Source organism: Rana temporaria, chromosome 11 (assembly GCF_905171775.1).
Source record: "Rana temporaria chromosome 11, aRanTem1.1, whole genome shotgun sequence".
Taxonomy (NCBI): domain Eukaryota; kingdom Metazoa; phylum Chordata; class Amphibia; order Anura; family Ranidae; genus Rana; species Rana temporaria.
In genome coordinates, this window is record NC_053499.1 from 115,458,158 (window position 1) to 115,602,336 (window position 144,179).

The 144,179-nt window shown below is 45.8% G+C and overlaps 2 protein-coding genes across 4 annotated transcripts; both read right to left on the reverse strand.

The window, feature by feature from the left end:
* Nucleotides 1–8,666: 8,666 nt before the first annotated feature.
* On the reverse strand, nt 8,667–13,845 carry B4GAT1 (beta-1,4-glucuronyltransferase 1). The gene is made up of 2 exons (XM_040328879.1): nt 12,436–13,845; nt 8,667–9,339 (listed from the first exon to the last, which is right to left on the reverse strand). Exons 1-2 carry the CDS (start codon nt 13,507–13,509, stop codon nt 9,148–9,150), a joined length of 1,266 nt encoding a protein of 421 aa, XP_040184813.1. The 5' UTR covers nt 13,510–13,845; the 3' UTR covers nt 8,667–9,147.
* A 20,328-nt stretch (nt 13,846–34,173) lies between these two features.
* Nucleotides 34,174–119,737, reverse strand: SLC29A2 (solute carrier family 29 member 2). 3 transcript variants are annotated; one of them, XM_040328883.1, is made up of 13 exons: nt 119,649–119,737; nt 101,449–101,532; nt 100,186–100,267; nt 79,051–79,214; nt 74,556–74,695; nt 66,314–66,448; nt 61,059–61,156; nt 60,880–60,967; nt 60,673–60,788; nt 49,581–49,689; nt 49,388–49,473; nt 38,326–38,525; nt 34,174–35,852 (listed from the first exon to the last, which is right to left on the reverse strand). In XM_040328883.1, exons 2-13 carry the CDS (start codon nt 101,478–101,480, stop codon nt 35,741–35,743), a joined length of 1,362 nt encoding a protein of 453 aa, XP_040184817.1. In that variant the 5' UTR covers nt 101,481–101,532; nt 119,649–119,737; the 3' UTR covers nt 34,174–35,740. The 3 variants fall into 3 exon arrangements, with proteins under 3 accessions (XP_040184817.1, XP_040184816.1, XP_040184815.1); XM_040328882.1 differs by lacking the exon at nt 119,649–119,737 and adding an exon at nt 119,339–119,501; XM_040328881.1 differs by lacking the exon at nt 119,649–119,737 and adding an exon at nt 101,684–101,852.
* Between the last annotated feature and the right edge of the window lie 24,442 nt (nt 119,738–144,179).

Here is a 144,179-nt window from a genome sequence, read left to right on the forward strand (position 1 = left end):
CGGCGGGGATACAGCTATTCAAACGAAAGCTGTAATGTTCCCCGCATGCTGATTAACGGCGGCACGTGCGGCATCATCAAGGTATGTAGGACATGGCTGCATTATGTGGGGGACATGGCTGCATTATGTGGGGGACATGGCTGCATTATGTGGGGGACATGGCTGCAATATGTGGGGGACATGGCTGCAATATGTGGGGGACATGGCTGCAATATGTGGGGGACATGGCTGCATTATGTGGGGGACATGGCTGCAATATGTGGGGGACATGGCTGCAATATGTGGGGGACATGGCTGCAATATGTGGGGGACATGGCTGCAATATGTGGGGGACATGGCTGGAATATGTGGGGGACATGGCTGCATTATGTGGGGGACATGGCTGGAATATGTGGGGGACATGGCTGGAATATGTGGGGGACATGGCTGGAATATGTGGGGGACATGGCTGGAATATGTGGGGGACATGGCTGCATATGGGGGGGACATGGCTGCATATGTGGGGGGACATGGCTGCATTTGGGGACACATTTAAAAAAAGTATCGGTATTCGGTATCGGCGAGTACATAAAAAAAAGTATCGGTACTTGTACTCAGTCCTAAAAAAGTGGTATCGGGACAACCCTAATTACAACACATATAAACAATAGCAACAGAACGACTCAGATTACAAATATATTAGGACATTTTAGATGTATTGATATTATATATATATATATATATATAAAAGAAAACCATGAAGAGCATATGCATCAGAAAAAAAGACAGAAAAGAGCACCACCTGGTGTTCAGATCTCTCACCACAGTGCTGTACAGAAGAAGTTCTAATCACTATGTGCTTCCTCCCCTCCTCCCATAAAACCGCATAATTCTATCAGCAATGTTAAGAAGAGTTGATTCTTTTTGGTCTTATGATTGTTACATCCTCTTCTACATCGCTCCCAACTGTCCCTCATTTCGAGGGACTGTCCTTTTTAAATTAAATCTCTCTGTTCTTACATTTGTTGTTGTGCACAGCCATTTGGAGGGAGAATATAAAAGGTAAAAAGGACTTGGGGGTTTACCCAATAATTTCCAGCATATGCATATTTCAAGATCTAGCTAGCACAATCTAGCAAGGGTGTGTCATTTGCCTACATACAAAAGGTGTCTCTCTATTCCCATCTCAGAAAACTGGGAGATATGTATTTTCCCTTTTGCTATGGCCATCCTAATATATCAAAATTCTTACCGATAGAACTGCCCAAGGGAAGAGAGCACAGCATTCAGTACGGACTGTGGTTTAACATGTCACCCTCCATGTATCAAGAGAAATTCAAATTAAAAGCTGCACTAAAATACAACAGTTTTCACAAAAGGAGCAACACTGGATCTCTGCCCAATCGCCAGACACCCAGTGCAGTAAAGTGAGGTAGGAGTGCACAATATTACTAGGCATACATAAATACTAACTTTAGGAAGACTAGAATTTGCACGGGTATTTCAAACTACTGAAGTGTAGGACCAAGCAACAGAGGAACACTGTTGGGGTAAGAATATTTTCTGATGGTACCTAGCAGCACTGTAATTTTAAGAGCCGGTTCACACTGGGGCGACTTGGGATCCGACTTGAAGTCGCCTCAAGTCGCGCTGTCGAGAAAAACAATGCAAGTGAATAGGAGCGGTGTTAATACACACGACTTGAGTCGCTCCGACTTCAAAAGAAGTTCCTGTACTACTTCAATCCGACTTGTAGGCGATTTGTACCCATTGGTATAAGGAAGGGAAATGGGATAGGGGAATCTGCGCTAGGTGAAAGCAATAATAAAGCAATTAAGGGTGGGTCCCGGGAGGGACGTCCTGCAGCTGAACACAAATGTTTAGATACAAAAACAAAAAAAACGTATGGAAAAAGACAGTGCAGCGCTAGACAAAATATAACATCAAGTGTGAAAAGTGTGTCAATAGAATATTTAAATAAATAAATAAACCATGAATAAAAAATTATATAAGTGAAATATAAAAATAACTCAATCTAATATGGCAATTATCCTCTAAAGTAAACAGGACTGTTGCAAAAAATAAACATGATAACTAAACCTGTGAAGGTAAGTGATGCCTAAAACAAATGTATTTCTGCAGTGAAGCCAGAGAACCTGTCTCAGTGTTCCAACAAATCAGTGTAAATTATGCCACATAAATAATCACAGTGATAATAATACACAGTGTTTCAATATAAGTCCATGTTGCATGGAAAGTATAAATAAAGTTGAATAAAGGTGAGTAAAATTAAATAGAGTCCACAAAGGAAAAAAAGTGAAGGAGGGGTTTTGTAGTCCCCTCAGGTGAAGATGAGTAAAATTAAATAGAGTCCACAAAAGAAAAAACCGCGCGGGAGGGGTTTTGTAGTCCCTTCAGGTGAAGATGGTAAAAAAAGCAGAAGATCCACCAAAAGACCGCAGATGGAAATAGGAGGAAGCAATCCACAGACAATCCAATGTAAAGAGAAATGGAGGCTTACCGGAAAGCCTGTGACCCGACCTTCTCAGGAAGGATCTAAACAGGCGTGTTGGGATACAAACGTCCCTCAGGCAGTGGAGATGGATCGATATCCTTCACGAATCAAACGTCAGGGTCCACAGCGTCGTAGCTCCTCATATGGGTCAGGGATGACAGCACTCACAGAGATATGTAGCAACGGTGGTCAGCAGATGTCATATGAAAAAAGGAAACATTTCCATGGTATAGCCTGCTTGATATTGGTTTATTTAAAAATTCAATTAAAAATCCATTAAAAAGATTTCCCATACATAGGGAACAAATATATAGAGTCCTTGCAAGGAAAAGAAAAAGCTCCAAAATATAAACAGACCGCCTTGGGCCGTTAGCGCATGCACAGTGCGTGTGTTGCAGCCCAAGGCGGTCTGTTTATATTTTGGAGCTTTTTCTTTTCCTTGCAAGGACTCTATATATTTGTTCCCTATGTATGGGAAATCTTTTTAATGGATTTTTAATTGAATTTTTAAATAAACCAATATCAAGCAGGCTATACCATGGAAATGTTTCCTTTTTTCATATGACATCTGCTGACCACCGTTGCTACATATCTCTGTGAGTGCTGTCATCCCTGACCCATATGAGGAGCTACGACGCTGTGGACCCTGACGTTTGATTCGTGAAGGATATCGATCCATCTCCACTGCCTGAGGGACGTCTGTATCCCAACACGCCTGTTTAGATCCTTCCTGAGAAGGTCGGGTCACAGGCTTTCCGGTAAGCCTCCATTTCTCTTTACATTGGATTGTCTGTGGATTGCTTCCTCCTATTTCCATCTGCGGTCTTTTGGTGGATCTTCTGCTTTTTTTACCATCTTCACCTGAAGGGACTACAAAACCCCTCCCGCGCGGTTTTTTCTTTTGTGGACTCTATTTAATTTTACTCATCTTCACCTGAGGGGACTACAAAACCCCTCCTTCACTTTTTTTCCTTTGTGGACTCTATTTAATTTTACTCACCTTTATTCAACTTTATTTATACTTTCCATGCAACATGGACTTATATTGAAACACTGTGTATTATTATCACTGTGATTATTTATGTGGCATAATTTACACTGATTTGTTGGAACACTGAGACAGGTTCTCTGGCTTCACTGCAGAAATACATTTGTTTTAGGCATCACTTACCTTCACAGGTTTAGTTATCATGTTTATTTTTTGCAACAGTCCTGTTTACTTTAGAGGATAATTGCCATATTAGATTTGTACCCATTGATTTCAATGGAAGTCGCCTCAGAAGTCTGATCACTGTCTTAACTGAAGTGACTTTCCAGGAAGTAACATACATTTCTCAGGCAAACCTCTCCCTCCCCCTCCCTCCCTCCCCTAGAGATGATTGTTGTTTGATTGGCCACTGGAAAGTCTCCTGTCCTGGAGACGACTTCAAGTCGTGTTGTGAATCGCCCCAGATCGCCCTGTGGTTCATGCTCAAGTCGTGTCGGAGTCGCCTCTGAAAGTCACGCTGGAAATCATGTCGCCCTAGTGTGAACCGACTCTAAGGCCTTAATTGATATTACAATGATGCCGTAAGACTATAAATACACAGGAAGGAATAGTTTCTTCCATTGCTCATTAATTCTGTTTTGCTTCTGGACCAGGTTAAAGGGGTTGTAAAGGTAAAAAAAAATAATAATGCATTAAGGTGAACAAAAAAAAAATCAGATGATGCCAGCCCCCCGTTTTACTTACCTGACCCTTCTAAAGTCCCGCGCTCGCCCCCGTCATTGTCCTCGAGTCGAAGCCTGTGCAGTGGATGGATTGAGAGCAGCGCAGCCATTGGCTGGCGCTGCTGTCAATCACATCCAATGACGCGGCGCGGCAGGCTGAGTGATACAGCGGCGGCTATGCCCGCTGCTTTATCACGGGAGCGCGCCCGCAACAGCTACACACCATGCAAGCTCGTTCGCATGTCTGTGTGTAGTTGTTGCGGGGAGGAGCCGCAACAGCCGCCGAGGGACCCCAGAAGACCAGGATCGGGGCCACTCTGGGCAAAACGAACTGCACAGTGGAGGTAAGTATAACATGTTATTTAAAAAAAAATGTTTTCCTTACAACTCCTTTAAACCCAAAACCAAAAATGGAATAAATTGTAGCTTACTAATCACATATACTGCAATTGCTGCATAGTTGCTCTCCTCTCGCCTAGACAAAACAGAGTTGGATTTATATATATATATATATATATATACATATACACACACAGCTCAAAAAAAATTAAAGGAACACTTTTGAATCAGAACTCCTGGGATATTGATCTGGTCAGTTAAGTAGCAGAGGGGGAGGAGTGTATACAGAGGGGGTTGTTAATAATTTCAATTAACAGCAAAGCAGCTGAAACTTAACAACAGGTGCACTAGATGGGCAACAATGAGACGACCTCCAAAACTGGAATGTTTTTTTAGGTGGAGGTGTCTGACATTTTTTTTCCCTACTCATCTTTTCTGACTGTTTTTCACTAGTTTTGCATTTGGCTGAGGTCAGTGTCACTACTGGTAGCACGAGGCGATACTTGGACCCTATAAAGGTTGCACAGGCAGTCCAACTCCTCCAGGATGGCACATCAATACGTGTCATCCCAGCACAGTCTCAAGAGCATGGAGGAGATTCCAGGAGACAGGCAGTTACTCTAGAAGAGCTGGACAGAGCCGTAGAAGGTCCTTAACCCATCAGCAGGACCGGTATCTGCTTCTTTGTGCAAGGAGGAACAGGATGAGCACTGCTAGAGCTCTACAAAATGACCTCCAGCAGGCCACTGGTGTGAATGTCTCTCACCAAACAATCAGAAACAGACTTCATGGGGGTGGCCTGAGGGCCCAACGTCCTCTATTGTGCTCACTGCCGGACACTGTGGAGCTCGATTGGCATTTTCCATTGGACACCAGAATTGGCAGGTCCGCCACTGGTGCCCCATGCTTTTTTACAGATGAGAGCAGGTTCACCATGAGCATATGTGACAGACGTGAAAGGGTCTGGAGAAGCAGCGGATAACTTTATGCTGCCTGTAACATCGTTCAGCATGACTGGTTTGGTGGTGGGTCAGTGATGGCCTCATGTGGCGAGAGCATGCAACCAGTTCCTGGAGGATGAAGAAATTTATACCATTGAATGGCCCCCACGCTCACCTGATCTAAATCTAAAAGAACACCCCTGGGACATTATGTTTCGGTCCATCCGGTGCCGCCAGGTTGCACCTCAGTCTGTTCAGGAGCTCAGTGATGCTCTGGTCCAGATCTGAGAGGAAATACCCCAGGACACCATCCGTCATCTCAGGAGCATGCCCTGATGTTGTCAGGAATGCATACAAGCACTTGGGGGGCCATACAAACTACTGAGGACCATTTTGAGTTGTTGCAATGAAATTTCAGCAAAATGGACTAGCTTGCTGCATAATTTTTTCACTTTGATTTTTGGGGTGTCTTTGAATTCAGCCCTCTGTAGGTGGATAATTTTCATTTCCATCAAATGATGTGCCATCCTTCCATTCCTAACACATTACCCAGTCCATATCAGTAGAGATATCCAGCATGCGATCCTGTTGAGATCTGATGTTTTCAAAGTGTCCCTTTAATTTTTTTGAGCAGTGTGAGATTATATATATATATATATATATATATATATATATAGAGCATTCACCAGCCTTACTAATCTCACTGGACAGAAAGTAAATTATACACACCTCAGATGCATACTTAATGTAAGGTGACCCGTAGACTGCTTGCTCCACTGCATAATTTTACAACTGTTTCTGCTTAGACTGACAAATAGGACACACATGTGCCCTGTTCCTCCATATAGTATAATCTCTGTACTGAGCACAATCACCAAGCTTGTTTTTTTATACTCTGTGGATGGCCATGACACACTCCAGTTAAATTTAGCAGACAGTCTGTGTAGGAGAGGAGAATAAAGTTAAAAGGTAACTCCACTTTTGTGGGGTAAAAAATACCAAAGAAATTATAATATAGTGACACAAGTCATTGTAATTGAATGTTAAAAAAAATTACATTTCCTTTTCAATCTGCAGCTCTGTAATTTTCTGTAAAATGCAATGCAATATGGCTACCCCGAGGTGTCGAGAACGCCCCCCAGAAACCTTTCCTTCTTGTCTGATTGGCTCACTGATTTTCCCAGAAGTCTGCACTAAGATTTTTAGCATCCCCTGCAACAAAAATGTTATTTTTGGTGCGATACGACTAATGGTAAATCACATCAAAAAAGGAGGCAGACTCTGCAATTTTCCTCATTATAGGCCTGCAGGTGCAGCAGCTGGTTGATATATATGAAAATACTCCCATTAGACTCACTTTGCACATGGGCACACAGAAACAAACAGGGATTTCTTAAAAATAACAAAAGGTAGGAATCAAAGTATGTTTAAATCCTTGCATTGTACAGTGATCATCCAGAGGGGAATGTTTTGTTTTTTTCACAACAAAAGTGGAGTTAATGTTTAACCACTTGCTTACTGGGCACATATACCCCCCTCCTGCCCAGGTGAAATTTCAGCTTCCGCAACTACGTCGCTTTAACTAACAATTGCGCAGTCGTGCGACATGGCTCCCAAACAAAATTGACGTCCTTTTTCCCCCCACAAGTAGAGCTTTCTTTTGGTGGTATTCGATCACCTCTGCGTTTTTTATTTTTTGCGCTATAAACAAAAAAAAAAAAGAGTGTCAATTTTGAAAACAAATTTAATATTTTTTACTTGTTGCTATAATAAATAGCCCAATTTAAAAAAAAAAAAAAAGTTTTTCTCAGTCTAGGCCGATATGTATTCTACAGATTTTTGGTAAAAAAAAAAAAAAAAAATCGCAATAAGCAACTGGTTTGCGCAAAAGTTATAGCGCCTACAAAATAGGGGACAGAATTATTATTATTTTTTATTATTTATTTTTTTACTAGTAATGGCGGCGATCTGCGATTTTTATTGGGATTGCGACATTATGGAGGACACATGGGACACTTTTGGCACCATTCACATTTATACTGCGATCAGTGCTATAAATATGCACTAATTACTGTACAAATGTGACTGGCAGGGAAGGGGTTAACACTAGGGGCGAGGAAGGGGTTAAATGTGTACCCTGCATAGTGTTTCTAACTGTGGGGGAAGGGGACTGACTGGGGGAGGTGACCGATCTGTGCCCCTATGTACAAGGGACACAGATCGGTCTCCTCTCTCCCTGACAGGACGTGGATCTGTGTGTTTACACACACAGATCCACGTCCTTGTCTGTGTAACCGCTGATCGCGGGTGCCTGGTAGACATCGCGGCCGCCAGGCACGCGCATCAGCATCTCAGTGATGCGGCTGGCGGCGCTCGCACGCCCCCCAGTGGCTGGAGGTCATATATAGATGGCCTCCCGGCAATTGCATCCACACTGCAGCTGTACAAAGTCGTACGGCCAGCAGGAAGTGGTTAAAGGATATATTCACCATTTAAAAAAAATAAATGCATTTTTGTGCAGGTAAAACATGTGCATGAAACAAGAAATACAGAAAATACCGTCCCAAAGAATTGAAAGATTGAGGGACTGAGTAGCTTATCAGTGATATTTTTTTTCTTGGGAGCCTATAAAGCATTGCACCAGCGATCAGCAGAGCATGGATTCAATGTCAGATTCTTGCAGACTGTCCATACCTCCGATAGGACAGGCAGTTACTCAAGACTAGAAAGCTCAATGGAATATGAGAGTGCTCACCAGGGCCCTTGCAGTTCATTGACAACTACAAGCTGTCAACTGCAATGGCTGGTGGTAATTGTAGTTCAAATTGTGACAGCAGTTGCGGGGAGAATGTCCCCACCCGCTGTCATTGGGATCAGGGGTGAGGTGGTGGATGCTCAACATATTACACCCTAAATACAGGTGTAACATGTTGAGAAAGGTGAACTTATCCTTTAAGAAGTTGTGCAATTTAGCAGCCAGGCTGCAAGTCACCATACATTTCGAATCTGCATCCGAGATACGCATATATCCAGAGTGATTAGTAGGATTGGGTATATAAAGATTATTTAATGCTGTCATTTTTTTTTTTTAAGAGTCAGGAAAATTTAAATTTGACAAACTGCAAACAATTTTTGGCTCCAATATATAGAATAATATATAATAGTAAAATGGCTCCAATATATGTGTTTAAATTGTTTATTATTTGCTTCCCTGGGTTCATTTGAAATGACACTGACTATAAAAACAGGACTGATTTCAACATGCATTTGATGCACAGTTCCCTGTTATAAGCAAACACAGTTTTTTTTATATAGACATTGAAGATTTTAGGATAAATCACTTGAATGTTGGATTTGTAAATGTTATGCAAGATGAGCAAACAATAAACAATGTAACTAACATAAATGTTATCAGAAGATAGAAAAACACAAAATAATAAACACATCGGATGGATACAGTGTCAGTCTACCAGTAGTGGTTCTTAATAAATAGGATTACATAATACATTTCATTGGACTGTAAAATTGCTAAAATGTAAAGGTAATGCACCAAACGCAGCAGAATCACCTAAGAAATCCTGTCCTAAGCCCACAAATCACACACCTAATGACTGTTGTAATTCTCCAAACACGAGTCCCATTTCATAATACAGTAAAGCCGTGTTAACAGCGCCTGGTGGAATCTGGATATTTCAGCTTTAGTTCTTCCTTGAAGCCTCTGTAGAGCTGACGGTTTCTTTTGTTTTCTGCATCTTTTTGACTGTGAAAGTCCCCAGGTAACTTGTGGCCCTTGTGAACCAGGAATGCAGAGTCAAGGACTGCAAACGTATAGCCAGCTATATTCAGTTCACATGCCTTAAGAAAAGGGAAAAAGATGTAATTAAATAAGTACACAGTGTTACAAAAGGTTTACAATGTACTGTATTCAAACTTTATTAAAAATAATAATCAATGTTGCACTATGTCTTTAAGTTTATACAAGTTAATCTCTGTGCTTATACTTTAAAATCTAGTGTCACAACAAAAAAATGTATGTTGTACTGTTTCTTTAAATTTATGCAAATAAATCTCTATTTCAAAACCAATATCACAACAATGTGTGACACCACCAATTCAAAAGTGCAATAAATGAACCATAAATGCATATATGATCAATGGATTCAACTTATAAGCAATAAACATCAATCTGATAAAAGTCCACCACCCCAACATAACAATGTTCAAATGTTGCGTTTGTTATTTTAATCATTTAAGTAAAAAAACAAAAACAGTCCAAATAAATCAAATAAACTGCTGTGTGTGTGGGAGGGTCCCACCACCATTGCAAATATTGCAATTATCCTCCACTTATAATTAGGGTTGTCCCGATACCATTTTTTTAAGATCGAGTACAAATACCGATACTTTTTTTCAAGTACTCGCCGATACCGATACTTTTTTTTTTTAATGACATGTGACAAATATAATTTGTTATTTAATCCAGAAGAAGATGGCACTGGACGGGAGTCCTAATGGCTTCCTGCTCTAGCTAAAGCTAAAAGATGTTGGAGTATAGATACACTTTAAAACCAAACTTCACCTATTCAACACCCCAATATTGGGGAAAATGAGCATGATAGATGCTACCCATTATATTTACCATAAAATCAGTCCAGGCACAGATCACATCGTATCTTGTCATATGGATGTGTAGCCCACCTTTTCATAATGAATAATACATTATATATCACACAATGCAATATTTTTAATAATGGGCATGACAGGGGGCACTGACAAATGGGAGGCACTGATGGATGGGGGCACTGAAAGGGGGGCACTGACTGATGGAGGGCACTGACAGGGGGGCTCCGACTGATGGGGGGGACCGACAGGGGGGCTGACAGTCTCACCTGCAGCTTATGAAGGCGAGGAGAGGGTGTCCGGAGGAGGGGGAAGACAGAATATCGGTCTGAGGCTAGGAGGCGGCACCAGCCCCTGCCGTGATCGTGGATTGGCTAGCCTTCCCCCGCAGTGATCATGGATAGGCCATCACCGCCTTACTAGCCAATAGCCCCGCCACCGTACACAACCATTCACAGGGACACAGGAACATTAGGGGGACGGATCCGGCAGTGACACACACTGCATGGCGTCCCCCTAAATGTATGCACCCAAAGCCTAGGCTCCGTCCACACTACCCCACTGGCTCCGCCCCCTCTCCACCCGCCGACTTCCGGGTATCGGATCAGGCATCGGGAGCATTTGTGCGAGTACAAGTACTCGCACAAATGCTCGGTATCGGTCCCGATACCGATACTAGTATCGGGACAACCCTACTTATAATAATCACTGTGAATTGCACCACCACATGCATCCTCTTACCGAATGAATAGATCCCAGATTTAGGTTCACACTAGAACACGCAGCAGCTCACAGCAGGAGTTTGGAGCGTCTCCGTTTATCGTTTCAGGTCCGATTTTAGACAGAATTTTGGTCAGAATTCTGATCTGAAACAAACCAAAAGATGCACAGGGCTCCTGTGCAAATCGCACTGGAGCTGTAAATCAGCTCCATAGAGAGCTGGTCACAATCTCTCCTGCTATGCAAATTGGAATGCGGGGAAACCTGCATCCAATTCTATTGGTGTGAACCCAGCCTAAAGTTGGTCTATAACAGAATGTTTAACAGCGATCATTCAGCCACAGCTCAGAATCCATAGGGAAGGGATCCCCTTAAAATGGTCTATTGGTTGAAACGCGTCTAGTTGAAATGCGTGAAAGAGCCTATGCTGATGTGAACGAGCCTGTTGGAGATGGCGACAGTTCTGTACACATGCAATATCTCTCTATGCCAATATAAGCAGATGCACAATATATTTGTAATTAAAAACAAGCAGGTTGCACTATGGAATGTTTTCAGTTTTTTTTTTTTTTTTTTCCCTCACACAGGGATAATAACACATCACAATTAAACGTCATACATTTCAGCCAGAATTCAGGTTTTCTCTTAACAACATTTTCTTATTCCTAAATAAGCAAAAAACAAGTAGAGGTTTACCTCACCTTTCTACTACTTCCCATTAGCTAAACGCTTAACGTGTTCTCTCCCTGTTTAAGGTGTCAGTAACCTGAGGTCTCCCCCTGTTCATAGTTTTTTACGTGGGCATAATATACATGGCGGAGTGGAAGTGCACACAGTGAACTCACCTTAAGGGTCCTTTCACACGTGCGGACCGTTTTTTAGATCAGTTTTTTATCATCAGTTGATCCGTTTTTCATCAGTTTTACATCCATTTTTCATCAGTTGTCATCCGTTTTTCTTTTTTGTTAGAACTTTATTTTTTATTACATATTTTGATGAAAAACGGATGTTAGCGGATCGGATGTTAAATGGATTGTCCGCTAACATCCGTTTTTCGTCCCATCCGTTTTTTTGATGGAAGAAAAATAGGGTTTTCTTCTGTTCAAAAAAACTGAGCTTAACGGAGACGGATGTTAACGGACGTTAGCGGATGCTCATCTGCTAACGTACGCTATCCCATTGGAAAGCATTGCAGTCTGTAAACGGACGTATGAAAAAACGGATGAACGGTCCGCACGTGTGAAAGGACCCTTACTTTTTCCATTAAAGTCTACTGTTATATATAAAATGTTTCTAATTGTCTAGCTAAAAATACTGATCTTTATATGTAGGAGAGGAGAGTCAGAATTGGCCTGGGTGGGAAATGGTTAAAACTGGTTAAAACTGGAAATATGTTTGTGCAACATAAACAAATGATTGCACTTTTCATTCACTCAGTATTATGCAACCCAAATAACAAAAACGTTTACTGTCTGTAGACACACTCAGTAAAAGTTCTTGTTATTCGGTTTGCACTATTACCAGCAAAAATTCTGTAGATTATTGAGTGAATGAGAAGTGCACTGTATAACCTAGCTAGTCTCTTCTCTTTTATATTTCATTTATCTTTACCTGGCTGATTCTGTTAAATCCATATTGCTTGAATCTCTCATCATAGGATGGCACATCTTTATTCCCAATGTAAAACGGTTCCCAAGGATCCCTCCACTCCACAACATAAGCCATCGCCAGTCTGGCAGACTTCTCAGGCAAGTTCAGCCATGATGAGTAGTTAGTAGGTGCCTGGCATCGGGGACATAATTCTTCATAAAATGCTCGGACTTCCCCCACTTGGTAAAGTCGGAGCAGTTCCTCTTTGGTTCCAGGCAGTCGCCGAGTGTGTCTAATTTCAAAGGCAGGCACCACAAATACTGTATGTGTATCTACTCCTTGAGCAACCAAATCCAAAAATTTAGATCTTAGTCCTTCACTAGGCACCATATCAATGTCCACTACCAGAACAAAGGTGGTGCTGCCAATACCAGCCCTGGCAATATTCCTCAGTAAGTTGTTAGGGTAGGAAGCATTACCTGCATAATTAACTATATGTGATCCCATGATTGCTGCCTTTGCAAAAACAGCTTGGCATGTACGTAGATCTGCAAACTCAGCCTGGTCTTCCAGTTCTGGAAAGACCGCCTGATCTCCAGACTGGCACACCAGATGAAAGGACACCCTCTGTCTCAACGACGGGCACAACTGAGCAATGGTAAACAATAACACAGTAGCAACTTTTGCTTGAGCCGAGCTAGAAGCAAACAGAGACAAGGAAATCTTCCCATTCCAACGCTCAACTAGATCCTGCAAATGCCATACATTGTTAAGGCTAGTGTGGGAGGCCAGCGCCAGGTCCAACACTTTGAATGCCTTCTCTTCTCGTGCCAGAAGGTGACGGTAAATCCGGTACTGTCCACTGCCATCCAAAATGCCCCCACTAGCCAATACCGCCTTCATGTGATCTCTCTGCTCCCTCTGCCATTGTGGCTCAGTATTTGCTGCCCCGGCATGGACTGGGTGAGCTGATCTCTGCTGCTGCTGTCCATGCAGATTAGAGAGGAGGGAGAGATAGAGGAGCTGGAGGAGAGCAACAAGGAGAAGGGCTATCAGGAGCACTCGGAAAAATGAGCAACGCACCACGCCTGGCATCGCCAGACCTTATCAGTGGCTTCTAGCACCTTCTGGCTTCTCTGTCCTAACCAAATCAAGATCTACAGCAGTGCTGGACCTAACTCACCCCAGCATTCTACTAAGGGAAATAATGCCTTTGATACACATGTATCAAAATACATCCGACCAGCCGTGCTTGTTCACCCACAGCTGAAATGTATCGTCATATAATACACTACATATAACGCCTGAACTCTACAACACTGTCTATGGGGCATGGTAGCTGCAACGTTCAGCTCTCTCCTACACAACATACAGCCTGCATCTCCACAGCGTGCACTTCCGGTGACCGCACTGTGCCCAGCCCACACCTATCAGACGCCGACATACACAGTGAGAGTTTAGCTTCCGGGTTAGGGACGAGACGAGCCGGAAGTGAGCGGAGCCTACAGGGCAGGAGGAATGGTGGCAGTGTGAGGCGTCTGCACTATATAGACGTGTGACTGAAAGGAGTTCTGAGTGATAAGGAAGGGGGGAATGCAGGCTTATAGTGTGTTGAGGAATAGAAGGTGTATGAAGAGCACACCAGTCTGTATAAGGCACAGTGTTCTGAGGGGGTGGGGGGTGTACAGCCACATGAACATATATATTCTGGAATTCATAAGGACCAATGCGGACAGAAAGCATTGTACCTGCACCAGTGTTGCCAACCTACCAGATTGAAATTTACTGGCACGACACCCGAAATTTACTGGCGCAGCCATGTTTTTACTGGCATTTCTCAAAAGTTACTAAATTACATTTTTAGGTGCACATTTCAGTATTTAGGCTACAAACAAGTACGCTAGGAAAATAACAATGTGATTTAAGTTAGATATTAAAGCGGTATTTCACCCTGCATAACAACTTTTTAGCATAAAATTCGGCATAGTAGCGCGAGCTACAGTATGCCTGTCTTAATTTTTTTATCCCCGTACTCCCTGTTATATCGTACATAGAAGATTCCGACTGCCCGCGGGGAATGGGCGTTCCTTTCAAGAGGGAAGATGATTGACGGCCGGCTCTGGCACGTCACGCTCCCCGAAGACAGCCGGAGTAGGTCTCGGCTCTTCACGGCGCCTGCGCACAGACTATGCGCAGGCGCCGTAAAGAGCCAAGCCTATTTCGGCTATTTCCGGAGAAGCGTGACGCACCAGAGCCGGCCGTCAATCACCTTCCGTCTGGATTGGAACGCCCATTCCCCGTGGGCAGTCGGAATCTTCTATGTACGATATAACAGTGAGTACGGGGATAAAAAATTTAAGACAGGCATACTGTAGCTCACGCTACTATGCCGAATTTTATGATAGAAGAAATTTTTTTTTTTTTTTTTTTTTTATATAGGGTGAACCCCCGCTTTAAAGCGGATGTGCCACTAAAAAACTATATTAAAAGCAAGCAGCTACAAATACTGCAGCTGCTGACTTTTAATATAAGGACACTTACCTGTCCTGGAGTCCAGTGGTGATCGCAGCAGATGACGAGCCGATCGCTCGTCACCCTGCTGCTCCCCCCTCCATCCACGGTGAGGGAACCAGGAAGTGAAGCGCTCCGGCTTCACTGCCCGGTTCCCTACGGCGCATGCGCGAGTCGCGCTGCGACCGCCGATTGGCTCCCGCTGTGTGCTGGGAGCCGAGTGTTCCCAGCATACAACGGGGGACGGACGGAAGGTAAGGAAAAAACCCGTCCTTTGCCCGTATCGTAGGGCCGGAAGTGGGTGCAGATACCTGTCTGTAGACAGGTATCTGCACCCCCCTCCCCCCTGAAAGGTGTCAAATGTGACACCGGAGGGGGGGAGGGTGCCGATCAGCGGGACTCCACTTTAGAGTGGAGATCCGCTTTAAGGTAAAAAAACATATTTTTGTTATTTTCCATATAATAAGGGCAAATTATTTAGTCACATCCCCCTCTGCCACCAACACCCCCTGCCTTCACCCCCCTCTGCGGTGCCATAATCTCCCCCTGCCTCCAATCTCCCCCAGGCCCCCTGCCTCCATCGTCCCCTGCTTCCATCCCCCTCTGCGGTGCCACCAACAACCCCTGTCTCCATCCCCACCCTCTGCGATGCCACCATCACCCCCTGCCACCAACACCCCCTGCCTCCAATCTCCATCGCCCTCTGCGGTGCCACCACAGCCACCATCACCCCCTGCCTCCAATCTCCATGCGCAGTTCCAAGCCGAACCGATCTTGGCTATTTTTACTGGCACATTTCCGCAACCACAGACATTTACGAACGGGGGAAAAAAATGCCCGTTTTTTTACGGACGGTTGGCAACACTGACCTGCATTCCAAAGCCTAGCACACACAATGAGAAAATCAGACGAAACATGAGAGAAGAGAGAACCGCTCAGATGAACCAGAGAGCCAATCTCCTTAAATCCGAACCATGGGTGCAGGCAATGCAATGGAAATGCAAACTTGAAGAAAGAAAAGCTGGGACAGCCGCACTCCAAAAAAAGTTACTTTTTAATAATTTTTATTAAAAAGGAACTTTTTTTGGAGTGCGGCTGTCCCAGCTTTTCTTTCTTCAAGTTTGCATCAGACGAAACATGCTGCTGTCAGAGCAATCGTTCGTTAATCTAACCGTTAGTACTTAGCTGATCATGACAGTTCATGCTAAATTATCCAAAGGGACAAGCACAAAAATGTTTCTTGTACAAGGTGGCACGATCCCGCAAATCGCCATAGGTGTACGTCGGCTCGGAAACTCGCTTTTGTGGGTGCTTGCTCCCATTGGCCAGCGGGGGAGCCTAATCAGCGGGTCCTGCGATGTTCACCAGCCACCCACAATCGTTCCCCACATTTACAGAATGGGGATCTGTGTAAACAAGGCAGATCTCTGTTTTGACAGGGGAGATCAAACAGATCCTGTCTTTCTACAAAGCAGGAAGATGGATCTGTGTGTTTCCACAATCATACAGTTAAGCCTCGTACACACAATCAGATTTTCAGACGGGAATTGTGCGATGACAGGCTGTTGGCGGAAATTCGGACCGTTTGTATGCTCCATCGGACAATTGTCAGATTTTCCGCAGACAAATGTTGGATGGCAGGCTTTACAATTTTCCGTAGACAATTGTCTGTTGTCGGATTTTCCAATCGTGTGTACACAAGTCCGTGGACAAAAGTACAAACACGCATGCTCGGAAGCAATGCTCACCATAGCACAACATCAGCAGAGGGTGCCCAAAGGATGGCGCTAAAAAGAGCTAAAAAAAACACATAGTTTCATGTTTGTTGGCCGACAATTGTGTGCCATTTGTCTGCGGAAAATACGATCGTGTGTATGAGGTTTTAGAAAACACCTGCAGGGAACACATTTATCCCCTTCATCGCCTCTGATGTTTACCCCTTCCCTGCCAGGGTCATTAGTACAGTGCCAGTGAAAATGTTTAGCACTGATCACTGCAATAATGGCACTGGTTCCCAAAAAATGTCAGTTAGGTGTCCGTTCTGTCTGCCGAAATGTCGCAGTCCCGCTAAAAATCACTAATCGCTGCCATTACTAGTAAAAAAAATTAAATAAAAATGCCATAAATCTATCCCCTATTTTTTGGATGCAATAACTTTTGCGCAGACAAATCAATATCCGCTTATTGGGATTTTTTTTACCAAAAATATGTAGCAGAATACATATCGGCCTAAACTGATGAAAACATTTTTTTTGGAAATGTTTTATAGCAGTAAGTAAAAAAAATTGTGTTTTTCAAAATTGTTGTTTTTTTTTTGTTTATAGTTGTTGAAGGTTAAAGCGGAGTTCCGGCCACAATTTCACTTTTTAAATATAAATACCCCTGTAATACACAAGCTTAATGTATTCTAGTAAAGTTCGTCTGTAAACTAAGGACCGTTTTGTTAGGTTGTTACAGCATTTAGATACTTTATAAAATAGAAATTGACTGGGGCCATCTTAAGTGTGGGCATCATGAAGCCAGACTGTATGACTTCCTGGAATTCAGCCTTGCAGATCTTGCACATGCTCAGTGCTGCACAAGCAGTGTAATAGGTTTCAATAGCAATGGGAGTGTCAGAGGAAGTTGCCGCCCCTTATCTATGCAAACCTCTCCTCCCCTCCTCCTTCCAGGAACCAGTAAATATACTAAATAATTTGTAGATAATATATATATATATATATTATCTCTTGTAGTTATATATGTAGTGTGTATACATATACTAGACATGTGCACTGTCAATAAATTCATTTTGTTTAGTTCCGTTTCGCATTAGCCGTTATTTCGTATTTTGTGCCGGAAACTCAATTCGGATTCGTACGAAATACGAATTTTCGTTAGATTCGTTCACTTTTCATAACAATTACCAACATTCGTTATGATGAATTTAAAAATCTGGACGCTTAAAGAGGACTAATAGTATCTGCTGTGCTCATTATGAGGGCTTCCCACCTTCCCTGTGCTGTGCTCATTATGAGGGGTTCCCACCTTCCCTGTGCTGTGCTCATTATGAGGGGTTCCCACTAGGGGTGCAACGGATCAAAAAACTCACGGATCGGATCGATCCTTGGATCAGGAGTCACGGATCGGATCATTTTCGGATCAAAAAAAAAAAAAAAAACACAAATCTTGTTACACCCACCAGAGTTTTAGATTTCACAGTTATTCTCAACACGAAACGGAGCTTATGTGCTTAAATACAGTGGCCCAGATTCAAGTAGAATCGCGCAATATTTGCGTGGGCAAAGAGCAAATTTTTTTCTCTGCGCCCACGCAAATATTGCGCTTTGCCCGCGATTCACGGAGCAGTTGCTCCGTAAACCGCGCCGAGCGAACAGCGCATGCTCCGTCGGGAAACTTTCCCGACGTGCATTGCGGCAAATGACGTCGCAAGGACGTCATTTGCTTCTAAGTGAACGTGAATGGCGTCCAGCGCCATTCACGGTTCACTTACGTAAACGACGTGAAATTTGAACGTCGCGAGCGGGAGGCGCAGCTATACTTTAGCATTGGCTGCGCCTGCTATTAGCAGGAGCAACCTTATGCTAAAGGCGCTGTACGGAAACTCCGTACCTTGCGTACGCAGGGCCCGCGCAACTTTTGTGAATCGGTGGTAGTATGCAATTTGCATACTACACGCCGATCACAAAGGCCGCGCCCCCTAGCGGCCAACGCAAGAATGCAGCCTGGGATGTGAAGGCATAAGGAGGCTTATGTTTGTCACATCCTAGGCTGCATTCGGTGTAACGAGGTTCCTGAATCAGGAGCACTCGTTACACCGGAGCAAGTAAGCACTTGCGCCGCGCAACTATGGTTGCGCGGGCGCAAGTGCTTCTTGAATCTGGGCCAGTGTTTGGAAATCCGACGGACTGTTTATTGCTAATGTGACAGAACACCTCTGATTTTCACATTAAATTTAACATTTAAACAGTCCGTCGGATTTACAAAAACTGTATTTAAGCGTATAAGCTCAGTTTGTGATGAAAATAACTGAATCTAAAACTCTGTTGGGTGTCCACTTGCCCCCCTAATAACTATCATTACTGTGATTAGTACAGTGCACACAGGAAAAAAAGCAGGGGGCATATCCATCCTCAATCGCACAGGGAGGGGGGGGTTTCTTGTATAGAAAGGGGGGGGGGGGGGGGGGGATATCCTCGTACAGATGACACATTGATCTCCTCTGCAGGGATGCTCCCAGATGTCAGGGTTGATGGACACAGTTCCCGGTGATCTCCCCCCCTCCCTATCACTCTGAGCTCCTTGGCTGGCAGGTGATCGCAGTGTCCTCTCTCTCTGGCTTATTCTCAGTAGAGAGACACTCGCAGCACACTGGGGAGGGTCACCATTGCCTATAGCAGATTGCTCACAGCTCTAACTATACACTGCCCGCCTCAATGATCCTCTCAGCCCCTGGACCTTTCCTGTAGCTGCCGGTGGATAATCCTGCGCTGTCTGCTTTAGTCCGCTCCATTTGCGCGCTGAGGCGGGGAGGCGTGTCACGCTGTGCTCTGACAAGCACACGGGGGTGGAGCAAGATGGCCGCCGCTCCGGAGCTAGGCCGAAGCCGGGGACTTTCCTACGGCCGAGGCTCTGGAGCGTTCCGCGGACCGCATGGTGTGCCGATCCGAACAGGGTGACCCGTTCGGATCACGGATCGGTGACGATCCGTTGCACCCCTAGTTCCCACCATCCCTGTGCTGTGCCGACTTCCTGGGGCTGTACCCCTGCTGTGCTCATTATGAGGGGTTTCCACCATCCCTACATCCCCAGGAAGTCAGCACAGCACAGGGATGGTGGGAACCCCTCATAATGAGCACAGCAGGAGTACAAACCCAGGAACACAGCGCAGGGATGGTGAGAACCCCTCATAATGAGCACAGCAGGAGTACAAACCCAGGAACTCAGCACAGCACAGGGATGGCGAGAACCCCTCATAATGAGCACAGCAGAAGTACAGCCCCAGGAAGTCAGCACAGGGATGGTGAGAACCCCTCATAATGAGCACAGCAGGAGTACAAACCCAGGAAGTCAGCACAGCACAGGGATGGTGGGAACCCCTCATAACGAGCACAGCACAGGATTGGTGGGAACCCCTCATAATGAGCACAGCAGAAGTACAGCCCCAGGAAGTCAGCACAGCACAGGGATGGTGGGAACCCTTCATAATGAGCACAGCAGAAGTACAGCCCCAGGAAGTCAGCACAGGGATGGTGGGAACCCCTCATGAAGGGTTCCCACCATCCCTGTTCTGTGCTGAATTCCTGGGTTTGTACTTCTGCTGTGCTAATTATGAGGGGTTCCCACCATCCCTGTGCTGACTTCCTCCTGCTTCCTCCTTCCCCCAGCACAGCACATTGCCACCATAACATCGCACACCGCAAACCGCATCTGCGCCGACACAGCACACCGGATCGGCCCCCGGCACAGCACACCGCATCGGCCCCCGGCACAGCACACCGCATCGGCCCCCGGCACAGCACACCGCATCGGCCCCCGGCACAGCACACCGCATCGGCCCCCGGCACATTGAATGGCAGGTGGTACTGGTTGGCACTGGCTGGTGTCACTGGTTGGCACTGGCAGGTGTCACTGATTGGCACTGGCAGGTGGCTGCACTGGCAGATGACTGCGTTTGATGGGCACTGTGGCTGCGTTTGCTGGGCACAGTGAAGCAGTGTTTGGCACAGTGGCTGCATGTGACAGGCACAGTAGCTGTGTTTGATGGCACAGTGGCTGCATGTGGCAGGCACAATAGATGTGTTTGATGGCACAGTGGCTGCATGTGACAGGCACAGTGGATGCAGAGCAATTTGTAATAGGACTTGCTATAGCACGGGGCACGCCCCCCCATGTCATGCTCCGCTCTATCTCCGCCTCTGCCCGCCCCCTCGAGCTCCATAGATAGAATGCACACATTTGAGGTGTGCTAGTGTGGTGGGCGGGGCTGTGAAGACATTTACCATCTCTCCGCCTCTGCCCGCCCTCCCGGAGAGATGGTAAACGTCTTCACAGCCCCGCCTACCCCACTAGCACACCTCGAATGTGTGCATTCTATCTATGGAGCTCGAGGGGGCGGGCAGAGGTGGAGATAGAGCGGGGGGCGTCATGAGATGTTTTTATGCGGCGATACTTCAGCCCAGCCTCCTGGGATTGATGACAAACATCTCCCAGGAGGCATAGCAGCACAGGATGACGCGGCGAGGCTGCTGCTGCCGCCGCGGCGGGGGAAATAAACTCACAACAATAGCCCTTTTTTTTTTTTTTTTAAATACCAAAAAAATACATGCCAAATATATGTAAGGGAGCTGTATTGAATTGAATGAGCTAATGTTGAAAAACAGGGTGAAGCTGCGCTTTAAACAGTTTACCAAAATCATAGCTATAGAAAACAACATCTACCGGCCCTGATTCACCTAGCTCAGGTTGGCTTTGTCCCACTTAGAGAAGCCCAGGATAATACAACCAAGGTAATAAACCTGCTCCATGTAGCCAACACCACCGAGACCCCATGTGTCTTTCTGGGGACAGACGCGGAAAAGGCCTTTGATCGGGTTCATTGGCCATTTGTGTTTTCGGTCATGCGACATGTGGCCCAGGTAGCAAAATGCTGAACTGGGTGGGGTCTATTTACTCCAACCCGACTGCTATCGTCAGGGCGAATGGGGTCCTCCCGGAACCTTTTAAGATCGCCAACGGGACTAGACAGGGTTGCCCCCTGTCGCCTCTCCTATTTGCCCTATCCCTGGAGCCCTTCCTATGTCATGTGCGGCTTAACCCGGACGTCACCGGTAGTATAGTAGGACCCTCACAACAATAAGTGTCAACATACGCAGACGATATGATGTTTTCCATCACAACATCTCCCTACCAAATCTGCTACACAAAATTTAAAATTTACGGAACATTGTCCAACCTAAAAATTTACTTTACCAAATCGGAGGGCATGGGTGTTGGTCTACCCCAACCGCAGCTACTGCAGCTTCAGAAAAACTTTGCGTTGAAATGGACAGACACCACGCTAAAATATTTAGATACTTACATCCCCCCGAAATTCTCAAAAATATTCGACCTAAAAACTTCCCTCCTCTCCTAAAATCGATGCCGACACTCGACACCTGGCACTCGTTTGGTCGTTGTAACATTTTGAAAATGAGCATCCTCCCCAAATTTTTATATCTCATTCAGGCCCTACCTATCTACATCCCGACGAGTTACTTTAAACTGATGAACTCCCTATTTGTAGAGTTCATATGGGCGCGCAAATGACCACGTCTAAGGAGGACGTTACTTTCACTGCCCAAACACCACGGGGGCTTGACTATGCCAGACATACATGCCTACTACTCTGCAGCGCATTTCAGTAGGCTTATAGATTGGTGCCCCACCAAGACGTTAAGCTATAGCTTCAAATAGAACATGCACAAAGCCCCGTTCCCCTAAACAGAGCGCCGTGGTGTTATGCAACGCTTTCCACGTTCGTCAAAACGACACCCCCTCATTGGACCTACAACACAGACGTGCACCAAACTTTTGGGCCGGCCCGACATCTCGTCAAGTAACTCGCCCCTAGCTCCTATTTCAGGTAACCCACAGTTCACACCTGGACTTGGTGATGTAATCTTTCAAACCCTAATCAAGTCTGGCCATTACCAGGCTTCCCACTTCCAAACTATGGGTAGATGGGTGTCTTTGCCAGAACTTATAGATCCCGCAGGACCTTTCCAATTAGATTTCCTGAGAACGCTCCAACTAGGCCATTTCATAAGCACCCGACCACAACCTAGAGACCCTAGCCAACCTCTCACAGCCTTTGAGGCATACTTCTCAGACACAGGAGGTATATCGCACACATTATCACTAATGTACAACCTGTTGAACACCACACCAGATGACTTTCAGCACCCAGGACTGCCCGGGTGGAAACAAGACTTGAACCGTAGCTTCAATCTAAGACAGCGCCTCCAAATTCTCAATTTCGCACACAAATCCTCCATCTGCACAAAAGCACAGGAGACACATTTTTAAATCCTGTCTAGATGGTACAGGACCCTGACGCAAGTACACAAATAAAAATAGAAAACTATTCAGCGCTGGAAAAAAACAATAATAAACAAAATATGCAAGCCAGCACTAAGGATAAATTCAAATAAAAATTCCCAAATGACATGTGTAATAAAACAGTGCAGCGCAAAACAATATGTTACAATAAATTACAATAAGTCCATGAGTGATCATAGAAAAGGAATATATCAAAAATGAATTTCAACAAAATGGTGCAGATTCCAGACTAGTGACCATAGAAAGTGATCCTTCACCAGAGAAAAAAACAGATGGCCTCTCACCTCAGTAATTCGACCCTCCAGGAGTCACACAGCATGATAAGTAATCAGGGATCCAGATAAATGGCAAACAGCAGCTTATGGACAACTCCGGATGTCAATCATAGACTCAGCATGTGTGGACATATAAAAGAAAGGAGAGATCTAATGCTCTCAGTAGCAACAAGTGTGTATTTATTAAAAACAGTAGAAAAACACTCACATGATTATGCACTCATAACCAGAGTGCAGGTACACAGGCAGATGATACAACAAGCGTGTGCAGCTCAAAAAAAAAAGCGGTGATCGCGGGTGACGTCAGCACATAGCTCCTCTCCTTACTATCTCCACACCCGACGCTGATGAAGTCCCGCCCATGGGATGTAACGTACAACGGAGAGGAGTTATGTGCTGACATCACCCGCGATCACTGCTTTCTTTCTGAGCTGCACACGCTTGTTGTATCATCTGCCTGTGTACCTGCACTCTGGTTATGAGTGCATAATCATGCGAGTGTTTTTCTACTGTTTTTAATAAATACACACTTGTTGCTACTGAGAGCATTAGATCTCTCCTTTCTTTTATATGTCCACACATGCTGAGTCTATGACTGACATTCGGAGTTGTCCATGAGCTGCTGTTTGCCATTTATCTGGATCCCTGATTACTTCTCATGCTGTGTGACTCCTGGAGGGTTGAATTACTGAGGTGAGAGGCCATCTGTTTTTCTCTGGTGAAGGATCTCTTTCTATGGTCACTAGTCTGGAATCTGCACCATTTTGTTGAAATTCATTTGGATTTCTCGTTCACCTTATCACTGATGGACTTCTTATTTTTTTGATGCATCCATTTTTGATATATTCCTTTTTTATGATCACTCATGGACTTATTGTAATTTATTGTAACATATTGTTTTGCGCTGCACTGTTTTATTACGCAACTACACAAATACTTTCCCACGACCTCCGACCTCTGCTGGAGATGCCAGAGGGGTAGAGGAACTATCCTTCATATATTTTGGTCATGTCCCAAGCTCAAACCCTTTTGGGGGAGGGTGCGCCAGATCATGCAAAAGTTCACGGAATGCTCGATTCCGGACGACCCGGCTTTCTTTCTACTGCACGCCTCGGAGACCCCTGGGAAAACGTATCGAATATTTGTATTCCATCACCTCTTTGATGCGGCTAAAGCCTGCATCCCCCTCATGTGGAAATCTACACACCCACCGACCATTGACCTGTGGCTGAGAAAAGTCGCAGACATAAATAAGATGGAGGACCTTATACTCTCGGCCAGATATCAACGAGAAAAATACCCAAAACCTGGACCATGTAGAACCTGTTTGTGTTCTCAGATGATGGTCAGGCCCTCCTGGGCAACGACACAGACACCTAAGGTTTGAGATATTCTGCCTCTTGCCTCGCAAAAAAAGTCCCCATTCAGGTCTCGCAAGCCCTGGTCGCTTTGTGAGTCCATGCTCATGGACCCCCTTCTCCACCCTGCACCCCCCTCCCCCATACCCCTCTGTCTCTGACTTTTTTTTCAATTTACAAGATCTGTACTCTACAGATGTCTGTATTTTTCTTTACTATTTTTTAATAAAAGGAAAAAACGGGAAAGACGAAGCCGTGGGGCAATTATCTCTGCTCAACTTCAAGGCAAACAACCACTCTCCGTTCGGACAGTGGAGCTGGTGACGCAATAAGCCAAGTGATCGTTGTAGCCAGAATGGTCTGACAGACCAGGATCTCTGGAGATAGACCCGATCGACATTCTTAGACCCTTCCCCCTTCTTGAAGGGGAAAGGCACAAATGTTGTGACATGTAATAATGTATGTCTTCCTATACCAAGTTGTTTGTACTACTTTTATCTTATGTTGATCCTGTGGGTTTTGTCTTTCACCGGACTGTATAAATAAAAGATTTGTTAAAAAAAAAATACCCAAACAGGGGCAAATTATTTCATAATAGCAGCCTGGGCTGTAGATACTAACCCTTCCAGTGAAGGAACAAATTCTAAAATGAAAGTCCAAAGTGGGTCCTATAGTGATGGTTGTCCTACCTTACCTCCTTTACCTAAATCTGAGCAAACATAGCCAGCTCATACACAGGTGGGGGCTAATCCAACCCTTCCAGCAACCAAGGTCTTAATGAGCCGAGCCCTAGAGACCAATTAAGACAGCTTCTAGAAGAGGTCACCAAATTAGCCTGAAGGTAAATGGCCACCTGCAGGCCTTAAACAAGCCATCAATAACTACTGGTTTACATATGTAGCTCTTGCAGAGGTTTGCACAGAAATCCTCAAAGGTTGTAGTAAGCGATTTAAGCTTCTAGTTTTGCCACTGGGTGGACTGTAGTCCAAACCAACAAAGGGTTCCAATTACCTCCTGCACTGTGAAATATAACCACAGTGTAAAGGTGGAGTGGGAGTTTATGAAACTTTACCCATAGCAAGCAAGCCCCAAAAAAAGGGAATCCTTACTGTGTCAGATTACTAGCAGCTGGGCTAATGGGCTCGGATTACCTGGTGCGTCCTGCTGACCAAGGGAGATTACCTCCAGGTTCCTGAAAACCACTGCACATCCAACCTTCCTTTAATAACTTATTCAGTCGTATACATGGCCTGCAAGAAACTCTTTGTATCTACAAAGTCTCCTCTCTTCACTATATTCACCCCTACTAATGTACTACAATCGGGCTTATAGGGAGAGGCTGGAAACCCACTGTTGCAATAACCACAGCATCTCTGATGCAAGAGGGAGCTGTGGATGGTGGTTTTAGCAGAAGCTTCTGGGCTATTAGTTATTAAAATACCCGCAAACCATCTGGCTGGTATTAGGGATTTAGCCGATAAATTCCCAAGGCAAATAGAAGTACTCACCTTTGTCGTCTTCCCCCTTTGTCACAGCCACAGGCTTGCTTTTCCATCCTTATGGTCCAAACACAAGGAGGATAGCTGCCAAAATTGCCCCCCCCCAACTGCTGTCCCTCACAGGGAGCAAGCTACAAGGTTAGGCTGTGTCCTGCACTGCACCAGTCAGTATATACATGGGGGGGCAGTGCCTTAACTTCCTTTTTCCCTCTGAGGTGGTATAGGTAGACACTCGCTCTTCTGCACCACTTGTCCACCGTAGTGAACTGGTGCCTCTTTGGGCACTCTCTTCAGCCGTCATGCCCTTCCCAGTGTCGTCTTCCGTTTAGGGAGGAAGACAGGAGCCTGAGAGGCAGAGACTGTTGAGCAGTGTTAACAGCAGCAGATTCACACCACAGTGACCGGATCGCTGATACAGTTTCTGGGCCACCTGTGAGAGGGACTGAGCCTGCAGCATATGTTTCAGCACCAGTCTAACCCTCGGTCATCTGGTTAGAATAAAAAAAACAAAAAACAACCATTTCGCTGTGTAAGGAGAAAAACAATCAAAAACTGAGGATCAAGGGGAAGGGTGGGGACTTAAAACAGCTGTCAATTGATTGTGTTTCCTGTGGGGGAGGAGCCTCTTATCTCTCAGGTGTGCCATCCTGGAAGGCGATAGGATAACAAACTTTTCTGATAGTACAGGAATAGAGGGGTTGAGATTTAAAGAAACATATACAGTCCTTTAAAAAGTTGCAGTACAGTACCTTCCCTCACACAGCCGGGTACTGCACTGTAGGGGGAGGCAGGGAGCATGGCACCCCCCCCCCCCCGCGTCCACTTTGCTGAGTGTATTCAACAGGTTGATCGAGCTCCCCGTGTTCGGCTGAGGATTGGTAGCTTGGTCTTATCCGACAGCTTTTCTCCAGCAGAATGCTGTGGCACCCCGGTTAAGAAAGGCAGTGTTAGAGGGTGGCTATTTTTGTTCCCCATGGGCCTACTGTATGTGGGGATGTGGCAACCTTCTCTTGCTCGCTCAGGAGATGGACTAGGGCAGGGATATGCAATTAGCGGACCTCCAGATGTTGCAAAACTACAAATCCCATCATGCCTCTGCCTCTGCCTGTCATGGTCGTGGCTTTTAGAGCCTTGCTATGCCTCATGGGATTTGTAGTTCTGCAACAGCTGGAGGTCCGCTAATTGCATATCCCCGGACTAGGGGATTATTTGTAATGTACATGGAGCAGTGCACATGACAGAAATTAATGTGTACTAATTGTTCCAAGCAAATGAAATTGAGCAGGAAAAGGAGAGGTTTATGAACCATTCAGAAAACTCTGTGTGGTTTTTATTTTGAAATCTTAAACACATTGTAGCACTATAAGGCTACGTTTGCATGGGCATTTTACCCCAGTGTGAATGGCAGCAGCAGGAATTTGCAGATTCCCACTGTTTTTGACACCTGTGAGCAGCTAGCTGCAGCAGCCAAACCCATACATTTTAACCACTTTGAAACCGGGCACTTTCGCCCCTTCCTGCCCAGGACAATTTCCAATGCTGTAGCACTTTGAATGACAATTGCGCAGTCATGCAACACTGCACCCAAACTACATTTTTATCATTTTCTTCCTACAAATAGAGCTTCCATTTGGGGATATTTGATTACCACTGGTGTTTTTATTTTTTTCTAAACAAACTAAAAAAGACAAAAAAAAAAAAAAAGGAAGAAGTTTTTCTTTGTTTCAGTTATAAAATTTGTTTTTCTCCTTCACTGACAGGCACTGATGAGGTGGCACCGATATGTAGAATTGATGGGCACCAATAGGCGGCATTGATAGATGGCTGTGATGGGCAGCACCGATGAAGTACTGACAGGTGTTACTGATGGGCATTGATTGGCACTGACATCCTTTTTTTTTAATGGGGCACTGACTGGCAGCTGATGGGCACTTATTTGCAGCTGTGGTGGCACATCTGATGGGGCTGTGCCGATATCCAATGTGCCAATTATCAGCAGACCCCCCCCCCCCAATTACAGGGAGAGCCGCTGATTGGCTCTCTCCTTTAGCACGAACCAAGAATGACATTTACCGGCACTTCCTGGTTCACGCGATGATCAGCTGTTCACGTGGTAAGAAGTCTCCATACCACGATCGGAGATGTAGTGTGTCAGACTGGCACACAACACCTCCGATCACTGTAGGTGCACATCGTCATGTTATCCTGCTGGATGTCATATGAAGCCCAGTCAGGATAACAAAACCACCTCTAGCAGAATGATGGTCGGGCGGGAAGTGGTTAAGTTGCAGGTAGCACCCAGATATTCATGGCTGTTCACAAAGCCAGTGATTACATGGCACAATAGCTGCAGGCACCGGGGACCTGTCGCTAAGTGTCAGTGTTCCGACGAGAAATGCCCAGTCAAATAATGCCTGCCCTGTACTGTGCAGCGCAGCACCGAGCATTGGAAAACGTTCCCGATGCTCGTGCAAGTTTGCAAGGGGCAGACTTGTTCATGAAGGGCGCGTGAGGGGCGAATGGCAACAGAAGGGGGCGCATTTTAAAATGGGCAGTGCTGTTAAGGGGGCGGAATTTGTCACAAAACTCAAACACATCTCCTTAACAAATGTACCTCTATTGTACTGCTATTTTTCCAACATGTGTAAGAAGAAAAGCAGAGATATATTTGTTTAGGAGATGTGTTTGAGTTTCGTGACAAATTCCGCCCCCATCTTAACTGCACTGCCATTACAAAATAGGCCCCCTTCTGTTGCCATCCGCCCCTCACACGCTCCCATCATGAATACATCCGCCCCTTGCAGAGTTGCACGAGCATCGGGAGCGTGTAGCACAATGTCATCGTGTACAGCTCATTCAAAATTATGATGTTTGGACACTTTAGGCGGCTCTGTACTGCGCAAGTGCTGCACCTGCGCAGCACAGGGAGGGCATTATTCGACGGGGGGCATTTCTCATAACACCGGCTCAGCGGCCACAGCTAGATGCTTACAGGTATCAAAAACAGCACCAGGAATCAGCAGCCATTTGCACTGGGACAAAAGACCCATGCAAATTTTGCCTTAATATTAGCTTATCTTGAACCTCTGAGCAATTTTATAAAAGCAATTTCCTTAGAAGTGCAAAGTGACTTGTTAAAGAATACCAATCTTGATACTTTATATATAGTATTTACTATGCTAAATTGTCCAGCCTTTCAGTTAAATAGTTTATAGCATATTATAATAGCATATTTCCATGATTTCAATGAGTTATGAAACCATTACTTTACTGTAAAAAATTTTTATTTGTATAAAAATAAGTTGCCAAAATGCTAAATTGCATTTACTTCCAGTTTTGATCATTTAACAGTAACTATTATTGAAAATTTACAAAGAAATATAAGCAATGAAATATTGGATATCTCATCTCTAAGCCAACTGCCATCCTATTTCAAAGCACAGATTTATATTTAGAGCTAAACAGCAAATGTATTAAAAACTGATCCTACATATGGATCAAACAGATCTTCTGAAAATAAAGTAAAGAATTTTAACCCAGTATATTAAAGATGCCATGAAATTACCTTAATTTGACACTATGTATGCTAGGTTTGTTTCAAAAGGTTTGGTTCCTGCCTGTGTCCATGTTTAAAAATAAATAAATACCACTTAAATAAATAAAAAAGCATGTTGTGCCATATTGCCAACTCCAATCTCCATAGTTTATTTCATGCTGTGAACTCACTGGGGTCGATTTACCAACATTGGAGAGTGCAAAATCTGGTGTAGATTTGCATGATAGCCAGCTTCTAACTTCAGCTTGTTCAATTAAGCTTTAATAAATCCTGGAAGCCAATTAGTTTCAATGCAGAGCTGCACCAGATTTTTCACTCTTGGTAAATAAACCCCACTGTTTACAGCTGTACCACTTGCAGCTACATAATGGATGCAACACAATATTTCTAATGTCAAAATGAATAAGCTAGAACAGAAAATATTAAATGCCGAATGTGTATCTAAAAATGCGCAGGAAGAAGAAATTAATACTGTTATTACAAACAAGAATATGCCCAACACTTCAATGCATGTGCATATTCTATGCATGTTTTTTTTCTTTCAGACCTATTCAAAAGGTTGTTTTCTCCAGAACAGGGGTCTCCAAACTTTTTACTTCGAGGGCCACATTGTATATTTTACAGATATTCGCGGGCCGAAAAAAAAAGAAGCTATTTAAAAATGACTCCTCAGCTATGGAATAGAGTAGAATTAAAAAAAGGATCCCCCTCACACGTGTCCCTCATCAGAGCTCCTCACACGTGTCCCTCATCAGAGCTCCTCACACGTGTCCCTCATCAGAGCTCCTCACACGTGTCCCTCATCAGAGCTCCTCACACGTGTCCCTCATCAGAGCCCCCTCACACATGTGTCCCTCATCAGAGCCCCCTCACACATGTGTCCCTCATCAGAGCCCCCTCACACATGTGTCCCTCATCAGAGCCCCCTCACACATGTGTCCCTCATCAGAGCCCCTCACACATGTGTCCCTCATCAGAGCCCCCTCACACATGTGTCCCTCATCAGAGCTCCTCACACGTGTCCCTCATCAGAGCTCCTCACACGTGTCCCTCATCAGAGCCCCCTCACACGTGTCCCTCATCAGAGCCCCCTCACACATGTGTCCCTCATCAGAGCCCCCTCACACGTGTCCCTCATCAGAGCCCCCTCACACATGTGTCCCTCATCAGAGCCCCCTCACACATGTGTCCCTCATCAGAGCCCCCTCACACATGTGTCCCTCATCAGAGCCCCCTCACACATGTGTCCCTCATCAGAGCCCCTCACACATGTGTCCCTCATCAGAGCCCCCTCACACATGTGTCCCTCATCAGAGCCCCTCACACATGTGTCCCTCATCAGAGCCCCCTCACACATGTGTCCCTCATCAGAGCCCCTCACACATGTGTCCCTCATCAGAGCCCCCTCACACGTGTCCCTCATCAGAGCCCCTCACACATGTGTCCCTCATCAGAGTCCCTGCACACATGTGTCTGCCCCCCCCATCAGAGTCCCTGCACACATGTGTCTGCCCCCCCCCATCAGAGTCCCTGCACACGTGTCTGCCCCCCCCCATCAGAGTCCCTGCACACATGTGTCTGCCCCCCCCCATCAGAGTCCCTGCACACGTGTCTGCCCCCCCCCATCAGAGTCCCTGCACACGTGTGTCTGCCCCCCCCCATCAGAGTCCCTGCACACGTGTCTGCCCCCCCCCCATCAGAGTCCCTGCACACATGTGTCTGTCCCCCCCCCCATCAGAGTCCCTGCACACATGTGTCTGTCCCCCCCCCCATCAGAGTCCCTGCACACATGTGTCTGCCCCCCCCCCCATCAGAGTCCCTGCACACATGTGTCTGCCCCCCCCCCATCAGAGTCCCTGCACACATGTGTCTGTCCCCCCCCCCATCAGAGTCCCTGCACACATGTGTCTGCCCCCCCCCCATCAGAGTCCCTGCACACATGTGTCTGTCCCCCCCCCATCAGAGTCCCTGCACACATGTGTCTGCCCCCCCCCATCAGAGTCCCTGCACACATGTGTCTGTCCCCCCCCCCCATCAGAGTCCCTGCACACATGTGTCTGCCCCCCCCCCATCAGAGTCCCTGCACACATGTGTCTGTCCCCCCCCCATCAGAGTCCCTGCACACATGTGTCTGCCCCCCCCCATCAGAGTCCCTGCACACATGTGTCTGTCCCCCCCCCCATCAGAGTCCCTGCACACATGTGTCTGCCCCCCCATCAGAGTCCCTGCACACATGTGTCTGCCCCCCCCCCCATCAGAGTCCCTGCACACATGTGTCCCTCCACACCCCCCTGAACATCTACATCCCCATCGGAGCCCCCCTCTTAACTTGTGTGAAGCCCAGCCTCCTCCAGCACATTTTTCTCCCCATCACCTTCTGCTATTCCCCGTAGATCAGTGTGTTCTGTGCTGCTTCTCTGAAGAGATGGTTTAGAGCAGACACACACTGCACTTGCCGGGTCCCGCCCCTCTTACACGGACAAGCTGTTACAGCAAAAACGAAACTTAATCTAACTCCGGGGGAGGAGCTGGGAGGAGCAGCAGGTCTGCACTGAAACACAGGCTTTGTTGGGACACTCCCTCAATGCCTGTCAGAAGGCAAAGCAAGCCCCGCAATTTGAGCAGACTCCGTTCCTGCAGTGAGTCTGGTGACTGAACCTGCGGGCCGGACAAAACCTCCTAACGGGCCGGATGTGGCCCGCGGGCCGTACTTTGGAGACCCCTGCTCCAGAATAATAATAATAATAATAATAATAAAAAAAAAAGCATTGGGGTCATTGACCTTGCTGTACCTTTGTCTAAATTACAAGAGTTACAGAAATGTAAAATTCAAGGCAAACAGATAAAGGACAAGTAAAAAAAACAGGAGTAGCAGCACTAATGAGGTCATTACTCCCCTTCTGTCAGCATATTTCTTAGGGTACTAACCCTCTCTCCTAGTTAGTGCTGCTGTACAGGAGATTACACTGAGCTAATATCAATGTAGATTTAGGTATTTATATTAGCTGTATTTAGAAATACATTTATGGATTTTGATTAATGAATAAACTGCATAAAATGCTGTTTTGTTAGAACTGCATGAAGAACAGCTTTAAAATAGGTATTTGCCCACACTTAAGAATTTTGTTTTCCAGTGCTAAAATGCAGCGTAACTAAAAACAACAAAAATAACGAATGAATCACTTTGCCTGTATTAACAAAAGTAATAACTGGCCAAAATAGCCAGAACTTTTATTATTATAGAAGGATCTGTGGTTAACATTCTTGTTTTTATATATAGCCAAAACACCCCATGATGGGCGTTATATTCTACTCTTTAAAGATTTTAATAATTTTATTTAAAATATTTAATACTAGAGAACTATAACAATATGGAGCACATGCCTGGCAAGCCATTAGAAGATTCCACTGGATTGGCCAAGGTGTAAGACCACCGCAGGCCAAACTGTATTCTCTGTTTTGACTAGAAAGCCTATCATTAGAAATCCATGAAGATTACCATTACTGTCCTTTTTACAAACTTTTTAGTTGCTAGACTTCTGAATCTGCAGGCATGCATACCCTTCTCCGATTCAGCTACTCAGAAATAACTGACGCCAGTGGGTCTCTTATGCTGTGCTACCTTTAGAGCCCTTTCCCACTGCCAGTGGGGCTTTACCGTTGTCTTTGTGGCACTTTTCGGGCGCTAGCGGGGTGCTTTTAACCCCCGCTAGCTGCCAAATAAAGGGCTCAGGGCGCTTTGGCTGCACTACCCATTGATTTCAATGGGCAGGGTCGCTATATACCGCTCCTAAAGCGCCTCAAAGAAGCTGCTTGCAGAACTTTTTTTGGCAGTGCCCCAGTGTGAACGAACTTGGGCTTTCACACTGGGATTGCAGATGAGGCTTTTTTCAGGCACCATTTTTAGCGCTAAAGTATGAAAGAGGTCTTAATGTTAAAAGCTTGCTGTGAAGCTTAGCTTGTACTTACTTTTCAACAGAAGTCTTACAGCCTCTTGCACTATCATAGAGTACAGTATGGGTCTGCAGAAATTGACCTGTACAAATCTAACTTGCACTACCAAATTACTGAAAGTGACTAGGAATCTCATAACCTATGCAAACCAAATGAAGAACTACAGTGTGTAGACCACACAAAAGAAATGTAGACAGTGTGGGCTGATCCAACATCTTACCAGATAGACCTAGGAGAATGGGATGTGAATATGCTATTAGAGTAGGCCAAATACCGAAATGCACTGTAGCAAAAAATAAATACAAATCTTCCCTAGGAATATTCTACAAATAAAAAAGTAACAAAACAATTCCTCACTACTGCATATACCTGTATATCCAATGCCTCTGTGTATATTGTTCAGCCAAAAAAGTGTTATCTACTGGATGGCCACACATGTATCATTCAATATAAAATTGCAAACAATAAAACCTTAATTTGTTCAAGTTAGTAAACTTTTGATTTAGACTGCAGCACTGGGTTACATTGTTCAATATGTTGTGACCATTCATACTTTGATCAATCACAAATAGTTACTTGTATGGCCACATTATCAGTTCCCTTTAAAATCCTATAAAATATATATATATTTTTTTTAGAAAAAGTCACCAGTCAGGAGCAACTAGTTTTATCATAACAAAAACATTGTTAAGAAGCCAAAATAAAATAAATATGGGTTTATAGGATTATGCTTTGCCTAAAGAAAACATGACAGGGAATTTTAGTCAATACAGTTTGTTTAGATGTCTGAAAGGAAGTGTGCCCCCCTTGTTAAAAGACAGGAGTATAGTGCCTGACTAATAATAAAAGAAGAGAACAATTTGTGTTATAGTCAGGTCCCAATAGACCACACTTAAAAGTTTTAGGGTAAAATCTGGAACCAAAAATTCCAAAAGAACCTGAGAACAGGGGGGGGGGGGGGGGGTCTGTGTTGTACTTCTCTCCTTTTAATTTGAATGCCTAGTCACATAACATTATGGCTATTTATTTAAGTGCCAACATACAATAAAGGACCATTAGCACAGTGAAAGTGTATTTTTTTTTGTTTTGTTTTGGAGAGTGTTGGAAATGGTTACAGGCTGTCAAATGTAGTTTTTTTTTTCTTTGCATTGTCTTCATTGGATATATTTGATCTCACTTCATGTGCTAGCGAGGGGGAATCTTTTAAATGGTGACACCCGTTGCAATAGAGATACTAAACATTTCCCACATAACTAAAATAATGTGATCGGTTTAAAAAAAAAAAAGACAAAAAAAAATTCCTGATTTAAAAATAAAGAACAAACAAAAAAAGACGATAGATTATATTGCTGTATATACCCGTTAAGAGGGATTTCCTCTTTCTTCCTTTCCCAGTGAGGACACAGACAGCAATATATTCTGGCTTTTCTATCCAAAATTGGCAAATTTTACGTTATCACCTCCTACATAGTGTTCCAGCCTGGGCCTGCCTTTCTGGGAGAGTCTTGATTTAGAATGGCTGTGTGTGTGTGTGTGTGTGTGTGTGTGTGTGTGTGTGTGTGTGTGTGTGTGTGTGTGTGTGTGTGCGCGTGCGCTTATACAGAATAAAGCTAAAATACAGCCACTTACAACTGACTATATATTCTGACATATTTGCATGTAAAATCAAATCCATTGTACTGTATGGGCAATATCATGTGTAAACATATGTGCTAATATGGTATGCCATATTTGATAAATGTAGTTCCTATATACATAAGTCCTATATGTAAAAAGATCCTTAGTTGAAATACTTAAGTCCTAAATATGATACAGGCTGTTCTATGCTATAAAAGTACATGTATAAAAACAATGCTTTTTTTACAGTTAAATTACAAGCATATAAAAGCAAAAATAAAAAAGGCAGCTTAACCAAGTAAACAATAAAATATGTGATCATCATCAGTAGTTGTTTCAGCTGGTGGCTCTTGACTGTATGAAGTATAAGAGGCTGAACAGAAACCAAGCAGAATACTCTGTATAATAGGAGTGCAGACTGGTAAACACAGGCCGCAGCATCAGCTCATCACTCTTTTATAAAAGTTCTTTGAAGCCAAAGGATAAACCTGCTCCAAGTGAAAGTCCCAAAGCAAGGAAGAATGTCATGAGAGCACCCGTGGTCTCACTCTCATGTGGCAATACTTTCCTGGAACAGATAAAAAAAAGTTACAGAATTGGTCAATTTAAATTAGGAACACCAAGCTACATCTATATGAATAAAAAAATAGTGCTGCGCTGTAGGGATAGGAAAGAATAGTATAAATCAGGGCTGTGGAGTCGGTAGATAAATGTTCCGACTCCTCAGTTTTATGTACTTCCGACTCCGACTCCTCTGTATTAATATGCAAATGTATTTTATACATTCCTTGAGGGAAAGAAACGCAACCTACCACAGGACTACTGGCTGGGAAGCCAACAGTCTACTGTATTGCACAGTTTAAGCAAAAGACAAACACAATGAAAACAAAGTTTTATAAAAATAAATATATTAATCAATCAAGTGGCTGGATAGTAGCAGCAGGCATAAACATCAGGAACAGGATATTTACCAGTTCAAAAATACAAACCACATTATTTGGTTGTTTTAGAACAAAAACAAAGCTTATCAATAATGAACCAAAAACAAAATCTGTAAAACCTAGAAATGGTTTATATTAATCTTGAAATGTAGTTATAGGCTTAGCAAATGCAAATCAATTCAATGTAGAGTTCTAAGGAAGAGAATTGCCTCTGCCAGATCCTCTTTCATAGAGGCTCTTAAAGCGGAGTTCCGGCCACAATTTCACTTTTTAAATATAAATACCCCTGTAATACACAAGCTTAATGTATTCTAGTAAAGTTAGTCTGTAAACTAAGGTCCGTTTTGTTAGGTTGTTACAGCATTTAGACACTTTATAAAATAGAAATTGACTGGGGCCATCTTAAGTGTGGGCATCATGAAGCCAGACTGTATGACTTCCTGGATTTCAGCCTTGCAGATCTAGCACATGCTCAGTGCTGCACAAGCAGTGTCAGATCAGGTTTCAGCACCTGTGCTGTCCAAGTCACATGATTCTTTGAGACTGGGGATTGCACAGACTCCTGGAAAGTTACACCCACTACATTCCCAGGAGTCTGTGCGGTGTAGGTTAGGAAGCATTAAGCACCTAGGTGCAGGAAGTGGGAAGATTAACTATTCTACCTAGCAACAACACTTTGAAGGCATCTAAAAAAAATTTTTTTTTTCGTAAAGGACTAATGACATTTTTTTAAAACTACTGATGTAATGTTATATTTATGGGTGGAACTCCACTTTGAGTCAGGCTTTATTATTTTTAGGGCTGAAAATAATCTTAGAGAGGTAGTTGGGCTGCTGCTTTCTCCTTTGTGTGCTTATCTGCTGCTGAAGATAGGGCAGTGGGAGGATCCAGGAAGGGGCATTTATTCTAAAACATGATTTTCCTAGGAGAATCCCATAGTCATGTTTAAAGTTTAAGCTAACAATCGGAGTTTACAAGTTTTTATAGCCTTAGCTAAATGACAGCAGTTTTTCCAATGGTTCACAGCTTCAGTCTTGAACTATTGGCCCTCCATTCCCTTCACTTATACAAGTGTCTCACTCACTAGTCCTGCAAAAAACGTATTTATTTAATCCCTTATCAGTGAGAGGCTAGGTTACACATGGACCCTGCGTTCCCTGTAAAAGCAGAACACAACACTATGGAAAGTATAAGTATTGCAGCTCCTAATTGTGCGTTGCGTGCCATATAGTGAAGCACATGAAAAGCATGCTTCTTCACGGTCACTTAACGTGTTTGTTTTGCGGTTACGTGAGGCACTGCATGCATTGGTCTTTATTCTTACAGTAGAGAAGTCATTAATTATAACTTTTTGTGAATTGGGACATTTAAACTTGCTTTTTTTTTTTTTTTTAATTCCAATCTAAATTTAGTAGGAGTCGGAGTCGGAGTCGGTGCATTGTTTGCCGACTCCGACTCCAGGTACCCAAAATTTCCCCCGACTCCGACTCCACAGCCCTGGTATAAATCTCATAAATACAGTGCTAAATCCAAAAATGAAATGAGTGCATCTAAACAGTACACGACTTCAGTGATGCATAGTAACAAATCCAAGGTGAACACAATAGTGCTAGGTGAGTAAGACAGCAGGCGCCACTAAAGCCAGAAGGCTACAAAACTATACACATGGGTGATAGCAAACATATAAACAGTGAAAACAGCATAAGTGTTCATGCAGGAGCAGCAGGCTGAATGCTACCGGAACGCATGTAATAAAGTGCTGGTGCCAAGTGTCCAAACATATAATGCTTGCCGGGGAAGGGTTTCAATTTCCTTAAAAGTAGTGCAGATATCCCCTTACCTTACTGCTGTAAGGTAACGGCATAAAACAACTCTATATGGATAAGTGCAGCAATGAAATTTCAGACCGTTGGAGGTGGCAATGGTCAAAGGTAGTTTTAAAATACAGCATATAAAAAACGAGTGGCGGACTCGCTGGCATTACATCCGGTACCTCTTTGAACAGGTGTCAACAGGTGTAACAGGTGTTACCTATGCGGGTAAACACGGCCCTGCATGGGTGTATGCTTTACTATTATAGAAAACAACAATTTTACTTACTTGGGAGCCAAGCACATGGGTAGGGATACAAAGTATCCATTGCTGATAGAAAACAGGATCATGAAGATGATAAACCAAGCATCATTGTAGAAGAAGGTAGTAAGATACTGACGATCATCAATGTTACAGAACATGAAGAGAGGTACGAAGATAAAGCGGCTGGCAGCCAGCAGAGGTGTGTACATGCAGTCAGGACCAGGCTATGGACAAAACACAATGTCATCACCAAGATGCTGATGGTTACAGAAATAGTGAAAGCAACAGATTGATAGAAATTACTTCTTAAACAAAACAGTAAACCACGGGACCCTGAATCTCCTGCTCTGGGATGGTAGGTAAGCAAGCCCGGATCACAGGGTTCCAACCCACCATCCCAGAGCCTTAGTGTAGATCTGTGGATGGAGCCAGCACTGGAGAAAGCAAGCGGCTGTAGAGGGAGCAAGAGCCACATAAGTCAATGCTTCCTCTATAGTGCCGACCCCTATGCCAGGCGGAGTGATACCAAATGCCAGGAGATGCCTTTAGAAAGTGCAGGATAAAAAGGGCAGATAATGAATATCACAGTAAAAAATAGGCATACAGTTGTGCTCATAAGTTTACATACCCTTGGCCATTTTTCAGAGAATAACACACAAAAACGTTTCTTTATCGTACACCACGGGACACAGAGTCTTTATCTTTACATAATGGGTTAAGGGTCACCAGCGGTGATTGGACACTGGCACAACCAATTGAAGACAGTTCCCCTCCATATAACCCCTCTCATCGGGGAGGCACCTCAGTTTTTTCCGCCAGTGTCTAAAACAGGCATATGCAATTAGCGGACCTCCAGCTGTTCCAGAACTACAAGTCCCATGAGGTATATTAATACTCTTGACAGCCACAAGCATGACACCCAGAGGCAGAGGCATGATGGGAATTGTAGTTTTGCAACAGCTGGAGGTCCGCTAATTGCTTATCCCTGGTCTAAAAGGTGTTGGACGCGCGAGGATGTGCTAAGAATAGCTCTGCTAAAGAAAACCCTCGGGGGTAGAAGGAGCCATGCTTTGGGATCCATCCAAGACACCAATAATTACGCTGAAACTGGATGGGATCCGGGCCTCATGCACGAGGCGCCGCCTGTAATGTCTCTCTTCGGAGGACTGGGCTCTAGGGTCCAGCACTTTCGCTACAGCAGCTAAAAGTCCTGGTTTAGTCTTTTACAAGGCCCAGGGGAGAGGTATTCTTTAAATAGGAACCCATATCCTTGAAGGATAGCACACAAAACCCGCCGAGATGGGTGAAGATTGGTGCTGTCTGAATTTTTTTCAGCAGAAAAAACCTGCGGCGGGGATAAGGTAAGAAAAAAAGGAATCCTAAGAACAAGCTTAAGGATCCTTTTCAAACCATGAGTAGTGTGTCTTCTCTTTTTCGGCCACTAGAGGGAGTAAAGCAGGGGTTCTCAAACTATGACCCTCCAGTTGTTCAGGAACTACAATTCCCATCTCATGGGATGTGTAGTTCCGAAACAGCTGGAGGGCCGTAGTTTGAAGATCCCTGGAGTAAAGTGTCGAGTTTCACCCACCTCACTCTAAGAATGTCAGATCCGTAGGACAAAGCACATTCCTTCCGCTGCAGAGCTCTGCATAACACGGCCACAGCTCCTCTCCTCCTAATGCTGAGGAAACAGCATGGAATAAGCAGGGGGAGGCTCTCCCTGATCCCTCACAGCCGCCATAATGCCCTAGGTCGCACCGGGGCGCGCTTTATCGCCAGGGGGGCGGAGGATCCGAGCGTGCTCAGGCATGGGCATGTGGATTCAAAAGATGGCGCTCAAACAGGAGCCATTAGAGGATCGTAGAGGTTGGCAGCTCTTCCCTTGGGGACACAGCAGCAGCAGGGGCACGTAAGCTTTATGTGGTTGGTAGGGCACTACCAAGAGAGACACCCACTCTATGGCATGAAACTGTGTTTAAGTTGCATACTTTATGTAGATTGCTAAACGGAGCACAGTAGTATATGCTGTTGGTACCTCAGCTTGTTGCTTGGTAAGGAATTCAGGGACTAAAAAGGACAAAAAAACACTGCCGCCTGAGACGGAAGGCTCTAGCCGTACCTGCTCGGTACCTTACTCCCCTGTAAATCTTGATAAACCAATACAGGAGGAACCATTGCCACTATTAGGAGTAACTATTTCTCCAGTGGCACCTGGGCCTGCATATGTCACTGAGGACACTTATCGCAGCCATGGAAAAATTAGAAGGAAAAATCACTACGCTATTTGCAAAGTCCTCGCAAAAGGACAAAAAGCGAAGCAGATCTCCTTCAGCAGTTTTAGATCCTCTTTCAGAAAGATTTGAAGAGGAAAAGGATGGAGGATGAGATAACCCCTACAGAGGACAGGGATGAGGAGTCGGATGGATCAGTGATTTCAGAGTAACCCTTTTCTGCTTCCCAGATGCTAAGATCACAGGTGCAATGTTATGCTGTAACAGTGCGTACTGCATTCAGGCTGCCCTCTTCCGAGTTAACTGAATCACAGGTCTCCTCCCTGGGCTCATTAAAATCCCTGCAGGGTGCATGCTCTTTTCCAGTTCATCCTTTATTAAAGAAGCTAATTTAAGGAGACTGGTTACATCCAGACAAGCGTTTCTCCCTCCAAAGAAGTTTGATATTCTTTATCCGATGGAGGAAGAGTTTTCCAGGAGGTGGAGCCTGACATTTCTTGTGTAAATAAGAACCTGACTTGTCCAGTGGATAACGTACAGGTGTTTAAAGACCCTTCGGAAAAGAAATTGGAATCTTTATTGAAGTCTTCCTTCCTCCTGGCTGGGTCAGTCGCCCAACCTGCTGTAGCAGCAGTAGGCATGTGTCAGGTCCTCAAGAACCAGGTAAAACGGGCTGAAGGAGCTGCCTCCAGAACAAGTCAAATTGTGGGAAAATTTGCCTAAAGCCTTATGTTTTACAATTGAGGCTATGAGAGATTCTATTCTGCAAACATCGCGTCTCACACTCCAACTGGTGCATATGCGCAGAATCCTTTGACTAAAAGCATTGGTCTGCAGAGGCACCATGCAAAAAGCTATTGGCTAGTTTCTCCTTCCATGGCGAATGCCTCTTTGGGGAAGATTTGGAGAACTATATCCAAAAGATATCGAGTGGGAAAAATAAAAACAACAAGAGACCTTGTTTGAAACGTTCTCCCTCCCTGGCTCCTGGTAAATCTACCTCCAGCCAGTGGCGACGGCATTTTCAGCCAGCCACAAAGACTAAAGAAGACCAGGCCCAGAAGAACAAGAAGCAGTGGGGTTCAAGGGCTAACAAGCAAACCCCAAAGCCTCTGCATGAAGAGGTGGCCCTGCTCGGCCAAGTGGGGGGGCGGCTTTGTCAGTTTTCAGCGGCATTTCAGACAGAAATCCAGGACAGATGGGTAGTATCCACAGTATCCCTAGGGTACAAGTTGGAATTTCGACAGATCCCATCTTCTCAGTTCCGAAGCTCAAGGCTCTCCAAAGATCCTCTTAAAAAAAATAGGATTTTTGTACTCACCGTAAAATCCATTTCTCTGAGTTCATGGACAGACACAGCAGCCTTCGACCTTAGGGTTATATCCGCTTCCTTCCAGGAGAGTTGGGCAGAAAAAAAGCACTTTTAGTGTTAACAACCCTTTCCTCAGTGCAGCTCCTCCCAGGGGGCGTGGTTCCCCGGGTATAACCCACACCCTGCTCTAGCAGCCTCAGTTCGTAACAAGCAGTACAAACAAAAAGGAGGGGTGGGTGGTGTTTCCGTCCATGAACTCGGAGAAATGGATTTTACGATGAGTACAAAAATCCAATTTATCTTCCGTTCATGGACGGACACAGCAGCCTTTGGCTTTTAGGGACGTCCCCAAGCAGTGTCAAAAAATTGGAGGGGTGGGAAAACAACACAGCAAACCAGGTTACACCCCAAACAAAACCGGAGTTACTCAACGGAGGAACTCCAACCTTAAACTGCCGCCTGTAACACCTGCGGCCGAAGGAGGCATCAGAAGATGCACAAACATCCACCTTGTAAAACTTTGAAAAAGTGTGGACTGACGACCAGGTCGCTGCCTTACACACCTGTAACCCGAAAGGGAGGCGCCCGCCCCTTCAGGGCATAGGCCTGAATCACAACCTGTCGGATCCACCTAGAAATGGTGGCCGACGAGACTGCCAGGCCTTTTTTAGGACCAGCCACCGACACGAACAGTGAGTCCGACTTCCGGAAAGGAGCCGTAGCAGATAAGTACACTCGTAGGGCCCGAACCACATCCAGTGAAAGTATAGTGGCCTCCTTCTGGTTTTTCGGCTGAGGACATAAGGACACAATGTCCTCATTAATGTGAAAAGCCGAAACGACCTTTGGGAGAAAAGACGGCTGCAGTTGCAGCACCACCTTATTCTTATGGATGACCAAGTAGGGAGCCTTGCAAGACAAGGCCGCCAGCTCAGATACTCGTCTGATCGAGGTAATTGCTACCAGAAAAAACACCTTTTGTGACAGAGTCAACAAAGGAATCTTCCGAATGTCCTCAAAGGGAGCATCCTGAAGCACCGAAAGGACTAAATTCAAGTCCCATGGGGGTAGTGGATGTTGCACCGGAGGGGCCACATGCCGGACCCCCTGTACAAACGTACGCACCAAGGAGTGCGACGCCAAGGGTCGCTGAAAGTAAACAGCCAGAGCCGAAATCTGTCTCTTAACCGTACTTAAGGCGAGAGCAGAATCCTGGACATCACGTATGTACGAGGGTGCCACTTCATCTCCTCACACAGAGATGTAGGCCTTCCACGTACGATGGTAAATCCTACGTGAGGTAGACTTCTGTGCACACAGCATGGTAGAGACCACCGAGCCCCTGGCTCTCAACAGCCACGCCGTTAAAGCCAGCGACTGTAAAGCAGGGTGGAAGAAGATCTCTCAGGGGTAGACGCCAGGGGGCGTCTGCCACCAGACGCATCAGGTCCACGTACCAGGAGCGGCGCGGCCATTCTGGGGTGATCAGGATTGTTTGAATCCCTTCGGCTTCCACTCTGCGCAGCAGGCGAGGAAGAAGCTTCAGAGGAGGGAAGGCGTAAATTAGGCGATAGCGACCCCAAGGTGCCACCAACGTGTCTGACGCGTCCGCCCACGGGTCTCTTGACCTGGCCACGAACCGTGGCACCTTCCAATTGAGACGGGACGCTAGAAGGTCCACGTCTGGAGTGCCCCACTTTCGGCACAAACTCTGAAACACCTCCGGGTGAAGTGACCACTCTCCTTGGTCTAGTGTTTGGTGACTTAGAAAGTCGGCTTGCCAATTCTGTACTCCGACAGAGGCGGAACAGACCTTTCGGCCCACCAAGGGATGTGCGTGACCTCCGTCGCTGCAGCTGAACTCCGTGTGCCCCCCTGATGATTGACGTACGCCACGGCCGTGGCGTTGTCGGACTGGATCCTGACCGGTCGGCCCTGCAGATCCAGGGACCACCTGGCAAGGCACAGCTTGATTGCTCGGAGCTCCAGTATATTGATTGGCAGGCGGGACTCCTACTGAGTCCAGCGCCCCAAATGCCCCCCCAACCGGAGAGGCTGGCATCTGTCGTGACCACGGTCCAGTGGCACGACAGAAACGACTTCCTGGTCCGAAGCACCGGAGACGCCAGCCACCACACCAGGGAAGACTTGAACAGTTGACTCAACTGAATCTGGTAATCCAGAGATGACGGGAGCTTGTCCCAACGTGACAGAATTTCCTTCTGTAGCATCCTGGTGTGGAATTGGGCATACGGAACCGCCTCGAAAGAGGCCACCATCAGACCCAGAACCCTCATGCAGAATCGAAGAGATGACCACTTCTGGGTCGACAACTGCTGCACTGCAGAGTCTGAAGTTTCTCCATTGGGAGAAAAACTCTCGCCTCCGCGGAATCCAGGACTAGTCCCAGGTATTCCAGTCTCTGAGACGGAATCAACACTGACTTCTGGACATTCAGAAGCCAGCCGAACTCTTGGAGAGTCTGACACGCGATAGACACGTCCTCTTCTAATTCTGAGCCTGAAGAAGCTCGCAGGAGAAGGTTGTACAGATATCCCACGATAGCGATCCCCCGCTGTCTCAGTAGGGCCAGTATCGGGGCAAGCACCTTGGTGAAAACCTGTGGTGCCGATGCCAAGCCGAACGGGAGGGCCACGAATTGAAAATAGTCCTCCCCGACCGCAAAGCGCAGAAACCTCTGGTGCTTTGTGCATATGGGAACATGTAGGTACGCGTCCATGATGTCCAAGGACGCCAGAAAGTCCCCCTGATGTAGCGCTGCGATTACCGAGCGAATCGACTCCATCCTGAATTTTTGCACCTTGACAAAACAATTGAGGGCCTTGAGGTCCAGGACCACAAACAGATTGGAGAAAAACCCCTGAAACCGTTCCAACGAGGGAACTGGTACAATCACTCCCCTGTCCAGTAGATTCCTGGACAGCTCCTGACAGAGCCTGCCGGCGAGCCGGAGGAAGCTGGAGGTTGGAAGGAAAAAATCTGTTTGGTGGACAAGAGAGAAAATCTAATCTTGTACCCCGAGGAAACTACTTCGCAAACCCAACGGTCGGAGAGAAGAGACCTCCACCGAGCCGCGAATTTGCGATGCCGGCCCCCCCACCCGAGACACAGGCGGGGGGCAGACCTTAATGCGGAAGCAGGCTTGCGGAACCAGGGACGCTTCTGCCCTGTAGCGGGCGCCTTAGCAACAGCAGGCAATGATTCTGTGTCAGACATCCGCAGAAGCAGGCTCAGGGAGGGGGCGCTTTTTACCCCCCTTCTGGGCACTAGCTGCTTCAAACCTGGCGAGAAACGCCTCAAGGACAGCCGACATTGCCTCAACAGATACGGCAGGGGGATTAAAGTATAACTCAGGCATTGTTGGGGCAGAAACCCCAGGTTCAGGTTCCATGTTGCCCCACCACAGTGTACTGCAAGACAGAACAACCCACCGATCACCTCCCGGCCGCAAAAAATAGAAGCAGAGGCCTCCCAGGGACTCACCACCCCACCCGGCTACAGAGAGAGCTGAAAACCTGAGGTGTGCTCTGATGTGCTGCGCCCCAGGAGGCCCCCCTTCACAGCCGCTACCCAGTATGGGGAGGGAGGGAGAGGAAAAAGGGAGAGAGGAAAGACGGGACGCCCGAAGGTCCACGCCTGGCGTGCCCCATTTTTGGCACAACTCTTGAAACACTTCCGTGTGCAATGACCATTCTCCCTAGTCCAGTGTTTGGGGACTTAGGTAGTCGGCTTGCCAACTCTGCAACCCCGGAATGTACACAGCCGACAGAGCCGGAGCGTACCTTGTGGCAACAAGGATGTGTGCAACCTCCATCACCGCGGCAGAGCTCCGCGTGCCCGCTTGATGGTAGACGTACGCCACAGCCGTGGTATTGTCGGACTGGATCCTGACCGAACGGTACTGCAGACCCAGAAACCACTTGGGGAGACGCAGCCTGATAGCCCGTAGCTCCAGGACATTGACTGGAAGACGGGACTTCACCCGAGTCCAGCGCCCTGGGCTGGCCGGACACTCCAGAACGCCCCCATCCGGAGAGGCTGGCATCCGTCGTGGCCACAGTCCAATAGCACGGCGAAAACAATTTCCCGGTCCGAAGTACCGGAGATGTCAGTCACCACACTAGGGAGGACCTGACCAGACGACTTCACCCAAATCTGGAATCCAGAGACGAAGGGAGCTTGTCCCAACGTGACAGAATCTCTGTAACCTCGGGTGTGGAATTGGGCATACGGAACCGCTTCGAAAGAGGCTACCTTGGGACCCAGAATTCTCTTGTAAAGGGCACTAGAGGCCAAGACTCTTCCAAGATGGCCGCCGTATGAGGTAAAAAACAGCATGCGGGCCACAAGAAAATGGCCGCCGACCTTTGTAAACCGCGTCCGCGGCAAAATGGCGGTCATACACATGTAAAAAAACACAGTGACACAGCAGAAAGACACAGCCCAGCACATACAGCACTCCTGTTTTTTTCGCTGTACATACCGTATTATTGTTCTTTTCCACCTGGCTTCCGGGTTCTCACTCCCGCGGGAGTAGGCGTTCCTATGCAGCGGGGCAATGTCACCTGGGACTTAGCCCACATGATTGACGTGCTTTATAAAAACTTCCCCCCGGTGGGTAAGGCGCGTCACGAGTTTCAGAAAATAGCCGAACTGGGAGTCGGCTCTATACGACGCCTGCGCACAGACTAAGAGCCGTGAAGAGCTGACTGCGCAGGCGCCGTATAGAGCCGACTCCCAGTTTGGCTATTTTCGGAACTCGTGACGCGCTTATCCGCCGGGGGGAATTTTTTATCAAGCACGTCAATCATCTGGGCTAAGTCCCAGATGACATTGCGCCGCTGCATAGGAACGCCTACTCCCGCGGGAGTGAGAACCCGGAAGCCGGGTGGAAAATAATAATACGGTATGTACAGCGAAAAAACAAACAAAAAAACAGCATACTGTACATGTCGGAAGTATGCTGAATGTAATGTTTTTAGGGTGAACCTCCGCTTTAATATCGTGTATTGCCCCATTTAACATCAATGACAGCCTGAAGTATTTTGTGGTATTTGTGGATGAGGCTCTTTATCTTCTCAGATGGTAAAGCTGCCCATTCCTCTTGGCAAAAAGCCTCCAGTTCCTGTAAATTCTTGGGATGTCTTGCATGAACTGCACTTTTGAGATCTCCCCAGAGTGGCTCAATGATATTGAGGTCAGGAGACAGATGGCCACTGCAGAACCTTCACTTTATTCTGCTGTAGCCAATGACAGGTCGACATGGCCTTGTGTTTTGGATCATTGTCATGTTGAAATGTCCAAATACTTCCCATGCGCAGCTCCCTGGCTGATGAATGCAAATGTTCCTCCAGTATTTTAGGATAACGTACTGCGTTCATCTTGCCATCATCAATTTTGACCAAATTTCCTGTGCCTTTATAGCTCACACATCCTCAAAACATCAGCGATCCACCTCCATGTGTCACAGTAGGAATTGTGTACCTTTTATCAAAAGACTTGTTGACTTCTCCAAATGTAGCATTTATGGTTGTGGCCAAAAAGTTACATTTTGGTCTCATCAATCCAAATGACTTTTTGCCAGAAGGTTTGAGGCTTTTGATGCTATTGTAAGCTGGATACTTTGTGGAATTTGAATAGTAATGGCTTTCTTCTGTCGACTCGACCATGTAGCCCCATCTATCTTCAATTGCCTCCTTATTGTGCATCTTGAAACAGCCACACCACATGTTTTTAGAGAGTCACAAAGTTAGTTGTGGGTTTTTCTTTGTATTCTGAACAATTTTCCTGGCTGAAATTTTAGGTTGGTCTACCTGACCGTGATTTGGTTTTAACAGAACCCCTCATTTTCCACTTCTTGATTAGAGTTTGAACACTACCAATTGGCATTCTTAATTCCTTGGATATCTTTTTATATCCTTTTCCTGTTTTATACAGTTCAACTACCTTTTCCAGCAGATGCTTTGACAATCCTTTTGCTTTCCCCACGACTCAGAATCCAGAAACGTCACTGCAGCACTGGAGATTGCAAGGGTCTGTCAGGAGTCCAGAAACTCATTGACCTTTTATACACACCACACACACACACACACACAAATTACAAGCAAACAGATCACAGGTGAAGATGGCTACCTTTAATAGCCATTCAATCCCCTTTGTGTCAACTTGCGTGCATGTTATCAGACCAAAATCACCAGGGTATGTAAACTTTTGATCAGGGTCATTTGGGTATTTTCTGTTGTCATTACGATTTAAAAAGTGTAAACATGGTTGATTGATAATAAACGGCTTCAGCCAAACACTAACCATGAGTGAAAGAAAAGTGTTTGTGTTATCATTCATATGCTCTGAAAAATGGCCAAGAAATCGAATTCTGCCAGGGCATATAAACGTATGAGCATAACTGTATTTATTATCGTATTTTTGCAATGTGCATTTATGAGCAATGGACATAGTGTTACAAGCAGGTTTCATACCAATTCTCAGGCACAGGGCAGTGCACCTGTGACTTTCCTGTGGGTTACCTGCACTGAGCCATAGACAAATTAGATCCTGCAGGTTTTGTGCGCTTTCAGAAAGTGCACCACACCTGCAGAATATAATAGAAGCCTATGGCAAAGCGTAGCTAACCTGCAGCTGCACTGTGCTGCAGGTAAACTGCAGCGCAACAGTGTGAAAGCAACCTTAGGCCCCTTTCACATGATTAGTCCGATCGGTCAACTTGGACCCTCCATTTATGTAGTGGCAAATGTAATTTGAATTGTATCAGTTTACACCCGCCTACCACCAGTCTGGACCCCCCCCCCCCCCCCCAAAAAATAGAAGGGTATCCATTCCCCTCTGTCTGGGCAGATTGGATCAGAGGGCCCATAGAGAAGAGCGGATACGGATCTGTCATCCGCCAGCTCCGCTGAGTGAGCAGATTCCGCCCCATGTGAAAGGGAGCTCACGACAGTCAAGGACTGTTTAAATTTAAAACTCCATAGTTAAGACGTGTTTTCACCATTCCAACCACTGGTGTAGCGTCAAGGGCCCATGCGGCTTCCCTGTCGCATTCCGTTTTATACTTGGACAGGGAGGGCAGCATATACAGGAACCAATCTTCTCAATTTTCCTCCTGCAACTGCTGAAATTCGGCTTCTCCTCCTCCCTTCTCACCGGAATTCAGTGGCTGCAGTAGGAAAATCTTTATTACAAATTCACAAACAATTAGAAAATTCTAACCATTTAAATTTCACTACGTTACGCATCTGTTTATCAAATCACCTAAATGGACCTCTCTTCAAAAGGTTGAGCACCCCTGCCCTAAAACAGTTAATTTGATGAAATTCTCTGAAAACCCAAAACTTGGTTCACATGATCAGCTTTATTCAATAAAAGTTCTTATTGTTCAGTGCTGGTTCTTACACGTGGCAGCCATTCAGCATTCATGCTACTTGAGTCAGATCACAAGGTTACTCCTCTCTTTTAATTATTTAATAAGTACATGCAAATGGATACAAAGTAGGTGGGAAGAACTTACCCACAGAATTTTAGAAGTAAGGCTACGCCCAATCCAGTCCATCACATTAAAAATCAAGAAGCAGCAAACAGGATTAAAAAATTTGCCTAAAAAAGAGGAAAAACATGAACTAAAGCACAAATATTTCAAAACGTGCTACAATAGTAAAATAAATTCTGTTCTTAGAGAAAAAGTATAACAGGTAGAAACTCACTCCAGCTTTCATTATCTTGTACATGTGTGCCAACTTTTGCAGTGATTGCTGGAAACACTGATAACGTCACTCCAAACGTAAGTACTATCGTCAAAGCCATCACCCAGATCTATAAGGAAGGGAAAAAAGAAAAAAGACCAAACGATCATTACCAGAAAAGTAAATTTTCACCTACAATTCAGCTGAATTTAAATATCCCCAAATTCACCTCCCAAGTGTCTGAAATCTCCTTTTGTACCCATTCAATTTGTTGACATTAAGAAGCCCCATTCTCTGTGGCAGATACCTGCCATACGACCACCTAAAGATTAAAGGAGAAGTATAGGCAAAGCTCGTTTGGCTGTACTTCTATAGAAGTGCAATTCGTTCTGCACTCCTGTGAACAGTTTTCAGCAGAGAGACTGAAGTCCGCTCACTGCTGACATCACCAATGTCCGTCCAGGTACTGTGTCATCCCAACCACAGAGTCTGGATCCACCAGGTGCCTGGACTGACACCTGTCTCAGCCTCTCAGCGAGCAACTAAGAGCCTGAGCCAGCCGCTCTACCCCCTTCACAGCTCAGCTCAGCGCTCCAGTGAGAGAGGAGGGAGAAGAGAAAAGAGCTGTGACTGAAAGTGTGCAGCTCTCTGCTCACAAAGCTCTGAAAACCGAGCGAATGCCAAGGTTTGGTTCTCAGTGTAGAGGCGCTGATCCCACCTAGGCAAGTATAAATATGGAAAAAAAAAATCTTTTAAAAAGTGGTTTTAAAAGGCAAGGGTTTTATCCTGATGTATTCTATGCATTAAGACAAAAAGCCTTCTGTGTGCAGCAGTCCCCCCTAATACTTACCTAAACCCCATCTCTATCCAGCGATGTCCACAAGTCCCTTGCCACCCGGAACTCTCCCTCCTGATTGACTTTGACAGCATCGGGAGCCGAGTACAAGGGGGTTTTGGGCCATGGTTGGACTATTGCGGTACTATTAGCAAGGTATGAGAAGTAAAAGAAAACAAGTAAATAATAAAAGACATTTTATTGAGTTGGTGTTATGCTGGTCATCTTGTATTTTTTAACTCTATATTGTCCAATTATGTTTTTATTGTTTTTGTACTCAATAAAATGTCTTTTTTATTATTTACTTGTTTTCTTTTACTTCTCATACCTTGCTAATAGTACCGCAATAGTCCAACCATGGCCCAAAACCCCCTTGTACCCGGCTCTTTGGTCTGGGGACCTTAGAGCCAGTACCTCTATATTTATGCCCCTATAGCAAGCTTCTTGCTGTGGGGGCACTCAAGAGGGAGGGGACAGGAGCAGTGAAGAGGGACCACTGCAAAGGGAAGGCAAGTATAACATGTTTGTTATTTAAAAGAAAAAGGGAGACATTACAATCACTTTAAACTTAATGTTGTATGAGAAAGATTTAAGCAGTGGCCCTGTTTTAAGCATATATAACTATCTACAACACACATTTTCTGGGGGGGTTGTAAAATCATGCGGTTATTACTAATAACTATATTGCATAAAATACTTATCTTTTTAAAGTGGAGGTTCACCCAAAAAATACATTTTTAACATTAGATTGAGGCTATTTAAGGGGAGCAGAAACAGGTATTTTTTTAAAAAATCAATGCCGTACTTACCGTTTTCGAGATAGATGTTCTCCCGTCGCTTCCGGGTATGGGCTGCAGGACTGAGCGTTTCTATTTGATTGACAGCCTTCCGACCGTCGCATACAGCGCGTCACGATTTTCCGAAAGTAGCCGAACGTCGGTGCGCAGGCGCCGTATAGAGCCGCACCGACGTTCGGCTTCTTTCAGCAACTGGTGACGCGCTGTATGCGACCGTCGGAGGGCTGTCAATCAAATAGGAAAGCCCAGTCCCGAAGATCATACCCGGAAGCGGCGGGAGAACATCTATCTCGAAAACGGTAAGTACGGCATTGATTTAAAAAAAAAAAAAACGTTTCTGCTCCCCTTTATTAGGCTCAATCTAATGTTAAAAAAAGGTTTTCGGGTGAACTCCCGCTTTAACCAATCAGTGACAAGCCGTAAACCAAGTTTTGTACATAACAGCACAAAAAAGCATCATTGTGCCAAGAACAACAATTAAAAGGGGGCCTGCACTGTGGAAGCTGTTCTAAAAAAAAAAAAAAACACCAACAAGTTACTTATTTACCATGCTTTGTTCTCTCATGGTGTCTCTGTGGAGAGGCAGCCATCTTGGTAGATAAACAAGGCTTTGCATCCTCATGTTGTCCCCCAAAACTAGGGTTGCCATATCATCCCTTTAATCCAGGACACATAAGAATTACACAGGTTCTGAGGCTGATTTAATGCAGATAAGGCACAAGTTTAATTACCACCTTAATCGGCCTCAGAACCTGTGTAATTTATGTGTTGTCCTGGATTAAAGGGATTATGTGGCAACCCTACCCACAACAGATGGGGTAATGAGGATGCAGCTGGAGAGGCAAGTACAGCTCAACAGTATAAATGAAGCAGAAGCATGGAGAGCAATCAACCACAGGACCAGATTTTTCTCCAGCAAGCTCTCAGAACAGTAAGCAATACAGGAATGACTTTGCTTAATCTGACTTCATATTTGTGAGACTAGCAACTAGGAAGCAGTGTCTGGCATAGATTAGAAATCCAATTAACGGCGGGCTGGCTGACCAGAATTAGGATGTAGCAGCTGTGCAGGCAGTGGTGAAAGCCCAAAAAGGCAGAGTTTATGGTTCATTTGCTCAATTAGAAATAATGAGACACTCAAGAAGGGTCAAGGAACGGACTTGTCTTCTCTATAGCTGCCAAAGGTTGAGATGTTACGTGGCAGGCGATTCCCAATTTGTGGCCCTCTGACCCAACTCGGCAGGCAATGAGAGCAGCGCTGAGTTTACTTTACTAGGCTGATAGAAATGCATGGAAGCACACAAGGAAGATACACAGGCTGGGAGAACTCAGATGCTGGAACATACGGCTGGAGGGAACTCAAAAGGAAATTCACTGGTGCAGAGGAGCAGATGGTTGACAAGAGTGCAGAGGAAGAATGAATGTGCTGGCATACATGCAAAGGGTCCCAGGAGCAGGATACAGATGGGGGGGAACAGGAGAGGACTAGGCAGACATGTTAAACAGTTAAAAAACATGTAACACAGCAAAGCCAAATAGCACTGCCCAGGGGCCGGACCCTCTGGCCATAACCCCTCACCCTGCAGTCAGCAGCTCAGTTCGTCAAATAGCAGTACAAACTTAAAAAAAGGGGGGTGGATGCTGTGTCAGTCCATGAACTTCAGAGAAAAGGATTAGTACAAAAATCCTATTTTCTCTTCCGTTCATGGACGGACACAGCTCCAAATATTCTTGACAGTAAGGACGTCCCCCAAGCAGTGACAAAAAACGAGGGGTGGGCACAGCAAGCAAACCAACTTCCACCCAAAAAACAAACAGTGCTCCTCAACGGAGGAGTTGCAACCTTAAAACAGCCACCTACATAACTTTGCGGCCAAAGCAAGCATTCGCAGATGCATGCACATCAACCTTGTAAAATTTAGTAAAGGTGTGAACAGACGACCAGGTCACCGCCTTACACACCTGTGAGACAGACGCTTCATGTCGGAAGGCCCAGGAAGCACCTATTGCCCTGGTTGAATGCGCCGTGGCAGGAAAGGGAGGCGTCCGCCCCTGTAGGGCATAAGCCTGAATCACGATCTGTCTGATCCACTGAGAAATGGTGGCCGACGAGACCGCCAGGCCTTTCTTTGGACCAGTCACCGACACAGCGAGTCTGACCTCCGAAACGGAGCCGTAGCAGAGAGATATACTCGCAGAGCTCGGACCACATCCAAGGAATGTAGAGCAACCTCTTTGGGATGCGACGGTCGAGGACAAAGCAATGAAAGCACATGTCCTCATTTAGATGTAAGGCCGAAACAACCTTCGGAAGAAAGGAAGGCTGCGGGCGTAGAACCCCCTTAAAGGAGTTGTAAAGGAAAACATTTTTTTTTTCTGAAATGACTGTTTACAGGGTATAGAGACATAATAGTTAACGGATTCCTTTTAAAAATTATTAAAAATAGATAAAAATCAATCATATAATGTACCTACAGTTTCAGTTTTGTTTTTGCATGCTGTTTCCTCCTACTGTGATGTACAGAGACTCAGAGCCAATACAGGGCAGTGATGGTTTGTAAAACGAAACGGATTGGTGTTGAGGGGTTTTAGACACACAGTAAATCACACCTCCTTGATTAGTGACCACAGAGAAAGCTCCCATGACTTTTTTCATCGGGAAACAGACAACCAGGAAGTGTTCAGAACAGATAAGGATTGCAGCAACATCAGAGCAAAAACGAACAATGAGGACATGAAACCAGGACTGCAGGAAGCTAAAGGAAGCTATTTAGCTAAAAAAAAAAAAAAGTTTCCTTTAGTGACCCTTTAAACCTAGGAATGCCCAGCTGTTCCATCCTGCCGAGGCAGGAGGAACCGAACTTACCCGTCCTTGCGAGGACTAGCTATCACGTCCCCGACAGACCTACATCTGAGTAGTACGGAGTAGCTGTCTGTCCGGTCCACTGTGAGTGAGACAACAGCGGCCCAGTCATATGCGGACCCCGGAGCACATAGCTCACCGGCCACCCCTGGAGCCTGTCGTGTCCGACCCAGCGCTTAGCTAAGGTCTGCTCACGCTCTATGGCAGGACTCGGGAGATTAAAAGGATCTATAAATATCCAGCCTGTCACCCAGCCAGCAGTTAATAGAAGATTTCCAAAAATAAAATAAAAAATGTCTTCAGGACCATGGGCCCAAAAGGGAGCCAGGTCCTACTCCTCTACTAGGCAGAAAAAAAACTGAGCTGCTGACTGCAGGGTGGAGGGTTATGTCTGGAGGGACTGCCCCCTGGGCAGGGGCTGTTCAACTCTGTGAATGTAACATGTATTTAAATATCTAACATGTTTTGCCTAGTCCTCTCCTATAGAACAAAAACATAACCCACAAGTCAAAGTTTAAGGAAGCGGTGTCCGTCCATGGACAAAAAGATATATTTTTTTAATTGATTGCAATACACGTTACATATTGCCACGTACGCTGGCAATATTTCTAGCACCTTCTGCAGAACGCCAGATGAATGACCTATAGGGGGCTTTTAAAGCAATGCACATATTTAGGGTACTGAAGTCTGTCGTCATTTCACGGGCTCATACAGATTTAAGGTTTGACATGTTGGGTATCGATTTACTTTCTGAAACCTCATCTTTTATATTTTACCAAAAAAGTGGGTACATTTATTGTTTGTGTGCCCTAAAATTAACTTTAGTGAATTTTTTACTCAAATTTTACTGAAACCTTTGCAGTAATATTGTGCAACATAACAAAATTGGAGCTACCATTTTATTCTCTAGGGTGTCTGCTTTCAGAAAATATATGCTTTGGGGGGTTTTATGCAATCTTGAAACCGAAAATTATTTTTTAAACATATTTGCAAAAAAAAGGCTATAGCAGCAAAAAGGTTAAGGAAATATTTGAGAAAGTGCTTGGGAACACGTGGCACTGGTTCTTAGCATGTGGACACACTGGGCCAGATTCATCAAGAGATACAACGGCGGATCTTCTGATCCGCCGTCGTATCTCTGAGATCCGACGGTCGGATCTATGCGACTGATTCATAAGAATCAGTTCCGCATAGATCTCCCTTAGATCCGACTGGTGTAAGTGACTTACATCGTCGGATCTTAGGCTGCAATCTCCCGCCGGCCGCTAGGTGTCGCCTCGGTCTTTTACGCATCGGATATGCAAATGAGGAGAACCGCAGATTCAGAAACGAACGCCCGCCGTTTTTTTTTTACGTCGTTTGCGTTCGGCTTTTTCCGGCGGATAGTTACCCCTGCTATATGAGGGGTAGATAATGTTAAGTATGGGCGTCGTTCCCGCGCCGAGTTTCAAATTTTTACGCCGTTTGCGCAAGTCGGTCTGGAATACGGATGGCCGCAATTGACGTTGCCGCCGAAAACAATGACGTCCTAGCGACGTCATTTGGAGCATGTGCACTGGGAAATTTCGCCGGCGGCGCATGCGCAGTTAAATCGGCGCGGGAACGCGCCTGATTTAAATTGTACACTCCCCTAGCCGCGGAATTTGAATTCCGCCGGGGGAGTTCCGATCCGACGGTGCAATTTTCGAGGTAAGTGCTTTGTGAATACTGCACTAGCCTCGCTAAATTGCACCGGCGGATCGTAAATCACATAGATTACGCGGATCTAAAGATCCGCTAATCTATGTGAATCTAGCCTACAGAGAAACTGACATGCTAGCCCTTTTAAGACAGCGCTTTGGCATGACTACAGTACCAGAGGAAGCCACCGGTTGCACACAGAGGGAAAGACCCGATGCTGGAGCTTGGAACAGGTGAATGCGACATTGTCTTCGATTATCACATGTCTGAAAGTGCATGGATGTTCCAGGTAAAAAGAAAAGATATGTTTTTCTTAATACTTGGATAGAAATTATATATATGAAAATATGGCAAAAATTTTAAAAACCAGGAACTACTGATACATCTACCTTATCAGAATTCTTCTCTGGCAACAGAAATTTGAGAGGTCAGAAACATTCCTCCTATCTCTGCTCACACTGCAAAGTCTGTCAATGTACCCACATTACAGCAGGGAGTGCTTTAACCACTTAAGGACCGCCTCCTGCAGATATACGTCGACCGAATGGCACGGCTGGGCACAAGCACGTACCCCGGTCCGAAGCTCCGTGACAGTGGGACCCGTGGACCTGATCACCGCTGGAGTCCCGAGATCGGTCCCCGGAGCTGAAGAACGGGGAGAGCTGTGTGTAAACACAGCTTCCCCGTTCTTCACAGTGACAGCTTCATTGATCGTGTGTTCCCTGATATAGGGAAACACGATCAATGACGTCACACGTCCAGCCCCGCCCCCCTACAGTTAGAAAAACATATGAGGTCACACATAACCCCTTCAGCGCCCCCTAGTGGTTAACTCCCAAACTGCAATTGTAATTTTCACAGTAAACAATGCATTTTTTGCTGTGAAAATTACAATGGTCCCAAAAATGTGTCAAAATTGTCAGATGTGTCCGCCATAATGTCGCAGTCACGAAAATAAATAAATCGCTGATCGCCACCATTAGTAGTAAAAAAAAAAAAAAAAATTAATAAAAATGCGATTAAACTATCTCCTATTTTGAAAAACGCTATAAATTTTGCGCAAACCAATCGATAAACGCTTATTGCGATTTTTTTTTACCAAAAATAGGTAGAAGAATACGTATCGGCCTAAACTGAGGGGAAAAAAAAGTTTTTTTCATATATTTTTGGGGGATAATTATAGCAAAAAGTAAAAAATATTGGTTTTTTTTCAAAATTGTCGCTCTATTTTTGTTTACAGCGCAAAAAATAAAAACCGCAGAGGTGATCAAAAACCACCAAAAGAAAGCTCTATTTGTGGGAAAAAAAGGACGCCAATTTTGTTTGGGAGCCTAGTCGCACGACCGGGCAATTGTCAGTTAAAGCGACGCAGTGTAGAATCGCAAAAACTGGCCAAGTCCTTTACCTGTATAAAGGTCCGGGTCTTAAGTGGTTAATTTCACACCCAAATTTGGGGTCTTCCAGAATATACAAGAGAAATGTAAAATGACCAACATTTTGTGGTCCCTGCCATCACCCAGTTATGCCTTTTTGTATACCATCTTTTGTCATAAGAGCTTGACTCAAAATTAACTTCTTGAGGACCGCCCACTATGTACTGTGGATGGGCGGCCCAAGCAGGGAAATCGATGTAACCATCCGTTGCTTCCTGCTTTAGGATGCACATGTGCCCCCCACTGTGATTGTACACAGTGGGTGTCTGTCAGCAAGTCCCAGCCAATGATTCATGAACGGGACCTACTGATCGGCTGTGTATAATCACAGCCCAGAGCTCTATTTGTACAATCAACACAGGACTTTGTACAGAGGGAATGAACTCTCCATTTCTTATCCCTGAAAAGCAGGGATAAGAAACAAGACATTTAGTAAAAAATCAGCACATTACACATTGTTAGGCACATATTTAACCCCTTGATCGCCCTAGATGTTAACCTCTTCCCAGCCAGTGTCATTAGTACAGTGACAGTGTATAATATGATCACTGTATTAGTGTCACTGGTGATACATTTTGGCGAAAATTCATGAATACATTAGGATTTTTTTTTTTTATATGCTTTATAGCAGAAAGTAAAAATAGTTTTTTCTTCCTTCAAAATTTTTAGTCTTTTCGTTTAGATCACAAAAAATAAAAAAAATACAGTGGTGATCAAATACCACCAAAAGCACAGTGGTGCATGACCACACAAATTAAGGCTTTCCTGTAGGTGCTTGCAATATCTTCTTAACCTACATGGTTAAGGAGATATTTGCAGAAAAGTGGGCGCCGGCGGCTCTTGAATGGGAGGGGGGACGTGCCGTTCTGCGCGTATGCGCGAGAGTGACGTCAGGCTGGATCGGCGATACCCGGAAGTCACTCAGGATTTCATGGGTAAAAGATAGGGGGCGCTAATAATAAAAATAACAATGAAAATCATAGGACTGCACTCCTGAAGTCACTAATCATTATCAAATAAACAAATGTGCACAAAACATTAACAAACAACATATGATTAAAAAATATTGTGAAATATCAATTAGTGCAAATAATATTCAGTCCCAATCTTAAGCACAAAAAAATATTATGATAATAAATCAAAGTCCATAAAACACCAAACATCCATTCAGTGCTCCATTCCATGCTTGCTGTGATATACTGATAGAAGAGTGATCATTCACCAAACTTGAAAAAACACCCAAAGTGACTGGATAAGTAATCTGCTTTCCAGAGCACATTGACTCCTTTACTCAAAAAGAGAGTCAATGAGAGCTTATGCAGGATAATGCCTGCTCACATAGGCTGAAATGGAGATATTAGGACGCTTCCTGAGGACGTTATTTCGAAACGTACATCGAGGCGGTACCTGGTCACGCTACGTACATCATTTCCGGCCCTGCTGTTGTTGGTTCCTGTGAGGTGGAACACATGCCACGGACAGAGTGTGGTGGGAGCACGGCAGATCCCCAGGCTACCGATTAGAGCCAGCAGCCCCAGTGCCGGGATAGGCACTTTTAAATGTGAGTAGCCATTTGGCTAAGTTTTATCTTTGCTCATTTTTTAATAAACGAAATTACGCTATGGATGTTTCCATTGTTATTTCATATCCGGCCGAGACCTTTAAGGAGGAAGTCGCCTAATATCTCCATTTCAGCCTATGTGAGCAGGCATTATCCTGCATAAGCTTTCATTGACTCTCTTTTTGAGTAAAGGAGTCAATGTGCTCTGGTAAGCAGATTACTTATCCAGTCACTTTGGGTGTTTATTCAAGTTTGGTGAAGGATCACTTCTCTATCAGTATATCACAGCAAGCACGGAATAGATGTTTGGTGTTTTATGGACTTTGATTTATTATCATAATATTTTTTTTGTGCTTAAGATTGGGACTGAATATTATTTGCACCAATTGATATTTCACAATATTTTTTAATCATATGTTGTTTGTTAATGTTTTGTGCACATTTGTTTATTTGATAAAGATTAGTGACTTCAGGAGCGCAGTCCTATGATTTTCATTGTTATTTTTATTAATTATTAGCGCCCCCTATCTTTTACCCATATCACTAGGAGCATTCACTCTTTGAGGGGAGCAGCTTATTTTATTTACTACTATATATTTATTCACTTGGCGCAAAATTTTCACCCTTAAACTCCGGGTGTCACGGCGGCGGAGGACGTGTCCGAGGACCGCTGCGGGGGCTTCGATCCAAGGTAAGTAATTGATAATGAGCTAGTATGCTAGTCATACTAGCTCATTATGCCTTTGCCTTGCAAGTTAAAAAAAAAAAGGACTTTGGGGTATACAACTGCTTTAAACCCGGACCATTTTGCTGCTAAAGGACCAGGCCCCTTTTTGCGATTCGGCACTGTGTCGCTGTAACTGACAATTGCGCGATCATGCGACGTGGCTCCCAAACACAATTGACGTCCTTTTTTCCCCACAAATAGAGCTTTCTTTTGGTGGTATTTGATCACCTCTCCGTTTTTTTTGTTTTTTTTGCGCTATCAACAAAAATAGAGCGACAATTTTGAAAAAAAAAGGTCTATATTTTTTACTTTTTGCTATAATAAATATGCCCCAAAAATATATAAAAAAATTTTTTTCCTCAGTTTAGGCCGATACGTATTCTTCTACATATTTTTGGTAAAAAAAAATAAAAAAAAATAATTGCAATAAGCGTTTATTGATTGGTTTGCGCAAAAGTTATTGCGTCTACAAAATAGGGGATAGTTTTATGGCTTTTTTTTTTATATTTATGTTTTTACTACTAATGGCAGCGGTCAGCGATTTTTATCGTGACTGCGACATTATGGCGGACACATCGGACACTTAACACATTTGTGGGACCATTGGCATTTTTACAGCGACCAGTGCTATAAAAATGCACGGATTACTGTGAAAATGAAAATGGCAGTGAAGGGGTTGACCTCTAGGGGGCGCTGTAGGGGTTAAGTGTGCCCTAGTGTGTGATTCTTACTGTAGGGGGGCGTGTGACGTCACTGCTTGTCGTTCCCTATGACAGGAAACAGACGATCACTGACAAGCCACTAGGAAGTACGGGGAAAGGTTTGATTACACTTACCTCTCCCAGTTCTTCAGCTCTGTGACCCGATCGCGGGACACCGGCGGCGATCGGGTCTGCGGGTGCGGTCATTGAGCTTCGGACCGGGTCGCGAGCACGCCGCCGCGACCCGGTTCGTAAAGGGGACGCACCTGTATGCCCTTGTGCCCAGCCATGCCATTCTGTCTACGTATATCGTCGGGTAGGGCGGTCCTTAAGTGGTTAAAGTAGTACGGTGCTAAAATAGCAAAAAATGGCTTGGTCATGAAGGGGAATAAAACCTTCCAGAGCTGAAGTGGTTAGGGTGTGCAAATGAGTTATTATATTGACACAGATATTATCATTCCTAATAAACTTCTGGTGTATTCTCAGCTAATTAAGCAATGCGGAAACCATACTTGCCTTTCTTAAAATAGTGCAGATAGACACAGTCAGTTTCTCTTCCTCTACACCACCAGCTTCTGTCTCCTTTAGCAGTAACACAGCTTTCTTCTGTCCTGCATCTCCATTTTCCTCTCCTAAAGGGAGTAAATATGCAGTGTGATCCAATGGCGATGCATTTAACAAAATGGTTTCTCTGTATAGCTGTAAAAATATATGACATCAAACCTGGATGTAACAATTCTGTTTTAGTCTCTATTTCATAAGGCTTTGGACCGTGTGTGTTGGATTTCGAGAGATAGTACTGAGCAAAGTCCTAAGTAAAAAAATAATGATAATAAAAAAAAAATTATAAAGATGAAACAAACAAAATCAAAAATTCCATACAGATAAAACATAGCACTTACTAGACGAGGAAGCAGAAGGTAGCATATGATTGAAATGCAAGTTCCAACACAAGGGGTGATGAAATAACCCAGAGCAACAGTCTCAACATCAGCACCACCTAAAGGGTGTAGAAGTAAGGCAGGGAAGGGAACAAGTTTAGAGCCTAAAGCAATATATATGAAGAAGCATGTACATTGATATTCACATATTAAGAAATCAGATCAAGAAATAAAAGGATATCTAAACAAAATAACACAATTGCAGCTTATACCAGTCCTTAGATGTCGTGTCTACATAGATCTTATTAGAAATGCAGTGTCCTGGGCGCTTCCTGTGAGCTGAACTGAAATCTCAATCAGTATTCTCTTCCTTTCAAGCTACCATCTTTAAACTACCAATTCCCCTGTCCCCATGTAATAGAAATAAAGAGGAAGACATGGTTGTCACTAGACTGCTGTCATAATTTGGACTACAACCATGGCTCCCTCCGAAGTTACTATGGAGTGAATGAGTGAAAACCATGTGCGTTATTCACAGGATTACTAGGTGAACAACAGCCTGAAAAAAATGCAGCTGCCTCATCTACGGTCTGGAAAGCTGCAATATATAACATTTTTGTTTATGTGTTTTGATAGACTATAAGACTGGGTAATAAAATGTGGCTCTGAAAAAAATCATTTGAGTTATATCATGAAAAGAATAAAATGTTATCTGCAGGTGTTCCGTAAACCATTAGCATTGCATTAAAAATGATAATAGGTAGCAGAGTCCATAAGCACTGACACTGTAGTAATTGGACTTAATTTCCTAAAGCAGGGGTCCTCAAACTATGGCACTCCACAGCTGTTCAGGAACTACAATTCCCATCAAACTCAGTCATGTCTGTGAGTGTCAGAGTTTTACAATGCCTCATGGGATTTGTAGTTCTGCAACAGCTGGAGGGCCGTAGTTTGAAGATCCCTGTTCTAAAGGATAAGAATGTTCACTTCTGTTAAATTTGAGTGGATCTCTCTCTTGGCTCTAGTGTAGCACATCTTCTGAGTTGCATAATGGAGGTGGTCTTCTATCCTACCTGTGGGTCCAGGCTGTCATGGACACATCACACAGCGTGGGCTCACAGTATTACTGGAGCGGGGAGAAGTTGGAGTCCCACTTTAAGGGCCGGTTCCCACTGGTGCGATGTCAGACATCGCATTGAGATTCACACTGCACTTCAGTGCAAATTACATGCGATGTCTCTGTGATGTAATTACAGCCATTCAGATTGTATGGATGAATTTGCATCAAATTCTGTCCAAACTTGCACAAGACCCTTTTCTTGGTACACAGCAGAATCGGATCGCATGGGTTTTCACACCCATGCGATCCGATTCCTGTCCGAATTTGCAAACGGATTTGGGGGTGTCATTAACTTCGAATTGACACTCCCAGCAGTTCGCATAGGGCAGTGAACTGCCATCGGGAGACATGCGATGGGGGAACCTGCAGTGGATTCGCATGGTTCCCGCAGCAGTGTGAACCGAGCCTTGGAGGATAAATTCACCTTTGGGAATGTTACATGCTCTACCTGTTTTTAGGGTGTAACCTGTTCCTGCAGCCTCTCCCTGATCCCCTTGTAATTGTGACAGTGGGCCGTGGATTTTCACCCATCTCATTCATTCACATTTATTCCGTGAATGAACTACAAGTACAGACAGCCAAGCTGAAGGCTTGTAGTTCTCAATTACCGTATTTATCGGCGTACAACATCCGTACAACAGGGGGCAAATCGCGCATGCGTGTTATACACCGATAGTGTACCTTGGAAGGTAAGGAGGTGGACGAACACACCCGGAATTCACAAGCCATCATCTTCTGTTCGGCTCTTACGTCACACACACAGTCTTGCCTCCACCACTGGCATTGGACCAGTGTTCTGTCTATCACAGGAGCTTGTCCAATGCCACGGCGGAGGCGGGACTGTGTGTGCGACTGCCGAGGGAGAGCCGAACAGCCAGCTTTCACAAGCCATCATTTCTTGTTCGGCTCTCACGTCACACACACAGTCCCACCTCCGCCACTGGCATTGAACCAGTGTTCTGTCTATCAGAGGAGCTGGTCCAATGCCGGTGGCGGGACTGTGTGTCTTTGTGTGACTGCCGAGTAGGGGTGCAACGGATCGTCATTGATCCGTGATCCGAACCGAAAAAGATTGATCCGAACCGCACACATGTGATCCGAGGATTGTTTTCTAAAAAAAAAAAAAATAATAATTTGCGCATGTTCAGTCCACACACAGCGTGGTCATGGCGAACGGAGGAGCTTGAATGCCCCGCGTCATTTAAATCCCCTGTATGGGAGCATTTTGGCTTCCCTGTCAAATATAATGATGAAGGAAAGAGATTAGTGGATAAAACCGTGACGGTGTGTAGGCACTGTGGCACAAGAATGCCATATGACAGTGGGAACACATCAAGTATTGTCACTAGGGGTGCAACTGATCCGTACAGATCAGCACCTTCGGGTCGGGACACATGGCGATCCACGGGCCTCCCGGTCCATAGGAAAGGCCGCGGCTTCGGCCTAGCTATCGAAGCGGTGGCCATCGAGGTCCACCCGGCGCGGGGGATGCAGGCTGCTCCTCGGAAGTTTGTGGGCACTTGAGCTCAATATGTCATTGACTCCTAACAGCCCAGCGATGAGCTCCATGCTGCACCTTGAGGAATCCACACAGGGAGCCGCTGCTGCCGCCGCACCGGGCGTCCTGCTGCTTGCCAGAGAAGAGAGAGGAGGCGATCGGGGGGATCTGTATGGACTGAGCACGTAGGGGGGGATTTTCACTAGACACTCAGCCCGCCGATCAATGACACTAAAGGGATCTGATGATTGGGATAGTTCAGGTCACAGTAGGGAACTGGTGACACCACTTTCGTACATGGGACTGCGACTTCCACTTGGCTGCACATATAAGTATTGCGAGATGCAGTTATTTCAACACAAAACAGAGCTTATACGCTTAAATACAGTATTTGTAAATCTGACGGACTGTTTAAATGTGAAAATCAGAGGTGTTCTGTCACATTAGCAATAAACAGTCCGTCGGATTTCCAAACACTGTATTTAAGCACATAAGCTCCGTTTTGTGTTGAGAAGAACTGTGAAATCTAAAACTCTGGTGGGTGTAACAAGATTTGTCTTTTTTTTTTTTTTGCTGAGCCGAAAATGATCCGATCCGTGACTCCTGATCCGAGGATCGATCCGATCCGTGAGTTTTTTGATCTGTTGCACCCCTACTGCCGAGTGAGTCAAACAGGAGATGACAGCTCTGTGATTTCATGCACTGTCCAGGCTGCATTGATGGTGAGGTTGCATTTAGGCTAAAAAGGGGCATTGATAAGGCTGCATGAGGAGTTGGGCATTGATTAGGCTGCATTGATGGGCATTGATCAGGCTGCATTGATGGGCACAGACCCTTATTTTAATTTAAAGTTGTTTAGTTAAAAAAAAATATTTTCCTGACACTTCCCTCTTAAAATGTAGGTACGTGTTATACGCCAATAAATACGGTAACAACCAGGGCGCTGATGAGCGCGGTAGTAAGTTCATTGATGCATCCTGTCATTTAGTAACTGTCAGCCTGTACGAGGTATGGGCAGACAGCTACAGTCTGCAGGAGACAGACTTTACCCACGATCTGCTGATCAAGGGTACAATGCTTTACGGGCTCCTAATAAGAAATAAAATCTACATTTTTTTTTTACCTGTGAAAAGATGTGCATTTTTAAATTATATTTAGAAAGGTAAAGTTAATCTTTAAACTGGAAATTTCTTTATTTTGTCTCCTGCAAATAGTCGATTTGGTTCAGTGGGCCAAGTAATCTTTCTACACCTCTAGACCAGAATGGCGTAATTGCAGTGCGTAACTGCACACGTTAATGTGCTTTATGTTGTACAATAACCTGCACTGTAGTAGGCCAGCCTATTAAATTTTGAGTGGGTTGCCGATACACTGCAATAGACCTTTTAATGCGACTGCATCTTTGCTTGTGGTACCTCAAATTATGGAGAACCACCCCAGTTCAACACTTGTGTATTTGGATTAATTGTTATTTTTAGTGCCAATTCGAAAGATATTTGAAAGGAAAACCACTGCAACCATTTATTTCCCAGTTCATATACATGGAAATGAGTGTGTGCAATTTGCTCTGCTAAAACTACACTTAAAACTTTGTAAAACTGCTGTCTACTATACAAAATCTGATCATTTCACAGATCGACCTAAGCTTAATATATGCTCAATATCCTGTAATTTTGTCCTCTTTAGCCAAGGAGTTAAAAGTCAGTTGTCTATGTGAAATATAACTGGTCTAATATTACAAATTACATGGTTTCTAGCTAGACTTAGACCCCTTTCACGCTGAGGCACTTTACAGGCACTATAGCGCTAAAGTGCCTGTACAGCGTCTCTCTAATGTGGAAGCCAGAGGGGCGCTGTAGGAGTGGTGTATACACCGCTCCCACAGCGGCCCTGTCCATTGAAATCAATGGGCAGTGCCACCGAAGCATCGCTTTGAACCCTTTTCAGGCACTAGCGGGGGTTAAAAGCGCCCCACTAAAACGAAAGCCGCTAAAACGACGGTAAAGCGCTGTTAAAAATAGCAGCTCTTTACTGCACACAAAGCCCCAGTGTAAAAGGGCTCTAAAGCCTACCACACATTACAATCACTGTAAATCTCCTTATATTTCCCCAAACTATGTAATGAGGCCCTACCTAAACTACCCATTCAATGGTAGATGTAAAGGAGTTTATACAATCAAAGAACAGTTTCAAAGCCGCCATCTAGGTACTGCTAGGGTGCTGTAACAAGAGCAGTGATAGAGTGCTTGCAATTTATGCACATCTAGTGTTGAACAGAATAGCAACAGGAAAAGTGTGGGCACCTTAAGGGCCGGTTCACACTGCTGCTTTGCGAATTTAGCGAAAATTAGATCCGATTGCGTTGCAAATTTCCATTGCAAATTCTTTGTGTTCTTGCGATTCTACTGCAAATTTTGCAGTCTATGGAGCTGAATTTGCATTGCACACGGATTAAACTCGCACAGGACCCTTTTTGTATGCAGCTTAGAGTCGCAACGCATTGATGTGAACGGCACTCATGGAAAACAATGTTATGTAAATGACCTGCGAATTTGAGAGATCGCAATGGCTGAAATTCGCAATAGAATTAGCAGCAGTGTGAACCGGCCCTAAAGTTTAAAGCACATAAGGTGATTACAAACCTTGCATAATACTTACTTGACATGGACAGAATCATAGCCAGAGTAGCAAACATTCCAGCCATTCCTTGACCACTGAGGAACATGCTGCTATACTGCTGAGGGAAGAGTGTCAGAAGCCCAAACAGACTGCCTTGTAGAATTGCACAAAAGGCTGCAGTGTTGATGAAAGCAATAAAAAAAAAAAAAAAAGAGAACAAAAATTAGATTATATCCAAAATAAGTTACAATTAAATTAGAATTAAACGTGTGCCCATACTGTGCATGCTAAATTGTTTAGAATATTCAGAACAGGCAATAAAAGCACTAACAACTTCCTGCCTGGCCTATAACAGATTGACGCCCGGGCGGGCCTTTCGTTCGCTTGAGTGGATGTCATATGACATCCTCTCAGAAGGTGCCACGCAATCTGTCACCAGCTGTGTCCATTGGACACAAACGATGACTGATCACTATACCGGCAAACTGCCAGTATCATGTGATCGCTGTGACCAATCACAGCAGATCACATGACAATTGTAAACAATGGATGGCTTGCTTTCATGCCTCAGTTTTGATACTCAAGCAGTATCAAAAACGCACTGAATCATCAGAGCATTCTCTGCCAGGCAGAGTTCAGGGAGATAGAAGCCCATGAAACGCACCCGATATGTAAGGTCTCAATAGATATGACAGCACTCTCACCAGCAAATCTAAAATTGAGAGAGGTCAGAAACCATAAGCTATAAAAGGGTAGGAATCCTAAATTATTGCAGCACCTATATAATAAGGTAGGCCTTCCAAATCACACCAATTTTAGGATTCATGAAACATCTCCCTATAAGGCTTCATGCACACTGGAACTTTTTACAGCGGCTGTTTTTGGTTTCTAGCGTTTTTGTCTACAGCCTGTTTTTTTTTTTTATAACAGGGACAGGGCCCACATGACCCGTCGTAATACAAAATAATACACAGTACAAAACAATATCACTTTACAAATCTAGTTACATGATCAATGAACGACACGTCTAACCATAAGACACAATGCAATGGGTAACAACTTTACAACTTGACCATAACATGCCTCTTGCGATCCTGGCCATTTGCCCAGGTGTCTCGGCTATATTGGGTGTGTATAGTTGGCATGGGAATCTCCTACAAAGGAGGGTGGATGTGTGCAAAATCGCAGCGATGCAATGTGCCAGGGCCCATGAGCTCGATCCCTACATTTTCTAGGTATCTAAAAGGACCCCCAAACATGGGAGTCAGGCCGCGTACACACGGTCGGTCCATCCGATGAAGCTGACTGATGGTCTGATGTGCCTATACACCATCAGTTAAAAAAACAATCGTGTCAGAACGCGGTGACGTAAAACACAACGATGTGCAAAAAAAAAAGAAGTTCAATGCTTCCAAGCATGCGTCGACTTGATTCTGAGCCTGCACGGGTTTTTAACCGATGCTTTTGCATACTAACCATCGGTTTTGACCTATCGGTTATCAGTCCATCGGGTAAATTTTAAAGCAAGTTCTTTTTTTTTTGACCAAAGGATAACTGACCGATGGGGCCCACACATGATCGGTTTGTACCGATGAAACGGTCCTTCGGTTTTGACCGACCGTGTGTACGCGGCCTCAGAAGTGCCAAGAGAGGAGAAGAAAAGAAAAATAGAAAGAAGCAAAGGAGAAACATAAGAAGCGGTCGGAGGGTGGGGGGATGGGGTTTTCGGTCCCAAGCATGTTATTCTGTGTCCATGCACACAGGCGGTTATCAGTGTTTTTTTGGCTGGAAAAAAAACCCAGAACTAGTCGGTTTTGAGAGGAGATTGAGCTATAAACCGCTCTATTGCCGATAAACACGGCTAACCTGCGTTTTTGATCCCATATCTTGTGTTTTCTTCCCAAAAACACAGCAAAACGCCAATGCAAAAAAGTGGGTCGCCAATCGCTGCACCGCAGATTGCAGAGTCTGTAATTTCTCCATTGGGAGAAAAACCCTTGCCTCTGAGGAATCCAGGACCAACCCCAGGTATTCCAACCGCTGAGACAGTACCAGAACCGACTTCTGGACATTCAATAGCCAACCAAACTCTTGGAGGGCCTGACATGTGATAGACACGTCCTCTAACTCTGAGCTTGAGGAAGCTCTCAGAAGAAGGTCGTCCAGGTGTCCCACGATAGCGATCACGCGTTGCTTCAGCAGGGCCAGAATCGGAGCGAGCACCTTGGTGAAAACTTGTGGTGCCGAGGCCAGGCCAAACGGGAGGGCAACAAATTGAAAGTGGTCCTCTCCGACTGCAAAACGCAGAAATCTCTGGCGTTTTTCGCATATGGGGATATGCAGGTACGCGTCCTTGATATCCAAGGACCCCAGAAAATCCCCCTGATGGAGCGTCACCACTACTGAGCGAATCGACATCCTGAACTTTTGCACTTTGACAAAACAATTGAGGGCCTTGAGGTCCAGGATTGGATGGACCCCTTCCTTCTTGGGGACTACAAACAGATTGGAGTAAAACCCCTGGAACCGTTACGCTGAGGGAACCAGTACAATCACTCCCCTGACCAGCATGTCCTGAACAGCCCCTGACAGGGCCAACCGGTGTTCCGGAGGAAGCTGGAGGTTGGAAGGAAAAAATCTGTTTGGTGGACAAGAGAGAAACTATCTTGTACCCCGAGGAAACTACTTCATAAACCCAATCGGTCGGAAAGAAGAGACCTCCACCGAGCCGCGAATTTGCGAAGCCGCCCCCCCCATTCGAGATACGGGCGGGGGCAGACCTTCATGCAGAAGCAGGCTTGTTGGGCTTGCGGTACCAGGTGCGCTTTTTTGTCCTTCAGCGGGCGCCTTAGCACCCTGGAAACGTTTTCCTGCCGCACCTGGGGGCGAAAAAAACGCTTGGGGGTAGTAAAGGAGGGCCCTTGCTTACGGTGAGGCTCCTTACCCTTTCCAGATTGCGCTTACCTCCAGTGGCATCTTTTATGATGTCATGCAGAGACGCCCTAAAAAGCCGTTCACCCTTAAAAGGGTAAATCCACCAAGGCCTTTTTAAAAGACTGGTCCGCAGACCAACACTTCAGCCACACAAGGCGGCGTAGCACCACCGCGTAGGCAGAGGCCCTGGAGAGCATATCCAGGGCCGACTCACAGACAAACTTCAGGCCCTGCACCAACTGGTCAGCCAGTTCCACACAGAGCTCAGGAGCATTCTGCGCCTCCAGCTCCTGCAGCAAGGACTTAGCCCGTTCGGTAAGTGTCTGCGACACTAGAGCCCCGGCCAAGACCGGTCTCACCGTCGACCCCACCACTGTGAACATGGAGCGGGCCACAGCCTCAGCTCTCCTATCTGTGGGGTCCTTAAAAGTGGGAGCCCCTTCCACAGGCAACGTGGTAGCCTTGTTCAGTCTGGACACAGGGAGGTCCACTGATGGAGGAGATACCTGTTTGAGGAGGATTTCCTAAAAAAGTGGGTAACGGACCGCAAAGTATTTTGGGACAGCAAAAACTTTCTGCGGCCGATCCCATTCCTTGTACAACAATTTGTCCAGATAAGAAACACAAGGAAACGCTTTCACGGTGCGGGGCGGCTTGCGGAACCCAAAAGGTACCGGCATCTCTGATGTCTCCGCCGAATCCTCAAGTTTTTGAGTATCCCGCACCGCAGTGATAAGAGCTCCAACAAACGCCTTATCATGCGCTGACCCTGAAGCAGGGTCATTCTCGCTGTCCGTGTGGGCTAGGCCTGCATCTTCTGACATAACGGAACCAGGGCCAGACGCAGTAGCAGGGCCTGATTCCATGTCAGAGACATCCCCAGAAGAGGGCAGAGGGAGGGGGCGCTTTTTACCCCCCTTCTGGCCACTCGCTGCTTCAATCCTTCAAGGACTGCCGTCATAGCATCCACTGAGGCCACAGGAACAGGGGCACTAAGGGTTAACTTTGGCTCGCTTGGGGTAGAAGCCTCCGGTTCGGACACCATGCTGACCCACTGTAAATGCCACCCTTGTACAGCAAGGCAAGACCCACAGGCCACCCTCCCGGCGCAAAACAGAGAGCAGGGGAAACCCCAGAGGACTCACCACCCGACCAGGCTGTAGTGCTGCTGAGAAGCTAGAAACGTTGCCCGTGCTGTGCCGTCCCTCAGGAAGTGTGCTGGGAGCTTTCGCGCCGTTATTCTGGTCACTAGAGGCCGAAAAACCTTCCAAGATGGCAGCCGACATGCAAAAAACAGCATGCGGGCTACAAGAAAATGGCCGCCGATCGTCAATAAGAGCGCCCGTCACCGGCAAAATGGTGGCCAAACACGTTTTTAAAACACACAGTGACATAAAGCAGCAAAAACACGGCAAACGTACCAGACCCTGCAGGTCCCCCCGCACACAGGGCATCACAAAAAGGCATACAGCACCCCATAGCAGCCGCAGGTAGGACGGAGCCCCCCAGGCGGACCCCCCACCTCATGGCCGCCACCCAGAATGCGGGGAAGGAGGGAGAGGAAGGGAGAGAGGAAAGCAGGGCGGACCCTCGATCGACCTCCCCGGGAATGCACCAGCCGAACCACCATGCCAAGGCAAGGGGAAACTACTTACCCATCCTGCGACCACTGGCTGGAGGCATTCCAGACAGACCCAACGTCCGCAGTAGTTACGGCATTGCTATCGGCCCGACACACTGTGATTCGGCCATAGAGACCGGTCATATGTGTGCCCTGGAGCGTATAGCTCACCGGCCACCCCTGAAGCAACGGGGCATGTCATGGACGGCCCAGCGCGTAGCTAAAGGCCGCCACACGCTCGATGGCCGAACATGGGGTGACTACAAGGATCGAGGATCCAGCCTGTCACCCAGTCGGCAGTTGATTGAAGATCCCAGGATCCAAAAATGCAGGAATAAAATAAAATAAGAGCGAAAAAAAAACGCCAAAAAAACTCCAGAGCACATGAGCCCAGAGGAGCCATGTCTTCTCCCAACGCTAGGCAGAAAAAAACTGGGGATGCATGATGCAGAGAGAGGGATGTACCGGGGGACCCGCCCCCTGGGAGGTGCTATACTGAGAAGTGTTTTAACACTTGAAGTGCTGTTTTTTCTGCCTAGTTATCTCCTGAAAGGAAGGTAGATAACCCTAAGGTCAATTGCTGCTGTGTCCGTCCATGAACGGAAGAGAAAATTTTTTTTTTTTAAAAAGCAACATTTTTTACTATAATAAATATTCCACATTTTTTTTAACCACTTCCATACAGGGCATTTTCACCCCCTTCCTGCCCAGACCAATTTTTAGTTTTCAGGGCTGTCATGCAACACTGCACCCAAATAAAATCTTTATGTTTTTTTATGGTCCCCCCCCCCCCAAATAGAGCTTTCATTTGGTGGTATTTGATCACCTCTGCGGTTTTTATTTTGTGTGCTATAAACAAAAGAAGAGCGACAATTAAAAAAAAAAAACACACAATATATTTTACTTTTGATTTAATAAATAATGTCAACAGCGCGGCTCTCAAGTGCCGAGTGGACGTCTTTAGACGTCCTATTGCTTACATTACCCGGGGGCGCGCAGCGGGTAAACACTGTCCCGGCGCATCGCTGGGGAGCCGATGCGTGTACCTGGTGGCCGTGATGTCCGCCGGGTACGCGCGATCGTCGGGAACACAGCAGGGACGTGGAGCTCTGTGTGTAAACACAGAGCTCCACGTGCTGTCAGAGGAGAGGAGACCGATATGTGTCCCTTAGGTACATAGGGACACAGCATCGGTCACCTCCCCCAGTCACCCCCCTCCCCCACACAGTTAGAACACACCCAGGTTACACATTTAACCCCTTCCTCACCCCCTAGTGTTAACCCCTTCCCTGCCAGTCACATTTATACAGTAATTAGTGCATTTTTCTAGCACTGATCGCTGTATAAATGTGAATGGTCCCAAATTTGTGTCAAAAGTGTCTGATACGTCCGCCGCAATATCGCAGTCCCAATAAAATCGCAGATCGCCGCCATTACTAGTAAAAAAAAAAAATAATAAAAAAAATCATAATTCTGTTCCCCATTTTGTAGGCGCTATAACTTTTGCGCAAACTAGTCGCTTATTGCGATTTTTTTACAAAAATTGGGATATTTATTATAGCAACAAGTAAAAAATATATATTTTTTTTTAAATTGTCGCTCTTCTTTTGTTTATAGCGCAAAAAATAAAATCCACCAAAATAAAGCTCTATTTGTGGGGAAAAAAGGTCAACTTTGTTTGGGAGCCACGTCGCACGACCGCGCAAATGTCAGTTAAAGCGACGCAGTGCCGGAAGCTGAAATTTCGCCTGGGCACGAAGGGGGTTTATGTGCCCAGTAAGCAAGTGGTTAAAAAAAGTGAAATATAAAATGGAATAATATAATGGTGAGCAGATGTCAATGTCAATATAAATATGCATGCCTCCAGGTAGGTATAGACATATATATGTGTAGATATATGTCAAAAACTATGTATGAAAATGCCAATGACCACAAACTTGCAAAACTATACACTGGGTGAAAGAGAATCAATGTATTAAAGAAATCATGTCGTCTCCTTCGCTTGTATGAAAATACACAGTACATGTATAACCCTTTCATGCCTATGCCTATGTATGACATTTGGTGTTTACAAGTTAAAATCCATATTTTTGGCTAGAAAATTACTTAGAACCCCCAAACATTATATATATATTTTTAGCAGAGAATCTAGAGAATAAAATGGCGATTGTTGCAATATTTTATGTCATACGGTATTTGTGCGGCGGTGTTTTAAACACAACTTTTTGGGAAAAATTTACTTTCATGAATTTTAAAAAAATGAAAAAGTAAAATTAGCCCAATTTTTTTGCATAATGTGAAAGATGATGTTATGCCGAGTAAATAGATACCAAGCATGACACGCTTTATAATTGCACGCACTCGTGGAATGGCGACAAACTACGGTAACTAAAAATCTCCATAGGCGACGCTTTAAACTTTTTTTACGGTTACCAGGTTAGAGTTACAGAGTAGGCCTAGTGCTATAATTATTGCTCTCGCTCTTACGATCGCGCTGATACCTCACATGTGTTATTTGAACACCGTTTTCATATGCGGGCGCGACTTCCGTATGCGCTTTCTTTGCTGCGCAAGCTCGCGGGGAGGGGGGCGCTTTAAAAAAATTTTTTGTTTGTTTTCTTATTTATTTATTTATTTTTTCTAATATTACATTTTTTTTTTTTTTTTTTTTACATTTTGATCACTTTTATTGCTGTCACAAGGAATGTAAACATCCCTTGTGACAGCAATAGGTCGTGACAGGTACTCTTTATGGAGGGATCGGGGTCTAAAAGACCTCCGAGCCCTCCTTTGCACTTCAAAGTATTCAGATCGCCGAAAACGGCGATTCTGAATACTGTGTACTTTTTTAAATCCGGCGCCATTGGCAGCCGAGAAACCCGGAAGTGACGTCATGACGCCGCTTCCGTGGTTTCAATGCGCACACTGAATCAAAGCCGTTTACGGCTTTGTTTCAGAGCGCGCCGAGACGCTGGAGGCGCCGGATCGTGGATCGGGTCTCCCGGTGGGACGGGAGGCCCGGTCAGAGCGGCGAGAGGCGGCGGGAGGGGGGGGGGTGTCCCCTCCCGCTCCTCCGGCATAACAACCGAGCGGCTTTTAGCCGCATCGGTTGTTATGTTTGGAAAGCCGATCGCCCGCTCTAAACAACGGTACCGGGATGATGCCTGCGGCTGCAGGCATCATCCCGGTACAACCCCTGAAAGCCGAGGACGCATATATGCGTACGCTCGGCGTGAAAGGGATAATGAACTTATTACTGAAAAAGTAAGTATGGCTCATACATATATAGGAATGGATTATTAGAAGATTGGCTAATACATATAAAACGTATTAAATATTTTTTTGCACATAATTAAACATAGTAGCCACAATGGGAAGTGATGTAAGGCAACGTCGCTTTGCCCAGCCGAGCCAACGGCAAGTGGTTAAACAGCAGACTTGAAAACATAAATTGCAAGGATGAATTTTTTCCTCTGATGCTGGAGAATGCAGTGGCAGCCTGGATTACTAATAGAGTCTTGTTATTATCAGGTTCAAATAAAATCTCAGGACAGCAACCATCCAATTTCTGTCCACTTTTCGTTCTAGTAAAGACACACCAGATACTTCAAGCTTGTACAAGTGCTATAGTATTATACTCAAAAAACCTCACATTTCTTTTACAAAATCGATACAAGCCTTTATATATACACACACACACACACAAAAAACGAGAAGAAACATTACCATTGATAAACCAGATAGTGGCCAGTGTCAAATCGAAGAAGGTCTGCGCTGCCATCACAATTTTTACCAAAACAGCAGTGAAGATAAAGAGAGACAAGATAGCCAACATGCTGCCTGCTATGCGAATCCTTTCAGAAATACTGGGAGAGAAGAAGACAGTATATAAAAAGTTCAGCTATACACAAAGCATTGGCAGGTTGGCAAACTGATCTGAGAATCAGGCTATTCACATCTTAAAGGCTCCTGCCAACAGGCTGCCTAAACCTGCTTCATGTAATGTATTACCTCCACCCTGGCAGCCCACATACAGAATACAGCCCGTCATTAAAGGGGTTGTAAAGGTTTGTTTTTTATTTTCTAAATCAATTCCTTTAAGCTAGTCCATTGTTGGTTCACTTACCTTTTCCTTCGATTTCCCTTCTAAATGTTTATTTTTCTTTGTCTGAATTTCTCGCTTCCTGTTTATCCTCAGTAAGCTTGCCCCCATCATCCGAGCCATTCTGGCTGGGGGTTAGTCAGCGTGCTCGCCCCCTCCCTTGGGACTACATCCCTGCAGGGAGACGCTGTGTTCACAGAGTGTGTTCGCAGGGATGTTCGTAGGGATGTAGTCCCAAGGGAGGGGGCGAAAATGCAGACTAACCCCCAGCCAGAATGGCTCAGATGATGGGGGCAAGCTTACCGAGGAGGAACAGGAAGTGAGAAATTCAGACAGACAAAGAAAAAAATATTTAGAAGAGAAATCGAAGGAAAACGAAGTGAACCAACAATGCACTAGCTTAAAGGAACCCATTTAGAAAAAAAAAAGGAACCTTTACAACCCCTTTAACATGAATGGCTGTGTACCGCTCTCCTCCTGTATATGACAGTGCTATTGGAAACACCAGTACAGTGTACTAACATTTGTATCTGGACTGCTGAAATACGTGGGGCATTACATTGAATGAGCGCAGGCAGCCCGTGTGCAGTTCTTACAGCGAATTTTCAATTTGTCTATGGGCCAGTTCACACCGCATGCAATCCAGTGCGTTTTTTTCCCTGTATCAAACATGCATGGAAAGTAGGTTATATGATTTTTAATGGCATAGTTAACACCAGTGCAGTCAGTTCCAGTGCCTTCCAAAAAAAAAAAAAAGTAGAATATGCTGCATTTTTTCTGCACTGGACTGTACTGGAACTTGGAAAACTGCATCAAAAACACACTGGAATGCATATGTCCTTATTTTAGGTTAAGAAAGCACTGGACTGCATCAAAAAACGCACTGGAACGCACCAAAAAGGCACATGCAGAAAAGCATCCGTACTGCGTTTCTATGGTGTGAACTGGTCCTAAATGTTCACATGTGGACTCGTTCAGTCTGTAGACACTTGAACAACTCATTAAATCAGAATGATGAGGAATTGCAAAAAAAAATCAAAATGATAAAATTCCAAATGCACATATTTGAGACTGAAATAAAATTTTGAATTCTCTATCTTTTCTGCTCATCTCCAGCTGGCATTATGTCTCAGCAGAAGTGAAAATTGTGGTCACTGGATAGGTGCATCTGCTACAGGCCTCCACCTGTATTAGTCAAACTACATTTTATCACTGTATTCTACTTCTTATTTCCCATTAGTGGCTTGAGATATAAAACATTTTTTAGAAGTGTTTTCTTTATGATAAATTGAATGTGGATAATGCCTTTTTCAGGTGTGATCTTCTAAGTTTATGTAGTTTTAGCTCATTAAAGTATATGTAAAAGGCAAAACGTTTAAGTTTTGTACAGAGTAAGCAAGTGTTTGACCATATGCCATTACCAGTCTCTTATAGGCAGTGGGAAGCATTTCCTCATTCTCTTATCAGCGCCTACCCACTGAGACTATTGCAACACTGTTATTTTTTGGTAGATTACAAAGTTAGAGCCTCTAGTAAGAGGCAGAGCTGTGTGAATTATGTACATACAGCCAAAAACAGAACTACAGTCCTTATCCACCAATGTTAACCGGACTGTATCACCTATGAGTCAGCATCTTTGGAAGTAAAAGTTGACCCTGAATGATGCCCAAGCAAAAGGTGGCATCTGCTCACTGGGGAGAAAGAAAGATGAAGGCACTGTTACCGGGATCGCTTTATGAAGTCCTGTGTGACACATAATGCTTACACTGCAAGGGTTTTAATATGAAACATTGGAGGCTAGCTACATTTTTCAGTTTACATAATCAAGCGTAACTTTACAGATTCTGGTTCACTACAAATTTATAGCAAAACTATGAGGCCGGGTTCACACTATTGCAAATTGGATGCAGGATCCCAACATCCAATTCGCAATAGCAGCAGAATTTGAATGGCTCTCTATGGAGCCGGTTCACATATCTCCGATGCGGCTTCGGTGTGAATTTGCAAAGGAGCCCTGTGCGTCTTTTGGTCCGTTTCAGGTCCGAATTCAGCCCAAAATCGGACATTAAATGGTGAACCAGGACGCACAGGACCCCTGCTGGGAGCCACATTGGCATCCAGTGTGAACCGAGCCTCAAGTCTGTATCTGGCATCTGTGCATGTCAAGAGCAAAATGTACTGTGGTTAACCACTTGACAACCGGGCCAATTTTGGCCTCTCTCCTTCATGTAAAAATCAAAATGTTTTGCTAGAAAATTAATCAGAACCCCCAAACATATATATATATATTTTTTTAGCAGCCACCCTAGGGAATAAAATGGCAGTCATTGCTACTTTTTTTCTTGCATGGTATTTGCGCAATAATTTTTCAAACGCCTTTTTTGGGGGGGGAAAAACTTTCATGAATTAAAAAATAACAAAACAGTAAAGTTAGCCCAATTTTTTTGTATAATGTGAAAGATGATGTTACGCCGAGTAAATAGATACCCAACATGTCACGCTCTAAAATTGCGCACACTCATGGAATGGCACCAAACTTTGGTACTTAAAAATCTCCATAGGCGACGCTTTCATTTTTTTTTACAGGTTACTATTTTCGAGTTACAGAAGAGTTCTTGCATGCGTGTTCACTTCTAAGCGCAAGCTACCGGGGACAGGGGCGTTTAAAGAAAAAAAAAATTAATGTATTTTACTTAATTTTTTGTATTTTTACACTTTTTGTTTCATTTTTTTTTTATCACTTTTATTCCTATTACAAGGAATGTAAACATCCCTTGTAATAGGAATTACTGTGACAGGTCCTCTTTATAGAGATGTGGGGTCAATAAGACCCCACATCTCTCCTCCAGGCTTACAAGCATGAGATCGTGAAAAAAATTCACCGATCTAATGCCGACAGCCGCGATTGCGGCTTTGTTTCCTTTCCGGGTACCGGGCGTGACGTCATAATGTCGCGCCCGGACCTCTGACGGTCATAGAGATTACTGGTGAACATTTGGTCACCAGTCATCTCTATGCTTTCCCTGCTAGCGCCGGCCGATTTGCTCTCCGGGCCCCCGATGGCACGGGAGAGCCCGGGGGAAACACCGGATGGCGGCGGGAGGGGGGGGGGGGGGGAGACATCCCCTCCCGCTGCCTATAAGAACGTTCTTATCGTGCACAGAATCGGCAGCTGAAAACGGTGATATCTAAATGATGCCTGTAGCTGCAGGCATCATTCAGATCACCGCACAAAGCAGAGGACGTCCATGGACATCAAGTCGTTAAAAGACAAATTACCCTTTGTTTTAAAAAACAAACAATATTGTAATGATAAATGTTATACCAATCTTTTCACATAAACCAAAATTGTGTCATGGTCTGGCTAATAAAAAGTATAACTAAAGACTTTGTTCATTTAGGGTAGAGAGGAATTAGAACCCCTGTCGGTTTTTATTGCAGTCTGTATCCCCATTAGGGAGATTCATGCCCTCTATTTGTCCTGTTTACCATCATCATTGAAAAGAAAATCTTGAATTTTGGGTTTACACCAGAACAGTAATAGAAGGAAAATGGGGAGACATCTGGTGACACCCCAGGATTCCCTCACTTTGCAGGGATTTCCTCTCATGTCCTGTTTTGATTATGGACCAGGAAGTGAAGGGAAATCTCCCCAAAAGGGACAATGATGACAAAAAGAAACTGACAGGGGCTATAACTGTCCCTTACGCTAACCAAAATGAAAAAATAAATAAAAAAAGTTTTGTCTTTACTTACATTTTATATATTAATTATTAACAGAAATGGTAGCCACTTACATGATTACTGACTGTTCAGGCAAGGACTCTCCTGTGCTTTACAAGTCCCAGCATTCTACATTATAAAGGAGCCATATTAATGAAGTTCTCTATTAAAAAACCTACAAGGCTTCCAAAGTGAGTCTTGGACTATCACTGAAACAGTAAACAGATGACCATCCTAAAAAAATACTCTTACCTTGGTTATGATGTCCATTTTCCTAAAGGACATGTCTTTCTATAAAATACTGCTGACTGGTCACATATATTGGCAACATACTTATAAAAATGACTTAATCCCAGCGATTGCCGCATATAAATATTGATACAATATGCATCTCACCATTGATAAATAAATGAGTTGAGGAGTGTACAAAGCAGTAGAGGCAGCTGCGCTAGGAGGGTCATCCAGTTATTAAAATTTAATTCATCCTTCCCACTCGTGTGTTCTGAATCCGACATATTACCATTCAAAGAGGAATTCCCATACAGGCGGCTATGGAAATACTGAGACAAGAAAATCTAGGTTAATACATGCCATAAAACTACTTGATTTACCCATTTACAAATACAAATCAGAATGTAATGTGTAAGATGACCACTTTCACCCCCTTCCTGCACAAACCATTTTTTAGCTTTCAGCGCTGTCACACTTTGAATGACAATTGCGCGGTCATGCAACGCTGTACCCAAATTACATTTTTATCACTTTTCCCCCACAAGTAGAGCTTTCTTTTGGCAGCATTTGATCACCTATGTAGCGTTGATTGCGCTGTAAAAAAAAAAAGAAAGAAAAGTGACAAGTTTGGGAAAAAAAACACAATGGCCCGGATTCACAAAACACTTACGCCGGCGTATCTCGAGATACGCCGTGTAAGTATGCGCCGTCGTATCTGTGCGCTGTGCCCACAAAACTAGATACGCCTGAAAATAGGCTTCATCCGACCGACGTAACTTTCCTACGCCGGCGTATCGTTGGCGCATATTTACGCTGGCCGCAAGTGGTACTCCCATTGATTTCCTATACGTGAATAGGGCTAGGCGTAGGTTATGTTCACGTCGTAGGCAGTGATTCGACGTATCTTAGGCAGTTGTTTCAACGTGATTCTGAGCATGCGCACTGGGATGCGTCCATGGGACGGCGCATGCGCCGTATGTTATTCGTAACTTTATGACGCTCAGTCCTTCATTTACATGGGGTCACGCCTCATTAGCATGGCTCACGCCCACTTCCACCTATGCTGGCTTACGCTGAGGAAACCCATTGTATCTTTAACAGCAACTGGGGGCGAGTGCTTTGTGAATACTGTCCTTGCCTCAGTGCGCTGCGTCAGCGTAGTGTATATTCGATATTTATGTGCCAATGTATGTGACTCCGGGCCAATATTTTTTTTTTTTCAAAAATTTTTATTTGTAAAGAAGTGGAGGGGCCGGTCCGAACCGGACCACAACATATACATACAGTCCAACAGAGTCCTCAATATCAATACATGAACATAGGGAGACAATAAGACAACGTAACGGTAAGGCGTCTCACTCGGCTCTTATCAGTAACTGGTCTCTGTAGGGTCCCTGCCTTCCAAGGATGGCAACAGGAGCCTAAAAGCCTGGGAGCCATAACTATTCCCCCGTAGTCTACTCTGGGCAGTCCCGACAGGTCATCTCTGTTTGTTTGTTTTTTTTCCCCCTTTTAGTGGGCGTACCCGTCTATATGTGGATGTGAATCAAGATTAAGGGCCCGGGAGAACCAGCCTCCTCCTCCATTTTCCGAGTTTTCTGCAAGGAAATGGGGTAGAGGCTTAGTGGGGGTGAAGGGGGAGAGATGGGGAGAAGTGGAGGGAAGAGAAGGGAGGAGAGAGGGAGGGGGGGTGCTGCGCAGGCAAGGGTGTCCCAAAGCGCCCTTCACGGGCGTTAGTTACATAGTGGGTTTCTGAGGGTCGATAAATTATTAATGTCTCTCATGTCTCAAGGCAGAGGTCAGTCCTGCTCTCTTAGGGACTGTCCCTCTTCCGAATATTTAAACATATTCCAGATCTGCCAGGTTTTGGTATATGCTTCCTGCCTTTGTTGGCCAGAGAGGATCCTCCATGAAGCTGATCTCGTCCACCTTCTTAAGCCAGAGTGCTGTTGTTGGCGGATGGGGGGATTTCCAGTGAAGGGGTACGCACGCCCTTGCCGCGTCCAAGAGATGGCGGGCCAATATTTTTTACTATAATAAATATCCAATTTTTTTTTTTTGACAGCCAGCAGTGGGCAAGCAGTTAGCAGTTAACGTATCATTTTTGGCTATATTATATTACTTATTTCTTGATTACACTGCATTTGTGCACAGCAATATCTGGAAGAAACTTATACATGAAAAAGACAATACAAAGAGGAAGTGAACTTTTTTTTAGTTTCTGTAGTACCCACATGCTGAAAGTGACAAACCGTTTAAAAAAAAATATAATAATTATATATACAGTGAGAAAAAAAGTATTTGATCCCCTGTTGATTTTGTACCCTTACCCACTGACAAAGACATTTTTTTTATCAGTCTATAATTTTAATGGTAAGTTTATTTTAACAGTGAGAGACAGAACCACAAAAATATCCAGAAAGTTTTAAATTGATTTGCATTTTAATGAGTGAAAAAATTATTTGACCCCTTCACAAAATATGACTTAGTACTTGGTGGCAAAACACTTGTTGGCAATCAGAGGTCGGACGTTTCTTGTAGTTGGCCACCAGGTTTGTACACATCTCAGGAGGGATTTTGTGCCACTCCTCTTTGCAGATCCTCTCCAAGTCATTAAAAGGAGAAGTCCAAAAACTTAAATGGGAGAGGAGGGAGGAGTCTAGCAATGGCGCGGTCCGAACGCTGTGGCAGCTAGACAGGAGCTCCTGTTCCTCAGGTCTGCTGCGGGATGATGGTCTCACTCCCCTTCGCCTCAGACCCCCCCCCCCCCCCCCCGCTGTGAGGTCCTCTCTCTCCCTCCCAGTCCCCGGCTCGCTCCGTAGATACCGTCGGATAGAGGTGCCGTGATCCCCGGACTGAGCGGCACACCTGAAGGAGCCTTACCTTGGCGAGTAGAACTCCCCATGTGGAGAGTGCGCTGGAGTCGGTCGGTGCTGGGGACGAGGAGTGTCTGTGGAGGTATCGGTGGAGAGAGTGGCCAGCTCTGGGTAAATGTCCGTGCTGAAGCATGGGAGCGTTAAAGCACTAGGATCTGCAAAAGGGTCATAGGCAGGTAATCGTCGGGCTCCCCCCGCTTTTGCCCCTTGCTCTGCTTCAAATCCCTAAAGATAAAGTAAGTAAAACCTCGGTCCCCCTACGAGCAGCGTCCATGAACCCCAGAGGCAACAAAGCGTGAGTACCATATGGATACATTGCTACATGCTACATCAGTAACCGGAAAAAAAAAAAGCTATCGGACAATGTTATTTTGCTGGGAAAGCATATAGAGCAAAGAAATGTGGATGTCTCACTACATGAGCTTTCAGGAGATGGTTCTCTTTCTCTTCTTGTTTATTTATTTATTTTTTCTCCTTGTTGTGTGCTTAAACCTGCAATCAAAATCTTAATTGAAGTTAATAGGCAGAAAGACGCCATCTCTCCGTGTCTGCAAAGTTCTTAGGATTGCCTAATACGGTGCATTGAACTTTCTACTAGCAGGGAGAGCGTGGGGAAAGAACAGAACTAAAACACTGACAAATTTATTTGAGTGTTCTTTCCTATTACAAAAAAAAAAATCACAAAAAAAATCACAAATCACAAAAAAATAAAAAGGGAGGGGGATTAACAACCATGAGTGCCGAGCTGAGATGCGATAATAGGACTAATGGTTACATTATATGACGAAAAAAGCGGAAGATCCTTCCCTTTTTTTTTTACATATTCTGCCTATATACTTATTGATACATAGACGTGATAAGTGGTAACTGTGAGCGGTGAATTAATTAAGAATCGCAAAAACGCCAAACAACTTTGATTCCTATATTTTAAAATTTGAACATGAAGAAATGATTTAACGGTTTGATTGCTTAGCAGGAGAGACGAATGGGGGACAAATGGTGATACCTAGGACTGTATGGATATTATAAAATAATCATCGGTCATTTTTTTTTTTTGCCCCTATTTGTCCGGGCGGTCTCTAATAAGGCGTCTCGGGTCTTTTCCTGTCCCTTCTTTTTTCCTCCCTCTCTGACCCCCCCCCCCCCCATCCTTGAGATAAGTGGGTATTTTAGTAGCTCATAGGGGTGCTACGGTAAGGTTTGGGGGAGGATGTTCAAGACAAGTTAGTGTGAATGAGCCATTTGGGCTAAAAAATTAGTACAAGGGCCAGAGGAGCGAGGCGACATCAACCCCCCGATTAAGTCAAAGCCCGGGCCCGATGAACAAATTTGTAACCCATGGGAACAACGGAGACAAAAAAATCAGCGGAAAAACAACAAGGTGTTAAAAACACCCAGACCGAGAAGGAGAAGAAAAAAGACAAGACAAAAATTGCTCCTAAAAAATTAAGCAGAACAGGACACATTATCTAAGACTAGGATAGACCATGAGATGGAAACAGAGTTTGAACAGAGAATGGAGGATGAACAACAAGATAGGTCACTACTACCTACAAAAATCGAAATACAAGGGAGTATAAAGGGGTTTAGTAAAACATAGAAAGAAAGAGACGTGGGGACCGGGAACCTCGGAAATGCCACGGCGCTAATTCCCTAGAAATAGGGGATAGGAGACCGTGGCGAATAGCTCTCCACCCTTAGAGATAGGAGCAAAAGAGCGCCAAGGGGGTGCAAGAGGAGATGCTCTATAATAAGACCAAAGGATCAAGGTTCCATCATGGGAAGGGGGGAGGGACTGGGGGGATGGGCGGGTAGGAGTTTAGGTTCGGTTATCTGTCTGAATGAGGGAGGAAGGAGAGAAAGAAAAAAAAACATGTCTAACGTAAATTTTATTACATATAATGTAAGAGGCCTCTGTTCCCCAGAAAAAAAGACACATGGTCCTAAAAGAAATTGAAAGATATTCTGAAGAAATAGTCTTTTTACAAGAAACACATATAACAGTAGATTCCAGTGTCAGACTCTATTCTCGGGCAGTCCCAACATGGTACTATGGAGACTCCCCACAGAAACGATCTAGGGGGGTCACCATAGGGATAGGGAAAAATATTAGCTTTAAGGTGGAAGAAAGAAGAGTTGACCCAGAGGGTCGTTACCTGTTTTTAAGAGGGCAAGGGAAAAAATACACGCTAGCAAACATATACTGCCCCAATAAACACCCCCAAAAATATCTTAGGGGGATTCTAAATGCACTAATAGATTTTAAACAAGGTTATGCAATTCTAGCAGGTGACTTTAATTTTGCATTAGAACATCAACTTGATAGTACGTCTGGCGCACAGATGCAAGATTCTAAGCAACTGCGATTATTGAAAAAAAAAAATGTTCAACCATCAATTAATAGACCAGTGGAGAATTGCATATCCCAATAAAAGGGACTATACACATCATTCATCTGTGCACGACACGTACTCAAGAGTAGATTATCTAATGGTAGATCACGGTGTATTGGAATATGTAAATAAAACCTCAATAGGTATTATCTCAATCTCTGACCATGCCCCGGTAATAGTTAGAATACGTTTCAATGATATAGAACAAAGAAAAGGGATGTGGAATTTAAACGAAGATCTGATAGACGATATAGAAGTAAGCGACATAGTAAAAAAAGAGATTGAGCAATATTTTTTGACAAATAATACACCGGACGTTAGTTCTGCGACAATATGGGAAGCCCATAAGGTATGCATTAGGGGCAGGGAAAAAAAGGCAAGAGAAGCAAACAGAAAAAATATAATAAGGGAGTTACAAGACCTTGAACAAAAACATAAAAACCAAGGAGAAAGTGAAACATATCAGAAAATAGTCATAAAAAGGGCCCAACTTAGAGACTTGATGGAACTCGAAACCAGAAACATATTCAAGAACGTAGCAAGAGAAAGATACAAATGGGGAAATAAACCGGGGAAATAAACCGGGGAAATATCTTGCTAAATTATCTAAGGAAAAAAAAAACTATATTGAAAAAAAAAAAAAAACAAGTAGGGCAGATAAAATACAAGACCTCTGAAATTGCAGAGGCCTTTCAGACCTTTTATAGCGCATTGTATTCCATCAGAAAGGGAGAAACTCAGGAGCAGAAAGAAACTAGGAAAATAAAAATTAAGGAATACTTAGAGGAAGCTAATTTACCAAAGCTGTCGCAAGATAATGCTGAACCCCTAGAAGACCCAATAACGCAGGGGGAAACCCATAAAGCCATCCAAGAAACATCTGGAGGTAAGAGTCCAGGCCCGGACGGGTTACAGATTAAGTACTATAAAAAATTTAAAGAACTCTTGGTCCCAGAGCTATGCAACTTTCAATAGATTGGGAGAAAAAAAAAAATAAGGAAAGAATCTCTCCTCGCCAATATTTCAATTATTCCTAAAACAGGAAAAGATGCTACTCTTTGTTCCAATTATCGTCCAATAGCATTATTAAATGCTGACATTAAGGTTTATGCAAAAATATTGGCAACGAGGATAAAGGCATTAATGTCGGACTTCATAAACGCAGATCAGACGGGATTCGTAATAGGGAGAGAAGGGAGGGATAATAGTCTAAGAACTCTACTGCTTTTACAGGAGGATGAAAAGAAGAAACCCCCAGTCGCACTCATGTCGATAGATGCTGAAAAAGCTTTTGACAGAGTCGACTGGGGGTTTATGATGGAAACTTTGCGAACTATAGGATTGGGACCTAGATACATGAAATGGGTGGAAAACCTATATAATTACCCGACGGCAAAGGTGAAGGTCAATGGGAGTGTGTCGTCTGAGTTTGAAATGATGAACGGAACCAGACAGGGCTTCCCAATCTCGCCCCTCCTGTATGTAATATCGTTGGAACCATTACTGGCCAGGATACGGAGCAATCCGGGTATAGGGGGGGGTGAGAGTGGGAGAGGAGGAGCACAAGGTTGCGGCGTACGCAGACGACATACTCCTATATGTGACCAAGCCTTGACTCTCTCTTCCCAATGTAATGACAGAAAAAAAAATATGGGGAACTTTCTCGTTTTAAAAACCAATCCTATAAAAATGGTAATCCTGAACTTGGGAATAGATGCAAAAGAAAGACTTACAGAAAGAATTTCCATTTATCTCTGAAAAAAAACACATTAACATACTTCGGAATAAAGATTACACCTAGAGTAGAAAAACTATACGTGGCCAATTATATCCCATTAGTCAATGAAATAAAACAAGATCTGAAAAATCTAGCAAAGAGACCGATCTCCTGGGTAGGTAGGATGAATGAATTTAAAAAAGGGATTTTTGTACTCACCGTAAAATCCATTTCTCTGAGTTCATAGACGGACACAGCATCCTTTGACCTTAGGGGTTATGTTCTTCCTACCAGGAGATTTTTAGGCAGAATTCTTACAGCACTTAAGGTGTTAAAACTTTCCTTCATGCCGCTCCTCCCAGGGGGCGTGGCTCCCCCAGGCATAACCCACACCCTGCTCCAGCAGCTTCAGTTCGTAACAAGCAGTACAAACCAAGGAGGGGTGGGTGCTGTGTCCGTCTATGAACTCAGAGAAATGGATTTTACGGCGAGTACAAAAATCCCTTTTTCTCTTTCGTTCATAGACGGACACAGCATCCTTTGACCTTAGGGACGTCCCCAAGCAGTGTCAAAAAAACGAGGGGTGGGAAAAATAACACAGCAAACAACAGGTTACACCCCAAACAAAACCGGAGTTACTCAACGGAGGAACTCCAACCTTAAACTGCCGCCTGTAACACCCTGCGGCCGAATGAGGCATCAGAAGATGCACTCACATCCACCTTATAAAACTTTGAAAAAGTGTGGACCGACGACCAGGTCGCAGCCTTACACACCTGTAACACAGAGGCTTGGTGTCGGAAAGCCCAGGAGGCTCCAATCGCCCTGGTCGAATGCGCCGTGACCCGAAAGGGAGGCGCCCGCCCCTTCAGGGCGTAGGCCTGAAGCACAACCTGTCGGATCCACCTGGAAATGGTGGCCGACGAGACTGCCAGGCCCTTACTGGGACCGGACACAGACACGAACAGCGAGTCCGACTTCCGGAACGGAGCTGTCGCCGACAAGTAAACTCGAAGGGCCCGAACCACATCCAGAGAATGTAAAACGGCTTCCTTCGGGTTCTTCGGCTGAGGACATAATGATGGAACAACAATGTCCTCGTTAATGTGAAAGGCCGAAACGACCTTCGGAAGAAAAGAAGGTCGCGGGCGCAGCACCGCCTTATCCTGATGGATGACCAAGTAGGGGGCCTTGCAAGACAAGGCCGCCAGTTCAGACACTCGTCTGATAGAGGCAATAGCTACCAGAAAGACCACCTTCTGCGACAAAGTCAGCAAGGGGATCTCCCGAATGTCCTCAAAGGGGGCACGCTGAAGCGCCGAGAGGACCAAGTTCAAGTCCCAAGAAGGTAGCGGAGGGCGCACCGGGGGGGCCACATGCCGGACCCCCTGCACGAACGTGCGAACCAAAGAGTGCGCTGCCACGGGACGCTGAAAATAAACAGCCAGAGCAGAAATCTGACTCTTGATCGTGCTCAAGGCAAGAGCCTGGTCCACTCCCCGCTGTAGGAACAGCAGGATCCGGGACACCACGTAAGTACGGGGGTGCCACTTCATCTCCTCACACATAGAGATGTATGCTTTCCATGTACGATGATAAATTTTTCGAGAAGTGGACTTCCGTGCACGCATCATGGTAGAGATTACCGGGCCCGACAGGCCCCGGTCCTTCAGTACCTGGTTCTCAACAGCCACGCCGTTAAAGCCAGTGACCGTAAAGCAGGATGGAAGATCGGGCCCTGAGACAGGAGATCTTCCCTCAGAGGCAGGCGCCAGGGGGCGTCTGCTACCAGACGTACCAGGTTCGCGTACCAAGAGCGACGCGGCCAATCTAGGGCGATCAGGATCGTTGGAATCCCTTCGGCTTCCACCCTGCGCAGCAGGCGGGGTAGGAGCCTTAGAGGAGGGAAGGCGTAAATCAGGTGATATTGACCCCAGGGAGCCACTAACGCGTCTGACGCGTCTGCCCACGGGTCCCTTGACCTGGCCACAAACCGTGGTACCTTCCGATTGAGACGGGACGCCAGAAGGTCCACGTCTGGAGTGCACCATTTTTGGCACAGGATCTGAAAAACCTCCGGGTGGAGAGACCACTCCCCTTGATCCAGAGTCGTGCGACTTGGAATGTATACCGCTGACAGGGCCGGAACGGACCTTTCGGCCCACCAAAGTATGTGAGCGACCTCCGTCGCCGCGGCCGAGCTCCTTGTGCCGCCCTGATGATTGACGTACGCCACGGCCGTGGCGTTGTCGGACTGGATCCTGACAGGACGGCCCTGCAGCTCCAGGGACCACCTGACAAGGCACAGCTTGATCGCTCGGAGCTCCAGGATATTGATCGGCAGGCGGGACTCCTCCGACACGTGATGGACACGTCCTCCTCTAACTCTGAGCTTGAAGAAGCTCTCAGGAGAAGGTCGTCCAGGTATCCCACGATAGCGATCCCTCGCTGCCTTAGCAAGGCCAGGATCGGGGCGAGCACCTTGGTGAACACCCGTGGTGCCGACGCCAGCCCGAACGGGAGGGCCACGAATTGATAGTGGTCCTCCCCGATCGCAAAACGCAGATACCTTTGGTGGCTTGTGCAAACGGGGACATGCAGGTATGCGTCCATGATGTCCAAGGACGCCATGAAGTCCCCCTGGTGGAGGGCCGTTATGATAGAACGGACCGACTCCATCCTGAATCGCTGCACCTTGACAAAGGAGTTGAGGGCCTTTAGGTCCAGGACAGGGCGAACCCCTCCCTTCTTGGGAACCACGAACAGATTGGAGTAGAACCCCCGAAACCGTTCCAGCGAGGGAACCGGCACAACCACCCCTCTGTCCAGAAGATCCTGGACAGCCCCGGACAGGGCTAGCCGACGATCCGGAGGAAGCTGGAGGTTGGATGGAAAAAATCTGTTTGGGGGACAAGAGAGGAACTCTATCTTGTACCCCGAGGCGACCACCTCGCAAACCCAACGGTCGGTCAGAAGAGAGTTCCACCGATCCGCGAAGTCGTGAAGCCGTCCCCCCACCCGAGACCCGGGCGGGGGCAGACCTTCATGCGGAAGCAGGCTTGTCCGCAGGCTTGTTTGGTTTGTTAAACCAGGGGGCGCTTACGCCCGGCAGCAGGGGCTTTTGCCCCTTGCGGACCTTTTCCAGCCGCTCTGGGCGCACGAAAAAAAACGCTTAGGGGTAGTAAAAGTAGGACCTTGCTTGCGGCGAGGTTCCTTACCCTTCCCTGACTGAGGGAGCAAGGTGCTCTTACCTCCAGTGGCATCCTTAATGATGTCATCCAGGGATGCCCCAAAGAGCCGTCCGCCCTTAAAGGGCAAATCCACCAAGGCCTTTTTCGAGGACTGGTCAGCCGACCAGCACTTCAGCCATATAAGGCGGCGCAGAACCACTGCGTAGACAGAAGCCCTGGAAAGCAAAGGAATCGAATCCATAGCCGCCTCACAGAGAAACTTCTGACCCTGAATCAACTGCTCAGCCAGGTCCCTAGAGGACTCGGAAGCACCCTGGACCTCCAGGTCCTGCAGCAGGAGCTTCGCCCTTTCAGTTAGCGTCTGAGCAACCAGGGCTCCGGCCAGAGCCGGCCTTACCGCCGAACCCACCACCGAGAACAGGGAGCGGGCCACGGCCTCCACTCTCCTATCAGCGGGGTCCTTGAAAGCAGGAGCCCCCTCCACAGGCAACGTAGTAGCCTTACTCAGTCTGGACACAGGAGGGTCCACCGATGGAGGAGTGACCCACTTTTTTAAAAAGTCCTCCTCCAGGGGGTAACGGGTAGCAAAGCTTTTAGGAACAGTAAAAGCCTTTTGCGGTGTATCCCATTCCTTATACAACAAATTGTCCAAATAAGGAACACAAGGGAATACCTTAGCGGTACGCGGTGGTTTGCGGAATCCAAAAGGGACTGACACCGCTGGTGTCTCCGCCACATCCTCTAAATGAAGAGTCTCACGTACCGCAGTTATAAGAGCTCCAACAAATTCCTTATCAGCAGACTCCGCAGCAGAGTCATCCTCGCTGTCCATGTGGGTTAAGCCCGCATCCTCTGACATGACAGAACCAGAAGCAGCAACAGCGTTGTCAGATTCTGCGTCAGAGATATCCCCAGAAACAGCCTCTGGGGGGGGGGGGCGCTTTTTACCCCCCAACCGAACACTGGCAGCTTCAAACCTGGTGAGAAAAGACTCCAGGACAGCCGACACCGATTCAACAGATGTGGCAGGGGAAGGGGCGCTAAGGGTTAATTCCGGCATTGTGAGGAATGAGGGGCCTGATTCAGACTCCATATTGCAGCTGCCGTGTCACCCCCACTGCCAATGGCAGGAAAAAAGTCCCCCACAGGTCACCTCCCGGCCGCTAGAGCACAGTCTGGGGCCCCCTGAGACTCACCACCCCCCTGGTACAGCGCGGTCTGTGAAGGACAAGTGTGTGCTGAGGAGAAGCTGCAGCGCTGCGTCTGTCCCCTCAGATGATTCGTGGTCTTTTTTCCCCGCCGAAACGGCCACTAGAGGCCGAACTAGTGCTGAAAACGGCGCCGGCCACAAGAAAATGGCCGCCGAATACAAGCGCGGCTCCGGCAAAATGGCCGTCGTTGCGCAGTTTTAAAAAGACAGTGTACCCAAAAATGACAGTACACCAAAACAGCACACAGCACACACAAAAATGCCCAGAATGTCCACCACAGTCCCCTGCAGTGACACAGAACAGCCCCAGCCATACCCGAGTGAAAAAATGAGCCCCAGAGAAAAAAAACCCCTGCACAGCCGTCACCCAAAGGGGGAAGGAGGGAGAGGAATAAGGGAGAGAGGAAAGCAGGGGAAAACTCTGTCGACCTCCCAAGGGAAAACATTCCAGCCAGACCACTTACCTGAGTAAGGGGCCACTACTTACCTGTCCTGCGACTACCCGGCTGGAGGTATCCCAGACAGAACCAACGTCCGCGAACGGCATGGTTGTCAGCCAGACACACTGTGACAAGGCCATAGAGACCGGTCATATGTGTGCCCTAGAACCGAAGTTCCCCGGCCACCCCTGGAGCAATGGGGCCTGTCGTGGACGTCCCAAAGCGTAGCTGAGGGCCGGCACACGCTCGAAGGCCGAACCTGGGGGGACTACAAGGGTCGAGGACCCAGCCTGTCACCCAGTCGGCTGTTGATAGAAGAATCGCAGGATTCAAAAATAAAAATAAAATAAAAAAGCGAGGAAAAAACTTGCAAAATGCAAAAAAATTTGCAAGAAAAAACTCCAGAGTCCAGGACTCCAGAGAGAGCCTGACTCTCCTGACGGTTAGGCAGAAACAAACTGAAGCTGCTGGAGCAGGGTGTGGGTTATGCCTGGGGGAGCCACGCCCCCTGGGAGGAGCGGCATGAAGGAAAGTTTTAACACCTTAAGTGCTGTAAGAATTCTGCCTAAAAATCTCCTGGTAGGAAGAACATAACCCCTAAGGTCAAAGGATGCTGTGTCCGTCTATGAACGAAAGAGAAATGATGATTTTACGGAAAATAAATTTACAAGTACCAAATGCTCCCTATAATAATTCCACAAAGCTTTTTCAAGATAATAAAAATTATAATCTTTAAATATATTTGGCAGGGTAAAAAGGCCAGAGTAAACTATACTATTCTAAGTCGTAAAAAAAAAACTGGGGGGTTGGCGCTCCCAGACATAAAAAGATATTACCAGGCCGTAATTTTAGCAAGGTTAGCTGAATGGACAAACACATACACTAAAAAGAAGTGGGCACAGATGGAAGACACAAAAAGTTCGACACAATTAAATAAGAATGTCTGAATTCCACCTAAATTTAGAAAAATGGGCACGGACACACACAGCATAACGAAGAATGTATTTAAAATATGGGACACACTATATAGGCGGGAAAAGTGGGAATATAACTCCCCATTAATCCCATTAGCAGGCACACAATTTTTTTTCCACCAGGCAACAAGACACGAATGGGAAAGTATTTGGGTACTAAAAGATATGGGGAAGTGGTTACACAAGGGAAAATAAGGTCAAGAAACGATCTTCAAACACAGGAAGGGGTTCAACATTTTAGTGATTGGGAATACTTTCAATTAAAACATTTTGTGAGCACCTTACCACAGCCGATAAGAGATGATAAAACATTAAACTCAATAGAAAAATTATGCTCCATCGGAAAACCATTAAAACATGGAATTGCGTTACTATATGGGATATTAACAGACTTCGAGACGCAGGGAACACTGGCATGCGTAGAAAAATAGGGACAAGACATTGGGAAAAACCTAGAGGACTCACAAATGATAGGTGCAGTGTTCAACTATGCTACTGACAATTGAGACAAATTTTAAATGTATGGTTCGCTGGCATCTGACCCCGGAGAGAATGAATAAAATTCACCCAAATAACTCTGCGCTGTGCTGGAGGGATTGTAATCAAGTAGGAACCACAGTGCATGTTTGGTGGGACTGCCCGAGAATACAAGAGTACTGGAACGAAGTCCTAGAATATATAGAAGTTACAAGTGAAAAGATCCTACGAAATCCCTTGACCTGTTTGTGCCACGGAACGGATAGGTAAAAAAAAAAAAACAGTACGGATCGACTTTGGTTCCGGTGTTGCTGAATGCAGCAAAGTGCTTAATCCCAAAAAACTGGCTACACCCACAGAGGCCATCCATAAAAGAATGGATACACCGAGTTGATTATATATCAGAAATGGAATATCTGGGACAAGGAGAAATGAGAGGTGAGACTAGAAGCAGAACAGTCTGGGAGAAATGGAAAGCTTTCAAAAACATCAGAAAAATTCACACAGGCAATGATAGAAATAGACAGGTGAGACCTAGGTATAAACAGAGAAATTAAACCTAAACAGTGACTGACAGAACCGAAGGGAGGTGGGGGGTTAGGACTTGGGGGGAATAAAAGACGAAAGAAGAGTAGTAACTCAGGGGTGGGATTCTCTCTATGTAACGAGGGTCATAACTAATAATGTTCATTCAAAAGTGATTTTTCTTGGTATATAGCTGAAAGAAAAAAATAAAAATAAAAATAATAATAAAAGAAAAAAAAAAAAAAAGTGGTAAATAAATTGATAAACCACATGTGATGCGAGACCACAGAGGAGACGTGAAGGGCGGAGTTACCGTAAAAATGTCTCGCTGTCCTGCTTCCTGGTTGAGTCTGATGTGAAAAAAAAAAAAAAAAAAAGGAGAAGTCCAGCCTGAGCTCGTTAGAGGGGGGTGGGGGGCGCAGAGCTGAGAGAACCGAGCCATTGGCAGTGTTCGACGGCTCGGTTCTCAGTGCAGAGGCAGCAGGGGACAGATGCAGAATTCACTGATGCTGCATCCTCCTAGGTAAGTATGGGTTAAAAAAAAACCACACACAACCCATACTTCTCTTTTAAGGTTTTGAGGCAGATGTTTGGTTACACTCGACCCTTCAGTTTCCCCCACATATTTTCTATGGGATTAAAGGGGTTGTAAAGCCTTGTGTTTTTCATCCCATGCACTTGCATTCATTGCACTCTCCAGCCCCCCCCCCCCCCCGCCCCTCGTTTTACTTACATGAGCCCCGAATCTCCATGGGCGCGATCCAGCGTTGTGTTCCACAGGCTCTTCATTGGATGATTGATAGCAGCGCAGCTATTGGCACCCGCTGCGGTCAATCAAATCAATGTTGCGAATCCCCGGCCCGAGTGATACACTCGGCGGCTATGGCCACCGACTATCACACGGGAGCACGCCAGCAAGCTAACCCCCTTGGGAGGAAGCTTCCCTGAGGGGGGTTAGCTCTTGCGTGGAGGAGCCAAGACAGCTGCCGAGGGACCCCAGAAGACGAGGATCGGGGCCACTCTGTGCAAAACGAACTGCACAGTGGAGGCAAGTATGATATGTTTTTTTTTATATAAACAAATGAACCCATACAACCCCTTTAAGGTCTGGAGACTGGATAGGCCACTCCAGGACCTTAATGTTATTCTTCTTGAGCCACTCCTTTGGTGCCTTGGGCCATGTATTTTGGATCATTGTCATTCTGGAATATCCATCCACGACCCATTTTCAATGCCCTGGCTGAGGGAAGGAGGTTTTCACGGAGAGTTGAGTCAATGTGAAAAAGCTTGCTTTTTGTTTCGTCTGACCACAACACTTTCACCCAGTTCTTCTCTGAATTATTCAGATGTTCATTAGCAAACTTCAGACAGGCCTGTACATGTGCTTTCTTGAGCAGGGGGACCTTGCGGGCGCTGCAGGATTTTAGTCCTTCGCGGCGTAGTGTGTTACCGATAGTTTTCTTGGTGACTATGGTCCCAGCTGCCTTGAGATCTTTGAGAAGATTCTCCTGTGTAGTTCTGGGCTGACTCCTCACAGTTGCCATGAACATGAAGTGAGATCTTGCATGGAGCCCCAGACCGAGGGAAATTGAGTTATTTTGCATTTCTTCCATTTGCGAATAATCGCACCAACTGTTGTCACCCTCTTACCAAGCTGCTTGGCGATGGTCTTGTAGCCCATTCAAGCCTTGTGTAGGTCTACAATATTGTCCCTGACATCCTTGGACAGCTCTTTGATCTTGGTCATGCTGGAGAGATTTAAATCTGATTGATGCTTCTGTGGATAGGTGTCTTTTATACAGGTAACAAGCTGAGATTAGGAGCACTTTAAGCCTAGGTTCACATTGCTGTAGGTTAGACTTCAACCCGACGATGCAGTCTGACTTCGGGGGCGAATTGACAGACATCTGCGGGTTCCTTCACAGTTGTCTATACAAATCACCCCCCGAAGTAGCCAATAGTAGTACAAGAACTACTTTTGGGAATCAATGCTGCGCCGACTTTGCGGACGGCACCATTGCTGGCAATAGCTGCTGATTTTAAGGGCCCTTTCACACGGAGCGGATCAGTAATGATCCGCTCCGTGTGTCCGCAAAAGCTCAGCGGGGATCCTCCGTCAAATCCCCGCTGAGCTGGCAGCTGACAGGGTAGGGACCGCCCTGTGTTTCCTCCGCTCTCCCCTATGGGGGATCGGACGAACACGGACCGTATGTCCGTGTTCATCCGATCCGGCAGACGGAAGAAAAATTGGATTTCTTCCGTCCGCAAATGCAGATCTTTGTGGAGGCGGACAAATTACGGGTGTCAGCGGATGTTCATCCGCTGACACCCGTAATCACATAGGGACCCATGTATGTCCCGTTTTCATCCGCACGGATGAAAATGCGGACATACGGTCCGTACGTGTGAAAGGGCCCTTATCCTAATCTCAGATCATTACCTATATAGAAGACACCTGGGTGTATAACTTTTTTAAATGTGTTTTTCTGGATATTTTTGTTGCTATTCTGTCTCTCTTGTCACGTACACACAATCGTTTTTTCGCATGAAAAAAAAAAAAAAGTTTTTCAACTTCATCATTAAAAACGATGTTGCCCACACACCATCGTTTTTGAAAAATGATGAACAAAGCACGGTGACGTACAACACGTTAAACGGAACTCTAAGGGGGAGGTTCTATTTGCCTTTGGGCTGCTTTTAGCTGATTCCTTGTTAGGAAAAGACGATTCGCGCTTTTTTGTCTGTTACAGCGTGATGAATGTGCTTACTCCATTATGAATGGAAGTTTTACCAGAACGAGCGCTCCCGTCTCATAACTTCCTTCCGAGCATGTGCGGGTTTAAAACGTGGTTTTAGCCCACACACGATCTTTTTTTACAACCCGAAAAACAAAATTTTTTAAAAACGACGTGAAGAAATGCAGCATGTCCGAATTTTTTTTTGTCGTTTTTCAGAAGCCGAAAAACGATGTGAAGCCCACACATGATCATTTTAAATGACGTTTTTAAAAACGTCGTATTTTTTCATGCCGAAAAATCATCGTGTGTACGCGGCATCACTGTTAAAATAAACCTACCATTAAAATTATAGACTGGTCATTTGTCAGTGGGCAAACGTACAAAATCAGCAGGGGATCAAATACCGGTACTTTTTTCATAATTATGTATGTATGTATGTATGTATGTATGTATGTATGTATGTATGTATGTATGTATGTATGTATATATATATATATATATACACACACACACATACACACAGTAGCTCACAAAAGTGAGTACACCCCTCACATTCTTGAAAATAATTATATATTTTCATGTGACAACACTGAAGAAATTACACGGTGCTACAATGTAAAGTAGTGAGTGTACAGCTTGTATAACAGTGTACATTTGCTGTCCCCTCAAAATAACTCAACACACAGCCATTAATGTCTAAACCACTGTCAACAAAAGTGAGCACACCCCCCTAAGTTAAAATGTTAAAATTGGGCCCAAAGTGTCAATATTGTGTGTGGCCACCATTTTTTTTTTTCAGCGCTGTCTTAACCCTTTTGGGCTCTATGGAGTTCACCAGAGCTTCACAGGTTGCCACTGGAGTCCTCTTCCACTTCTCCATGACGACGACATCACAGAGCTGGTGGGTGATAAGAGACCCTGCGCTCCTCCACCTTCTGTTTGAGGATGCCACACAGATGCTTAATAGGGTTCAGGTCTGGAGACATGCTTGGCCAGTCAATCACCTTCTGGACATGCTTTGCCAGATACCCTCAGCTTCTTTAGCAAGGCAAATGGTCATCTTGGAGGTGTGATTGGGGCAGTTATGTTGAAATACTGCCATGCGGCCCAGTCTCCGAAGGGAGGGGGATCATGCTCTGCTTCAGTATGTCACAGTACATGTTGGTATTCATGGTTCCCTCAATGAACTGTAGCTCCCCAGTGCCGGCAGCACTCATGCAGCCCCAGAAAATGACACTCCCACCACCATGCTTGACTGTAGGCAAGACACACTTGTCTTTGTACTCCTCACCTGGTTGTCACCACACACACACACACAAACACTTGACACCAACGGAACCAAAAAGGTTTATCTTGGTCTCCTCAGACCACAAGACACGGTTCCAGTAATCCATGTCCTGAGTTTGCTTGTCTTCAGCAAAACGTTTGCGGGCTTTCTTGTGCGTCATCTTAAGAAGAGGCTTCCTTCAGGGATGACAGCCATACAGACCAATTTGATGCAGGGTGTGGCGTATGGTCTGAGCACTGACAGGCTGACCCCCCCCCCCCCTCAACCTCTGCAGCAATGCTGGCAGCACTCATATGTCTATTTCCCAAAGACAATCTCTGGATATGATGCTGAGCACATGCTCTTAACTTCTTTAGTAAACCATGATGAGGTCTGTTCCGAGTGGAACCTGTCCTGTTAAACTGCTGTATGATCTTGGCCACCATGCTGCAGCTCAGGGTCTTGGCAATCTTCTTATATACTAGGCGATCTTTATGTAGAGCAACAATTATTTTTTTCAGATTCTCAGAGAGTTCTTTGCCATGAGGTGCCATGTTGAACTTCCAGTGACCAGTATGAGAGAATGAAAACACCAGATTTAACACACATGCTCCCCATTCACACCTGAGATCTTGTAACACTAACGAGTCGCATGACACCAGGGAGGGAAAATTACTAAATTTACAGTTATACAAGCTGTACACTCACTACATTGTAGCAAAGTGTAATTTCTTCAGTGTTGTCACATGAAAAGATAGAATAAAATATTTACAAAAATGTGTGAAATGCTGCATTTCCCTGTGTAAGCTGCTGCTACTGCAGTAATAGCAGCAGCCTGGTGAGTAGTTGCCCTTCTGCAATGTAACCACACCATGTTGTTTACTCAGCACTGCCACCATTCATAAAAAGTTATTTTTTCTTTTCAGTGAAAGAAAGGTGTTCCCCGATTGGATGAGGTGTAAATTCTGATGTCACCACCCTGCCTGTGTCAAAAACAATGTTATTTACTGTCACAGTTGTCAATAGAGGCACTGAATATACAAACCGATCTGTGGAGTTGGCGTCATTAACTTTCTATTGACACCTGAAGCAGTTCGCATTGATCAGTGTGGACTGCCTGCGAGTTCTATACAATGCGAGAATCGTGCTGGTTCCCGCATTGCACTGGTGTGAACCAGCTTAAATTGCTTCTAAACCCAAGAACAAAAATGTAACACATTGCAGCATGTCAGTCCTCAGATGTGATGGTTGCATTCTGTGTTTCAGGTTTATTTTCCTTTTCACTCACTGATCCTGTCAGTAACACACTTGCTGTCCTAGTATGACAACACACCCACTGAACTGGATCTATGGAGGAGCAGTGGGGGAAAGTATTCTGCTAAAAGGAGGTGGACTGGGCAGGGCTGAGAATGCCGTTTTGGATATTAGTGCAGAACAGTTTACAGAAAGTTACAAGCTCATTTTTATGTACTTGCAGCATTTTACAGACACTATATGGGGAAGTGTGCATGTACTGGCGATATGCACCAAATCCTTATTTATTTTTTTCAAATCTTAAGTGGCAAACACAAGGCTCGCGGGCCAAATCGGGCCCGCCCGGTTACATAATGTGGCCCGCGCAGGATCCACTGGCCGCCACCACCTGTTTTTCCCACTGCCTGTCTCCCAGCCAAGATTAAACATCCCCTCTCCTTAGTCTGTGTGAGCGCATGCGCGGCCGGCCGTCTCCCAGGGAACTAGAGTAAACATTTCCTGCTCTTTCGGTCAGTCCATCCAGCAGTGCCAGTGCGCTAAGTGCATCTGTGGTCGGGCTGGGCATAGCTGTTAGCGGCTGAGGTTCCTGTCAGCTTGAACGGAATTTTTTTTCTTTACCATCCAGTGGGCTGCATCCTGTGGGCAGGTTTTTAAAGGACTTGCTATACGGGGAAGTACCAGAGTTGGGCAAGGTAGAAAGGTAGGAGAGAGTACAGATGTAAGGACGGTTTTTTGGGGGTGGGGCTGGATGAGAGCCGTGGAGGCTAATGTGCGGGTGAGAGTGGTGGGTGCAGAGATCGGAACCTAGGAGGTGTGAGAATGACATGTTGCATGTATGCACGTACGTAACGCACTCCTGAACCGTCACTCTGTACATAGCGCATTTCTGAACTCTTCACTCTGTACATAGCGTACTCTTAATTTCTGATGGTGTTTGGTCTGAGCAGTCGCCAATACAGTTTCTTGCAGATGATACCAGCGTTGTGACCCTCCTTTTTGGAGTTGCATCATCTGTTACAGGAGTGTAAGTGGTCTCGGTGCTGGCCTGCACCTGCCCAGCACTGCAACATTAAAGAGTAGATACATAGCCCTACAGATACAACCAGCCCTTTCATACCATACATACTGCTAATGCGGTCCCCGATGGATTTGAGTTCAACACCCCTGGGTGTAGGCTTATTTATAAACTTACATGTTACAGGTGGGTAAGGGCAATTCCACAGCCTGGCTTCCTCTATGACTATGTCAAATCTGGTTATTTGTTTTTTATTTTTGAAGTAAAGTTTTTAAAAAAATCCACCCTCTTCATACAGTACTGCTTCAGCCTGAAAGAGTGGATGTCCTTAAACCTAGCCTAAAAAACAAAGTAAATACAAAAATCACACATTGTACTTTATTGGTACAAGTGGACTTAGGCAGCATTCACCCTACCAGTTAAAAAACAAAACCACCCAGTTCCTTCCGTGCCGCGGTCACGTAGCACAGAGAGGAATGCCTTACTAACAAAACAGTAGACCTTTATACCACCACTGTTTACTGTACAACTATCTCAAACTACTTCATTGCAGTTCCAATAATGCTCATAACAATAAGGGCTCTTTCACACGTCCGTTCAGTTTTTCAGATCAGTTTTTTTTTCATCAGTTGATCCGTTTTTCGTCAGTTTTCCGTCAGTTTTTCCATCCGTTTTTCCATCCGTTTTTCCATCCGTTTTTCCATCCGTTTTTCCATCCGTTTTTTTTTGGGGGGCTTTTTACATAGAAAAACGGATGTTAGCGGAACGGATGATAAACGGATCATCCGTTTTTCGTCCGTTCCGTTTTTTAGACGGAAGAAAAATAGGGTTTTCTTCCGTCCAAAAAAACGGAACTGAACGCAGACGGATGCTAACGGACGTTAGCGGATGCTCATCCGCTAACGGACGCTAGCCCATAGGGAAGCATTGCGGTCCGTTAACGGACGTCCAAAAAACGGACGAACGGAACGGACGTGTGAAAGAGCCCTTAGTTAAGAGCATTTATAGTATCTGCAGAGGCAAGCATTCTCACTCCTGGCAAAGCAGGAGAGCTGTCAAAGTGGTCAGCAGTGGCTGGAAATCGGATTAAACTAAAATGTATTTTTAAGTTCAAACCTTAAAATATATTAGTTTACATTACACAGAGATAACCCAATACTGGCATATTTAATTCATTTAGCAGTGTCTAATTTTGTAAACATGATAAACACAAGTAAACTCACTGGAATAGCTGTAATAAAGAAGTTCCATGGCAACAGAGTTCCAAGCCCCAGGATAAAGCAAATAATCCTGACTGAGTAGGCCCTGTGTAGGAAAAAAATTAATGAACTATTAACCATTTGTGTGAGATATTTAGGAGTTAAGATAAATAGGGAAAAGTAAAAAATCTGTAAATAATTCAACCATTTACATGTGAGATCTTTAGAAGGCAAGAAGTGGGGAAAAAAAAGTGAAGCATGTCAGGGATTGAAACTAGATTGCCAGGTATGCTTTAAGTGGTTTAATTCACATGGTTAAAACTGACTGACTATCCTAGGGACAGCCTAAGCATGCTCTCAATAACATACAATGCAGGAAGGTCATCTTCTAAACCTTTAACCCTTTGTTGGGACAGAGTGTTCACATGTAATTAACAATTGATACTCAAGATCTGTCTGCACAATACACACACAGGAGTTAATCAATAAGGCTGGCCATACAGTATACCATTTTTATTTCGAGGAGGTCAAACCTAAACAAACACTTTCAATTTGTATCTAATCAGGCAGCCCCTTGCACTACAGAGTTGAAGATAAATCTAAAAGGAAATTGGGTAAAAAAATTGTATAATGTATGGCCAATTTATGAATAGTAAAACTGAACCGTGCTGAAACTTCCAGTAGAGGACATCTAAAAATAGCACGCTGCAATTTTTTCTGCGATGATACTAAATACCGTAAATACATGTAACCAATACTGTATAAAGTAGGTGTTATCCCAATCTCATGCAAAAGTGAAAACACCTTGGGTGACCAAATAAATACACCCCATGAACTGAATGGGTTACATTTCCCTAGATCTAAATTAGTCTACACCCAACCAATGCCAAGTCATAGAATATTTAAATACAGAATAGATTGCTTCCGGGCTGAGTGTTCCCATCAAAACACAGCAGTAATGCAACACTTCCCGTTCAATGGAACACGGTGACATAAGGGGTTACTGACGTCCAGCTCAGGCTGATTGATGTTCGCAGCACCAATGTAATTGAAGGTGAAAGAAAAGGAATGACAAGGAGGAACTGGTTTATCCAGTTACTTGTCCTACAGTAACACAAGCAAGCCATGCAAATCAGACAGACACAACTAGAATGCAATATGGAATGGGACACAGTCAAGGAGGAAAAGAGACTTATAAGAGGGACGGTTATTTAAAGACAACACAGAATACAGGAAAAGCAAAGAAGAAACAGAAGCAGCAAAATAGTTCAGGCTACAGTCACTTACTTGTCCTGTGGCTCATCTTTTTGAGACATCATGCAATTTCTGTTCCCTGGATGCTGGAGGGTCTTGCCTATTAAGCTGGAAAGGCTGTCAGTAGAGGAGGAGAAAAGATCATGACGTGGATATTTCATAAACCCTGGAAGCGAGAATAATAGGCCTAGCTGTTTTCAGCTCCTCCCTGTGTGCTTGCCTAAATATTCCTCACAGTGTGGCCAGCCTCCCCTCCTCGCTTACAAACCTGCCAGTTCCTCCTCTGCTACACATTTCTTCACTGTCCGTGCTGCCATAATCCCGTTTTGTATTTCCCTTATCAAGGATTCCCATTTCATTTAAAATCTTCCCTTTTTTAGCCTACTGTTCCTCTCTCCTCACACACTCATTCTTCTAACAAAAAAGTGGATAGCTTTTTGTTAACTCCCAACCCCCTACCTAAATTCTCTCCGGTGTCAACCTGGCCCATCCCCTTCTCCAATACACATCTGTCCACTAACACTAACACACACACACACACACTAACTGGCTTTGAGTGTCCTGTAATTTTAATGACAAAAGAGTTCAGTACAGTTGGAAAATGGCTAGTATTTCTCAGATGCACAGGAATAGAGAGGGAAATAATATCTGCTAATCCATACAAAGTGTGAAAAGCACACATGTAAAATATCCATATCCTTTCAACATATTTCACATAATACAGGGAATTCTACTGGTTTTGTGATCACCTTAACAAATTCATTTTAACAGTTTAACTGGCAAACAAGCAAGCTCTGTTACTGTAAAAGTTGATTAGTAAATTACATTTTCTTGTTGTTCCCTGCAAACCACAGCTATGCACATTTCTGAGGACAAAAAGAAAAACCTCTTTCTTGGTTAAACTAACAATAATTTCACCCTTCCTAATTCAATTTCATAGATTTAATGCAACATATATTTATACAGCAGTGAATGAGAAATGCTCAACAAATTGAATTAGTCACTGTACTTTGAGGCTGGGTTCACACTGCAGTACGGAGCGACTCACAGCAGGGGTCCAGTGCGCCCCTGGTTACCGCTTAAAGCGGGGGTTCTCCCTAAAAATATTTTTTTTTCTAGCATCTTATTCAGCATAGTAGCGTGAGCTACAGTATGCCTTTATATATTTTTTTGGCGCCGTACTCACTGTGTAATCGCCTACGAAATTTCCCGGGGAATGGGCGTTCCTATTCAGAGGGCTCGTGATTGACGGCCGGCTATGGCGCGTCACGGAAATAGCCAAAATAGGTGTTTGCTCTTCACGGCGCCTGCGCAGTCAGCTCCGATGTCTGTGCACAGGCGCCGTATAGCGCCGGGAAGAGCTGAGACCTACGCCGGCTATTTTCGTGAAGCGTGACGCGCCATAGCCGGCCGTCAATCAGGAGCCCTCTGAATAGGAACGCCCATTCCCTGCGGGGAGTCTGGAATTTTACTACGCGATATAACAGTGAGTACGGCGCCAAAAAAAAATATAAAGGCATACTGTAGCTCGCGCTACTATGCTGAATGAGATGCTAGAAAGTTGTTTTTAGGGTGAAACACCGCTTTAAAGGTCCAAATTTTTGGCTGAATTCTCCTGTGCAATTCGCTCCAGAGATGTGTGAACCGGCTCCATTGAGAGCCGGTCCCAAACTCCTGACATGCAAATTGGATGCTGCTTCACACCAAAAAGCGCACTCCAGATCCGTTCTGGATGCGAGTTTTGAATGTGTATGCTCAGGTGCGTTTTTAATGCATTTCTGCATGCATTCCAGATGCTCTTTTGTTATGTGTTTTTTTTTTGTTCACTGTACTGGGGTCCGGTGTATTTTTTTAAGTGTTTTACTGCCTTCCAGCACAGTCCAGTGCAGGAAAAATGCAGCATGTTCTATTTTTTTTTTCTGGAACTGGAAAGCCCTGGAACTGATTGCACTGGTGTGAATTATCCCATTGGAAACAATATAACCTACTTTCTATACATTCAGAAAAAAAAGGCACAGGACTGCATGTGGTGTGAACTGACCCTGAGTGTATATATTTTTAACCACTTAAGGACCGCCTCCTGCACATATACGTCGGCAGAATGGCACGGCTGGGCACATCCACGTACAGGTACGTCCTGTACTAGTTTACTAGTACCCAGCTGTGGGTCACGGGCGCGCTCCCGCGACCCGGTCCAAAGCTCCAGGACCGTGGGACTCGCGGACCCGATCGCCGCTGGAGTCCCGCGATCTGTCCCCGGAGCTGAAGAAAGGGGAGAGCTGTGTGGAAATACGGCCTCCCCGTTCTTCACTGTGGCGCTGACATTGATCGTGTCATCCCTTTTATAGGGGGACACAATCGATGACGTCACACCTACAGCCACACCCCCCTACAGTTAGAAACACAAATGAGGTCACACATAACCCCTTCAGTGCCCCCCTGTGGTTAACTCCCAAACGGCAACTGTCATTTTCACAATAAACAATGCATTTTAAATGCATTTTTTGCTTTGAAAATGACAATGGTCCCAAAAATGTGTCAAAATTGTCCGAAGTGTCCGCCATAATGTCGCAGTCACGAAAAAAAAAAAGGAATAAAAATGCAATAAAAAACTATCCCCTATTTTGTAAAAGCTATAAATTTTACGCAAACCAACCGATACACGCTTATTGCGATTTTTTTTTACCAAAAATAGGTAGAATAATACGTATCGGCCTAAACTGAGGAAAAAAATTGTTTTATATATTTTTGGGGGATATTTATTATAGCAAAAAGGAAAAAATATTGCATTTTTTTCAAAATTGTCGCTCTATTTTTGTTTATAGCGCAAAAAAATTAAAACCGCAGAGGTAATCAAACACCACCAAAAAAAGCTCCATTTGTGGGAAAAAAAGGACGCCAATTTTGTTTGGGAGCCACGTCGCACGACCGCGCAATTGTCAGTTAAATCGATGCAGTGCCGAATCGCAAAAAGGGGCCTGGTCTTTTACCTGCATTTTGGTCCGGGTCTTAAGTGGTTAAAGCAGTAAATGAGACAATGGTTTTGGGGCTGGTTCACATCAATTCGTACATTAAAAAACGCAGCCACTGGGGTTCGGGAACGATAGCGGTGTCGATGCGCTGATCACGGAACATCGCATGTTTACTTTTTTTTTTTTAAAGCAAACTTGATTGAAATGTAAGAAGGTGGTTTGTGTTGCACTGTGCAAAATAAATAAATAATAATTTAGCTATCCATTTATATTGTGTTAGGGTGTTTGGTTATTTATTTTCACAGGGTGCCGTGACGTCATTGCGTTCCGTCCTGAACGCTGGCCGTGGTTGCAGACTGAGTAGCGAGGAGCATCGGAACACTACAGCTGAAGCGCCCTCTCTTTTTTATCCTTGTCCACTTTGATGCAGTTTTTGGCAACATAACTGTAAATGCATTACTTTTATTAAATTTAACCTTTGGTTTAAACGGTATGCACTATGAATAGTTTCTTTTGTTCCAATTTATGACACCCGGATCGAATGCTGAGTTATATTATTGCTGAAAAGGTATTGGGAGACCAGACTTCCCATAGGCTCTATAAGACTGGTGGAAAACAGTCTTTACCTCTGGTAAGCAGTTAATCCTATTTTCACGAATTGCATGGGTGAACACCATTTCACAGCAATCAAGATCTCATCACATCTTGTTAATTAAGGAATTTTCTTTATAGATGAAATCACACCGGATTAAGAGACACTTTTTAATTTTGGGTTTTTAAACGGACTTTGCTGTTTTTTCTATCACTTATTCATTTAATTCATTTGGACTCTTTTTCATATCAAAGAGCCTTTTTTTTGCTTACACTGTTTTTACTTAATTGTATTTAAGCAATCTATCACTAATAACAGCGCTGCACTGCTTTCTATATTTATGCTTGTTAATTTGTTGTACACATTTTAGTGCTAGCTGCTACTTATCTTTCTTTTTGTTTGTTCATAACATCACTCATCACTTGTCTATCACTAATTTTTTAGCGCAGCGCCAACCTTTGGGTTTTTTTATTTTATTTATTTTCACAGTCTAGTCGTTAATTGTATTTATTATTACAAAGTATTCATTTAATATTTATTATTTTTAATTTATTTGATTATTATTATTAGTAGTAGTATTTGATCTATTATTATTAGTAGTAGTAGTATTAACACCCTAACAAAAAATAAATAACCCCAAACCTTACCCGAACGAAAAAAAAATAAAATGAATAATGATAAAAAATAAATAAAAGCGAATGGAAAAAAGCTGAAATACTTAGCAACAAATGATGCAACAGATAATAGTTTTCTCTATTGGCCAATAACAAAAATTCAGCTGAACTCGCACGATTTCACTCCCGCCCGTCAGTTCCGATTCTGGCCACGATTACAGACAAATCTGTGTAGATTTCTGCACAGATTGTCAAAGTTAATCGCAGACCGAAATTGCAAAAAGTAGTACAGAAACTACTTTTTGAAATCGGTGCACCGATTAGGACGGTGCCATTGCCGGCAAATGCTGCAGATTTGACATGTCAAATCGCATGTTAAACGCACCAGTGTGAACCAGGGAAAAAATACAGAAACAACTCAGATGCTACACTCAGGTGTGAATGCAGCCTAAAAGAAACCCAATCAACAACTTTCAAAATTGCTGTCAGAATCATTGAAATATCAATGTACTTTAACCACTTGCCGCCCGCCAATGACAGATTGACGGCGGCAAAGTGGTTGTAGAATCCTGACTGGACGTCATGGACGGGGGCGCGCATCGCGGCGATCGTTGTTGCAGGGTGTCAGTCTGACACCCCGCAACACCGATCTCGGTAAAGAGTCTCTCACGGAGACTCTTTACCACGTGATCAGCCGTGTCCAACACGGCTGATCACGATGTAAACAGGAAGAGCTGTTGATGGCTCTTCCTCACTCGCGTCTGACAGACGCGAGTAGAGGAGAGCCGATCGGCGGCTCTCCTGACAGGGGGGGTTGCGCTGATTGTTTATCAGTGCAGCCCCCCCTCGGATCGCCACATGGACCACCAGGGAAGGGCAAAAAAAAAAAAAAAAAAAGTCTGGAAAAAAAAAAGATGCCAATTAGTGCCCACAAATGGGCACTGACTGGCAACATAAGTAAATCAGTGCCGCCCACAGTGTCCATCAGTGCCGCCCACAGTGTCCATCAGTGCCGCCCCACAGTGTCCATCAGTGCCGCCCCACAGTGTCCATCAGTGCCGCCCCACAGTGTCCATCAGTGCCGCCCCACAGTGTCCATCAGTGCCGCCCCACAGTGTCCATCAGTGCCGCCCCACAGTGTCCATCAGTGCCGCCCCACAGTGTCCATCAGTGCCGCCCCACAGTGTCCATCAGTGCCGCCCCACAGTGTCCATCAGTGCCGCCCCACAGTGTCCATCAGTGCCGCCCCACAGTGTCCATCAGTGCCGCCCCACAGTGTCCATCAGTGCCGCCCCACAGTGTCCATCAGTGCCGCCCCACAGTGTCCATCAGTGCCGCCCCACAGTGTCCATCAGTGCCGCCCCACAGTGTCCATCAGTGCCGCCCCACAGTGTCCATCAGTGCCGCCCCACAGTGTCCATCAGTGCCGCCCCACAGTGTCCATCAGTGCCGCCCCACAGTGTCCATCAGTGCCGCCCCACAGTGTCCATCAGTGCCGCCCCACAGTGTCCATCAGTGCCGCCCCACAGTGTCCATCAGTGCCGCCCCACAGTGTCCATCAGTGCCGCCCCACAGTGTCCATCAGTGCCGCCCCACAGTGCCCATCAGTGCCCATCAGTGCCGCCCCACAGTGCCCATCAGTGCCGCCCCACAGTGCCCATCAGTGCCGCCCCACAGTGCCCATCAGTGCCGCCCATGAGTGCCCATCAGTGTCGCCCATGAGTGCCCATCAGTGCCGCCCATGAGTGCCCATCAGCGCCGCTAATCAGTGCCACCTCATCTGTGCCCAGTACTACCTCATCGATGTCCATCAGTGCCATCTCATTTGTGCCCATCAGTGCCGCCATATCAGTGCCCGTAATTGAAAGAGAAAACTTACTTATTTACAAAAAAAATTACAGAAAAAAATAAAAACGTAATTTTTTTTCAAAATTGTCAGTCTTTTTTTAGTTGTTGCGCAAAAAAAAAAAAAAAAAATCGCAGAGGTGATCAAATATCACCAAAAGAAAGCTCTATTTGTGGGGAAAAAAAGGACGCCAATTTTGTTTGGGTACAGTGTAGCATGACCGAGCAATCGCCATTCAAAGTGCGACAGTGCTGAAAGCTGAAAATTGGCTTGGGCGGGAAGGTGCGTAAGTGCCTGGTATGGAAGTGGTTAATGGAAGTTCCTCCTGGTGTCGCTGTTAATGCACTGAAGTGAGAGCTCCTAAAATTAAATTCGGAAACTACCATCCAGCCCAGACACATGAACGCAGCATTAGCCCTCTCTTCTTCTGGGCGCATCCGATTACTGTCAGTGCTGGCTAACCTCTTTTCTAGCTTTCTTACATAACCTTTTATATAGTAGCCATGTGAGGAGTAAAGCAGAATACTCTACAAACCTTACTGGTTTACTGTTCTTCAGACTATGATGGGGAAGAGAGGCAGACTGAGTAATAAAATGCCTAGTGGAAGGAATAGTGCCCCATTGTTGGGTGTCAGTGGGAGGAATAGTGCCCCATTGTTGGGTGTCAGTGGGAGGAATAGTGCCCCATTGTTGGGTGTCAGTGGGAGGAATAGTGCCCCATTGTTGGGTGTCAGTGGGAGGAATAGTGCCTCAAGGTCTACATCACAGGTGTCAAACACAAGGCCTGCGGGCCAAATCCGGCCCTCCAGGCCATTTCATGTGGCCCTTGCACCTGCAGGAGAGCTCCAGCCCTCCTCTGGTCCTCCTTCAGACCCCTACTTTCTGCTTTCAAGCAATGCATCCAGCTTCTTCCCAGCAGCAGCATACGGAAAGGGGGTGCACTGTGATGTGAGGGAGAGTGGGGGAGTCAACTTCTGATGGTGGGGTGGCTCTTGACATCTAATGTAAGGGGAGGGGATGCGCTGGATATCTAATCTTACAGATACAACCGGCCCTTTTGAGGACAATTATAATGCTAATGCGGCCCACGATGAAATTGAGTTTGACACCCCTGGTCTACATAAAGGCAAGCAAAGCACCACATCCAGCCCCCACTGCTCTATAGTGTCAATTGAGTGATAGCTTAGAGTTTGATGGGACTGACGATATCAGATCCAAGATAGTGGTGCCCAGCATTAGTCTCAGGGTTTCTGGATGTCTACACAAGAGAATTTATCATGTAAAGTACATCCCTAAAATATGTTAAATGTGCATATAATTTATGGATAGATTGCTGTTAAAATAAACAGGGTCTCTCTAAATATTACGTAAACCCGTACACACGATCAGTCCATCCGATGAAAACGGTCTGAAGGACAGTTGTCCTAGGTTAACCTATGAAGCTGACTGATGGTCCGTCGTGCGTACACACCATAGGTTAAATAACCGATCGTGTCAGAACGCGGTGACGTAAAACACGGCGACGTGCTGAAAAAAACTAAGTTCAATGCTTCCAAGCATGCGTCGACTTGATTCTGAGAATGCGCGGGTTTTTAACCGATGGTTTTGCATACTAACGATCGGTTTTGACCCATCGGTTACCATCCATAGGTTAAATTTTAAAGCAAGTTCTCATTTTTTTAACCGAAGGTTAAATAACCTATGGGGCCTACACACGATCGGTTTGGACTGATGAAAACGGTCCATCAGACCGTTTTCATAGGTTTAACCTATCGTGTGTACGAGGCTTTAAGGGCTCGTTCAGACTTGTGCTCTGTGGTAAAGTGTGGAAAAAAACACTCAACAAAAATGCCAACACATCCCACATGCTGTGTGTTGTAGTTTGGGGGGATTTCTAAAAAGGGATCATATGCAGTTTTTGAATGACCTGGACAGACAAAGAAAAAATAAATCTTCCTCTCTAGATTAAAGCATCCACGTTCAGTGCCTCCTCAAAATCTGCATTAGCAGGGCCCTGGTATGCCGACTTCATATCCCAGCTGCTCTCTGTACACTGGGGTTTGGTCACCTCACTGTTCCTCTGCAGCAGGGTAGCAGTGACATCAGTTATTGAGGTAGTGGTTCTCACATTCACAGAACACTAAATGAATGAAAAACAGCCAGATAGAGTTTTTTTTAAATTGTGACAGCAGATGCAGGGAGAAGATCCCCAGTCCACTGTCACAATAGGGACAAGGGTGGAATATGTTATGAAAGGTAAACTTAGCCTTTAATGCATTGTCTAATGCATTAAGGTAAAAAAAAAAATAAAATAAAAAAAACACTGACACCCACTCTTCTCTTCCTGCATTTTTGGGCTCCCACTGCTGCCAATCAAATCCTGTGAAGAGGGAGCAGAGAGGGGGGCCAAGCCACTCTGAGTTACTATATAGGCACACAGCCCAGCTCAGGATTAAGCCTTTAGGGGTGCCCCTATAGCAGTCCGCTTGCTATGGGGACACTCGGGGGGGGGAAGGGAAGGAACCATGGATTGCCAGTGGGGAACCCCAGAAGAGGAGGTTCCGGACCACTTTGTGCGATACTATTACACAGAGCAAGCAAATATTGTTATTCTAATAAAAAAATTAAAAATAAACCACCACAAACAAAGCTTTACAATTACTGGGTAAAATAGTTGTCCGATTAAATCTGGGTTGGATGGCTGTGCAGTCGAGAGGTCCAGCATTGCAGAAATTCAAGTATGTGGATAAGAAGATGAGCTTCCTCTGGTGATAACGGTCTTTGAACTGAGAGGGTATCCAGGACTCATCCACAGCCCATCAGGATGGCCACTGTGGCTGGAACCTTTCAGACCAGCAAAAACGAAGGGTTTTCCCTAACATCAGGGAATGAGAGCCACTAGGCCAGAGCTAACCTGATTTAGGTTGTGGCAGGCAAATACGATTGTTGGAGGGGTTTGCTTTCTTGTCCCATGCAGCCATAACATTGGCGTGAAATTGGGCAAAGAGAACTACTTTGAAATCTCACAATCAAGTCCAGAATCCTCATGCAAAGCAAAGGGTTAATTGGCTCCAGGACTGCTGAGTCCGAATGAGGGAGTTGAGGATTTGGAGTCTTTTGTGTGGAAGGAAAACCCTGGAAGTCCTAGAACAGGGGTGTCAAACTCAATTTCATTGTGGGCCGCATCAGCATTATGATTGCCCTCAAAAGGGCCGGTTGTATCTGTAAGATTAGATGTCCAGCGCATCCCCTTCCCTTACATTCACCCCACCATCAGAAGTTGAGTCCCCCACTCTCCCTTATATCACAGTGCACCCCCCTTTCCTTATGCTGCTGCTGCTGCTGCTGGGAAGAAACTGATGCATTGCTTGAAAGCATAAAGTAAGGGTCTGGAGGAGGACCAGAGGAGGTTTGGAGATTTCCTGCAGCTGCAGGAGAGGTACGAGGGCCACATGAAATGGCCTGGAGGGCCTGATTTGGCCCTCTGGCCTTGTGTTTGACACCTGTGTCCTAGATGATGAGTTGGTTTGCAGTGTCAATTTCTGGAGATTCAGGATACACACAAATTCCTGCAGTTTTAACAGTTTGTTGGAAGTACATAGTAGAAGGAATTCCTTGCGAGAGAAGACAAGCAAGTACATGGGGCTAGTACCTTGGTGAATACCCAAGCTGCAGTGGACAGACCAAAGAGAGGGCAATGAATTGATAATATTGTGCGCCCACCACAAAGCACAGGATATGTTGCTATGTCAGGAAGATAGGAACATGAGGCCATAATTGTCCCAGATAATAGGAAGCACTGACTGACCTTAAAGACGTCATGCTGCATTTTTGTACCAGAGGGAAGGTGTTGATAAACTTTGAATCCAGTATGGGTCGAATACCCTCTTTTGCTTCCAGAAAGGTTAACAGGTTTGAGTAGAAACTAGAGTTGCATGATACCATGCATTTGCATGAGTATTGTTACTCGTGCAAATGCTCAGATACTGGAAACCGATACCTTCAGGCTCAGTTCTTTGAGCCGTCAGCGAAATGCCCCCATTAGCATGAGCTACAGAAAACGACAAAACATAAGGCGCACTGACCTAGTGCCTTATCCTAAGAACATATCTTCATTATTGAAAAAAGTGAAAAGTATTGCGGCAATTGCATCAAAGCTCATCACAAAAAATAGCACCATCCGGTCCACAGTACATCATAACTTGTGACAGGACAAAAGATCATCCAATAGACTAACGTGTTTTAAGGACTACCCTTTTTCTCAGAGCCCTCTGAGGAAGGTGCTAGTCCTCAAAACGTGTTCATCTATTGCAGTGGTTCTCAACCTTTTAGTGCCGTTACCCCTTGATAAAATATCCAAAGTTGTGGGGACCCCCAACAGTAAAATTATTTTCGAAGCGTGAGTTGTCAGCACCCAAGGCAAGACAAGTAATTTGCGACCATAACCCACGGAAATTTTGCGCTCCCTGAGTCCCCTCCACTCGTAAAGTATTAAAACCTCATATGGTACATTTTAGGATGTCTCTTTGTTCTCCTTTCTTTCCCTTTTATCTCTGGCTATCCTAATTTATTTTTCCCCCATCCCTCTCTCTAGCCATCTTTCTTGTTTTTTCTCCTATTCTTTCTCTCCCGTTTTCTTTCGTCCTGCCCCTCTTTTCCTCTCCCTTCCATGTATTCTCTATTTTTATTCCTTCTCTTACTACTTGGTGGGGGGGAATGGGATGAGTGGCAATGCTGGGGGGAATTCTGAAAAGCCAACTTGGGTGCTCTTGATCAAGGTCATCTGCTGATCTGAGAAATGTAGTGGTGACTTTTAATGGGAACTATAATCGCAGTTAGTGTTACTCACTGTTTCTCCGACTTTGTGGTGTCTCATAGCAGTGACACCAATGCTGAAATCAGGAGATGGGGTCTCCTCCAGCCCCTCCCACCTCACAATCCTCATCAGTCAGCAGATCTCTAGTCTCTGCCCCCCAGCCATGCCAGGAACTGAATGGGCCGCTGCAAAGAGGCTGAGTGGGTGGCCGTGGGCTCCAGGAACAGCCCAAATGGGTAGCCACAGGCTCCAGGGACAGCCCTACTGGGCAGCTGTATAAAAGCTGGAAGCGGTGCGGGCTTCAGGAACAGCCCAGGATTTGGTGACCCCTGGCAAATCATCATTTGACCCCCAAGGGGGTCCCCACCCCCAGGTTGAGAACCACTGATCTATTGGATCTGCTTTTGTCCTGTCACACATTATGATGAACTGTGGACTGGATGGTGCAGTTTTTGTGATGAACTCTAGGTCAGTGCACCTTGGGTTTTGTTTTGTGGTTTCCAGACTCCTCCAGTCTAATCAGGGCGTTATCCATGAAAGCCAGGATGAAAGTATAGGACAACGTCAACAGAAAATTCTCTCCTGAGTGGAGGGCCAAGGTAACAATGTTATACTTCCGTTATTGTACTACAGGATGGATTCTGTACGACCCGCTGCCTTAACCAACTAGGGGAAGTCCAAAGTACTAAACTTTAGTACTTTGCTTTAGTAACTAAAGCAAGGCAAGAAAGAAAAAGGCTCCTGAGGCCTAGTGCATTATCCTTGGTAAAAAGTTTTATTAACAAGCAGAAGTGGAGTACTCACATTTGGTATCTGGAATAACATCACATCATTCCTCCAAAACAGGCATATGCAATTAGCGGACCTCCAGCTGTTGTAGAACTACAAGTCCCATGAGGCATAGCAAGACTGACAGTCATAAGCATGACACCCAGAGGCAGAAGCATGATGGGATTTGTAGTTTTGCAACAGCTGGAGGTCCGCTAATAGCATATCCCTGCTCTAAAAGGTCATAAAACAGTATCCATATCTCATGGTATAGTAGAGTGAAGTAATCAGCCAACGCGTTTCAAGGATTTTTCCCTCTTCCGCCAGCCAATGTAATTGGCCACCCTATGGGCCCTAACTATTGTACTATATTACACTGGACTATATAGACAGATCTATATATTTACTGTATATACTCGAGTATAAGCCGACCCGAATATAAGCCGAGGCACCTAATTTTACCACACAAAAAAAAAAAAAAAATGGGAAAACTTATTGACTCGAATATAAGCCTAGGGGGTCCATCTGCATGCCTCACTGTGTCCATGCCTAGACTGACGTTTAACATGGGAGTCTATGGAATGGGGCTACATGTGTGCCAAGTTCCGGAGACCTATGGCCGGCACCGGGTCCCCAAAGTCACCAGAGAAATTACCATTTAACATGGGAATCTATGGAAGGGGTGCCCGGCTTTGAAAAAAAAAAAAATCGGTGCACCCTAGCCGTAGGTCCCCTGGACAACAAAACTTTGCACACTTGTAGAGAAAGAGTGGGGCTACATGTGTGCCAAATTTGGGGTCCAGGGGACCTACGGCCGGCCGGTACGGGGTCCCCAAAATCTGTGAGATCAGGCAGAGAAAGGTGATTGGAGTATAAGCCGAAGGGAGCCATTTTCAGCACAAAAAAAAAAAATTTGCTGAAAAACTTGACTTATACTCAAGTATATACGTTACATATGAGACAAAGTACACATAGACCAACTCATCGCGTGGGTTTCTGTCAATCCAGGCTCTTTCTGTAATCTTCTCACCCTATGCAGTTTACACCTTTAATTTACATTATCTTTTATACTTCTATTTTTATCTTCATTATTTAAATTTGATATTGTTGTTTACAAAGATCCCAACTACTCTACAGCCACGCAATGGAATATAAACACATACTTTTTTTCTACTACATATCGTATACTTGCACATATACACACACATTTTTATTTAGCGCATTCTGTATATTGCAGTTTTTACCTATATGCATGTAAGCCTCCATGTATGTATATACGTGTACACTTTTAAGTACTAGTATTTTCACTTCTATCTATGGTGTTTTCTGATGTAGCACTTTTGCATAAGCAAAGGAGGACTATTCCCCAAAGGCTATACCAGCTATCCAGTCCACTACATCTAAAGATCCAGGTGGATCCCAACTTTAGGCCGAGTTTTTCCGCATCCAATTCACACAGCAGGCGATTGTGACCGGCGCTTTATGGAGCCGGTATACATATCTCCACAGTGGCTCCGGTGCGATTTGCACAGGAGCCCTGTGCATCTTTTAGTTTGTTTCAAGTCCGAATTCAGCCCAAAATCTGACCTGAAACAGCGAACAAGGATGCACCGGACTCCTGCTGTGAGCCGCTACATGCTCAAATGTGAACTGAGCCTTAAAGTTGGGATCACTCCAGAGTCAGGAGGTCACCCGACAGCTGATATTAGCCCACTGTTGGCTGAATACGGGTCACAGGAGTGCAGAACCAAGTCTCTCCTGTAACCCACAGAGCTTTGACCCCACTTCCCCTTTAAATGCATGTCTGCGTGATCATTATTGAACTCCACCCCCTGAACCCAGAAGACTGTCAATGTGCTCTCAGATACAATCACACATGCTGGTGATAGGAACTTACTCCCAGGAGGTAAGGTGGCAGAGAAGAGAGGGACAGGCAGCATGGTTATACTTGATGGAAGAGAAAAGCTGGCACTGTGGCCACTCAGACCTCTTCCACCAGAAGCACGGTTCGTTAGTTATGACAAATTCAACACGTGACATCACTTTCGATTTTTTTTTTTTTCTGTCATACGAGAATTTGTGACTTTAGTAACCTATTCAATTTCTACTTGCGACTATTAAGCGGAAAAAGTCGTACGATATTCGGATTGTGTGTACGGGCCATAAGGGACAACCAGTCAGCTTTTATCTTCCACTTTTAAAGCTTAAAGGGTTACTAAAGGAATTTTTTTTTTCCTTTAACCACTTCGTTACCGGGCCTATTTTGGCACTGTTCTCCTTTATGTAAAAATCACAATTTTTTTGCTAGAAAATTAATCAGAACCCCCAAACATTATATATTTTTTTTTAGCAGACACCCTAGGGAATAAAATGGCGGTCATTGCAACTTTTTTTCTCGCACGGTATTTGCGCAATAATTTTTCAAACGCCTTTTTTTAGGGAAAAAAACAGTTTCATGAATTAAAAAATAACAAAACAGTAAAGTTAGCCCAATTTTTTTGTATAATGTGAAAGACGATGTTACGCCGAGTAAATAGATACCTAACATGTCACGCTTTAAAATTGCGCACACTCATCGAATGGCGCCAAACTTCGGTACTTAAAAATCTCCATAGGCGACGCTTTAAAATTTTTTACAGGTTACTATTTTTGAGTTACAGAGTAGCTCTAGTGATAGAATTGTTGCACACGCTCTAACGCACGCGATGATACCTCACATGTGGGGTTTGACCGGTGTTTACATATGTGGGCGGGACTTGCATGCACGTTCGCTTCTGCACGCGAGCGACCGGGACAGGGGCGTTTTAAATTTTTTTTTTTATTATTTTATTTTTTTACTTCATTTTTTTATTTTTACACTTTTTTTGACATTTTTTTTTGACATTTTTTGATGTACACATCCCTTGTAATAGGAATCACTGTGACAGGTCCTCTTTATGGAGAGATGTGGGGTCAATAAGACCCCACATCTCTCCTACAGGCTTACAAGCATGAAATCGGTGAAAAACATTTCACCGATTACATGCCGACAGCCGCGATTGCGGCTTTGTTTACTTCCGGGTACCGGGCGTGACGTCATAACGTCGCGCCCGGCCCTCCGACGGTCATAGAGATGACTGTGACCGTCTGGTCACCAGTCATCTCTATGGTTCAGCAACGCGCGCCGGCCGATTCGTTCTCCGGGCCCCCGATGGCACGGGAGAGCCCGGAGAAGCACCGGATGGCGGCGGGAGGGGGGGGACGTCCCCTCCCGCTGCCTAGAAGAACGATCGAGCGGCGGAACCGCCGCTTTGATCGTTCATCTGGTGCACAGAATCGCAGACTGAAGACAGAGATATCTGAATGATGCCTGCAGCTGCAGGCATCATTCAGATATCACCACTCAAAGTCCAGGACGTCCTACGGATCTGAAGTGGTTAAAATAACAAACATGTTATACTTACCTCCACTGTGCAGTTTGTTTTGCACAGTGTGGCCCGGATCCACGTCTTCTGGGGTCCCTCAGCGGCTGTCTCTGGTCCTCCCCGCAATTACTCACCACAGTCATGCGAGAGCTTGCATGGTGGTCAGTAATTGCGGGCGCGCTCCCGTGATACAGCGGGCGGCCATAGCCGCTCACTGTATCACTCGGCCCTGCCGCGCAACGCGTCACTGGATGTGATTGACAGCAGCGCCAGCCAATGGCTGCGCTGCTCTCAACCCATCCGCTCTAGCCAATCAGCGGCGAAGAGGATCTCGGGACCGTGCGCAGGACTTTCAAGGGGTCAGGTAAGTATAGGGGGGGGGGGGGGGGGGGGGGCCGGCAGCATCAGATGTTTTTTCACCTTAATGCATAGATTGCATTAAAGCGGGGGTTCACCCGTACATAACAATTTTTTCCCTTAGCTTCATGCTCATTTTGTCTAGGGGAATCGGCTAGTTGTTTTAAAATATGAGCTGTACTTACCGTTTACGAGATGCATCTTCTCCACCGCTTCCGGGTATGGGCTGCGGGACTGGGCGTTCCTATTTTGATTGACAGTCTTCCGAGAGGCTTCCGACGGTCGCATCCATCGCGTCGCGATTTTCCGAAAGAAGCCGAACGTCGGTGGGCAGGCGCAGTATAGAGCCGCACCGACGTTCGGCTTCTTTCGGCTACTAGTGACGCAATGGATGCGACCGTCGGAAGCCTGTCGGAAGACTGTCAATCAAGAAGGAACGCCCGCTCCCGAAGACCCATACCCGGAAGCGACGGAGAAGATGCATCTCGAAAACAGTAAGTACAGCTCATATTTTAAAACAACTAGCCGATTCCCCTAGACAAAACAAACAGGAATCTAAGGGGATTGTTTGAAAAAATTGTTTTATGGGTGAACTCCCACTTTAAGGTGAAAAAACATTTTCCTTTACAACTCCTTTAAATGAACACACAAGATAGAAGCGGATTGGTTGCTATGCACAGTTGCTCCAGTTTCAGATAATTACCCCATATTGACTATAAGCTGAGCACACTTTACAATTGTATCCAGCCATCTTGAATGAACAATGCAGATAAATATAGAAATGAAGCAGAAGCTGAATGGCTAATCGGTTTCAGAGTAAAAAAAGATCTATTGAGAAAACTTTGCTGTCGCAGCTATAATAAGAGGAACATCTGAGAATAGAACAAGCAGTATATAGACTTCCCTGGACTGCAAATTAAGATGTGTGAGGAGTGTGTGGGTGGCATTTGCCCCTGTGTGAGGAGTGTGTGTGTAGCATTTGCCCCTGTGTGGGAGTGTGTGTGTGTGTAGCGGCATTTGCCCCTGTGTGAGGAGAGTGTGTGCGCGCAGCATTTGCCCCTGTGTGAGGAGTGTGTGTGTGTAGCGGCATTTGCCCCTGTGTGAGGAGAGTGTGTAGCGGCATTTGCCCCTGTGTGGGAGTGTGTGTGTGTAGCGGCATTTGCCCCTGTGTGAGGAGTGTGTGTGCGCGCAGCATTTGCCCCTGTGTGAGGAGTGTGTGTGTGTAGCGGGATTTGCCCCTGTGTGAGGAGAGTGTGTGCGCGCAGCATTTGCCCCTGTGTGAGGAGTGTGTGTGTGTAGCGGCATTTGCCCCTGTGTGAGTGGCATTTGCACCTGTGTGAGGAGTGTGTGTAGCGGCATTTGCCCCTGTGTGAGGAGTGTGTGTGTGTAGCGGCATTTGCCCCTGTGTGAGGAGTGTGTGTGCGCGCGCAGCATTTGCCCCTGTGTGAGTGGCATTTGCACCTGTGTGAGGAGTGTGTGCGAGTGGCATTTGCACCTGTGAGGAGTGTGTGTGTAGCATTTGCCCCTGTGTGGGAGTGTGTGTGTAGCGGCATTTGCCCCTGTGGGAGGAGTGTGTGTAGCGGCATTTGCCCCAGTGTGAGTGCGCACAGCATTTGCCCCTGTGTGAGTGGCATTTGCACCTGTGTGAGGTGTGTGTGTGAGTGGCATTTGCCCCTGTGTGAGGAGTGTGTGTGTGTAGCATTTGCCCCTGTGTGAGTGGCATTTGCACCTGTGTGAGGAGTGTGTGTGAGTGGCATTTGCCCCTGTGTGAGGAGTGTGTGTGTAGCATTTGCCCCTGTGTGGGAGTGTGTGTGTAGCATTTGCCCCTGTGTGAGGAGTGTGTGTGTAGCGGCATTTGCCCCTGTGTGAGGAGTGTGTGTGTGTAGCGGCATTTGCCCCTGTGTGAGGAGTGTGTGTGCGCGCGCAGCATTTGCCCCTGTGTGAGTGGCATTTGCACCTGTGTGAGGAGTGTGTGCGAGTGGCATTTGCACCTGTGAGGAGTGTGTGTGTAGCATTTGCCCCTGTGTGGGAGTGTGTGTGTAGCGGCATTTGCCCCTGTGGGAGGAGTGTGTGTAGCGGCATTTGCCCCAGTGTGAGTGCGCACAGCATTTGCCCCTGTGTGAGTGGCATTTGCACCTGTGTGAGGTGTGTGTGTGAGTGGCATTTGCCCCTGTGTGAGGAGTGTGTGTGTGTAGCATTTGCCCCTGTGTGAGTGGCATTTGCACCTGTGTGAGGAGTGTGTGTGAGTGGCATTTGCCCCTGTGTGAGGAGTGTGTGTGTAGCATTTGCCCCTGTGTGGGAGTGTGTGTGTAGCATTTGCCCCTGTGTGAGGAGTGTGTGTGTAGCGGCATTTGCCCCTGTGTGAGGAGTGTGTGTGTGTAGCGGCATTTGCCCCTGTGTGAGGAGTGTGTGTGTAGCGGCATTTGCCCCTGTGTGAGGAGTGTGTGTGTGTAGCGGGATTTGCCCCTGTGTGAGGAGAGTGTGTGCGCGCAGCATTTGCCCCTGTGTGAGGAGTGTGTGTGTAGCGGCATTTGCCCCTGTGTGTTTCACTGACCTGCTCGAAGAGCCGGTGAATCGATGTGCTCACTTCACTTCTAACGTGCTCGGTTTTAACACGTGCTTTCTCGGGAAATTCCCTACACGCAAGGTGTTGTAATCCTAGTCATGATGAATAAGTGTCTGGCTGCACACAGCTCGGTGCCGTTTCTCTGCCCATGCAGCCACCCCTCCTCCTCCCCCCATGTCTCCTCTCCCCTTCCTGCTGCAGCAAGTAAAAGACACCCGCAGATAAATTATATTCTGACCTGTAACGTACAATATCTATAGCCCGCAGGAAGGATAGCCTTCCACTCTGCAATGGTTACCTCTGTCAGTCCGTCGTGCTTCTTTGAAATTCCCGCCCAAAGTTCCCGCGATCTTTTTTCCCGGGTTATCTGTTTCCTTGATGCGAAGAGGAGGTTTTCTCATCACCGGGGAAGTAGTGTGCAATAATACATACACCCCTTGTATTGTGCTGCTAGAGACTGTGGTGTGTAGGACGGTATAGATACACATCTAAATAAAACTGCAGATTTCCAGTCATATAACAGTACTGTACACTTTTATGGGCTCCAACCCTTGTGTTAGAGACAGTGCCTGTGGCTTAAAGTAAATCCCCATGGAATGGAGCCAAACTTCGGTACTTAAAAATCCCCATAGGCAATGCTTTAATTTTATTTATTTTTTTACTGGTTACATGTTTTGAATTACAGAGGAGGTCTAGGGCTAGAATTATTGTTCTTGCTCTAACGTTCGCAGGGACATCTCACATGTGTGGTTTGAACACCGTTTTCATATGTGGGCGGGACCAGTGGCGTAACAACCGGGGGGCAGCCGGTGTTTCTGCCCCGGGCGCTGAGCTGAGGGGGGGCGCCGGCGCCCCCCTGGTAATTTTACCGGGATGAGGCGGGCAGTGTTGCCAACCGCCAGGTCGGACAGAGGTGGCGCGATGGCTACTGGCGGCGATGCGAGTGATGTCATCGCGCATCCTGCCAGGCGGCCAAACTTTAAAAATAGTCACTAAAGAGAGGGAAGGGAATGGAGCAATGGATGGACGAAGCAGTCTTGCCTGGCGGTGGTCTGTCCGGACTCCAGTCCAGAGACTCCAGACAATTTAGTGACAGCCCAGCGACAGCCCTGCCCAGCCCAGCAGATGCCCACAGTGCCCAGGCATCAGCAGCACAAAAGGACCAGACCAGCTCATGGCAAGCCAAGCCTGCATTCTCAGACTTCCTTGCCTCAAGGTAATAAAGGAGCAGCTGATGGTGGTGACAGGACTCAGGAGGTGACGGTGGTGGTGGCAGAAGGAGCTGGTGATGGTGGCAGGAGGAGCTGGTGATGGTGGCAGGAGGAGCTGGTGATGGTGGCAGGAGTTTATAGCAGGAGCTGGTGGGGGCAGACGGTGGCAGAAGGAGCTGGTGATGGTGGCAAAAGGAGTTTATAGTAGGAGCTGGTGGGGGCAGACGGTGGCAGAAGGAGCTGGTGATGGTGGCAAGAGGAGTTTATAGCAGGAGCTGGTGGGGGCAGGAGGAGCTGGTGATGGTGGCAGGAGGAGCTGGTGATGGTGGCAGGAGGAGCTGGTGATGGTGGCAAGAGGAGCCGGTGATGGTGGCAAGAGGAGCTGGTGATGGTGGCAAGAGGAGCTGGTGATGATGGCAAGAGGAGCTGGTGATGGTGGCAAGAGGAGCTGGTGATGGTGGCAGGAGTAGGTGATGGTGGCAGGAGGAGTTTATAGCAGGAGCTGGTGGGGGCCGACGGTGGCAGAAGGAGCTGGTGATGGTGGCAGAAGGAGCTGGTGATGGTGGCAGGAGTAGGTGATGGTGGCAGGAGGAGTTTATAGCAGGATCTGGTGGGGGCAGACGGTGGCAGGAGGCGCTGGTGATGGTGGCAGGAGGAGCTGGTGATGGTGGCAGGAGGAGCTGGTGATGGTGGCAAGAGGAGCTGGTGATGGTGGCAGGAGTAGGTGATGGTGGCAGGAGGAGTTTATAGCAGGAGCTGGTGGGGGCAGACAGAGGCAGAAGGAGCTGGTGATGGTGGCAGGAGGAGTTTATAGCAGGAGCTGGTGGGGGAAGACGGTGGCAGGAGGAGCTGGTGATGGTGGCAGGAGGAGCTGGTGATGGTGGCAAGAGGAGCTGGTGATGGTGGCAGGAGTAGGTGATGGTGGCAGGAGGAGTTTATAGCAGGAGCTGGTGCGGGCAGACAGTGGCAGGAGGAGCTGGTGATGGTGGCAGGAGGAGCTGGTGATGGTGGCAGGAGGAGCTGGTGATGGTGGCAGGAGGAGCTGGTGATGGTGGCAGGAGGAGCTGATGGTGGCAGGAGGAGTTTATAGCAGGAGCTGGTGGTGGCAGACGGTGGCAGGAGGAGCTGGTGATGGTGGCAGGAGGAGCTGGTGATGGTGGCAGGAAGAGTTTATAGCAGGAGCTGGTGGGGGGCAGACGGTGGCAGAAGGAGCTGGTGATGGTGGCAGAAGGAGCTGGTGATGGTGGACTATTTTCATATTGAAAATAACAGAAAGATGTTTTTTTACCTTTACATGTGTTTAATTATCCTTATAACCAGAGTGGATGTTTATATAAGGGGGGGGGGGGATTCTGCCCCGGGCGCCCTTAACTCTGGTTACGCCACTGGGCGGGACTTACGTATGTGTTGGCTTCTGCGTGTCGAGCACATGGGGACAGGGGCACTTTAAAAAAAAAATGTATTGTTAATTTTACTTTTTTTTAATTTTGACACTTTAAAAAATATATATTTGATCACTTTTATTCCTATTACAACGAATGTAAACATCCCTTGTAATAGGAATATGACATGACAGGACCTCTTTACAGTGAGATATGGGGTCCACATCTCACCTCCTAGGCTGGGAAGCCTGAAAAAAATATATATATCATTTTTTTTTTTATGCAGAGGCCGGGCGTGACGTCATAACATCGCGCCTGGCCTCCGACGATCATAGAGACTCTCTCTGATCAGCATCCGGGCCGGTGGGTTCCTGTCTCCAACTCACCGATCACAGCAGTGACGTCCACCCGGGAGGGAGGGTGCCTGCCGCTATTATTTTGCTATACAGCGGTAGGCAAGTGGTTAAAAAAATAAATACAATTTTTTTTTTTTTTTACATTGTCACTTTAAAAATTCTGATCACTTTTATTGCTGTTACAAGGAATGTAAACATACCTTGTGACAGTAATAGGTGGTGACAGGTACTCTTTATGTAGGGATCTTTCCACATCAAATCCTTTCCACATCAAAGTATTCAGATCACCAAAAACATAAATTCTGAATACAGTAATTTTTTTTTTTTAAATCGGCGCTATTAGCAGCCGAGTAAACCAGAAGTGACGTCGCTTCCATGTTTTTACATAGGAGACTGGAACCGAAGTAGTTTGTGGCATTGTTCCAGTTTCACTCTAGCTGGCGCAAGTGCCAGTGTTTTGTCGAGATGGTTCCCCTATCGGATAGGGTCTGGCCTCGACTGCGCAGGTGCAGCGCCTTCGCCAGCTGTTCGTCAGCTGTAAACAGAGAATGCGCAATGAACACGGCGCTCACTCCCGATGCTTGGGGCTGGTTATACACGCCTATCTCCACTCGCTCTATACAGCAAGGGGCGGATTATAAGAGGCCGCATGATGGCCACTGATTTATGATGGCCAGTGCTTTTCTCAAAGGGGCGAATGTCATATTGAGCAGTGTTTTTTTGGGGCATCGTTTTCTCAATAAACTACACGTCTGCGTGGCGTGTTTACACAACTCAAGGGTGGGTTTTTCAATGTTTTAAGGGCAGATTTTTTAATGTGCATTTGAGAAAAGCATCCGCCCCTTTGAAAAAAGCACTGTCCATCATAAAGCACTGGCCATCCCTTTGGCAAAAGCATCCGCCCCTTGCTGTATAGGGGATCCATATCATTAGAACACCGGCATCAGATCTCCTGGTGGGACAGGAGGCCCGGGAAGAGCTACGAAAGGTGACAGGGAGGAGGGGATGTCCCCTCCCGCTCCTTTAGGATAACAGCCAAGCTGCTTTTAGCCGCATTGGTTGTTATCCCTAAAGAGCCAGCCGCCCACTCTAAAAAATGGTGCCGGTGTTCTAAAAAATCCTCGGACCTATGAAAAAATCGGACCGCGTCACTTCCGGTGCTCCTACGTCAGGAGCACAACTGATCGCGGGTCCACGGCGCATGCGCAGATGCTTTTTTTGTCCGGGAATATCATAGACTGGGGTGGGCAGGCGGAGGCGGATCAAGATAAAATCATACACTCGGGCGGGCGAAGGCGGAGCAAGATTCTTAACCACTTGAGCCCCGGGCCATCGTCAAATGACGGCCTCACGGTGGCTCTGAATATCCAACAGGACGTCAATTGACGTCCTGGATTCCTCCGGCCACTGGGGGGCGCGTGAGCGCGGCGGCGCGCGCGCCCGGCGCGTCCCCGAGATGCCGATGCGCGTGCCTGGCGGTCGCGATGTCCGCCAGGCACTCGGGATCGGCGGCTACAGGGACAAGACGTGGAGCTCTGTGTGTAAACACAGAGCTCCACGTCCTGTCAGGGGAGAGAGGAGACCGATCTGTGTCCCTTGTACATAGGGACATAGATCGGTCACCTCCCCCAGTCACCCCCCCTCCACACACAGTGAGAACACAATACAGGCACACATTTAACCCTTTCCTCCCCCCCCTAGTGTTAACCCCTTGAATGCCAGTCACATTTATACAGTAATTAGTGCATATTTATCGCACTGATCGCTGTATAAATGTGAATGGCGCCAAAAATGTGTCAAAAGTGTCCGATGTGTCCGCCATAATGTCGCAGTCCCAATAAAAAAAATCGCAGATCGCCGCCATTACTAGTAAAAAAAATAAATAAAAAAAAATAATAATAATAATAATAATTCTGTCCCATATTTTGTAAGCGCTTATTGCGATTTTTTTTTTTTTTACCAAAAATATGTAGAAGAATACGTATCGGCCTAAACTGAGAAAAAAAAAATTTGGAAAAAAAAATTGGGCTATTTATTATAGCAACAAGTAAAAAATATTGTTTTTTTTTTCAAAATTGTTGCTTTTTTTTGTTTATAGCGCAAAAAATAAAAACCGCAGAGGTGATCAAATACCACCAAAATAAAGCTCTATTTGTGGGGAAAAAAGGACGTCAATTTTGTTTGGGAGCCACGTCGCACGACCGCGCAATTGTCAGTTAAAGCGACGCAGTGCCGGAAGCTGAAATTTCACCTGGGCAGGAGGGGGGTATATGTGCCCGGTAAGCAAGTGGTTAATGACATTTTTGGCAGCACCGCCTCCAGCCCCGTCCCTAACACACACTAGCCTGCTCTGGCGTGCCCCTTGTAAATGGTCCAGAGGTTGAGAAAAAATATAGAGCCGCCCCGCCCCTAGCCTAGGGTGACCAGACATCCCCGGTTTCAGGGGACAGTCCCTGGATTAAGGACACTGTCCCCGGACCAAGTCTGTCCCCGATTTTGTCCCCAGATTGGATTTGAACAGGGGCAGGGGAAATTTCAGACAGTTGGTGCACAATAAAAAAAAAAAAATCTGAATTACACACCCCCGCCCCGCTGCTCCTACTAGCTAATTTTTTCCATTATCTGTGCCCCTTTCTGATGATCATGTGCTGGTCGGATCGGAGGGAATATTTCTTAAGTTTCGGGCGCATGTCCATTCACCTCCACTCGCATGTTCTTCTGCCTTGGCTCAAGTCCCGGCCAGCCGCCTGCCTGCTTATCTCCTTGCCTTCCCTGGCGGAGTGATTTTCCTCCGCTCCCCACCCAGTAGTAGCCGGGGCCCGGAGAGTAAGACTTGGCAGGATGTGAGGCAGGCGGTGGCGACGGGCAGAGAATTGCTGATTCCCGCCATTACTAGTAAAAAAATAATAATATGTCCCCGGATTTTATTTTAAAAATCTGGTCACCTTACCTTAGCCTGCTCTGCTGAAGGGGGGCGGGCCCCGTTTATATCAATGGCAGGTGCAGGAAAAGTATGGGAGCAAAATACATATACAGGAGGTCAGGGAAAATGCTATAGCAGTGTCTGTAACCATGGTGGCTGGTGCTCAAAAATTTAGGGGAGCAATTGCAGCCTCACTGTGCTCGTCAAATGCAGCCAATGTGCCCGTCATACGCAGCCAGTGTGCCCGCCATATGCAGCCAGTGCACCCGTCATACGCAGCAATTGTGCCCACCATATGCAGTCACTTGTGCCCGTCATACGCACTCAGTGTGCCCACCATATGCCACCAGTGTGCCCATCATATGCAGCAAGGGTGTCCTTGTCCTCCGGGGGAGAGAATGGTGTCCTCGTCCTCTGGGGGAGAGAATGGTGTCCCCGTCCTCCGGGGGAGAGAATGGTGTCCCCGTCCTCCGGGGGAAAGAATGGTGTCCCCGTCCTCCGGGGGAGAGAAGGGTGTCCACTACCTCTGGGAAGAGAAGGGTGTCTGTCCCCGTTCTAAGGGGAGAAGGGTGGCACCCTCTCCTCCTTCAACCACCCAAGGATCAGCTCTTCCAATTTTGGCCAACACTGGGGCCCATCTCCTTCTCCTTCAAACAGCCAGGGGCCCACTCCTCTGCCAACCACCCAGGTTCTCTCTCCTTCTCCCCCGGCCACACAGGGGCCCTCTTCTTCACTAAATGGCCACCCAGGGGTCCTCTCCTCCTCCCACGTCCACCCAGGGTCCCTCTCCTTCTCCCTAAGCCACCAGTGACCCCAAAGCGGGTCACACATGCGCTCTGCCCTCCCGTGACCTGGTACCCACCGTCCTGGGATGCCATGATGATGGTGTACAAGTCTCCATTGTGAGGGCTATAGGTAAACTCGCACTCCGCTTCTTTGGCCCGATTGGAGGAAAAGCAGCAGAGGCGATCCAGACCCCAGCACAGCGTATGACGGGCACAAGTGGCTACATATGGCGGGCACAATGTCTGCGTATGACGGGCACAATGTCTGCGTATGACGGGCACAATGTCTGCGTATGACGGGCACAATGTCTGCGTATGGCGGGCACAATGTCTGCGTATGGTGGGCACAAGTGGCTGTGTATGATGGGCACAATTGCTGCATATGACGGGCACAAGTGGCTGCATATGGTGGGCACACTGGCTGCGTATGACGGACACAAGTGGCTGCATATGGTGGGTACACTGGCTGCGTATGACGGGCACAAGTGGCTGCGTATGGTGGGCACCAGTGGCGGCTGGTGCTCAAAATTTTTGGGGGGGCGCAAAGGAAAAAAAAATTGCAGTCTCACTGTGCCCAAACGCAGCCACTGTTACATGCCATCAAACGCAGCCACTGTGCCATCAATTTGCACCACTGTGCCATGCCATCAAATGCAGCCACTGTGCCATCAATTCGCGCCACTGTGCCATGCCATTAAACGCAGTCACTGTGCCATGCCATCAAATGCAGTCACTGTGCCATCAATTCGCACCACTGTGCCATGCCATTAAACGCAGTCACTGTGCCATCCATTGTCACCACTGTGCCATGCCATTAAACACAGCCACTGTGCCATACATTGTCACCACTGTGCCATGCCATTAAACGCAGCCACTGTGCCATCCATTGTCACCACTGTGCCATACATTGTCACCACTGTGCCATGCCATTAAACGCAGCCACTGTGCCATCCATTGTCACCACTGTGCCATCCATTGTCACCACTGTGCCATGCCATTAAACGCAGCCACTGTGCCATACATTGTCACCACTGTGCCATGCCATTAAACGCAGTCACTGTGCCATCCATTGTCACCACTGTGCCATGCCATTAAACGCAGCCACTGTGCCATACATTGTCACCACTGTGCCATGCCATTAAACGCAGCCACTGTGCCATCCATTGTCACCACTGTGCCATTAATTGTCACCACTGTGCCATGCCATTAAACGCAGCCACTGTGCCATCCATTGTCACCACTGTGCCATCCATTGTCACCACTGTGCCATCCATTGTCACCACTGTGCCATGCTATTAAACGCAGCCACTGTGCCATCCATTGTCACCACTGTGCCATCCATTGTCACCACTGTGCCATCCATTGTCACCACTGTGCCATGCCATTAAACGCAGCCACTGTGCCATACATTGTCACCACTGTGCCATGCCATTAAACGCAGCCACTGTGCCCTTTAATGGTCGCCGCTGTGCCAATTGTCCCCACTGTGCCCTGTAAATTGCGTTCTTCCCCCCCCCCCGCCCGGCACTTACCTTTACTGGTTTTAGGCATCCACGTCCCATGATGTCTTCTCCCGCCCTCGATGACTGACAGGCGTCTCAGCCAATCAGGTTACAGGTAGCCAGAACCGGCCAACCTGATTGGCTGAGACGCCTGTCATCTTATTCAAGGGGCGTACAGTCTGTGCGCTCTGAGAATAAGCTTCCGGGACCCGAGGGCTGTATTGGGAAAGCCTATCAGAGCTGTTGGCTTTGATAGACATTTCCGTACAGCCAACCAGCTGGCGTTATTCAGATGGCCGGACATTGAGCGCCGACCATCTGAATAACAGCGGCAGCGGCAAAAATAACATAGATTCGTGCAATGCATGAATCTATGTTATTTGACTCAGTGGCGGTGAGAGCCAGAGGGGGCGGCGCTCCAGCGCCCTCTATGGACGAACCGCCACTGGTGGGCACAATGGCTGTGTATGACGGGCACAAGTGGCTGCAAATAGTGGGCACACTGGCTGCGTATGACGGGCACAATGGCTGCATATGACGGGCACAATGGCTGCATATGACGGGCACAATGTCTGCATATGACGGGCACAATGTCTGCGTATGACGGGCACAATGTCTGCGTATGACGGGCACAATGTCTGCGTATGGCGGGCACAATGTCTGCGTATGGTGGGCACAAGTGGCTGTGTATGATGGGCACAATTGCTGCATATGGTGGGCACAATTGCTGCGTATGACGGGCACAAGTGGCTGCATATGGTGGGCACACTGGCTGCGTATGACGGACACAAGTGGCTGCATATGGTGGGCACACTGGCTGCGTATGATGGGCACAAGTGGCTGCGTATGGTGGGCACAATGGCTGTGTATGACGGGCACAAGTGGCTGCAAATAGTGGGCACACTGGCTGCATATGACGGGCACAATGTCTGCGTATGACGGGCACAATGTCTGCGTATGACGGGCACAATGTCTGCGTATGGCGGGCACAATGTCGCAAACTGAACTGCATAGTCTTACTAATGATTTGTAGAGGGGCAAAATTAAATCTCTCTCCTGAGTCCATACCGCTCAATACAAGAAAGGATTTTGCTCGCTTTGGAAACTGCAGCTTGCATGCTATTATTAAGCTTATGATCTACCAAAAGACCCAGATCCTTCTCCACCATTGATTCCCCCAGTTGCACTCCCCCTGTCAGACAATTGGAGCTGACAGAATAATGGGAGCCAGCGTCTGAGGAGGAGCGTTTTTTTTCAGCGTCCATTAAGGGACCATTAAGGGACTAATGGATAGATTCATGCATTGCATGAATCTATCCATGGCCGCTGCTACCACCCCCTATTAAGGCGCCCGGCCCCTTTTCGGATGCCTGGCACCTGAATTACAGCTTAGGGGTAGTTTTTTTTTTAAGCAACTGATTAGAGCCATAGGCTTCAAAAAAGGTGAACTGGTCCACCCAGGTGTGTTAGAAAAGCAAATTAATATTCGCTTTTATAACACTGTACCACCTCTCCATCAGTCAGGTAGAGCAGGTCTGATACCATCACCTGATTGGCTGAAAGGACAGGCGTTGCGATTGGACACCTATCAGGAGGAGGGGAGGAGACACATGGAGAACACAGCTTGCCGCTGTCGCCCGCTGCCTAACCCTCCACCGAGATAGGGTAAGTTCCGGGCAGACGGCGAGCAGGGGAGGTGTCATTGTGGCAACTTTTGATTGGCACATTAGCGGCATTTAATGGGGCACAGTGGTGGCATTTGATGGGGCACCATGGCTGCATTTGATGGGGCACAGTGGCTGCATTTGATGGGCACACTGAGGCTGCAATTTATTTATTTTTTCAGAAGTTTTCAAAAATTTTGAGCACCAGCCACCACTGGCGGGGCAGCGGAGTAAGACATTGTGACTGACTTTGGAGCTACCACAGGGGGACATTAGTTGTTTTTAAAAACGTTAGATGTGAAGTACTTGTGCACTGCTATGGATCTTACAACCAACCAAAACCGATATACAAAATAAATATCAAAGAATAATATATCACCCTAAAAATACACATGAAAAAAATGCAACCATTAGCAAATAACAAAGAGATGGCCTTACTGTTGTAAATTTGGTCAGGGGACACACTGGGCACCTTTGCTGCCATTGTGCTATGTGCTGGGTGTCCAGTGTGCCCCCTGTGTCTTTAACCACTTAAAGTGGTTGTAAACCCTTTACTACCACTTTAACCTACAGGTAAGCCTAGATTAAGGCTTACCTGTAGGTGCGTGAAATATCTCCCAGACCTGCACGGTCTAGGAGATATTTGCAAATTGCCATACAGCGATTTCTTCTGCGCTGTGCCCTTTCTAACTCGGATAATGCCGTGAGTGGAGGCTCCTGCGCGCATGCAACTCCGGCCACTCACAGAGCCGGAGTTTACGGGTGAAGAATGGCCGCTCGCTACTCGCGAGGAAGACGGGGACATCGCGGGCTTCTCCTGCAGGTAAGTGTCACATAATGTAGTAGCCCATTATGCTTTACCTTTGCAGGGAAACAAAAAGGAAGTAACACCCATCAGGGTTTACTTCCTCTTTAAAGTGGATGTAAACTCAATTCATGAAATTTGAGCTGGGCACATATATCTGGGCACATATATCTGCAGTATTTTGTTATGGCTCTCCACAGAGTTAAGTCCCTTTGCTCTCTCCTGAACTGTTCCTCTGTTATCAGCCTGATAACTCCTGACAAATTCTCTGACACTTTAGATAAAAACAGCATGAAATTTCTTTCAGGGGAGGTTGCTAAAATAGATTAGCAGGGAGCTGCCCTATTACAAAATACCTCTGAGGCCTCGTACACACGACAGAGATTCTCGGCAGAATTCGCCGAGAAACTCGGTCAAAACCCGGATTCTGCCGAGAATCTCTGTCGTCTGTACAGTTTTGGCTCGATGGAGCCGCCGAGGAGCTCGACGAGAAAATAGAGAACATGTTCTCTATTTTCTCGTTGGCCGCGTTGTTCTATAGGAGAAGGCGGCCCGCCGAGCTCCTCGGCGGCTTCATCCCAAAACGAGACGAGGAACTCGACGTGCCAAGCACGTCGAGTTCCTCTGTCGTGTGTACGGGGCCTGAGAGTCTCTGCCTTTGATGAGAGGGGATGTGTGCCTTTTCTTCCAATCAGCAATGTTAGCTATCTTGGCTGTATGCCCAGACATCAAATTTAAAACACTCCTAACAGGATCTGAACTTTCTAAACAGTATTTAAATGTGAAGACAGCAGATATACATGTAAAACCTATGTAGGGGGATTTGGTTCATCCCTGTGTATCATCTGAGGCTGTTCACTTCACTGGGTGTATGGAGGGTTTACATCCACTTTAAAGCGTAATTCCACCCAAAAATGGAGCTTCCGCTTTTTGTAATCCTCCCCCCTCAGGTGTCACATTTGGCACCTTTCAGGGGGGAGGAGGGAGCTCATACCTGTGTAAACCAGGTATTGGCTCTCACTTCTGGGTGTAGGTCACTGCAGAGACTTATGCCATGTCCAGACCCTCCTCCGTCCCCCACAGCTGTCTTCTGGGAAACACGTGATGCCGAGGGACAGATCGGCTTCGGGAGCCGACATCACGGGCGCCCTGGACAGGTAAGTATCCATTTATTAAAAGTCAGCAGCTGCAGTATTTTTTTTGGTGGAACTCCGCTTTAAGCACTTCCTGACTGCCGTACGACTTTATACGGCCGCAGTGTGGATCTTAATTGCCGGGAGGCCGTCTATATACGGCCTCCAGCCACTGGGGGGCGCATGAGCGCAGCCGACGGTGGTGCACTCGTGCCCGCCGCATCACTGAGATGCCGATGCACGTGCCTGGCAGCCGCGATGTCCGCCAGGCACCCGTGATCGGCGGTTACAGAGACACAGAGACAAGGACGTGGATCTGTGTGTGTAAACACACACAGATCCACGTCCTGTCAGGGAGAGAGGAGACCCATCTGTGTCCCTTGTACATAGGGACACAGATCGGTCACCTCCCCCAGTCAGTCCCCTTCCCCCACAGTTAGAAACACTATGCAGGCCACACATTTAACCCCTTCCTCACCCCCTAGTGTTAACCCCTTCAATGCCAGTCACATTTACACAGTAATCAGTGTATATTTATAGCACTGATCGCAGTATAAATGTGAATGGTGCCAAAAATGTGTCAAAAGTGTCCGATGTGTCTGCCATAATGTCGCAGTGCCGATAAAAATCGCAGATCGCCGCCATTACTAGTAACAAAAAAAAAAATAATTCTGACCCCTATTTTGTAGGCACTATAACTTTTGCGCAAACCATTCGCTTATTGCGATTTTTTTTTTACCAAAAATATGTAGAAGAATACGTATCAGCCTACACTGAGAAAAAAAAAATGTTTTTTTAATAATTGGGCTATTTATTATAGCAACAAGTAAAAAATATTGAATTTTTTTTCAAAATTTACGCTTTTTTTTGTTTATAGCGCAAAAAATAAAAACCGCAGAGGTGATCAAATACCACCAAAAGAAAGCTCTACTTGTAGGGGAAAAAGGACGTGAATTTTGTTTGGGAGCTATGTCGAACAACTGCGCAATTGTCAGTTAAAGCGACGCAGTGCCGGAAGCTGAAATTTCACCTGGGCAGGAGGGGGGGTATATGTGCCAAGTAAGCAAGTGGTTAAGGACCGAGCCGCTTTCTGAGATTTGTTGTTTACAAGTTAAAAACAGTTTATTTTGCTTGAAAATTACTTAGAACCCCTAAACATACATTTTTTTTCTTTAATTCACCCTAGAGAATTTAATGGTGATTGTTGCAATACTTTATGTCACGCCATATTTGCACAGCGGTCTTACAAGCGCACTTTTTTTGGAAAAAATATACCTTTTCTAATTATAAAAAATAAGACAACAGTAAAGTTAGCCCAATTTTTTATTATTATATATTGTGAAAGATAATGTTACGCCAAGTAAATTGATACCCAACATGTCACGCTTCAAAGTTCAAAAACTTTTACACTTAAAAATCTCCATAGGCGATGATTAAAAAATTCTACAGGTTAAATGTTTTGAGTGAAAGAGGAGGTCTAGAATTATTGCTCTCACCCGACCGATCGCGGTGACCCCTCACATGTGTGGTTTGAACACCGTTTTCATATGCGGGCGCTGCTCATGTATGCGTTCGCTTCTGCAGGCGAGCTTGGCAGGACGGGACGCGTTTAAAAAAAATAGTTATTTTACCTTTTCATTTTTATTTTTCGCACTGTTCTTTCTAAAAAAAAAAAAAAATTGTGTCACTTTTATTCCCATTACAAGGAATGTAAACATCCCTTGTAATAGAAAAAAAGCATGACAGGACCTCTTATATATGAGAGCTGGGGTCATATAAAAAATAAATAAATGGAATGGAGACTGGTGGGGGCCATCTTCCCCTCACTCGTCTCCATACCCAGCTAGCAAGAGGATCCGATCACCTCCGGTAAGCGGTGGAGGGCACTGGAGAGCAGCGGGGGTGGGGGGGGCCCTTTCCCTTTGCTGATAAAAGTGATCTATCCGTTTAGAATGCATGTGCTCCCATTGTGGAGACTCTCGTTAATTTAGCAGTGTTAGGACTACAAGTAATACACAGGGGGCTGTGAAGAGGCCTTGCAGCTTACGCATGCATTTTGCAAATGTGTGCTAACTAAACCCCTGTTTTTAACGCATAATGTTGGACAACTTAATTCGGTTGGTAAGCAGACTGGTTGGTAAGTTGAGCTGGGAAGTTTCTCTCGTTTTGTTTTTCATGCGTTTTCCCTTCCATGCCCTTTTTGCTGTGAAGGCCAGTTATAGGTGGGGGCAGGGGCCATCTCTTTGTTACTGGTATTACGTACCCCATACTCATTCACATGGGGGGGGGGGGGGGATCTGGGGTCCCCTTGTTAACCACTTAAGGACCTCCTACCGAAGATATACGTCGGCAGAATGGCACAGCTGGGCACAATCGCGTACCTCTACGTGTCTCTTTAAGCCCAGCCGTGGGGTCACGAGCGCAACAGCGGAGGCATGCTCACGACCCGGTCCGAAGCTCTGTGACCGCACCCGCCGGACCCGATTGCCGCCGGTGTCCCGTGATTGGTCACTGGAGCTGAAGAACTGGGAGAGGTGAGTGTTAACACACCTTCCCCGTTCTTCATTGTGGCAGTGGCAGCGATCGTCTGTTCCCTGATATAGAGAAAGACTGACGTCACACGTTCAGCCCCGCCCCCCTACAGTTAGAAAATGACAATGGTCCCAAAAATGTGTCAAAATTAGTAGTAAAAAAAAATATTAATAAAAATGCAATAAAACTATCCCCTATTTTGTAAACACTATAAATTTTGCGCAAACCAATCAATAAACGCTTATTGCGATATTTTTTTTTTTTTACCAAAAATAGGTAGAAGAATACGTATCGGCCTAAACTGAGAATTTTTTTTTTATATTTTTGGGGGATATTATAGCAAAAAGTAGACAATATTGCATTTTTTTTCAAAATTGTCGCTCTATTTTTGTTTATAATGCAAAAAATAAAAAACGCAGAGGTGATCAAATACCACCAAAAGAAACCTCTATTTGTGGGGAAAAAAAGATGCCAATTTTGTTTGGGAGCCACGTCGCATGACCGCGCAATTGTCAGTTAAAGCGACGCAGTGCCGAATCGCAAAAAGGGGCAAGGTCCTTAACCTGCCTAATGGTCCAGGTCTTAAGTGGTTAAAGGGGGCTTCCAAATTCCAATAAGTCCCCCTGCCCACAGACCCCCATGTGGGGGCAGGTGGGTCTGGAGGTAGCACAGCCCTCCCTAAAGGCACAGGGGGGCATACTTGTCACCCAGCACACAGCACAATGGCAGCAAAGGTGCCCAGTGTGTCGATTAAGTATTTTTGAGATGTAGAATCTCTGCAGGACTTCTAGGCTGCCTAGCTTTGAGGGTGTTCAATCATTTCATCTGGATAAATGTTTCATGGGCACAATTTGGTTTCATGGGCACAATTAACACCCAAAGTCCATTTTTTCAGCACCTGTTTGACAGGTGCATATCATTGCAATTTTTTACAGCAAGGCCAATTCTTCGAGATTACCTATATAGGGTTATGGTGGGAAGGCGTCACCGACACCCAAAGACCAATTTTAACGCACCTGTTACTTCTATACAAAGCCAAAAAATCCACAATCTTGTTCCCAGTGCACTACATTGTGGCCTCATCATACACACTGGTTCTCCAGCTGTTGCTGAGCAAAACATTTTTTTTTGGCTTTATAAATTCAATTATTGCTGCAGCAGCTTCTAGACATGGTAAAGATCTGCCACTTTACAGTTAGACTAAAGGGATCCCCCAGGCACTATATTGGAAGGAATTTTTCATTTTTAGGCTTTCACTTTAAAAATCAAAAAATCATTGCTCATTTAAAAATGATGTTATTTCACAAACTTTTATTTTTTATTGATACAAATCCCCCAGGGCAGGACCTGGACCCCTATAATCATTGTATGCCCAATTACTTGCATTTAAGCCTTCAAAATGGGCACTTTTGATTTTTGAAATTCAGGTCCCATTGACTTTAAAGTGGAGGTTCACCTAAATAACATGTATATAAGATCATATTCTTTATACTTCCAACATGTACAGTATGCCCTTTGTTTTATTTTTTTTGGCTGTACATACCTTATTATGGCTATTTTCCACCCGGCTTCCGGGTACTCACTCCCGCGGGAGTAGGCGTTTCTATGCTGTGCCGCAATGTCATCTGGGACTTCGCCCAGATGATTGACGTCCTTGAGAAAAAGTTCCCCCCTATTGCGTAGGCGCGTCACGAGAGTCGCAGAGTTTCCGAAAGTAGCCGAGCTGCGAGTCAGCTCTACACGGCACCTGTGCACCGACTAGGAGCCATGTAGAGCTGACTGTGCAGGCGCCGTATAGAGCGGACTCGCAGTTCGGCTACTTTCGGAAACTTCGTGACTCGCCTACGCCTTATCCGCCGGGGGGAACTTTTTCTCAAGGACGTCAATCATCTGGGCGAAGTCCCAGATGACATTGCGGCACAGCATAGAAACGCCTACTCCCGCGGGAGTGAGTACCCGGAAGCCGGGTGGAAAATAGCCATAATAAGGTATGTACAGCCAAAAAAAAAAGGCATACTGTACATGTTGGAAGTATAAAGAATATGATCTTATATACATGTTATTTGGGTGAACCTCCGCTTTAATGGGGTTCGTTATTCATGTTCGAACTTTTGCGGTGTTCAGAAGTTCTGGTGCGAACCGAACAGGGGTCCGTTCGGCCCATGCCTAAGTGAAAACTGCGAGGGAATTAGTTAAAGTATAGGTGAGCTGCTGAGAATGGAAAAATGTATCTACCAACATAGGGGTAATGCGTATAAATTTGAGAGGGTAAATTAGAGCACCGTGGTTGGATGTTCCAGGGCTTGCACATGGATAGGCTGCTTCAGCTCAATGATGGCTAGGTTAGTTCCTCAATGCAGGGTGTAATGATAGCAAACCCGAAAGGTGACCGTTAGGTCTCTGAGATGAGTGCATAAATAGAAATGTTTCTTTTTTTGTTTTCCTTTTTTTATGCATATTGTCTTTGGTTAATATTTTTCTGGATTTGATCTCAGTGGTGGGTGTTTTCCACTGTAACTTACACTAATATGTACTGTTGGCAATGTAAAAAAAACCACATACCTTTACAAAGGTTACCTTACTTACATTTGCACATGTCCGTCTCTCGCCAGCAATTCCGGTTTTGCAGCGTTTTCGTCAGCAAGGTGTCATTCCCCGGCTGCCAGCAAGGGAACAAATATAAAGCAGATCCTCCCTGTGTTTTCTAAAGCCCAAAAGCGAGCCAAAGCTAAGCACATTTGTAAAGTACATTGCTGTGCTTTATAATTATACCTTTCCTGACAGACTCCATGGCAGCCTACGTGTGGGTTAATCCCGCCTCTCATACCTCATAGGACCCTACTCCCATAAAGCTTTGCTTCTCCCAATAGACTGTGTTCCTTTTTTGTCCTCCTCCTAGGACCAAAGTAGTTTTTTGTTTTTTTTTATATTCCCTGATCCCTAATCCTGGTAGCTCTGAAGTCCTACAAGTCTCAGCTATTAGCTGGACGGTCATTTACAGTGTCTGTGGTACCCCTTTTGAGAGCTTACTAGCAGGTAAGCGGCAATCTGACCATATACCCTGGCTATTAGCAGGGGGTCTCTACTGTCCCAGACCTTGCAGAGTAAGCAGCGGTGGCTTCCATTTCCAGGCTGGATCATGGGTTTCCTGTGGTGGTAATGTATGACAGTTACACTTACTTTTATGGCAGCCAGTTTTTGTATGTTGTCTGTCTTCTACCTCCTAGCTATGGCCACTGGAACGCAGTGCGTTCCAGCTTCGCTGCTTTCTGGCGGTCTGTGCATGCACCGGCCTCGTTTTGTGAACGAGGCTTGGTTAAGCGTGCGCCTTCCAGGTCCAGCTAGCCGCGATCACGCAGGCGTGCAAGGTCTATAGGGTGACGCCGGTTCACCGCGCAGGCGCACGGCGATGCGCGGTGACGTCATCAACAGGGCGGCAAGTTTAAATAGCTGTCAGGTACAGCTAATCAGTGGCACATCCCTGACGGTCTAGGATTGAATTGTTTGGCTGTGGATCTAGGTAAGAGGCTGTACTAGTACTGCCTTATGTTTTGTTGAAGTTTAAATGTCCTTTTGCCTGATGCACTGTTCCTATTGATTTTTTTCCTAGTACTGTGTGTATCCTCACTGCCATGGATGTGTCACCGCCCCCCTGTGGCCAAACCCTGCAGGTAGGATGGAATTATTTTCCCTCTACCTGTTTTCTATTGGGTTTTTGGCTATTTAAAAAAAATATATATATATACTTTTTTTTAATCTTTTTTGTTTCCAGTCCCTCTAGGTCTATTCCTCAAATAATAGCACGTGAAGATAATGTTGATACTCAATCGCAAAAACATCAATCAAATTCTAGAAGCTTTAGATCTTCATCTAAACATTATAGAGAAGGTTCTAGATCCTCGTCTGGTCACCGCTCTCACCGCCATTCCAGTCACTCTGGAAGGAATTCCTGTTGGGGATGTAGAGCCCAGGTCCCAGAAGGAAAATCCCTCTGTGAGCCATGTTATTCCCGTGCTGTAAGGGAAAGAGGGGGTGAAGACCAGCAGGTGGAAGCCCTGGTCAGAAGAGTGGTCCAAGAGTCCTTGAACGGCTCTAATTCCGTCCAAGCGGTTGTTCCTCCTGTTGAACCATCCCCAGTTCTGGTGCAGGATGATCCTGAAGTTGCAGGGCCCTCTCGAGTTAACCGCTCCCCAAGTGTGTCTTCAGACAGTGAAATGGAAAATGTCAATTATGCTGCAGGTTTTGATTTTTCCCTGGTTCCAACATTGGTAAAAGCAGTCAAGGACGCTTTAAAGTGGGAAGATCCAGTAGAAGCACCTTCCAAGCAAAGGAAGTACTTCAACCAGCTTAAAAAAGACCGCCCAAATTTTCCCCTCCTTGGTGAGCTAGGAGATGTAATTACAGATGAATGGTCCGGCACAGACAAGAAAAATTCTTTACTATCCAAGATAGCGAAGCTGTACCCATTCAAAAGTGAAGAGGTGAGACACTTAGAGTCAGCTCCTCTAGTTGATGCGGCCTTGATGAGACTGGTGAAACATGTCACTCTCCCTTTGGAAGACACCGTTTCCTTTAAGGATGGTCTGGAGAGGAAAATAGACACTGACTTAAAACGCATTTACATTACAGCCGGCATGGCTTGTAAACCAGCCTTAGCTCTTGCAGCCCTGTCAAAAGCAATGGAGGCCTAGACAGGTGAGATGGACTCTGTATTGTCTTGTGTCTCTGAAGACATAGCCAGAAGCATTCCAGTCCAAGAACTAAAGATGGCTTCAGTTTTCTTGGGGGAAGCCTCCCTTGACCTTATCCGTCTAGTGTCTCGGGTCATGCTCTCCTCCGTGACGGCCAAGCGTGCCCTGTGGCTACGCCCTTGGGTGGCTGACCCTGCCTCTAAACAGGCATGGTGCAAGATACCCTTCTTGGGTTCTTCCCTGTTTGGGAACAAATTAGATTACGCCATCACCCGAGCCACAGGGGGTAAGTCAGGGTTCCTTCCCCAGGATCGTCGTCCGTATGGACAGAAGAAATTCTTTCCCAGGCAGGATCAAGATCGGGCAAGGGAGGCTCGTCGGTACAGGCCTGGATGTGATTTCAGGCGGAACTGGAGAAGAAACCAGCCCTCTGGTCAGAAGCCGGCAAAAAGCCCTTCTTCCAGCGGACGTGACGCCCCTAAATGCATTTGATGTAGAGCCGGCCCAGACGGAAAGAGTCGGGGCTCGTCTCTTCCAGTTCAAGCATGTCTGGGCAGCCTCAATAAAGGATTTCTGGTCCGTCAAGACAATATCTACAGGCCATTCCTGGACATTTACAGATCCCCCTATTCTTCAAGTCATTCACACAACAATGCCATGCTCAGAGGAAAAAAGACAAGTCCTCCTGTCAAACACGAGCTCCCTTGTGGCTCAAGGTGCTGCTATACACGTCCCAATGGCCGAGAGGTTCCAGGGGATGTATTCACCCCTTTTTCTGGTCCAAAAAAAGTCAGGTTCTTGGAGACCAGTGATAGACCTGACACATCTAAACACCTTTATCAAGAAAGAAAAGTTCAAAATGGAGTCGCTGCTCACGATCTGTCAAGCAGTGCAACCAGGCGACTGGCTTGTGGCTATAGACCTGAAAGACGCTTACTTCCATGTGTCTATAGCCGTGGAGTTTCAGAAGTATCTGCGGTTCGCAGTAGGCAGTGTTCACCTCCAGTTCGTTTGTCTCCCGTTCGGACTCACAACATCACCACGGGTATTCTCGAAGCTCTTACTGGCTGTTGTGGCCCTGATCAGAACCAGAGGTGTTCGTCTACACCACTACTTAGACGACCTGCTGCTGCTATCGCAAAACAAGGAGCAAATTTTGATGCACCGGGATCTGGTCATTTCCACTCTGACCGAGTTTGGTTGGCTACTAAACAAGGAGAAGAGTCACCTAGTACCGACACAATCGCTGATCTTTCTCGGGGCCCAATTCAATACATCTCTAAGTACCATCTCATTGCCCCTGGAGAAAATCCCAGTTGTTCGTGACAGGATCCGTTGCGCTCTAGAATCTCCTTTTCTGAAAGCCTCACAATGCCTCAACATTATAGGCACCATGGTTTCCACAACTCCGATGGTGAGATGGGCACAGTGGAAGATGCGGCCCTTCCAGAAGGGTTTTCTTCAGCAGTGGGATCCGAGATCACAAGACCAAATGATTCGGATAACATCACACATGCGGGAAAGTCTTCTTTGGTGGCTACTAAGGAAAAATCTCCTCAATTGCCATTCTCTAGCCCCTGTGTCTTGGATCACGATTACGTCAGATGCCAGCAACACAGGTTGGGGGGCTCTCTGCCTGAAGGAAGTAGCCCAAGGGAAGTGGGACTTTCCGTCCCAGAAAATCGTGTCCAATGTGCTGGAACTTCGCGCAGCCTTCTGTTCCCTACAAGCGTTTCTTCACCTGATAAAAGGATCTTCAGTCCTCCTAAGGATGGACAATACGTCAGCAGTGTCGTACATCAAGAGACAGGGTGGCACTCGCAGTCTGTCTCTACTGAAGGAGGTGAATCCAATTATGTCTTGGGCGCAGACACACTTGAAGGATTTGACAGCTGTATTTCTCCCCGGATCTCAGAATCTACAGGCGGATTTCCTGTCGAGGACATCTCTCGACAACAACGAATGGTCTCTCCACAGCGAGATTTTCAGTTGGATACTGTCACTGGATTTTTCACCAGAAGTGGATCTGTTTGCATCCCCATGCAATTTCAAGCTGGAGAAGTATTATACCAGATGTCGCTGTCCCCAGGCCTTCGGGGTGGATGCTCTAACGGATCAGTGGAGGTTCCGCAGGGCTTATGCCTTCCCTCCAATTCCAGTCATCCTCAAGTTTCTATCAAGACTCAGGTGGGAGGAAGTCGAGATAGTGGCAATAGTCCCATACTGGCCCAACAGGCCGTGGTTCCCATTGCTGTTTCAGTTGAGCTTCCGGGATTCAGTTCCTCTCCCATCCAGACCAGATCTCCTGCTACAAGGATCGACTCCTCATCCATGTCCAACCCATCTACATCTGATGGCCTGGTTCTTGAAAGGGGAAGGTTGGAAGCGTTAGGTTGTCCAAGCGGAGCCATCAAGTACTAACAGAATCTACCAAGGATATGGTCAAAATTCTCAGACTATACCACTTCTATGGACGGTTCTCCTAGTAGTCCCAGAATTCAAGACATCCTGGGTTTTCTTCAGACGGGTCTTGAGCTACCTCTATCTGTTAGCTCACTAAGAGTTCAAGTCTCGGCTATCTCCGCATTCACTGGGATATCCTGGGCCACTCACACTCTTGTCAGACAGTTTTTCAGAGGAGCTATCCGACTGAGACCTCTAAGAAAGCCAAGATTCTCCAAATGGGATCTTCCGCTAGTTTTAGACTTTTTCTCAAACATGCAGAATTCAGACCAACAATCAATCAAAGCTCTTTCTCTCAAGGTGGTCTTTCTCGTGGCCATGACTTCAGCTAAAAGGGTTTCAGAAATTGGCTCATTGGGGTGTAAGGAACCTTTCCTTACGTTCTTCCCGGTGTGGTCTTGATTCCTATGCTAGGTCACAAACCTAAAGTTACATCAGTCTTCCATGAGAACCAGGAGATCGTCCTTCCCATCTTTCGTTCTTCTGAGGACTCTGAAATTCATCCTTTGGATGTTGGGAATGTATTAAAACAGTATCTGGAAGCTACAGCATCTTTTCGGCAATCAGATCATCTATTTGTTTCCTTTCACGGAAAGAACAAGGGAATGCGTGCTTCCCCTAGAACTATTGCAGCATGGATTGTACAGGCCATCCAAAGGGTTATAAAGCGAAGGGTTTGGCTCCACCGGAAGCAGTAACCGCCCATTCTACTCGGGGCGTGGCTATGTCGTGGGCGGCTGCCCGACGCGTTTCTCCGGAAGTAATCTGCAGAGCGGCCTCTTGGTCATCATTGAATACATTTATGAGGCACTACTGCGTAGAACCGGCTTCTTTATCATCGGTTAATTTTGGTTTACATGTTCTATCTGTTGACAATGTCAATTAAAACTTTTTCCTTAACCAGCAATTTGCCCACCCGGGTGTGTATGGCTAGTTATTTCCCACACGTAGGCTGCCATGGAGTCTGTCAGGAAAAAGGAAAATTTATATGAAATACTTACCGTAATTTTCCTTTCCTGATGGACTCCATGGCAGCAGGAGTTCCCTCCCCTTTGCTGGAGTAGGCTAAATTACGGAACACAGTCTATTGGGAGAAGCAAAGCTTTATGGGAGTAGGGTCCTATGAGGTATGAGAGGCGGGATTAACCCACACGTAGGCTGCCATGGAGTCCATCAGGAAAGGAAAATTACGGTAAGTATTTCATATAAATTTTCCTTTTTTATTTATTTTTATGTGACCACATAGCTCCCAACTGTCCCTGATTTCGAGGAACTGTCCCTGATTAGGAATAAAGTCCCTCATTTGTCCCTCATTTTTGGTCTGATTTTTATAATTGTATATAAAATGCGCTATTTAGCTATCCAAAGGTGTTTTACAATGCTAAGTTTTCATCCTATTTCTAAATTGCTGCATCTTTAAATTTCCAAAGCCAATATAAAAGAATAATAGTTGTAAAAAAAAAACACTTATAGGTTTAACCAATCTTTTCTTTTTGTATAAGTCTCCTTTTAACCACTTCAGCACGGGAAGGATTTGCCCCCATAATGACCAGGCCATTTTTTGCGATACAGCACTGCGTCACTTTAACTGACAATTGCGTGGTCATGCGATGCTGTGCCCAAACAACATTTACATAATTTGGTTTCTGTTTTTTGTTTTGTTTTTTTCGTTATATCATATGGGATGGACTCAATGAATTATATAACATAGCTTTGCACATTTGCACATTATATTTGAAAATTGTAGCAAGAAAATTGATATTAGAATTAATCTTGATGGCACGCATAATTTAATTGGTAATTTTAGATACCAAATTCACAGAACACAAAGTTCACAATATTTATACACCCAATTGTTGTTGATAACAAAGAGATTCATTTATATTTAAAACGTTATTTCACTCTATATATTAAGATGGACTTTTTTCTTTTTTCAACCTGACTAACTATCTGCATGCTGTGCATACTAGCTCATTATGTCTTTCTCTTGCAGGTGTATTTGTTAAAAAAAAATATTACAGAGGGTTTACTTCCTCTTTAAGGAATCACTTTGAGGGGCCTGCTGCTGTGTACAGCTGTTTATTTTATTTATCTCAATGGGCAGCTGTAAGTGGCAGCCTCAGGTCCTGGGAAAGGTGGTGGAAAAGTACTTCCAGGGGCACGGACGTATACCTCGGGTACTGATAGTGTGCATTCAAAGCATATGTCTGTGCACCTGCAGGTACGCAGCACATAACTGCATAAAACCACATCTTCTAATTCATCTCTATGACTGTATGTATGGGGCAGCATCTGGTCCCAGAAAAGTGATTATGTTGTACGCCCCATATGCTGTACAGCCATGCACATGAAGTCTTAAATGGAGCAAAAAATATATATTAAACAAGAATGTCACTTTTTTTTAAGTTACGCTATTTTGCCTGTCCTCAGTAATAGCGTTTGAACATGGACTGCATTGTTTTTCATATAGGTTACCATTCAATGAGTATAGCAAATAAACCAAAGGGCATAGAGCAATGACACAGAACAGCTGCCTTTCAAAGGGTAAAAAAAAAATATATTGTGCAAAAGTTCATTTATTTCACTAATGCAATGTAAAAGGTGAAACTAATATTGTGATGATTATGGCTTACAGCTCATGAAAACCCCAAATCCAGTCTAAGGCTGCAGATGGCAGCCTGTTTGTGCACGTCTGTAGCAGGCAGATGTGGTCCACAATCGAACAGTCTGAAGCTGACAGTGAGTAAGCCACGTCTAGCAAGGTACGCCTAAGGGCCCTTTCACACAGGCGGATCAGTAATGATCCGCTACGTGTGTCCGCAAAAGATCAGCGGGGATCCTCCGTAAAATCCCTGCTGAGCTGGCAGCTGACAGGGCGGTCCCCGAACACTGTGGGATCGGATGAACACGGACCGTATGTCCGTGTTCATTCGATCCGATCCGGCAGACGGAAGAAAAATTAGGATTTTCTTCCGTCCGAAAAATCTGATCTTTGCGGAGGCGGACGATTACGGGTGTCAGCTGATGGTCATCCGCTGACACCCGCAATCACATAGGGACCAATGTATGTCCCATTTTCATCCGCAACGAATGAATGAAAATGCGGACATACGGTCCGCACGTCTGAAAGGGCCCTAATGCTTCCAGGAAGAGAGCTCACAGGTGTGCAATTAGCAAGCCTGACAAAATTACGCATACCTTGTTAGGGGTAGCCTTATGCTGGCCATACACTATATGAAAAATCGGCCAAACCCATTTTCAAAAAACAAACATTCGGCCGTGAGAGCAAACGATGGTGCCATTATGTAATGACCGATAAACCGATCAGTGGACATTTTTTTTCCGTTTTTTTACATATACCTAGTGCAAACAGTTTGGACAG

Excerpts from the sequence above, each read along its gene's own strand:
- B4GAT1 (XM_040328879.1), bottom strand. The coding sequence starts at position 13,509 with ATGCCAGGCGTGGTGCGTTGCTCATTTTTCCGAGTGCTCCTGATAGCC. Across the intron at positions 9,340-12,435 it reads GATTTAACAGAATCAGCCAG|GCATGTGAACTGAATATAGC; the intron begins GTAAAGATAAAT and ends CCTTTTCTTAAG.
- SLC29A2 (XM_040328881.1), bottom strand. The coding sequence starts at position 101,769 with ATGGGAATCCTTGATAAGGGAAATACAAAACGGGATTATGGCAGCACG. Across the intron at positions 61,157-66,313 it reads TATGATTCTGTCCATGTCAA|GTGGTGCTGATGTTGAGACT; the intron begins GTAAGTATTATG and ends TACACCCTTTAG. Across the intron at positions 60,789-60,879 it reads AACAGAATTGTTACATCCAG|GAGAGGAAAATGGAGATGCA; the intron begins GTTTGATGTCAT and ends TACTCCCTTTAG.